The sequence below is a fragment of the Orcinus orca genome, chromosome 9 (genome assembly GCF_937001465.1).
Source record: "Orcinus orca chromosome 9, mOrcOrc1.1, whole genome shotgun sequence".
Classification (NCBI taxonomy): domain Eukaryota; kingdom Metazoa; phylum Chordata; class Mammalia; order Artiodactyla; family Delphinidae; genus Orcinus; species Orcinus orca.
In genome coordinates this window covers 93,610,600-93,754,778 of record NC_064567.1, presented here as the reverse complement: position 1 = coordinate 93,754,778, position 144,179 = coordinate 93,610,600, and the positions used below count along the sequence as shown (strand labels likewise).

The 144,179-nt window shown below is 39.3% G+C and overlaps 1 long non-coding RNA gene across 2 annotated transcripts; it reads right to left on the bottom strand.

Annotated features, from left to right (window-relative positions):
• Positions 1–48,434: 48,434 nt before the first annotated feature.
• On the bottom strand, positions 48,435–136,076 carry LOC125965335 (uncharacterized). 2 transcript variants are annotated; one of them, XR_007479095.1, is made up of 3 exons: positions 135,946–136,076; positions 67,894–68,022; positions 48,435–48,522 (listed from the first exon to the last, which is right to left on the bottom strand). It is a non-coding gene; the product is annotated as an uncharacterized LOC125965335 (long non-coding RNA). The 2 variants fall into 2 exon arrangements; XR_007479094.1 differs by lacking the exon at positions 48,435–48,522 and adding an exon at positions 54,752–54,850.
• Between the last annotated feature and the right edge of the window lie 8,103 nt (positions 136,077–144,179).

The following is a 144,179-nucleotide window of genomic DNA, read 5'->3' as shown; positions in this document are numbered from 1 at the left end:
ATATCACATGGGTAATGAAAGATACAGTAATTAGGCATAAATGTAATTTCTACAAGGTAATTATAATTAAGCTGTAAATCTGCCTTGGAGCTTCCCAGAATCCAAAGCAAAACAGGAAACATAATCACTTATATAATTTAGATTGTACATATAATAATAAAAGCTAATATTTGTGTTCTAACTTTGTGCTGGACCCTTTATATGTATTTCTTTACATATAACCATTTCTACATATACTTGAAGATCTCACTTCCTTGAGAGAACTCTATTAACTAAATCAGCTGATAAAAAGATCTTCTGCAATGAGGAAGTGAAAATTTATGCTGAAAAGCATCTCCTTTTTTTTCTTTAGAGAATAATCAACCTAAATTAAACTTTTAAATTCTTGATTTAAGGCAGCCAGCCTGTTTCAACAAAGTTGCCAAATATTCTTAACCAAAAGGAAGCATTGCAAGATATGACAAACAGGAAAGCTAAACAAAAGTCAACAGTGTTGCAAATCATACATTTATGGGAGGAAACGCTCCAGCCCTGCCGCCAAGCCTGGAACTGAAACCTACAAGGCAGACCACACTAACATCCACAGGGCGGTGGGCTGTGCAAAGCTCAGAAGGAGGCCCCCCGCAGAACTCAGGCCGGGCAGTGCAAGCAGCCGATGAGCAGGGTAGCCTGCGGTGCAGGCCTTCAGGAAGCCAATGAGAAGTCTAGCCACTAGCTGTGTCGTCAGAGGCTAACAAAACTTAGAGAAGACTGGACATTCATTGGACGTGAAACTCAAATTACACACTGTTCTGTTCCAAATCTGACTCCTGGAAGTTAGCTATAAGGTAACCGCATCCTCAACATCTTTGGAACAAATCAGTGGGGATTTTCCCTAGCTTCTTTAAATAGTACATCTCCGTGTACATGTTAATGACCCTTGTTCCAGTAGTAAAACCGAGCCTATCCAGGGGGTCACCAGTTCAGATGCCTAAGAGGTCACACAAGTAACAAAAATGAAGTGCATACTGCAACTTAGGAATGTGGGCCCAGTAATATGGGAGCTTTCTATTTTTAAAAAAGAAATTGAAAATCCAGACTTTTCAATGAAATCTCCCAATCTGTAATCATTAGTAACTAATTCAAATATGTTTAATACTTTAAACAGTCGGGCCAATGCAATTCTCTGAACTAAAACCTTCAATTTAACACTTTCATAGGAAGGTAACCTCCATGAATTAAATTCTCTTAATAGAGCTTTTAATAAAGGTCGGCAGCAAATCAGTGAGAGTAAGACTGTCTGGTAAAGATTTCAGTCTCTTGTTCCCGATTCATGACAGATACATGATCACTTGCGCTGACAACAGATGTGACATCCTTTTGTGACAATTGAAGTGGCACCAGGACTTACCTAAACCACAATGGGCCATCTTCAAACGAAGCTGAGCTGAGACAGTATCTGTCAATCAGGGTAGGGTTTTCTTTCCGCTAATGCTGGGTTTCCCAACAGGTGAATAAATGGATATGTCTAGAAGAGAACAAGAACCATGCTCAGTGTCATGCAATATGGGATTTTCATAGGAAGTGGACCTTAAATAACTGTGGGAGGAATTGGGGAAAGAAGATACAGAGAGGCCATTGGGACATCGCTGGAAGCACTGGCCTGGGGAGATAATATGGATCTTACAGGGCAATCTGAGAAGCGAAGGACATTCCTTTAGAAAGAGACCACTGGCTGAAAGATCTAGGGAGCTCTGATCTCTGTGTGACTCCCACCTCTGTGGGTCAGCAGGCAAGAATCAAACAGGGCCTGGGCCTCTGTGGGCCGGGTCTGAAGTCTGGAGGAAACTCTGTCCATGGTGGGGAGGGGCACAAGGTCCGGCAGGAACCCTGGGCCCCTCTGCGTATCTCATCTAACCATGAAAAGTCCTCAGAGTATAATGGCCCCTGCTTCACTCCTGCCTCCCAAATTTCACACAAGCTTCTCTTCTGGCCACGCTAGCCCAGGACAATAAAGAGAAGGGGGTTTGGGCAAGCATAATGCCTAGCTCAACCAGATCGACAACAGCACAAACCAGCACAGTGAGGGTGGAGACCTCCATTTCCACAAAACAGGCCACGATAATTTTAGCTGGAAGACTCCCAAATCCATTTGACTCTATGTTACAGGGAAAGTCTGCTGGAAAAAAAATTGGGGGTGGCTAGGCAGTTAGAGAGCCTTGCATTTGAATCTTGATCATTTGCTTGCTTTATGGCCTTAGGAAAGATACGCAACCTCTTTTTTTTTTGCGGTACGCGGGCCTCTCACTGCTGTGGCCTCTCCCGTTGCGGAGCACAGGCTCCGGACGCGCAGGCTCAGCGGCCATGGCTCACGGGCCCAGCCGCTCCGCGCCATGTGGGATCCTCTGAGACCGGGGCACAAAACCGCGTCCCCTGCAACGGCAGGCGGACTCTCAGCCAGTGCGCCACCAGAGAAGCCCCGCAACCTCTTTTGACTCACAGTTTCTCCATCAAGAAAGTGAGGCTCATAATACCAACATTAAACTTTTGTCTTAAGGATTAGACAAAGTTTGGGACAGTACAAAGTGTGATCTGCGGGAACAAAGACTACGTTTAGATTAGTAATCATTGCAGCCTCTAGGATCAAACAAGGTGTCTGATACCAAGTAAGCAAGCAAAGCGTGTAAGTCACTGTTATTGCTTATAATAAGAAGAGGGACTCTTGAACACATAGGAAAGTTTAAGAGGATGAATGGATTGCAGTTTTCCTGATCTTTTTAGAGGTTGATGAAAATGAATTCTCTCAAAGGTTTGTTGTGTGCTAGGACACATTTAGTATGAATTAATTTTTATTCTTATAGTTAAAAAGACTGGGAAAGTGGGCAGTATAACAGATTCTATACATAAGCATTCTTTCATTCTTTGTCCGAAAAGCATACTATCATGTAATCTCCCTCAGGTCCAGCATCAGCTTCATCAGTATTTAGCATCCCATCTCTGGGCAGAATCCAGCCTACATCCAGCAAGGAGAAGACAAATACACTGACCACACACACTGCATCTTTCTCCTTGAACACATGCACACGCTGGCCTTTGGTGAGAGGCAGGGCATGAATAGGAAAAAACAGAGATGCATTCCAACAAGACATTAGCTAAACAAAAGTCAAGTCCACCAGGCAAAGCCCTCAGGAAATTGGTTAACATATTTTTCCGCCATTCAACAAAAGATAGCAGGCACTTGTCTCAATATCTCCTTTCATCTGTGAAAGCTTTAAAATTGATTCATGGTTTCATAACTACAACAAAGTACCTTGGATAGATTAAAATCAAGGCTTTTTTTTTTTTAATTTGGATATCAACAGCAAGAATCCCACCCAGGTCTTGCTAAAAAACAACTTTGGCTGACGTTATGAAATGCGTCCGCAAGCTCTTCTTTAGCCAAATGAGAAGTCGTCTGGAAAGGATTCATCCTTTTAGTGTACACAGAAGATCTTCTTCTTGGATCTATAAACTAAGTCTTTAAATTCCACTGTAATTACTCCAAAGACATAAATAGAGCCGATACTATTTCTGGCATCCCAGCTGGCCCTTTAGACAAGGTACACAGCATTTTCAAATAAAGCTTCCACGAAGTGTGTAGGTATTCTAGCAACAGACAGCCGCCTGGAAATTCTAAAACGTAGTGTCTAAAAGAATGGCTTCCAAAAATGCTAGTGTGTAGGACAGGTCCCTTTCTTCGTCTTAATTTTTGTACCAGTTGTTAGCATTGAGTTTCTTAGTAAGGGCCGAAACCTACTCTGTTTTCAACCACTAACTTGGCTCTCTTTGGAGGTTCTGTATACTGAAACAATTCATTAAAATACTCATACATAAAGTTTTATTAACAGGATATGTTATCGCTCCCAGACTCATGCTGTAGTTATTAACCAGTGCAATTGAAAAGCTTCATTTCAAAAGCCAGAATCTCACAAAACTATCTTAGCATTAGTGTTGATGAATGCCAACATCATATCCACTCTCAACGTGAACACCACCCGTATCTGGAGTCCTTCGTGGACTTGGACAGGAACATTTTACCCTTGCTCTTTGTGAACACCCTGGGCTTGCTGTTATGAGCAGACTTCTCAACTCCCAAGGCATACCAGGCCTTTTCTCTTCATTATTGCTGATCACATTTGCTTGCCCTTGGAAACTCACCAAAATCTGAATTTGCATTACCGACTCTACTGCTACCAAACAACAACAACAACAACAACTGGATTAATTTCCAGAACATACCGTTGCTTTACATTTTTGATTGAATAAAAAAAGACTTGAGAATCAGCACTTTGTTTCTATTTTATTATTTACCTGTCCCTTTGTTTCTTTATCTATAAAATAACAGGTCAGGGAAGCTGTTGTGTCAATCTCTAACTTGGAAGGCAGAGACTCTGGATGGAAACACTGTTAGTCATTTGTGCCTCTAGGCCCAATATAGCTTTGTACCTTCTGGCCCACTTGTGGGAGGGAGGGGTCAAGTGACTAGTTTTGACTAATGAGTCATGAGCATAAATGACATGTGTCCCTTCTCTCCTACAGTTTATTGCCATTAGAGACCTTCTGGAGCATTCTTTCCCTCTGCTATGGTGGCAAGTAGTGTTCCAGACAGCTGCTCCACCAGTTTGGAGCAGCCTGGAGTGAGAATGACAAGGATGAAGAGAGGGCCCTCAAGGAACACAGAGTGTGAACAAGAATTAAGACCTTGGCTGTAAGCTACGGAGCATTTGGAGTTTGATACCATAGTTCTGCCTGGTCTTACCCCGACCAATATCATTCATTATCCACCCAGATCTTCCCAAGTGAACCTTCCTTGAGGAGAGGTTCAGTCATCAGCTACTATCTTCAATTAACAAGGACGACGCTCTTCATCCTTTACATGCACGGGATGAAAATTCATTTTGAGCGATGACTACAAACGTTCACTGCCTTTCCACATCCTCTCCTTAGGTCCTTTGTGAGTAAGGATGCTTTTGTGTACAACACTCGAGCACAAGGCAAACCTGTAGTTTCAGAACGCTGTGATGTGAGCTTGTCCACTGAGGGGTTCAGTCCATCCTCAGTTAGGGTCACATCCTGCCATACTGATTAAAAGAAGAGGCTTCGAAGTTACCCAGACCTGCTTCAAATCAGAGCTCTCAGTATCTTCCGTAATTTATTAATACTTAACTTTTATGCATCCCAACAACCTCTTTTATAAAAAGGAAATACCATATTTCAGTGTCTGGCACACAGGGTGGATTGTGATTTTCGACTCTTCCACAGTCACTGGCTATACTTGCTCATAAAGGAAGTCCTTGTTTACCAGGAAAACCAAACACAGCCCACACAGAAAAGGAGGCACGCTGTGGCAGACAGACCCTAAGGCGCCCCCCCATTGTCCCCACCTCCTAGTGTTTAACTTTGTTTAATTCCTTCCTCTTGAGTGGAGGTGGGACCTGCAACTGCCTTCTATCCAATAAAATATAGCCAAGGTGATGGGATAACACTGCCATGGTTAAGTTCTGTTCCATAAGAATCTGTCTGAACAGACTGGAGCCAGAGACTGCCCTGTGGGCTTGATGAAGGGAGAGGCTGGGCTGGAGAAACCCAGGTACAACGGAGTGCAAGAGGCCGCTAGGAACTGCAGTGGCTACTGGGAGTTTGGGGCAGCCTTTAGCCAACAACCCTCAAAAAGCCCGGGCCCTCAATCCTCCAACCACGAGGAAATTAGAGATTGAGTGGGAATTCTGCCCCAGTTGAGCTTCCAGAAGAGAATGCAATGTAGTCCATGTCTTGGTTGCATGCTCGTGAGGCCTAAGCGATGGACCCAGCTGAGCCTCGGCCACAATGCTGACCCATGTACGTTCCGAGATAATAAACACACATTGTTTTGAATTCTTAAGTATGTTGTAATTTGTTATTGCTGCGTAACAAATGCCCATGCCAAACTGGAAAATTTGGCTATTTTATCATGTAAAGAAGGCCATTTGAATCCTTATTTAAAAGATCAGATATTAAATTCTCTTCCTTCCCAAATCAAATATTTGAGATTTCAGAATTCTCATCTACAATCATATGGTCATACAAGGAGATGGCCCTTTAAACTTACTTTGGATATTACTTATCAGGTTTTTGTTTACCAGTTTATTGATACTTGATCAAGTAATAAAACTAATTCTTCTGAAAATACTTCTGCAATGAAATTTTATAATAAAAATCCTTTGTTATGAAAAGAACTTGAGAACATTTTCTGCTAAGAAGGGAAGTAAACAGTCATTTATTCATTGGCCCAGTCCTGTTTATCATTAAAGTAAGTCAGAAAGAGAAAGACAAATACCGTATGCTAACAAATATATATGGAATTTAAGAAAAAAAAAATGTCATGAAGAACCTAGACAGGAATAAAGACACAGACCTACTAGAGAATGGACTTCAGGCTATGGGGAGGGGGAAGGGTAAGCTGGGACGACGTGAGAGAGTGGCACGGACATATATACACTACCAAACGTAAAATAGATAGCTAGTGGGAAGCAGCCGCATAGCACAGGGAGATCAGCTCGGTGCTTTGTGACCGCCTGGAGGGGTGGGATAGGGAGGGTGGGAGGGAGGGAGATGCAAGAGGGAAGAGATATGGGAACATATGTATAACTGATTCACTTTGTTATAAAGCAGAAACTAACACACCATTGTAAAGCAATTATACCCCAATAAAAAAAAAAAAAGCTTAATGTCATTTACTCTTGAAAGCACTTTCCATGTTTCTCCCAGAATGAATTGATTCTTTCCTTTGGATTCCCAGAACAGCTTAATTATAAAACATCTTACCCTGTGTTACAATTGCCTATTCCTAAAAGCTATCTCTATCACTGGTCCAGGAGTTGGCAAACTATAGCTCATGGGCCAAATCCTCCCTGCTGCCTGTTTCTGTAAATAAAGTTTTATTGGAACAAGCCATGCCTGTTTGCTTGTATGTTATGCTATGCTTGTTTTCTTGGTACAACACAGTACTGAGTGATGGCAACAGAGAGCTTATGGATCACAAGTCTAAACTATTTACTATCTGGTCTGTTACAGAAAAAGTTTGCTGACCTCCACGTTAGACCGTGAACTTCATGAGGTGACAGACTGATGGACTGTATCTTGTCGATCTCTGTAGCCTCAGAACCTAGCCCATTGCAGACCCGAAATTTGTAACTGAGTGTATACAAAGATGCATCAAACACTGAAATTCAAGCCAAAATTAGCATTTATCTTCTCTCTAAGTTAGACCTTTCCTAGAGAGGTCCTAGGTTGTTAAGACTGTCATGAAGAAACAGTCTATCCTCATACTTTGTACTCCCCTGAAAGCTGAAAAACAGAATGAACAGAGCTGGCTATTAAGAGGACATTCCTACCCTTCATTAAAAGGCTGCATTTAGACCAAATTGCCATTTATTGAACAATTTTCACATAAGTTACCAAAGCCCATGTGCCTTTCAGGGGGCAGTTACTCTGTTTTCAGATTCACTTAGGACCAATTTCCAAAATACTGCTAGCGTATTTGCGGTCCAAGAAACCTTTTAATTTTCATTTGTAAACCTTTTTTGATGTTGCTCTCTTGTCAAAAACAGGAAGCCGTTATTTTCCAGCAGTAAACAAGTTCAAAATCAAGTTAGCCACTCAACTCCCCAAATCAAGACTGTGTTTTGTGTATATGAAAAAATCAACTTTCTAATCTTCATTGACTGTATCAAAATTCTCAAGGGAAAGCCAAGAGCCTTACATTTTTGTGGGAATCAAAGAATGTGAAGATCTGTCGCCCCCGCCCTGCCCCCCAGATATGGTTCTTCTCCAAACCTAGGGAAACCTTTCAAATCTCTTGTGATTCACTCCTTCACTATTCCTGCCCCATGAGGTTAGTCTGAATGCTTTTTCCTTTATTCACCCACCCACAATCTCTCTAACTCCCATATGGGATGTATACAGTAACGCTAACCACCAAGAACAAAGCAGAACAAGATGTTTGCCATGGATATCAAGTCTCAAAAGAGACAATTAAATTGATGCAAATCATCATTGCTTCCTGAATCAGCGTAGACTGCTGTATTTCAGAATGCCAAGGAAATTACTATAAAGCGTTACCTAAAGGTTTTGTAAATAAATGTATTAAACTCATAAGAGAAGCTTAAAATGAGTAGGAAAGTGTTTCCCGGTTTCATCATGATGTTTAGAAAACTCTTCCAACTCACCTGATGAATGCCTCAAGGATAAAGGGACTTGGATCTTCCACTGGGGTCAGCAAGCAAGGATTCTGACCCTTTCCTGGCCCTTGACTCTGTGCCCTGGGACCTGCCTCACATGCTCAGCACCACTGTCACCTTCTAGTCACCTATTCATCCCCAGCTGGAAAGATTTTCCCCTATACTGCAGCCAACTGAGAAAAAACATAGAATCACTACATAAGGAGCTTTGTCTGTATTTACCTACATACTTACGTATGTCCTTTTATTTTAAAATAAGTTTTCCTACTTAATTTTGGGGGGATGTTAAAATATCTTTTATTTCATAAGATATGAATGTCAGAGATTATAATTTTTTAATGTCCTTACTTGACAAAAGATAAAGTTGTCATTCTTGTATCAGTTCCCCCAATTTTTAAAACTGACCCATGATATGAATCCGCGCTTCCCCTTCATGGGGCGTGGGTTCGATTCCTGGTCAGGGAACTAAGATCCTGCACGCATGCGTGCAGCACGGCCAAAAAAAAGACAAAAACCAAAACAAAAACCAAAAAAAACCCCACTGATCCATGACACCACAAAAGGTCTGAGGACTTACAACACTGAAGAGTCACTGAAGTTGAGGGGAGGAAGGGGATGGTAGAGAGTATTCCTGGCTCACAGAGGTCAATGACTTATTCAAGTTCACTCAGCTGGTTAGAGGTAGTGAATTATAATCCAGATCCCTCGCTCCTGGGCCAGGGAGCCTCTTATTAATGTTCCAGGCTGCTCCCTACCGAGCTACTGTGGCAGCCCCCTTAAAGAGTACAGTCAGACCTCAGCTGTCAAACTTTTTGCATCAGCCCTATCCCTTGTTCATTATCTATTTTATATCCTTAACCAATACGCATATGTAGGCATCTCTGCAACTCTTTCAAAATCGTTTTGAAATGAATCGTATCTTGCTCTACAATTGTGTCGGCCCATGAACTACCTCTGGGAGCAATCATCGTGTACATGCAGCCATGGGAGCTGCGGAAAGAGAAGGTACTGGATGCTCAGAGAAGCCCACACATCAGTCTGGCAGGGGACAGGGTGGGGGCAGGTTGTTGAGGAGAAAGAGGATGGCCTGAAAGACTAGAAGGTGAAGAATGGGCATCGTTATCAAAAGCAGAGGGAGGCTAGAGAAACAGGACCTCTTGAGAGGCCTGAACGTGTTCTGGCGTGGCAGAATACTGGGTAAAGGCTTAAGGTGAGGAAAAAAAAAGTGGCTTTTCAGCAAGAGCTTAGGAAGCTTCATGAGGTCCAGTATTACCCAAAGGGAAGACCCCTGAATACAAAGGACCAGAATCCCATGAAACATCCTGGAAAAACAGAGGGGGACTGGAGAACAAGAAGGTTCGAAACACAGTTTATACTTACCATAAACACTACAGATATCCACAAGGAAAGCGGCTCAGGCCTTTGTATTTGTATTCTTAGCCCATGGCAGTTCTAATGTTAATATTCATTTTAGGTTCTTGAGAATATATAAAGATAGCTTTCGGAGGGCTAAGTAACTAACATAACAACTAGATATTTGTAAATACCATTTGTATTTTTAAACAGCAAATACCTGTGTATATATATATGTTTTTCTCATAAATGACCAAAGTACTGAAGTACTGTGGAGAGGCAGAAGGTACCTGGGCTGGCCCTACTTGTGAGATTCGAATTAGAATCTCTGGGGTTGTGTCACAAGTTTTGGAATTTTTCAAATAAGCTCCCCAGACAGACGCTTCCTGAATCTGGATCCACAGGTTTGAGGCCAGTGATCTATCTGACAGTGGCCAGAGATGGCACGCACTGAAAACGGGCCAGAGCCCTTTGCAGCCATGATGCACTCACCCCACTGGGCTTGACTGCATCTCCCTGGAAATCAGAACCTCAGCATACGAGTGACCCTCCCACCGTGAGATGCCCGAGTCTGTCAGACCTGAACTAGATGAAAAAGGAAGAACCACTAATTAGATAAGAAATAGACATTTTAGACATTTTTTTTAGATCCTGCATGTTAGTGATATCATATGATATTTGTCTTTCTCTGTATGACTTACTTCACTTCGTATGATCATCTCTAAAAAATGGTACAAATGAACTTATTTACAAAACAGAAACACTCACAGACTTAGAGAACGAACTTATGGTTACCAGGGTGAAAGGCTGGGGTTGGGGGAGGGATAGATTGGGAGGTTGGGATGGACATGTACACACTGCTATATGTAAAATAGATAACCAACAAGGACCTACTGTACAGCACAGGGAACTCAGCTCAATATTCTGTAATAAACTAAATGGGAAAAGAATTTGAAAAAGAATAGATACTTGAATGAGTACAACTGAATCACTTTGCTGTACACCTGTAACTAACACATCATTGTTAATCAACTAACTCCAATATAAAATAAAAATTTAAAAAATAGACATTTTAATACAGATGCACCATAATAAATATAACTTCTTAATATCAGAATGATGGCTGAAAATAACAAGGGGGGATCTGTTTGTGGTATCATCAAGGGACCAGGATGGGAGATTACGAGAGAGTGTATTTGTCTGAAGGCAGAGATGGGAGAGAAATACAGCTGTTTCCTGATGGCATTCTACCAGGTGCAGCCTATATGGTAACCTAATTCGAGACCCAGTGGTCTATAAGTATGCACCAAGGCCAACAGCACACCTTTTATTTATTGCTCTGACACTACAGTATATGTTAATATCCGGTGGGAGGTAACACAGACCTTGTTCTTTCACATAAAATTTTAAAATGAGCTTGTCAAACCCTCTCTCTCTATCCCCAATATCCTGCTAGAATTGTGCTTGGAATGTCGTTGAATTTATGGATTAATTTGGTGGTTTTCAATTGAATCTTTCCAATGTTAAGGTCTCCTATTCATAAATACTTACCTGGGTTTTCTTTTAGGTCTGCTAATAGACTTATGGAAACTTCTCCATAAGGACTTGAGTAAATCTTGGTACGTTAATTCCTAGACGTTCTGTAGATATTGCTCTCATTTTAAATGATACATGATCTTTTGCGATCTATTCGACTCAGCTGTGCTTATGTCTCTACCTCTCCTTTCCCTAGGCTGGGTGAGGTTATGCATCTGTGCCCATATTGCATGCTTTACAACCTCCAATATGGCCGTGATCTTTGTTAAGATATCTACTCACCCCACTGCACTGTGAACACTTTGAGGGCAGCAATGGTCTCTTTCTCACTTTTGTGTCCTCAGCAACACACACAGATATACTTGCTTTTTAGCGCTTTTTGACGTACATGAAAATACATGAAATCACCTCGCTGTACACCTGAAACTAACACAACATTGTAAAGCAACTAAACCTTAATAAAAAAAAGAAAAGAAAATGAAGACACGTAAGTCAAATATTTTTGTTTTATTTTTGCCTTCTTTTAGAAAGTCTCATGATTAGTTTCTCATTCTTTTATATAATGAATGCCACTAAGGAATGTACTGAAAGTGCACCCACTACTGGTTTGGAATTCTGTGAAAATTTGAGACACCGGGAATAAAGAGTATATCAATATGCAAAAAAAATACATGAAACCATTATGTTATAGTGATATTGACTAAAAATAGCTGGAAATATGGCAAAGGCGGCACCCACTGTGACTGAAGGCTCCTATCAGCTACCGGCTTTATCTGCTAGGTAGGCAGTTCCGAGGGAGGCGTTAAAATCCAGCCCTACTTGTTTCTTTCTCCCTTTTTTCTGTTTTAAGGGTTCTATTAGCACAGTTACCTCTATTGTTGCCTGGGTCTCTGTCCTACTAGAATTGGGGAAAATGAATCAGTCATTCTCTCTTTCTCGCGCTCCATCCCCACACCGCTGATAAATGACAAGGTGTTCTGGTTGCAGGGATAGGGCCCCAAGCTTCTTTATGACGGACAAATAAAAGGCATCTTGTGACAGAAATGGTCCAAGGTCTCTTCTAGTTCTAAGTATCCTTATATTTTCTAAGTATCTATATCTTTTGCTTCTGTGATTTCCCTCCCTAGCTTAGTCTCTTAACTGTCTAAATACAAGTAGAACTATTTCCCCACCAACAAATTCAAATAGAGAAATCAGGGTTATAGGAAGCCCTTGGTTAAAAAACCCATTTTGCAGATTTTAACTGATGTTGCTAATGGCACAGTCATCTGGTCATCTGTTTCTCATCACATCCTAGCCTTTGCACATCCTAACTTCAAATTTGATGATGGTTCAGGATTCTGCATGTAATTAACTGGGAACTTTTGGAGTGAGGTGTCAGGAAGCAAATGAGCAAAGGGAGACACAAAGGGCACAAAGCTGAAGAGGCCAAGCCTCTGATTTCATAAGCCCTGGCTTCAAGTGTCAGGTCTCCTAGGAATACTCCCAGCTGTCATAATTCTTAGGTCACCACCACCCTTTAGGGTGAACCAAACTGAGACCTTAAGTAAAAAAATAAAAGAAAATTAAAAAAAGAGAGAGAGAGAGACAAACAACAACAAAACAGGTCCTTGGGGACAACCAGCAGCGGCAAGAATAGAAGGGGATTGTCCCTGTCTACTGGCCACTCTCCACCAAAAGGAGCCTCCCATCAGAAGCCACTGCTTTTGATCCTTCCACCCCTGGTAGGGAAACATGCAAATAGAAAAGAATTCAGAAATCTGGAAATGTTTTAGTTATCACAGGTTTTAGTAACTTTTCAAAGAGAAACATAAAGTTGAATGAAAAGTCAAACAAAGATTTTGGTTCACTAGAGGGGTAAGAAACTTCCTTCCATGACCCTGTTCATCTCTCATTTGACAGGATTACCCAGGAAATGTTTTGCTATTTTGATTTTAAATTGCTCTCAAATATGTGATTGCATAAATGCAATCCAGAGTGAATCTCGGCAGAAAAAATGTTGGGAAGGATGACAATTTATTGCATTTATTCCATTCTCTTTTTGTTCCTTGTATATGCCATGAAAATCCATCAATCTGTATTATCATTTGGGGAAAACATCCCTGAAAATGCTATTTGAAGTATCCAGCAAGTCTTGAGTAATCTGGTTGTCAGATGTTGGCTCAATGAAGAGTCATAAAAACAAACCAAGTTCTAATGTCATTCACTAGTCTAATTTTTGCTGAAATTACTAAAATAGGTAAGGGAGTGTTTATACTGTGCTCTTTTTTGTTTTTGTAACTTAATATGTAACTTGGTACAATTTTGGGGATTTTAAGTTTATCCTTGTTACCCCCAAAATGCTACCGCATTGCCTTGCACACAGAAGCTTCTATGCAGGCAGGTTTCTGGGTCCGGCTCTACCCCTAACTAGCTGGCTGACACTGAGCCTCAGTTTCCTTTTCTACAAAAATAGAGGTAATAAAGGAAACCATGATAACATTATTCCTAGGTTTACTGTGAACGGTAAATGAGACAAAACATAAAAAGTAATTAACCTAGGGCCTAGCATCTGTCATGGTAATAGTTGTTAGAACTGAAAGAGATTTTCAAGAGCATCTAGTCCAAAGACTACAGTACAGTAAGTCCCCTACATATGAACGAGTTCTGTTCTGAGAGCACGTTCGTAAGTCTAATTTGTTCATAAGTCCAACAAAGTTAGGCTAGGTACCCAACTAACACAATCGGTTATATAGTACTGTACTGTAATACTTTTCGCACAAATAATACATAAAAAACAAATACAAAAAATAAAGCAAACATTTTTAATCTGACAGTAGAGTACCTTGAAAAGTACAGTATTACAGTACAACGGCTGGCATATAGGGGCTGACATTGAGTGAGCAGGCAAGAAGCGTTACTGACTGGACGAGGGAGAGGAGGTGGGAGATGGTAGAGCTGAAGGATCGCCAGCAATAGGAGACGGACGGCGAGCTGCAATTTCACTCATGGCTGACGCTGATGGCACAGGTTCTGGTTCCTTGCTGGAACCAGATGCACGTTTGCATCTTTGAAAGTTTGCAACTTGAAGGTTCATATGTAGGGGACTTACTCTACGTATTTTTAGGGAGAGGGCCCATAAATGTTTCTCAGAAGAGTTTGTGACTCCAAAATCTTAACCATCCATTAATCTTCTTATGGACTTATCTACAAACTCAGTTTATCTGCTAAGTTGGAAACCTGGGCCTGGAGGGGGAAAGTGACCACCCAAGATCTTTAGTGGTAGAATAAAACTAGACGCTAAGGCTCCCAGCACTATGTTCAGTACTCTAGTCTATTATTCTAATTGTTAAAAAAAAAATACCTATATACATATGTCAATGAAAGAGAATGAAGTGAGTGAAGAGCATTTAGTGAGTGCCCACGGGGAGCCGATCTCAAGGATCATTTTAACTAATTTCAATAACAGAAATAGAGGAGAACATTAAAAAATATATATACCAAATATAGTAAAAGTCAACATCCCATACTGATATATCTGCAATCAATCCTAATGAATCCATCGTTGGCCCCCAAAAAGTGGTGAAGCAAAGTCCCTGCTCCCAGGAAGCTCCTGTCCAGGTAGCATGAATACAAGTCAGACAGCAAGAGAACTGCTCTCACAGAGGCACAGAGGGCGAAGGGGAAGTAGGAGAGGACACACTCCTTCCTACTGAAGAAGTGGGCTTTTCTCATGGGGTTGACTGGGAGGGAGACAGAAACAACGTTCAAGGTATCATCTTGGTCCCCAGATTATTTATAATGACTGCTCCCCAGTGCCATGAAAGTGTTCACTTTAGGGTAAGGAAAGAAAAGCATAGAGTATAAAGCCCTCATCATTTTGTCAATGACCCCAGGGCTCTTCCCCATTAGCACAGAAAACCATATGTACTGATGTACACTTACATGTGGTCTAAGCGTCTCCCTCAATTTCTGTTGGCCTTGAATTTACTCTTCAAGGAAACCTGCACAGCATTGACTATTATGTCCCTTTTTCAGGTCCTAAATTTTTTTTCAGGTAATGGGCCATTGAGAAATGTTCCAGCGCAAGTCACGTTATAAGATTACATAGTAAGATTGCTATTATGACCAATAAATTTGACCATGAAAACGTATAACAACAAGTGGCCTCTAAGATTACATTTATGTCAGGGAAAATATAAGAAAATGCTAAAGAAAGAAACACCATAAGCCAGTGACACACACAGTGGTCATGAGCTTCTAGTAACTTCACTAAGTGTGGGCCAACAGGACCTGTATTCCTTCTCCCAGCAGGACAGACCTGGCTGCATCTTCAAACATCAGGGGTGTAAATAAATTCCAGGGGAAGGAGGGAGCTCTAAACAGAGATAGCTGTTAATTACTTTCCATCAAACTTAAAACTGCAATGTATGATGATAATCTGAGTGCTTTGATAACTTTTCTGATAAGAAAAGTGATTAATCATTTCCTGGCAGAGACTTTATGGATAGTTTTTCCATCTCAGGACAATAAATTGAAGATCTGGAGTTCTCTGCAAAGATTTCTTAACAGATCTCTTGGCTGTTTCCTTGCTACTGAGAAGCAGTGTCTCATTGAACTCTAAGAACCCATGTAAATCTTCCTGGTGGGCTGGACAGAGAGCTGGACAAAAGCTGGAAGTCTGGGGTCCTGGTGCCATGCTGCCACGACATGACACCCAGTGCGGTTCCTCTTCTAGATCCAGCTCCTTGCCTCTACAAGCAGGGGTGGACTGCAAAGTTTCTCCCAACACTAAAATACTCTGATTTATTACATGATGCTCTAATAATTAAGGTAGCACCTCTCTCTCTCTCTTTCTAAGTTCCATTGAGTTGTCTCCAGAGAGTTTTCTTGATATGTGAAAGCCAGGTGTGGTTGGCAGAACACTGCTTTCCCCCCTTCCCCAAGATGCTCACATCTTAATCCCTGCAACCTGACAATATGTTACCTTATCTGGCAAAAGAGATTTTGCAGCTGTGATTAAGTTAAGGCTCTTCGATGAGATTTTCCTGGATTACCTAGGTGGGCCCAACGTAGTCACAGGGGTTCTTGTAAGGGAAAGAGGGAGGCAGGAGAGTCTTTCACAGAAGGAAATGTGATGACAGAAGCAGAGGTCAGTGATGTGATTGCTGGCTGAGGGCCATAAGCCAAGGTATGCAGCAGCTTCTAGAAGCTGGAAAACCAGGGAGTTCACTTACATATTTTTCTATATGTTTTTTTTAATTTGATATTTAAAATCTTCTGTTAATACTTTTTGATAAAATCAGCATCCTCGGGAGGAAAATATCCTTAAGATGCACTACCCAAAATCTTGTGTGTGTGCACATATACATCTGTGCGTGTGGTGTGTGTGTGATGATAAACTTGGGAAATCGGTTTTACCTGTGAAATGAGAATACTACTTCAGGTTTAGCTCAGGAAATGGCAAATTAATTGCTCAAACTATAGACATGGTGAGAAATGATAAGGATGTGGGTGAAGATGATGATGTAGGAGGTGAGGAAATTGGTCACAAAATCGCAGGAAACTGAGCAACCCCTCACTCTCCACACTCATCTTTGTACCCTGAGGAAAAAGCAAGAACCTTCTCCCAAAGAGAATCCAAGTGTGACTGCGGGCAAGGCTCTGGCATCCGCCAAGGCTTGACAATTCAGAGAAGGACAGAGAAGGACAAGGCTGTGTTCTAGTGTTTTTCCTTGGCTCACACTTAATGATATCCTCAAGGTGATGCCAGGTCTTTCTTCATCTTTACTTCTGTGAAGAAAGACCTAGATCTGGAATGCTCTTAAAGAAAGAAAGAAAAAAAAGAACCTCAGGCTTTTGAGTAATGATATTATGTGGGCCCCCTCCTCGGCACCCCATCATGCTAGGCAAGACCAGAGTCATTGTTAAAACATTTTATAATGAAAACAAGTCCCTTGTTAAAACGACTGAAAGTCATCTGTCATTTCGTCTGCCCTAACACTTGGTACAAAGTGAACAAGTTTGCTGACACTGAAGATGGTATTGTGGTTTCTCTCTCCATTTCAAAAGGGTGTTAAGGACCTATCAACTGGGACTAGCAGTGCCAGCCATCAGTGGGTTTGCAAAGAATAGAACTATGCCTGACAACTGTCTTCAAGTACGGCTGACACTCACGTGATTATCCCCGTGCCTCTATCCAGCAAGGCAGAAATGGTTTTCATGCTGGTTTGTTTTTCTTTACAACTGTTTGTTGCAAAAAGCATGCTGTAAACTGAGACCAGTTATAAAATAAGGATAAGTAATAAAAACAACTGTAAAACACACTGCAAACACGAAGTGCCCTGCAAATACTTTAAGTAGTAAGTACCTGCCCCCAACCCCCAGCTAGTCTACGGCACAGTTTATAAATCCATTGGTAAGACACAGCTGCCAGGCAAGATTACAGAATGCAAGGAAGAGACAGACCTGGGTTCAAATCCTGGCTGTTCCTGACTCTGATGAGCCATTGAACTTTGAATATGTTGTTTAACCTCTTTGAGCTTCAGTTTTCTTGTGTGTAAAATGGAGTTAAAAAATATCTGTCTAATGGGGTTACTGTGAATCTCAAATTAACTAGTTCTCTTCTAGGTACTCGGCATAGAGGCTGGTGAATTGAAGGTGGCCCTAAAACTTACATTTCAGGGCAAAAGGTTTCTCTCCTGCAAGGCTAGATGACAAAGTTACTCTCCAAGAACTCTTAAGAGTGAAATTTGAGGACAAAAAAGTCAAAGACACAGTAGAAAGAATGGGGGAAATAAATAAGAAATTGATATAAAGATCATGATTTTTATACTTGTACACTAAAGGCTGAGATGGTTAAGACATTGACTTCACCCTAAGGCACATTTAAGCTGGAAAATCTGCTAGATATGACTTTCTTTTCTTATGAATATGTTCTAAGATGTACTCTCTGGCCACTACCCCAAATGTATTTTCTTTCCTTTTGCTTTAAAATTTTTATTAAAAACTAATAAAATCCTTTGAAATACTTCCATCCCCACCCAACCCATTTTCCTTCCTACCTCAGAGAAAGCTACCATCCTGAAATTGGTATGTACCCATCTTTTTTATGGTCTTACAATTTTATTCCACAATCATAATATATGCATAATATATAACACTATGTGATTTTTAAAAAAACTTTATACAAACGGTATACTGTGAGTCACCTATCACAACTTTTTGTTCATGTAACCTGTTTTCAAGATTGATTCAAGTTGATACATGTAGATTTAATTTTTCATTTTAAATGTTATATAGATCAGCTTTTTAAATACATGATTTATTTTTCTCATGCCTCCATGGGTGAATATTTATTAGTTTTGATTTTTTCTGTTATATATGTTGTGTAAGATTGTCCTTGGATGTGCCCTTTTTGCATGTGTGCCAGAATTCCGGAGGGGGAATTGCTGAATGGTATGATTTACTCATCTGTAACTTTACCAGATAATGCCAAGTGGCCATCTGAAGAGGTGAAAGCAACTCAGACTTCCACTAGCAACGTCTGTGAGTTTCTTTGCCTTTATCCACACTTGGTGACACCAGACTTTTAGATGTTTGCCAATCAGATGGGTGAAAATTGATATATCACTACTGTTTAACATTGCAGGTATGTGGTATTAGTGATGTTAAGCATCATTTCATATGTTTGGAGACATTTGGGTTTCCTCTTCTATAAAATGCTTGCTCATCTCCTTTGTCAGTTTTCTTTTTCTTTAAATAATCTGGACAACCATAAATGACTTCTTCTGTTTGTGTCATGTATTTTAACTTTGTTCATGGTGCCTTTTCTAATATAGTTGTTTTCTAAATTTTTAGTTAAATTTATCAATATTTCTGCTAGCGTTTGTGTTTTGTTTCTTGTGTAAGAAATATTTACCAACCAGAAATAATAAATAAATTATTCTGCATTGTTTTCCCTAAAAATTTAAAGCACTGCCATTCTTAACTGAGTCTATCAACCACTGGAATTCATTCTTGTATATGATCTGAGGTAGTGATCTAATTTACTTTTTTCCATATGGATTGCTAATTTTCCCAGTATCATTTGCAGAATCTTTTATTGTTCCCACAGTGATTTGTAATGGTGGTGCTCTCAAAAAACAAATTTCTGTGTATAAGGAGGTTTACTTCCTGGCTTTCTCTTCTTTCTATTGGTCTGTTTATCTATTCCTACATTATTAGCTTTCTAAAAACCTTGATTTCTGCATGGTGAGTTCTCTATATTTATTATTATATTAATTATTATTATTGTTTTTAAAATTACCTTGGCTATTTGGATGCTTCTGTTAAAAAGGCGAATGTTTTTGGTGGAGCATATGTTCTTTCATCAACCAAATGTCCCACTATTCCTTATCATCTATCTGCCTAATACATGCATTTAAATTTCCTGCCTGGCCCCATGAGGATCTGAGTGAGAAGATCCTTTGACTTTGACTGATTCCTGAAATTAGATAAGAAAATGTCCTTACAAGATGATTCCACATATTCTCTTATTTTCAATCATGGAATATTCATCAGATGAAAAGCAAGAGAAAGGGCTCAGTGAAGAACTTGTCTCATGAACTGTGGCAGGACTTACAGGGCCATCCCTCAAGACTACGGCCCAGAATCCATAGAGCGCTCTGGAAACACCACAAAGAACAAGGTTGAACTGTGTGGCTCGGTGGTTCTATGGGCCTGGAGGTTGAGAGCTTACGAAAGGGCTTCAGTGATCCGGTTCGTCCTACAGAGAAGTGATCAGAGGCTGTTTGAAAGCGTTCTTTCCCTGGAGGAGGTGTGGTGGAGGCTGAGGAGAGATGCTAATCCTCCGGGGGTTCCTCCAGTAACTCACGGTGCGGGGCGGGGGGGGGGGGCGCGGAGCATTGTTTGATCTGGCAACAGGGCGTCATGTCATCATGACACGTTGGCCTCACCAAGCCCGTTATAGGCTCCGCATTAAAATACTGCCTATATCTAAGGTCTGACTGCCTGGGCTTGTGCTGTCCTGCATCCTGGCCTTTTTTCATGAAAAATTATTTGCAAGTTCACCTAGTTGCACATCATCACAAGCTAGAAAGACGTGCTGGGGATTAACCGCGGAAGTCATTCGAGGTCACCCCAGTATATACAATCCAGGTTTTTTTGCCTAGCCACTCTCTTTGACCTTTTGATTCTCTCATATACTATAATCCATGGCAGTTGATTTATCTAAATCGGAATGCAGCAAGGTCAATGCAAAGAGCAGGGACCAGGGCGCCCGGGGTAGGGGTGACACCCATGCTTCATGCAATGCCAAGTACTCTGTGATCTGGCTCTGCCTGCCCTCACACCCCTTCCTTTCACCACTCTCTGCTTTACATTTTAGATGCCAGCGCATCACGATGTGGGAGGTCCCCACATGAGCCATGCTTCTCCTTGACCCCTGACCCTTGCTCGTCCCCTTGAGACACTCAGCCTGTCTCCTCTTTAACTCCTACTAATTCCACAGAACCAGCCACAGTTTCCACCTCTTCCAGGAAGGCTTCCAGATCTCCCCCACCCACATCTGAGTTACATACTCCTTATCTCTGCCCCTGAGTATCCTGTGCCAATTTCTATCACTTCTATTTACCATATTACATTACAGTTACCAGTTTATGTCTATCTTGCCCAAAATTAGGACCTCATTTAGGACAGGCATTGTATCTTTTTCATCTTTGTACCCCAGTGCCTTGCACAGGGTACGTAGTGTTGGATCAGTGATTACGGAAAGAAGAGTGAACTGGGGATCTGAGAACCAACACGGGACTCCTCATCTGCTGCAGGCAAGATACTGTGTCAGATGTGTATTTAATCTTCACCAAAATATGCAAAGTGGGCATAATTATTCAATCTCATCAAATGAGGAAAGCGAAGCTCGTACAGCAAAATACCTTTCTTTAGGTCCCATAATTAGTAAGTAAGAGCAGCATCTTCAGAATCAAAGCCCCCGAGGCTGGAACGTCTGTGCTCTCTTCGTGACAGCATCACTCTCTCCCTGACAGCTGAGATCTGAAGGGCCCAGGCTGGGGGTGTCCTGGCTGGACAGGAGGGGCCGGGGTGCAGGGTGACCCAGCACGTAACAAGCCTCTTTCTGGCTATATGGGGTCTTCGGCTTTTGGCGGCCCACATTTGGCCACTGCACAGCTATGCTGGTGAGAATTAGTGCCTCTCCACTAGCCAACCTCCCTGGAAGAACTGCCCAGGAATCAGGTTTCCCTCTTCACCCTTGTATGACCTCAGGGTTATTGCCTCAAAATTTTTTATAACTTCACTTCCTACAGATAGCATTTAGCTTTTAGAAAACCCACCCAATTCGTTATCTGCTCACATTTCTCCAGATGTTTTACCTCCCACTCCTGTCTTTCTTAATGACTCTAGGGGGTTGATTACCAGCAGGGTTAAAGCTGTCAAATTATTCTTGGCTCTATTCCACTTCTTTTTTTTTTAAATTTTTAAATCTATCTCCAAAGTTCAATTCAAAATCTTCACCCATGGATCAATAATCTTGCTTTTCTAATTTTAGCCGATTTACAGTACTAGAGCTATATAATGGAGAATAGTTTCATTTTCCTATGATTCTATTCAACCTGAAGATTTTGCTATTGGCTCTACTTCTGGGCTTACTTCTCTCCTCCCTCCGGCTCACACCGAACAGAGAGCTGGAAAGACAAGAGGAGCCTGATCTCTTCAGAAAGCATCTTCATATGACAGTCTAGGCTTCTTTGGTCTTAGCTTCTTTCTCGGGGAAGGGAAGAGGATATCCCCGGGATCCCAGAGAAATCAGCAAATTTATACCTGTTGATCTTTAGAGAGTGGAGAGTGAAGACAAATACCTTTATTCATGCAATAGATTTAATGGGGCTGGCAGACTCTCTTCATTCTAGATGCCACCTTCTATCCACAGAGCTACCCAGAAATATGAGGCGTGGAACAAAATTTGAGGCGTGGAACAAAGTTTGAGGCTCACAGAGTCATCACAAGAACCCCACCGAATCCTACTCCAGAGGTTGGCTGAGCAGCCAACCCCCAGCTGGGGGCGACCTGCAACTCTTCCTGCAGCTGGGACAGGACTGGACTAGACAGTTCTGAGATGAGTCCTGATTTGAATTTCAAGACCCACTTCTACTAACACAAAATTGACAGTGGGAAGCAGAAGATGCCGCTTTCCCTGAACTTGGATTTTTTTTTTTAAATTGAAGTGTGGTTAATGTACAATATTATATGTTACAGGTGTACAATATAGGGATTCACAATTTTTAAAGGTTATCCTCCATTTATAGTTATTATAAAATATTGGCTATATTCCCTGTGTTGTACACTATATCCTTGTAGCTTATTTTATACCGAAGAATTTGTACCTCTTAATCCCCTACCCCTGTATTGCCCCTCCCCCCTTCCCTCTCTCCACTGGTAACCACGAGTCTGTTCTCTGGATCTGTGAGTCTGCTTCTTTTTTTCTCCAAGGTTCTGGATCTTTTTTAGAGGGGGTGGTTTCTTGATTTGGAGGAGCAGTAAAAGGACACCAAAGCAAATCTCAATTCTGAGGCCTCAGGGAAGCACTCCAATTGTTCTCTTGTTAAAATACTAATGGGAACTTGCAACTCCCTCCTCCTTGTGGGACCTAGAGCCTTGGAATAGCCTCTAGGATATCCAAAGCACAGCATTATTTAAAATATTCAAAATACCAATAATTAAATATTTATACTGCACTTAACAATTTACAAAGCACGTTTTCATTTAATATTTCTTTTGTGCAATTGAGAAAGCTCTGCATTGACTCAGAGCTAGGGTTACAACATACGATGAAGCTGTATATTATGTTTCCTTTGAAATATCTTTATACATTATCATAGACATAAAGTCAGAGACCATCATATGAGCTGGGTAATCACAGAACAAGTAGTTTTTGGAAATGTAAGTACACTTTTTTTAAGACCTTGCAACTTCATCTCAAGTGATTTTTGCCATCCGCATACTCCACTCTAAGGCTGAAATTATCCAAATGACGTTTTATTTTTAACCTACAGTAAAAAGATTTGTAATGCTTTCATACATGGTCGCTACTTACACCACCCTGCCCCTCATCACACACACACTGCAATTGTATGCTTCTTGTCATTAGTTTTCTAAGGACAAAATTTTCCTATCTTTTTGACAAAGGAGTCGGAGTGAATACACACACACACACATTAGATAAGTTAAAATAAAATTTTGTTTTCCAGCAAAGGATTGTAATGAAAACTTTCTCAGGACTAATTCACTGTATATAAGACAGCTTTAGGCTCATGTTTTAAAATATACTACAGTGCTTTGGCAGGCCAGACATGTTTGTCAAAAAGGTATTTTTTATGTCAACAGTGCTTCATAGGCTGATAGGTTTTTTATACATTAATTTTTTTAATCCAAATATTCAAATCCAAATATTGAATATACTTAATTGGATTTGACTGTATCTGTTTATTTGGCCAGAATGTTATCAGAGTAGATGAAACCAGATAAAACTGTTAATCTAGGACCACAACTTGTCATCTCTGATCATTCCTTTTAGTCTGTATATAATAAGCTGGAACTCACAGACATTCCTCATTCGGGTAAGTCACACATTTCCTCAATACCCTTATTCATATGTTATCCTCACATTTTCAATAGAAATATGAAAAATCATGTATGTATTGGTTTGCTAGGGCTTCCATAACAAACTACCACAGCATGGGTGGTTTAAACAACAGACGTTTTATTTCCTCACAGTTCTAGGTCCTAGAAGTCCAAGATCAAGGTGTTGGCAGGGTTGGTTACTTATTTCTTCACACAGTCTTCCCTCTGTACCTGTATGTGTCCAAATTTCCTCTTCTTATAAGGATAGTCTTAGTGGATTAGGGCCTACCTTAATGACCTCATTTTAACTTAATTACCTTTAAAGATCCTATCTCCAAATACAGTCATGCTCTGGATCTGAGGTACCAGGGGTTGGGACTCTGACATCTGAATTTTAAGGGGGGCACAATTCAGCCATTAATGATACAGTTCAGGTGTCCCTTTGCACAGAGAATGGTTTTTAATCAAAGTGTCTGCATATTCTCCAAATATCCAGATTACTAGTTGCTTTGGCCCACGGACCCCAATTAGGTAGGAGGTAAAATTCTAGTAGTCACACTGGCTATTTGGCGTCATACAGACCAAATTGTGAGGCCTTGAGCTCTCAACCCCACCACTTCCCAAAGCATCCTCTCCCAGAAGGCAGTTTAGGCTCACTTAACTTTGCCTTCAACAAAGAGAGACAAGCTCTTGAGACAGTCAAGGTGAACTTGGCCCTTCTTCTTTCAAGGGTGGCCACCTGGCTACCTGCTCCCATGATGGAAATGAAATCTTAAAGATGACCCTCTCTCACCAAATCTAAGTGCTCCCAACAACTCTCTCAGGCCCTTCGGGAACATTTCATGGTGGTGAGGTAGGAGCTAAATTCTGTGCAAGAGTGGAAATGGTTAACCAAAATGCATAACACAGTCCCAGTAGGAGGAGTTTGGGGTAACTAAATCAATCTTTGAAATGTCTTTGTCAGAATGTCTCTGTTCAAGCACTAATACTAACAAAACAAGTTACCTCTCTGTCTTCCCTATTACATATTTTCTGAAGAGTAGGAATTTTTGTCCTTTTTTTTCTTCTGTTGTCAGCTCAGTGCTTGGGTTCAGTAAATGTGGGTTCAATAATTAAATTCACTCTCTTTCGTGTTGCTTTTTACATCTATGATCTGTGCCACACACTTAAGAGACTCCTTCCTTTCCGAAAACTTATCTTTTCTGTATCCTCCTTACCTAGAATATAAGTATTGAAGGTACGGGCATTATCTTATATTTATGTAAGTCCCAGTGACTGATTCATTCCCTGTACACAAGGGACGCCAGTCTTACTTGTGTATTGTTCACTGACTCAATTTAAAAAATCATATTGCAAATTTCAAGATTTAAAAATCTTTCTTTATGGTAGAATGGTGACAGTTGTTGAAGCTGTGATGGACACAAGGGACTCATTATAGCATTCTTTCAATTTTTGTGTATATTTGAAAATTTGTATAATACAAAGGTGAACAAATTAGAAGACTACAATAGAAAAGTATACCTTTGAGTGCATCGTAATTTGTTTTAATTTTTTAAATATCCAGTTTATGCTGAATATTTCTAATTTCTCCCCAGATCTCATTATTAAATTTCTGGATGAAATATAACTCAAATTGCTTACTTAGCATCAGCAGGCTTCACTCATTTTTTCATGGAAGTTTTTGATAGACTAACAATGTTAGTGAACATGGAAGGGATACCCTTCCATGGAGCTGTGCTAAAATACCTTTACGGACCAAATGATTATCCCTGATTTCAGAAGAGATGGTATGGAGAAGAGAATAGTGAGGGTGTGAAAGGGACACATATGTGGGCCCACTCAAAGATACAAGCAGTAGAAAACAAAGGCAGCCTGCAGTGAGCATGTGCTACAACTCTCTACCCTTGCTCCACACGCCAAGGACTGGCAGACAGAGGGCCAGAAGGAATAAAATATCTAGATCTGCTCTTGAAGGGATGGGAGAACGCAGCGATGTTTTGAGTGGCCTGGTAAAACATCTTGAATTGCTTCTTAAACCTTTAGGACTTGGCAAAATTCAAAACATGTTTTGCCAGGCACTTTTTTCCCTTAATTTTTAAGCCCCTGTGTATTTCAAGGGAAATTTAATCCGTATGTTTCTGATTCATTTACACTTAACTCATCAAAATGCTGTTTTTTAAGAGTTATTTGATGTCTAAGATGCTGTATGAGCATTTTGTGTAAGTCTTCCTTTTTTTTTCCAAACCATGAAGTTGCTTTTTACCAGCAGTGAGCAGAACTTCAACCACTGGAGACTTAATCTCCATTTTCAACTAACGACCCACTAAATTCAAGTGTCTTTTAATTTTCCCAAACATTTTCTCTACATGAGTGCATGACTCGTCAAAGAGGGCTATAACCAGCTACTCAAGAAACACACAAGAAATAAGCCGGCCTTCTTGAAACAGTGATGTTGCTTTCAATAAAAGGACATCTTTTCTGCAGTCTTTCACAAGTTTCTTCCAGTAAATCAGTATGACCTCTGTATTTTTAGAACTTTTGGTACCAGCTCCTGTTGTTGCACGGATCTGACACTCGAATGCAGAGATTTGTGTATGAATTTGTCTTCTTTTTTTGGACTGGGTATCTGTTAGGAGTTTTGGTGGCAAACAACAGAAGCCAACTCTTACAAAGTAAAATGAAATAGGGAATTCATTGAGGGCATATCAGGTAGCACCAGAACAGATGCAAGCACAGAAAGCTAGGGCTAGGACCTGGACAATCCTAGGCATCCAGGCACTTCCAAGGGAAAAATGAGTGACTATGTTCCATTCTTGTATCACTAGCCTCAAGATTCAGAGAAACAGGGGTGCAATAGTTTCAATTTGCTTCGTGTGCATTGTCCTTTAGTAGAGGAGGGGCAGAGCATCTAATTTTCTATCTCAGACAGAATGCTTGTGGTGGGAGAGGGTGGTTCCTCAGGAGGAATTAGGGAAGGGGAACTAGGTGCTGTGAGCATCTTCAGGACAGAGGTTGTTTTTCATCTTTACATCCCTAGAGTCCAGGAGAGGGCATGGCATATGGTCCATATTTTAAAGTCCAAATTAATCATTAAGGAACCATTCTTTTAAAAGCAAACAATGATAGAGTGGTTTAATACATGTGCATGACTGACAAATGCATTAAAATAGAATTGAGGGATTTCTGATCAAGTAAAATGAAGTAAACATACTTCACTCTGTCCACTCCCTGGAGAGAATGCATAAAGCAGCTATTTGAGGACTCTCAAAAGTAAATAGCACTAGGCAGATTGAGAAGAAGACCGAGTTCAAAATACCATCAAACCAATATTGAGTTGAAGTTACAATTTATATTTCCCCCAGTATTCCTTGGCTTAAACCCAATGTACCAGAAGGTACAGAGAGATACAGGGTGCAGAGAGAACTCCAGGAGAAAGCCTCTAGATCTTGCTCAAGGAGAGGGAGAGGGAAATTCTAATACTCTAACGTGTAGAAATCTATGCTTTTATTCTCTCTCTCTCTTTTATCTGTTCTTCCATGCCCCGGACATCAAGCGATGCTGTGTTGGCAGTAGCAGCCTGCAGCAATGTGAGTCTGTAGGATCCAAAACTCTGAGGGAAGGGCACCTTCCTCTCCATTCAGTGGAGCTGTGGTTCCAAGAGTATGGAGCCAACCCCCATTGCTTTTATTCTCTGTCTTCCTGCCACCTGGCCCTAGATATGAGCACATTGGAGAAGTGCACAGTAGAACAAGGTAACTAATGCCTCACCTTTCTGGTTGGAGAGCCAGAAAGAGGAGCCCCAGAGAGCCAAAAGTAGTAGGGATTTTGCAGAGAGAGGAAAACCAGAGAAATCAACATGATAAAGGTGTTTATGAACTCCAGGGCTTACCATCTGAGCCATACATATATGAATCTGGTCTGATTCAGCAAAGATTTTGAGAACTGAACTAACAGATAAAACCACAGGCAACAAAGCAAACTGTCTGCTGGGGGGGCACAAACATGAGACAGATCTGATACTGCAAAGGCTCTGACAACTGAACTAACATTGGATACACAGCCAACAGCACGTATATTGGAACTTGCGGCCTGACCCTACAACACTTTTCATAGGATATAAACAAGTCCCAGAGTTTCAAAATATTCAAAATGGCTAGGGCATAATACAAAATTTCTCAGCGTACAAAGAACCAGAAAAATCTCAACTTACACGGAAAAAGACAATCAACAGATGCTAATGTCACAATGGCCAAAATACTGGAATTATTTATTGAAGCCTTTAGAGAAGCTATTATACAAATGGTCCAGAAAGCAACTGCAAACTCTTTTAAAATGAATGGAAAAATTAAAATCTCGGCAAATGAAAGAAGATACAAAGAGCAAAATGACAACAAATTAGAACTGGGAAACGAAATAACTGAAACTTATTTGGTGGGCTCAACCACAGAGAGGCCATGTAAGAGGAAAAAACTGCTACACTTGAAGTTAGGTGAATAGACATTATCCAATCTGAACAACAGAGAGAAAAACATTGAAATAAAAATGTACAGAGCCTTAAGAATCTGTGGGTCAATAACTAAAGATTGAATATTTGTGTCATCCAGAAGGGAAGGAGAAAGAATGCAGTGACCAAAAATAATTGAAGAAATAATGGCTGAAACCCTTCCAAATTTGGCAAAGACATAAATTATAGAAAGGGGAAGGAAATAGGGATAAAGCAGAATAAACAGAAAACAAATACAACGATAGAACTAAATCCAAATATATCAATAATTACATTAAAAGCAAATGGCCTAAATGTATCAATTAAAAGACAGAGATTGACAGAATGGATTAAAAAAAAAAGCTATCTACAAGAAACTAATTTCAAACATGGTGATATAGGTAAGCTAAAAGTAAAAGGATGAAAAATAATATATACCATGCACTATACCAACCACCAGTTAAATAAAATTGGAGTGGCTATATTATATCAGACAGAGTAGACTTCAGAGAAAAGAAAATTGCCAAGCAAAAAGAAGAATGTAACAAAAAAGTTAAATAAAAAAGTTAAATTCACCAAGTAAAAATAACAATCATAAATCTTTATGCACTTAACAACAGAGCTTGAAAAAATGAAGCAAAAACTGACAGAATTGAAAAGAAATAGACAAATTCACAGTTACTGCTAGACACTTTAACCCTCTTCTCTCAGTAATAGAAATCTCAAGGGAAATATTTTGGGGTGTAGTTAAAACAATGTGTAAAGAAAATTTTTATAGCAGTAAGTGTTTATATATTTTTAGAAAAGTCTCAAACCAGTTATCTAATCTTATACATTAAGAAAGTAGAAAAAGAACAGCAAAACATACGTAAAGAAAGCAGAATGAAGAAAACAGTAAAGGTAAGAACAGAGATCAATAAAATAGAAAGCAAGAGTAAAAAAGAGAAAAATTAATAAAATCAAAGCTGGTTCTTGAAAAAGATTAAAAGAATTGACAAACCACCAGCAAGAACAACAAAGGGAAAAAGTGAGAAGAAACAAATTACCAGTATCAAGAATGAAAGAGAAGATATCATTACTGACCCTACAGACATTAAAAGGGTAATAAAGGGATACTCTGAGCACCCCTATGCACACAAACTCAATTTTAGACCAAATGGATCAATTCTTTGAAAAACAGATACTGCCAAAACTAGCCCAAGATAAAAGAGATAACATACATAGGCCTATAACTCTTTATTCTTATATCCATATGCATATAATGAATTTTGTTTTTCTGTAAGGTGTAAGGTGTATGTATAACTCAAAACAGATTGTAGATCTAAATGTAAAACATAAAGCTATAACACTTTTAGAAGAAAACAAGGGACAAAATATTTGAGATCTGGAGTTAGGCAAGGAGTTGTTACACATCACACCAAAAGCATGTTCCATAAAAGAAAAGAAAAGATAAACTGAATTTTATAAAAATTAGATACTTTCGCTCTCTGAGAGGAAAAACAAGTTATAAACTGGGAGAAAACATCTGCAAAGCAAATATTTGGCAAAGGACTTTTTCTAGTACAATTTTTATAAAACCTCAAAACTTAATAGTAAGAAAACAAACATCCAGTTAAAAAGTGGTACAGACATTTCACCAAGGGTGGCAGCAAATAAGCACATGAAAAAATGTTCAGCATCGTTAGCTATTAGGAGAATTCAAATTAAAACTGTGATGGGGTACCACTAACATCTATTAGAAGGTAGACAATTTTAAAAACCAGGAGTTGGACTGAAGGCAGACAAAAGTGGAGTCATCTGACAGCCTAAGTGCCCTAAAGAAAATGGAATTTTACTTTGATTGATCTCAGTGGATACTCAGCAGGGAAAAAAAAATATGAGTCATTTAGTCTTCCCTCCTTTAGACCCAGCTGAACGCAGTATTGATGCTTATTGAAGGTGAGCAGGAATTTAGGAACTAATCATAAAAAAAGTAATCCACCCAAATACTTAAAGCATAGGTTTACCACATTCCGTATTTTAGTCAAAGTACCTGGGTACCTGAAGTACCTGAATTCAGCCCGGTGCATTACAATTAGGTTATATCGGTCATCTTCATAAATAAGACCAATGTGTTTAAACTGTTTTTGTAGTTGAAAATGATGGTCTAGTTTCAAAGCAATGTACTTGGGGAAGGACAGTAGAGAAAGGCAGGCCACTGAGAGAACTGTCCCAGGGATCACTGTCAAGGCATCCATCCATAAAGAAGAACTATATACGGACCCTCCTAGATTTTAATCATACTCAAATCTGAAGGCAAATGTTAAACACAAAAAAACAATACAATAGCTTAGAGTATGACTTAGGAAACAAATCAATACATAAAAATTGATTTACACGAAAATATTTCATCTACACCAAAAAAGGCAAAATGTGGGGCAGAAACTAACAAATTAGCAGACATAAAAACCACAAACATCCAAAGTAGAATGTGGCTAAAGACAACAGACTCTAGAGAACAAATAACAGACAGGGGAGTCCACTGCAACTGATCTATATCGTGGCTCCAACACTTACCTGCCGCACAACCTGGGAAAATTACTTAAGCACTCTGAGGATCGGTTTCATCATCTATAAAGTAGCATTTTAAAAGTACCTATTTAATTTGGTCATTTGGGTTAAATGAGAGAAAGCATGAGAAACACAACCTAAAATAGCTCCTGGCACATAGCAAGGACTGAAAACATATTCACCATGGCTATTTTATCTTCATTGTCATAGAAGAAACATGTTGATAGCCTTCCAAAATCCAAGCATCAGGAAGGTTACACAGTTTGCAGGACCTCAGCCCTCTAAAAGAGCATATACAAATCACTGATTGTTCAGTCCCCTTGGGAAGGGTCTACTTTTCGGCGACACTGTGCACGGAACTCGGCCCAGATGTCAGGGGTTCTGGATACTTGGCATGGCTTTGTCACCAGTTGGCTGGGAGACTTTGAAGTAGTCACCTCCCCTTTCTGGACCTCATTCCATGCCTTGTAAATGGTCAAGTTGGCCCTGATCCTCTCTCTCTCCTCCTTTCTAGCACTCACATTTTATTAATTCCGCTGTGACGTGCCATGGGCTTTGTGTGGTCATCCCACCACCTACTAACCCATCCTTCATTTTTATAGCCCAACCACACACATCAACTCAAAGGAGTGGGCACGGAAGCTCAGACACACTCCAGCTTTGTCTTCCTTGGTAAGAAAACAGAAGAAACCTGACATCTCGTGTCCCCAGATTAATGACACCCCAGGGGGTGTCTGTGAGAGTCCTCCAGGTGCTGTGCCGGCTGGCTGGTCTTTTGTGCTGGTAATGCTTTTAGTATGACAATGTCTTTACTTTTGTTTCTGGCAAGAATTAATAAATTACTTATGATATTTAATAAGAAGCAGATGTTCCCAACGAGAATGGGGCCTGGCTGCCCATTAATTCTGGTTGGATTTTTCGTGCCATGTTGAATGGAAGCAGACAGAGTAGGTGATCCACACGATATTTTGCAAGACCAAAGTTGTCTGCAGACAGTAGATTTGAGAACAATTGCTCTGTATAATTCAAAATGGATGGAACAATGATACGGTGTTTATAATTAGAAAAAGCATTTGGTTTCTATAGTTAAAAGTTAATAAGCCCTATGGCCCTGGAACTGTTACAGCTAGCAAGAAGAAATGTTCATTTAACTTTATTCTAATTTTGAGATTTTATGATTCTTTAATATAATTATTACAAAATAAGTTGTATAGTTAATAAAGGCCAAACAAGTTTAGAAAGTGGAGGATTATGATGACCTGAGGAATCAGGGAAGGCCATTTCACAGTAAGTGGGAAGTCTCACCTGGCAGGTGGGTTAAAAACGTAACGATAAGATAATGGAGAAAAGTGTGAACATAGAACTGGTGTCCTCATACATATTTAATGGCAAAGGAATCCTTGGACATGGTGGGAAGTGTCTATGGAAAGACAGAAAATCATGTAGGAATTGACAGTGAAATGTAAAAGCTATATGATCAATGGAATGTATATAACATACCTAAAACTTTTCAGAGCATAGATAAGAACACAAGTAAATATTCTAGGGAGAAACACTGTGGGTGTTCTAAGGGTATATAATGTGGTTAATGAGAGGTAGGCGCTCACAAAACACTTCTTAGAACTACTGTTTTCAAATATGCATCCTTTCATGAGGCGAGGAGGGTCATAGAGTTGGGCTAGATTGGTAAATAGGTGGACAAATATATACTAACTTTTGGAACTTAATCCCCATCATTAATCAGAGAAGACGTTTACAATTAGGTGGCACAATTAGTATTACAACCCTTCCCTGAGAACCTACAAATAATTTTATATCGATTCCTTCATCTTGCCCTCATAAAAATGGTCACATATATGGTTACCTTTATTTTAGAGGTGTGAACCCCAAACCTGAAAGAGAGTATGACTTACTCAAGATTTCTCTGCTAACTAATAAGAGGTGAGGTTATCTAGTAAGTGGTTTCCCAGAAGCAGCTCCTGAGAATCTATTGTGTGCATCTCTTCCCAACTCTGCATTCAGCCATGTGACATTGGTGGCTTGAGACTGGCCACCATGGGAGTATTTACACATGGAAGGCAAATGAACTCTACAAATCAGGGATTCCCCCCCACCTTGAGAGGAGGTATTAAACATTTTACCACCATATCATTAAGCAGAACACAGGTTGTGCAGACAGGGGTTCCATCCTGTCGACCCAAGAGCATCAATTGGCCAAATCTTGTCCTGGTAATGCTTCTACCCTTCTGACCCTCCCTCATGGGTGCATTTACAGGAGCCCACAAATGCACAAGCAGATACTTCAAGGCACATCCCTAACTCTTTACAGAAATTCAGTGTTAACATTGTTCTGCTAACGATGTGAAGACAGCCTATGGGAGGAGGGAATAAAACATTTAGACTTCAGTAATTTCATAAAAATCAAATACCTTGTGTAACTATAACTTAAAATCTTTGGTTGGCCCACATAGTATAATGAACCTTAACACATTTGGAACCTGGAGTTGACTACCAAATATTCCAGCCAGGTAAATAGATAAGCATATCATGCTTGGATACTGAGTAACTATAATTTTATTCACTTATCCTTGTAAGGAGGTCATTGTATTTAAAATATTAATGTCAATTTACTCTAAACCAATGTTTCTCAAATACTTTTAGGCATTTTACTTTTTTGTTTGTATTATTGTAAAAGCTATGGAATAAATATGAGTTTTCAAAGTATTTATCACAAATGCCACATGGCTTCGTTAATAGAATAATGAGGAACTAGTAAATTCAGGTTATTATATTCCTCAGATCCTCCATCATTCAGTCTTTGATTGACCATGTCTCTTTCTTCTACAAAGACTTTACGTAGCCGAGGAGAGTCAACAAAAACACCAGCAGTACCAAAAAAAAAAAAAAAAAAGAAAGGAAGCCAGTAAGAAAAGCAGATTGCAGTAGGAATGGAAAGATCTGGAAGTCACAATAATTACATTTTTACTTTAACTTAGTGGGTGCTAAAGAAAACAGCATTGCCTGGCCTGGCTGCAAAGCTCACTATATTTTACACAGAAGTTGGAAGATAGAGGATTTCTTTTTTAAGCCTGTATCCAAGGATTATGACAAGGCCTAATTTGCTCTCAAAGAGGTTATGAGATGGGACTCATCAATTATGTCTCTAAAGATAAGCTGATTCTATACAAAAAGGAAATGGGTAATACATATGCAGGTCTCAGTGAATGCTCTCTCAAGGCCTCAAACGAAGCAGTCTTTCTCTCACTGTGTCACCCTCACCTCTTTCTTGCCCATGGATGTGACCTCTAGAGGACTCATGTCACCTGTGAGCATGGTCCCCATTCTAGAAGGCCATACTTTAAACCATAAAACCTGCATCAGGCAAATGAGCCTAAGCCTAGGAGCTATTCTGCCGTGTAGAGGGTTAGAAACAGCCTCAAGCCTTGTAAGACGGGCCGAGGGAGTTTTTTATAAGCCTCCCAGGTGAGATGGAATTGAAGCTAGTTTTGAGTAGCAGTGGTTTAGATGACTACATCTTGGTGGTGACTGCATGAGAGGTAGGAGTCAAGGATTTTGATGTTTTCATCTCTAAAATTCCTTCGTTCTATGAGTAGGTTGCAATTTGGATCATCAGGAACCCCAAGGGGAAAAGGATAAAGGAGAAAGAAGTGAGGGAGACAGAAAAGGGGGTGGGAGGGGAAGGGATAAGGGAAAGAGAGAAATTATATTATGCTTTTTCATAAAAAAAATCCTACCCTAACAAGAGAGAATTCAGCTCAAATGAGGGGGTTTTCCTTGTAAGACCCAGCATGGGTACCTTAACCTTAACTGTACTTGTAGGGCCAATTTTGGCATCACCAGCAAGTAACTTTTACTTATAAGAATCACTGCATTGCTGAGGGGATATAAGAGGGAGTGACGGGTGAGCCCCAGTAGAACCATTATTTAAATTCTGTGCAGCAGGTGACATCAATAAATGAGGTATAATCTGGTTATGGCACAAAGTGAAAATTAGAGCCTAGTCTTCGTGCTGAAGCCAGACTCCTCAGTCAACTGAGAAGAAATAGACAAAGTCAGTTTCAAACGTTGACCCTAGCTTAGAATTACAAAGTGGGGAGGGAAATAAAAGAAGAAATTTAGTTGAGCCCCAATAAAAAATTTATCCCAGGGACCATGGACAAAAACAAGAGAAAGCGGAGATAAAAAACCCTTCTCTTCTGATGTAATAGTTTAAGTTAATTTTACTGTGCTAAGTAATCGGTTTTCCTATAAATTAGCTGCTCTTTTAGCTGAGGCTCACTTAAAAAAAAAAAAAAAGATAATAAAATGTACGACATTTATTGTGCATGCAGCACATCCAGGATTCATGACTTGGAACTCCAAATCAGAACGAGGAATTTGGAACACAAAACATAGAATGTGCAGCATGGCATTGCATGGAGCCCAGCCGTGGCCATGCACAGAAACCAAGTACAGTTGGCACTTTATAATTGCAAGTGGCACAACACTGTGGCAGAGATCTAGTGTTTTTTAATGCATGTGACTCAATATGGAATGTTTTTGTTCATGATGTATTACTACTGACATTGACAACTGGCCAGGTGCTGTATGTGTACTGAATTAACATAGGCTGAGGACAGATTTTCTTAAGCAATATACAGCCGTACCTTGCATGGCCAAGAAAGGCAAGGTATGGTGGTGCGGATTTGTATTTGTATACAAGAACACACAAACACGTGTATACTCAATTTCATAAAGACATTTATCTATATATCTATATATGTCTGTCTTCATGAAATCATTTCCTTATGAAAAACATCTCTGCCTTTCTGAAATATATATTACATATATACATATTTATAATACATTTTATATATATATATATATATATATATATATATATGGCTTAATTGAAAATGTCTTTTGAGAGTTATTAGGAATAAGGTAGTTGAATAAGGAAACAGCAATCTTTATCTTCTGCCTTCATTTCTCCATTTCCCCTCAATTTAGTCCCAGGTTCTTGTGAAAACAGGTAACTGAATGAGCTTTAGGGTTTTGTGGGCAAAACATGAAAATGTTTCTCCCTCCCGGTTCTTTCAAAGTTAATTTACCCAGTAGAGTGGAGCACCAGATTACTCTATCCTTGTATTTCTGTGAATGTGAGCCTTCATAGGTGTTAATCGTGAGCACAGGAAGTATCAGTCTAGGAAAAGACATTTGGACTATCTTGTTTAGTAATCAAGTAAAAATAGTGGAACTGTGCTTGGGTTTGAGTTAAACCCATAAAATAATTTTGAAACAATACTTTCAGAATATTTAAATTTTTATCAATGAACACTGTATATCTCTCTCAGAAAGATTTTACAACTTTGTGTATCTAGGTACTTCACATTTCTTGTAAAAATTATGTTAAGAATTTTATGGTAAAATATTGAAATTTTAGGCATATTATTTAAAATGTTGTCTTTTCTTTTTCTATTTTGTTATATGCCTCAATGGCAAGAATTCAGAAGTGTTAAATATCAATGGGGATAGTCGACATCCTTAACCCATCCTCTTTATTTTAAAAGGAGTGTTGAGAGTATTTTACTAAAAATTAGCTGTTTAATATAGATGTTCTCTATCACATTAGGTAAGTATCTTTCTAATCCTAGTTGTTAAAGTTATTTTTTTTTTCCGAGTTGTGATGGGTATTTAATTTTATTAAATACCATTCAAGTATCTTCTGAGATTATATATGTGGCTTTTCTAGTTGGACCTTGGCTGTGCCGTATGATATGAAGAAATGTCCTAATATTTAGCTTCCACCCATTCCTGCATTAACACTCTTGGAGGAGGCTGATTTTCTCTTTTACTAGATAGAGTTTCATTCATTTGCTAATATTTGATTGTCTGTAATTTTCTTATGCAATTTCTGTCAGGGTTTTATTATAGTTTATAAAATGATCTGTATAGCTTTTCAAACTCTTTCCATGTTCTGGAACAATTTATTAAGTCTGCTCTTTGAAAACTTGATCAACAAGCCCCGGAGTCTTTTGTGGAAATAATTCTTTTGTAAGTTTTTTTTTTTTCCTTCAGTTTTTCTTTAGGTATTCCATATATTCTGGTTTTTAAATTATTTATGAGTCAGTTTTCCCCACTTATGTTTTTTTTAATAAATCATCCTTTGTACTAAAATTCTCATATTTGCAAGCACACTTAAATAATAACATATTAGTCTCTGTATTTTAAAAAGTATTATCTGTCATTGCTTATAGGACCTATATCAGTTACAGTTTTTTCCATCATATTTTATTTCTATTTTGTAAAAATTAAAGTTACTAAAAGCTTGTCCTTTTTTCCTTCCCTTTATCCCACAGATGTATTGATTTTTTGCTTTTATTATTATTTTCCTCCTGATATGTTTAATTTTTTGTCATTTCTCCAACTTCTGGCATTGACTGCTTAGTTCATTTATTTTCATTCTGTCATGCCTAAGTAAGCATAATTAAGGCCATAAATTTGAGCCCACTGTGCTACCAGCCAGAGTTTTTTATTTTCATTATGCTTCTAAATAGTCATCATTCATTCATTGAATGATTATTCACTTGGCACCTACCATGTGCCAAGCACTGTCTTCTTTCAGAAATAAACTAATATTATCATTTTAATTTTTTCATAGAACAATGGATTTTAAGAAAATTTCCCTCCTCTTAAAGTGGTTAGATTTGTGTTGGTTTTGTTTAAACTTGTGTTAATAGGCGTTAGTCATATTACATTACACTCAGAGGAATCTACAAGTATTCTAGTGTTGGAAACTTTCTCAGTTTTTCCTTTGTAGCTAAATATATGATGAACTTTTATAAATATTTCACAGGTGACCAAAGACAGGAAAACTTTTCTACAACGTTCATTCAAATTTATCAGTTATAATGGTCAGGCTGTCTTAACTGATTTTTCAAAGGCTGAGAAGTCTGTGTTAGAACATAATTAACAATTATGAATCTGACCAATGTGTTCTTTTAAATATTTGTTGCTACATTTTAATGCACACATTTTCATGACCATTACATTGTAGTTCTAAACTACACTCAGCAATATAGAACAACAGTCTTCATTCCATATTTTTTCTGGCTAAAACAATTTTTCCTAAAATTAATATTGTCACATATTTTTTGTTTCTATTGTCTAAAAAGTCCATGACCATCAGGCTATTTTTCACATGGGAATAAATAATAGCAGATAAATGAGACCTTTAGAGACAGATACAGAACGCCACCTCTGTAAGGGGCTCCCGGGGTTGTCCTCATTTCTGGCTCTTAATGAGCCTGGGTCTCTAAGTTAGTGGGTAATGGATAAAACTTTCTGCTCACATCATTCTGGAAGGTAGCACTGCTCTGTTTCATTACACAAAACATAGGCAATCCACTCATTTTTTTCCTCAGGCCAATTTCTTTGACCTTACTGATGGGGAAGTATGCCCAGATTCTGGCATTAAATTGTTGGCCACTCGTAGTTTTCAGGCTGGTGATATTTCAGTATCTTCGATGCTATCAGCAGGAGCTGTATCAGAGACTGCTAATCAGATGCTATTTTATAGCTCAGTTAGGATCAGGCTCAGGTCCTGACATGAAAACTGCATAAGCGCTATGCAAAACAAATGTAACATCATCTGGTTATATTTTGATAATGTTATTTCTCATAATCTTGGAACAATCTGAGTTGCAATTTAAAGGGTGACGAAGTCCTTAGGCAGTGTTACCTGCGAAATCCCTCTACAGTATGTTCTTTTCAATTCTAGGCAACTTATTAAAGACAATGAACATAAGGGTTTTCACATGTTCCTAGGAGGAATCATTAGTACATCACTTCAAGAGTGTAAATTTATAGAAGGTAAGTAGGAAGAGATTTCAAGAATAACAGCTTATATCCTGTCCGATGGAACCAGAAGTCTGACACACTGCTCAGAGTGACACTGAGGGCTAACTGCTACTTGTAGTAAAATAAGTCAGACTCTCTGATCCTAAAACAGGTAAAAGGGAATGTACAATACATTGTAATACCTTGCAATGATTTTTCACCTATGCTTTAAATAGTCCTACATGGATTCTTTAATTCTTTAGAAAGACTTTTAGAAATGTTAGAGTGGCCCTTAGGAGCTGCAAGGAACATGAGCTCTGCTTTCCCCAAATAGTTACAGTGGACTTTCTGAACGCTATAGATTAGTAACCTAGACAAGGAGCATGGTCAGATCCCCTGTGCACTCGTGCAGAATTGTTTAGGTCTCTCTATTCTTCAAGAGGCTTGAATTAGTTCAGAAATTTGGTGTATTCTATGTCAGCAAAATCACAAACCAGTAAAGTCTTGGCTGGGCTTTTGATATGTATATGTGTGGCAGGGGGGCAGGAGGTGTGTACAGAGACTAAGCCTCTTCCTCTTCCTGCCATGTGGTGGTCACAAGGAGAGAGGAAGAGGCAGAAAGAAGAGTGGTAGAGAGAAGCCAGGGGCAGGAAGTCGGGGGGTTGGTGAAATTGGGTGAAGCGCAGGCAGGTGATACATGGGCAGGTGTGCTCATGTGTCGGGGGCGTACTGTTGAACAGACAAGTTATACGGTCTGTGTGGAAGGTTCGCCCACTCCAGAGCAGTCAATAGCCGAAACCCAGAAGTAGTGAAATGGCCAGTTTGATCCATAGGTGGCCAATCCCAATTCAAAACGAGGAATGACATTTCCAAGAGCATCACTATAGGAAGGGGCCTCTAGCTAGAATCTGGAAGAAATGATACCAGTTGGAAATGACTGGTCAAAATGTGGGCTGGTCATCCATCATCCAGCCACAGAATCATAGTACCGGGAGCAGCTTTCCTAGGGCACAACTTCTCCACATGCAGAATGTGAAAAAGACAAACTTGGGGGTCCTCCAGACCAAACTCACAACCAGTGTTCTCTCTGGAGATAAGAAGAATGGCCTCATAGGAATTTTTGTGAAATTGATTAAGAAACTTCCAAAAATCCTCTCTTAATAGTAATGTAGACATATTACTATAAGTAATTGTTTGCTTCCAAGTTCTCAAACTCAGAATCATAAATAACTGTATGTTGACTTTAAAGCAATTTTTTCACTGTTTTACTGCTTACAAGATAAAATATGGCAGTTTTTAGAACATTTAAAAATACAGGAAGGAAAAAAAAAACAGTCCCAAGACTCAAACCACTAAGAGTCGGCTACTGTCAAAGATTTGATGGACACCCTTCCAAGGCTTGCTCTATAATATATGGATATATATGTATGACCATATATGTATATAATTTGCACATAAATGGGATCAACATATACATGCTGTTTTACAAGCTGTTTTTTTCCAACAATATGTCAAAGAGATTTTTTTTAAGATAGGGTACAGACAGATATACACACACACACACACACACACACACACGCAATCTTGTTTAAGAGCCATGTAGTAATCTTTGTGTGAGATTATTTTCATGGTATATGCACCCAGTTTCCTATTGATAAGCAACTAGATTTTGTCCACCTTTCATTATTATAATGATGTGATGACATCTCCTTATAGGTACATATTACATACTTGTCTGAGTATCTCCCTTGGAAAGATTTCTCAAAATGGGATTGCTAAATCAAAGGGCAGCACATGCAAAATTTTCGTATTCCAGGGGAGTTTTCTCTCAACCCAATTCCTTTGACCTTATTGATGGGGAAGTGTGCCAGATTCTGGCATTAAATTATTGGCCACTCTTAGTTTTCACTCTGGTGATTTTTCAATGTCTTCAGTGCACTGAATTAATTTTCATTTATTCATTCAGTATTTCTTGAATATCCACTGATGACCAGATGTTATTTTCGGCAGTAAGGATTCAGTAATGAAAAAAGAAATAGCCTCTTGACAAATAGTTGACACACAAGTAAAGAGATCATTAACGTGCAATGTGATGATGGCCATAACAGGAGTGTGAACTGACATTTAAACTTGAATTTAATGGGCCAAAAGACAAAGACATTTTCCAGGTGGAGAAGGAGGATGGAAGTGGAATAGCAAGAGACACCAAGTGGTAAACATTAAAGCCCTTTGGAGAAGAATAACATTTCAGTGGGGTGGGGCAGAATTTGCCTATATGTCCGCATTTTTAAAATGCATACAATGGTACAGAACGCCTGAGAGAGAGGCTCTTGGGAGGAAATCTTCCACAGACAAATGTGTTTGGGAAATTCAGCATATTACTGGTTCACAATCCCTTTACACACAACTGCAAAATCCAAACATGTTTTGTAATCCATCAAGCTGCAAAACCTCACCTGAACTCATGTGAGGCTATTTTATAGTCTTGATTTATCTCATTAAATGTGATATCTATATATTTTGATACAGAAACGGCAATATGAGTGCTGGGAGGTGTTATATAATATTTGCTGTATAAACATCTGACAGATTCTGGATTGCAAATATATCCAGCCCCAAGGATCTCTGAATCAGAGACTGTGGACCTGTATAATTTCCTTTTACAGAGTCACATGAACATTACCAGTTTCTAAGAAGTTCTTCAGCTAAGAAGTTAAATTTCTTTCATCTAGCACTTCCCACATAGATTTGACTTTTCAACACTTAACCCCTGCCCCCTTTTGCTTACAAAACATCTACTAACAACCCGAAGAAAAATTATAATTAATATTCCAAGGAGGGCATTTTGGAAAATACTATTTGGTATTCAGCTAAGCAGTCAGCTGAAGACTGTGAGCAAAGGGGAAACAATTCCAGTATTTTGCAGGACGACAAGTCTGTCTTCAGTGAGGACAAAAAACTGATGTATGCTACAGGTTAGCAGACTTCTGCTGCAGTAAAGCAAGAAATGATATAAGCCTGAACTCTTCATTCCAAATGGCATATATTAAAGTGGACAGATACAAACGTGGGAACAAATTCAAGGTTGAACTGATAGCCCTTGGGATTTGACAAGATGTTGAAAGGAAAGAGAAGGAAGGGGTAAGTGCAGTTCTAGGTTTTCTAAACTGAGAGAATGGGTGACTGGCGACCTTATCAGTTAGGCTAAGGACCATGAGAGAATCCATCAGTGTACAATGAGAGATGACTCCTGAAGGATAAAGCTCCAGGGGTCTGGTAAAGTATAGGTGCTGAAGCGTAGATACCCACTAGGCTAAAGGGAATTAGGCTGTGCTTCTCAGAGAAGTATTTGGAGATATAGAGCTGGGACCCATCGAAAACTGGGATGAGAGAGTAAAGGAGTCTAGAACCTCACCTCCAGGGAACATGCAGAGTAATGCGACCAAGATAGAATACTGGTAAAATGTCAGTATTGACAAGAGGGGAGGAATAGAAGGAAGAGTTACTTAAGGAGAGACAGGAGAGCCGGGAGTGGAGTTAGGAGAAGCAGAAGAGCATTCCGAGGGCTGGTCAAGGGTATTCCTCACGGCGTAGGTCAAGGAGGAAGAGGCTTGAAACCAGGTCCTGGCCTCGAACAATTATGGGGAGCTGCCCCATATGGAGTGGCTGACACAAAAACTAGATCCAAGTGGGCTGAGCAGTGTGTTAGTCAGCCCAAGCTGCCACAACAAACACCACAGACTTGGGGGGGGGGGGCTCGAACACTAGAAATTTATTTTCTCACGGTTCTGGAGGCTGGAAAGTCCAAGCTCGAGGTCCAGCAGGCTTCTGCTGGTGGGAGCCCCACTTCCTGACCTGCAGACAGCTGTCTTCTCACTGGGAGAGGATGGAGATTGCATTCTTTCTTCCTCTTTCTTATAACACCAATCCTATAGGATTTGGGCCCAACCCTTATGACCCCATTTAAACTTAATTACCTCCTAAAAGCCCTATCTCCATTTACAGTCACACTGGGGGTTGCGGCCTCATTATATAAAATTTGGGGCACGGGGCGGGTGGTGGGAGGACACAATTCAGTCCACAACAAGGAGTGAGGAAGAGATCCTGACTATGCTAATAAAGGTAATAAAGATGAGAAAAAGAGGTGTTACCTAGTGTGACTATTTAAAAATTATCTTTTAAGACAATGGAAACTTTATCATTCTTGTAGGCTGAGGAAAGGAGAGAATGGAAAGGGAGAGGCTGACAAACCCCACAGAGGCGACAAGGTGAGTGGAAGGACTGGCCTTGGGAAGGAGGAGACGTGACAACTTCTGAGAGAGGGAGGGAGAGGGTCAGTGTGTGTCTGTTCTCTTTAGTCTAGAAGTGAAGTGGGCAGCAACTGAGTACCTTTATCTTCAACAGCATCAGTTTCCTTGAAATTGAGGTTGTACCGGACCGGTATTGAACAAGTCAACAGATGACAATTCTGTTTTCCTTCCACGTTGTGAAGTGGCTGCCACTACTTCCAAAAATGAAGAGCCCATGTCTCCAGTATGTGGTGGCAGTTCAATTGTCCTATGCATCCACAGATGATACATATCACTTAAACATTTAAATAGACTTCTCATAAGCCTAACAAACAGATACAGAATGATGCAAGATTAAAAAGTTACCGCCACTGTCACCTCACATGGGTCAGAATGGCCATCATCAAAAAATCTACAAATAACAAATGCTGGAGAGGGTGTGGAGAAAAGGGAACCCTCCTACACCGCTGATGGAAATGTAAATTGGTGCGGTCACTATGGGGAACAGGACGGAGGTTCCTTAAAAAAGCTAACACTAGAGTTGCCATGTGATCCAGCAATCTCACTCCTGCGCATATATCTGGAAAAGATGAAAACTCTAATTTGAAAAGATACAGCACCCCAATGTTCATAGCAGCACTATTTACAATAACCAAGACATGGAGGCAACCTAAACATTCACCGACAAATGAATGGATAAAGAAGATGTGGTACGTATATACAATGGAATATTACTCAGCCATAAAAGAGAATGAAATAACACCATTTGCAGCAACATGAATGGACCTAGAGCTTATCATACAAGTGAAGTCAGACAGAAAAAGACAAAAATCACATATCACTTATACGTGGAATCTAAAAAAATGATACAAATGAACTTATTTACAAAATAGAAATAGGCTCACAGACATAGAAAACAAACTTATGGTTACCAAAGGGAAAAGTGGGGGGAGGGATAAATTAGGAGTCTGGGATTAACAGACCCACATTACTATATTTAAAACAGATAAACAACAAGGACCTACTGCATAGCACAGAGAAATATACTCAGCATCTTATAATAACCTATAATGGAAAAGAATCTGAAAAAGAATATCTATATATATACACACTATCTTGTATAATACATATATTATATACATATATATATGTATAGCTGAATCACTTTGCTGTATGCCTGACAGCAACACAACATTGTAAATCAACTATACTTCAATAAAAAAAAAGGTTACCTCCATTGCCATCACTTTTGAGGGACGAGATTATAAAAAAAAATTTCATGGCCTCAATTCCCACAATTATCCCAAAGTTATTTCATACCTCTACAGCTGGTCACATCTGAATGGACAGCGCCATCTGCCCCAATCCTCATCTTTCTTCAATGATGAGGTTGGCAGATAACCAGTCCATCAGCAAGAGCAAGTGCGAGCATAACTCTGCTGCACGGATGGGAGATCATCTGAGCAGCTGTTTACGATGTCATGAACAACGGGAACTTTAAGCAGAAGGAAAGGAAGGCAAGTAAAGGCATTTAGAGGAGTCTGTGGGACAACACTTTCTGCTGAGTGGCTTCCTGTCCAGCTGAGAAACAAAGACCCGCCAGTTCTTCATTCTCTCATTCAGCCCACCATCCATGCAATCAATATTCACTGCGTACCCAGGGTTTGCAAGCATAATACTAGGCGCTGGGAAGACAGTGGCAACAAGGTGAATGCTGACCCCGGCTCACAGCTCTCAGAGCAGGCAAGACTGCTGTAAAATAAGCAGTCACAACAAAGTGAGATGTTGTGATAAGGATGCCTGGGCATTATGAAAGCACAGAAGAGAGGGATTCAAATAGGATGTGGCATTTAGAATCCAGGGGATAAACAGTAGTTAATTAGATGAAGAGAAAGAGGAAGCCTTCCAGAAATACAGAAGAGCAAATAGAAACCCAGAAGTGTGAACAACAGAAAGACTTCACTACATCTAAGGGCGAAAAAAACAAACAAACCCCAAAACTAAAAACACCTGGGCCCAACTGAGAGAGAAAGTGAGCAAAGCTGACAGGCAAAGTTGGCAATGGCCAGGTAAGGATAACTTTGTTAAATTAAGGTATTTGAAACACTGGGAAATTAAGCACCGTGTGTGCGTGCGTGTGCGTGTGTGCGTGCGTGTGGGGGGGGGCGGGGGGGGGACCAGTCAGGGAGGTGAGAGTGTCAGATTTGCTTGACAGGATTAGAACTCTATTTTAGGAAATGGATTGGAACTCAGGAGACCAGCCCTAGGGTGATGGCGGTAGAGAGGTGGGCTGACATAGGATTGTGATGTAGAATGCTTCAGAGCAAGCAAGTTGTACCTACTTGGGCAGATCAGGGTCCAACACCAACACAGGTGAAGTTTCCTCTAGACCCCTCGTCCTTCTCCTGGGGTCTTACTGGTCCATGGACAGTGTGGGGAGGGGAGTCTGTAACCCCCTGTGAAGTCTCAATGACACGCTGCTATAGCATCTATCTCCCTCTGCCCTTTGCATTGTGTGGTCTGGAGGGGGGTATCTGTTAGTGTGGTTTTTCTTTTTCTCCTGCGAATGTTCTAATCTGTTCTGTACTACTAGGAACTTAGTTTGGCTAGTAGAGATTGACTCAAAAACAGAGCCTGGGGAGCTACCAAGCTTCACCCCCCCATTTCTGCAGAACAGAGCCATCAATAACCTGGATGGTCAATGGGAGGAAACACACGACCAGGGGCCTGGTTCTGAGCTGGAGTCTTGGTGAAACAGAGCTGACAGATGCCACTGCTTTCTGCCAAATGCCCATTCCAACCCCATCAGTGCATCATGTAGGGATGAGCGTGCAAGAATCACGCTGAAAACAAAGGCAGCTGGAGGCCCGCCTGCAGGCTGGTGCATGGCTGTGCTCGCTGCAGGGTGGGCTGTGCTGGGCAGTCCAGTCTGGTCCAATCTGGCCTCATACCCTCCTGGCCCCCTGCACCGAGTTAGGCCAATGGCAGGGGCCCTGCAGCTGGCCTGCCTCTATTGGAGGACAGCGTAAGGAAGATCAGGCACTTGGCCTTAGACACAGAGGCTCTGCAAACAAGTATACCCCGGGGAAGGGGCAAGCAGAGTGATGGAGGTTATTCACAGGAGCCCGGAAGAGGCAAGTCCATCTAAATCTGCAAGTGTTTAAACAGAGATACTGGGCACATCAGATTGCCATGAAAAAGAGGGATATTAAAAGCAACTTTATGTTTGGCCATTTGAAATTCCCTACTGACTATCAGTATGGCTGACTTGCTGCTGGCCCGGGAGGGTGGCCTTCCCAGGCAGCTTATGCCCATGCAGCCCGGGGCTGGGAGTTATTAGAGGCAGAGTGGAACGCTTTCATCTTCCACGACTGTTTATTAACACACCGTTAGCACCCTGTAGTCCACTTGCACGGCTCTCTGGTCCCAAATAGAGGGCAGATGGCATGCCACTCCCCAAGGGACTCCGGGCTTCACCTCGCTCAGCTTTATCCACTGAGCTCCGGGATCTGGAGAGGAGTCTGCTGTGCTTTTACAGCGTCCCCGGGGCTGCAGACAGGCAGTTTTGGAATCCCTACATAGCAGCCTGCTAAGGGCCGGGGGCTTGATCCACACAGGCTCTCCCTGGAAGGAATGATATTCCAGATCTACTGCCTGCCGTGGAGCCTGTCCACAGCCGTGGGGCGGGAGGTGAGGGCTGCAGTGGGCCGGAGCCGGACCTGGGCTGGGGGGAGTCGGGGTTGGGGGAGTCTGTGTGCCAGAGGCTGCCCAGCTGCCTGGCCCACTGTGGGCTGGGGCGCATCCCCCAGATCTGCTAAGCTCTCTCTCCCTTTCCTATCAGCACTGCTGTGCTGTCAGAGATAGTGGAGAGAGGGCAATCAAGACGCTGATAGCAAAGCAAGGACATTAGGGTCACCACGAATTACGCAGAGGTGTGATAGCATGACCTGGAAGGAGGCTGAAAGCAGAACAGATAACAGTCAGAGCAAACTCAGTAGATGCCAGCAGCTCCCGCCAACGTCAAGCCACGTGGTCCCAGCAGACACCCACTCTCACACGGAGCGGCCAGTGAGGATTTGGGGGTTTCCTAAACAGGGCAGGACCTTGAAAGAATGCTGATAAGGGGCCTATCACTGAGCAGCAGGGAGGGTCATTTAGTCTAGGTCTCACATTTAGATGTGTGATTTTATCTCCAAATGAACCTGTTTATCTAGTCACTGATACAGTGACCAAGTTGAAAGAAGATGTTCTTTAAAACTCATCCCATTAACAGACTCTCTCTCTCTCTCTCTCTGTACACACACACACACACACACACACACACACACACACACACACACATAAATATCTCCTCCAGTGCATGCAAAGTCAATATTTTCATAAGTCTTGGGCTAACTTATAAATAGCATAATATACTTCATTTTGTTTTTTGAAATTACTAATTTGCTAAATGTAAGCATGGAAAATGGCCCACAGTTTGTACAACACTCTGTTGGTATATCTTCCTGTTTTAATATACCCGGAGGGTCAAAAGAGTGGAAGTTGCTGATGTCTCTCTTGAACCCTGAGAGATCCTGATAATTCCTCCTTCCCACTCCCCGCAAAATAGACATTTTTCATTGTATTCAAAATTCAGGCAATACCCATCTATATTTAGAACTAACCAACTAATGCATTAGTTGTGAATCTGAAAACACCAACTTGTGACCAACTTAGCACAAAGCTGACCTATCTCTGTATGGTGTGGTGGGAAGATCATTGGAAATAGAAACAAAACAAGACACATCTGTTCTGGCCCTGGCTTTGCCAGCTACCCAGGTGTTTGTGTAGGTGACGTCATTACGCTTCCCTGGGCCCCAGTTTTCTCACCTAGGAGATGATGCTGCAAATACACCACAGGGAAGGCGTAAATTAACTATGTGAAACCCCTTGCATGGGACTTGGCACACAGATGTTAGTTTCCCCCACTTTTTCCATTTCTGGAACTCAGTTTTCTGTAAAATGGTGGCTTTCCAAATTTTAACACCCTCCTATTTTCACAGATAATTGATTTTATCTATTTTAATTAATACTAGAAATACCAAAAAGAAATCCAACTGCTGCATTGATTTCAGTGATTTTTTTTTCCCCCTCTGTGCCATAGATGATGCTATCCATCCATTGTTCCCTAAAGGCAGGGAATTTCCAAAGGAGATCCTAATCTATGAAATTATAGCCACAGCCCATACACCAAAGGCAGAAATGATCCTCCCATACAGGGGCAATCCCCAGAGGTCACTCCCATCAGAAACCAACCTCTGATCAAGTCCTCCTCCCACCGGGCCTTACCCGGCAGAATCCTGGGTAACCCTCAAGCCCTACCTCAAAAGTCTCCTTCTGTCACCGGCCTTCGTGCTCACCCTCTTCAGAAGTAAATGCCCTCCCGTTCAAACCAGTAGCACCCTACGGGGTATCACTGGTGGTGGCCAGTGATGACATGTAGGCTCCGGCTGGTGTAGGTGAGTGCTTGGAGAAGGGACCAGTACTCACCCTGGTTCCTGTGACACCTTCTCCTTGCTTCCCTCCACACTGCAGACTGCTCCTGCGGTCCACCTCCAAGGATGAGCTGTCTCCAGGCCTGCAGATCGTGAGAAATACAATGAGGGTCACAAATAAGAAACACATAAGTACTTTTTTCAGCTTTATTGTGCTATAACTGACAAATAAAATTGTAAGATATTTAAAGTGCACATGATGGTGATTTGATACATGTATACATTGTGGAAGGATTCCCACTAGTTAAGTAACTAGTTACATCCATCACCTCATATATTTATCTTCTTTTTTTTTTTTTGGTAAGAACATTTAAGTTACTGTCTTAGCAAATTTCAATCACATAACAGTGTTATCAACTACAGTCACCATGTTATATTACACAACATTGCTATCAACCACAGTCACCATGTTATAAGTTAGATCCTCAGAATTGTTCACGGTACAATTGAAAGTTTGTATCCTTTTACCAACCTCTCCCTACTTCCCCCAGCCCCAGCACCTGGCCTCCACTTTTTAATCCCTATTTCTATGAATTTGACTTTTTCTTTTCTAGATTCCACATATAAACGATACCATGCAGTATTCATCTTTCTCAGTCTGGCAACATATGTAATTTAAACATATGCAATGTCATGGCTTTATTAGGATAGAGAAAATGTGATGCAGTAAACTTTTCTACAACAATGTACAAATAACCTATTGATAGCAGGCGAAAGAGAAAGAATGTTTTCTGTTTGTAGGTTCAACACTAAAGAGGCCAAGATAGATTATAAACTATACGTGTACTTTTTTAAGAGTGCAAGGTGTTACTTAAAAGCACTATTGCAAAAACGGTTAGAATAAATGAGACATTTCAAGTAAGGAAGATAAACGAGTGAAGGAGAGGCAAGTGAGATTGCGACAGAGGGACAGATATACTTTACTGACATAAAAGATACTCACTGAATAAAGCCCAACCTTTCCACTTTTGTGTTTAGAAAGGAGAGTAGAAGCCAAAAATGGACATATGGTGTCCCCAAGGAGGAGAGGAGACAGATGCACTATAAGTCATGCTTTTGATACAACAGGTGATCAAGAAATTTATAATTTTTTGAATTAATAACCAAGACAACTCCAAGGCCAGAGAGAAAACGTTCGCAGCATTTTGAAGGCAATGACAAAAGACTATCAACCTTATGAGAAAAAGTCAAAGTTTAACACCTGGAAAAAACATCATTCCTTTAACCCTGAAGGCACAGCTGACTTTGTAGAAAAAGCCCCTTTGGGGTGCGGAGTCTCGTACCCCTTCCCCTATTTCTCTCGTCAGGAGACCAGGGCCAACTCTTACAGGACTTGAAGACCAGCCAAACTGTCATTTGACCATAGTGAGAGGGAACGAGGGAGGGCTGGGGTGGGGGCGTGGCAGGGGGAGACTGTCCCAGGGTTTAAGGAAGATTGAAAAGACAAACAGGAGAGAAAGGGCTGCAGAAAGCGGAAGAGAGAGCCTCTGGGAAGAATGGGATTGACTGGGAAAGTGCAATGCTTCGCTATGGGGCTTCCCGGGAATGCAGAGCATGAAATAAAGAGAAGTATTTACATTAAAAACAATATGTAACATGTCTATCAATTACCCGAAATGTATGCCACAACCATTTTAGGGGATGTTTGTCATCTTAAAAGTACCTACAGCTGCCTGGGAGGTCCCAGGGCCTGAGCACGGAGTGCATGACCCTCCAATCTTCAACCTCGCTCCGTGAGCAGGGAGTCTTGTTTACCCCCATTTTCCAAATGCAAAGTAAGAGAAAGCTATCAAGAATTATGAGGAGAGAATTCCTAAAATGCCCCTCTCTGGCATTTGCAGGTAACTGAACATTCATTCAAAGCCCTAGAAATCAGTGTGACCAGACCCAGTCTACCTTCAGAATCTGGGCATCTGGGGCATTGCCTCTTATAGGCCACGTCCAGCCTGGCTGCTCCAAGGCAGGGAGAGGTTATGCACACACACTTGAGTACTCTGAGGTGAAATATCACCAATTTTAAGTAGAGAGAGGGAAAGGTGATGCCTAAACTCCCCTTGCCCTGTTCCTACCTGAATTTCTGGTGGCACTGCGGGAACAAGGATGAGTAAGCACCTCCTACCTTGTAGAAAAGTAGTTCTCCACCCTGGCAATCATTAGAATCCCCGAGGAATGTAAAAACCCCAGATTCTCAGGCCCTCGTGCAGAAGCTCAGAGGCACCAAGTCAGGAAGGCTAAGGCAAGGAATGTGTATTCTGAAGAGCGAAGGGGTGATTCTGACACTGAGACACGTTTGTGAACAAAACCGCAGTCCTGGGGACAAGCTGAGAATAACGTTAACTTCAGTGAAATTAAACAACAAAAACTGTGTTTTTTTTCAACTGAGCATGACCCGCAGTATCAAAGGGGAAGGTAAGAGCTGACATCTCTCAGCTGCTGAGTTTGTTCGAGGCACTGAGGTAAGCACTTTATACAGATTACCTCATTTAACTGTGATGATAAATTTATGAGGTACTACAATTATTATCCCTCTTTTACCAATGACGAAACCAGAGCTTAAAGAAGTTCAGTAATTTGGCCAAGGTTAACCATTAATTACATTCAAAATACTCAAGGGAATAGAAATAAAACCTGAAAGGGACTAGTAAAGTATCTGTGAAATTGAGACCGACTCTTCCATTAATCTGAGTTTTTGAGGCACATTCTTGAACTCCAGTTATTGAATCTAACCTAAGGTGGGATTTCTCCATTTGTAAAGTGGGTGCAGACTGACCTCATTCTCTGCAATGAGCTTGCCTTCTTGAGATGGTTCAGAAGTGTAGAGGGTACACTTTATGGTGTTTGAAAGGCATTTATGCAAAAACCTGGTCTGAAGTCAAGTAAACTTCATCTGAGAACAACCCTGGTTTAAACTAAAGCAAAAGAAGTGAAACATTGACCTTGTTTGGAGGACTGGTTAGATAATCACACTTTGGAAATCCTGTTTTGATGACTTTAAAAAAGGTAGCAGAACCAATCCCTAGTGGACCAAGTACACGTTTATCCCGTTAGATTTAAGTGGGTTCTAAAGGCTTGAAAACAAGTATTTCCTAGCTGAGAATGGTGCTTAGGGAGGGTTGTCTTGGCAATGATAAGATTTCCTAATGTAACCCCAAATCTGTAAAGCTGTAAATAGATCACGCCTTAATACCACCAGCCCTTTGTTTGAAAAAGGGTTAAATAGGTGCTATTTACTAGAGGACAAATTTCCAAGCAATGACAAATAAAACAGCGACCCCTCCACATTCTGTGGCATCTCCTTAGGAATTCCAGTGGCCTCTAATCCATCAGATCCTAAGCTACGTTGGCTAAGAACGCCATCCTCCAAGGTAGGGTTTTGGCAACTGGAACAAAGTCAGTGAATACTTGTAATAGCCCACTTCAGAGAGCAGACAGAAGCTAAAATTTATTGGAAGCTTCCTTGGGATAGACGAATCCTTTAGAAAGGTAAAACTAGTCCAGTAAAAAATAAAATCATAAATAATACTAATTTGGTTAAGCTAAGGTAGAGCAGAAAGTTTTCTGCAGTCTAGAAGTCTGGAAATGTTGACTGACACCAGGGAGCCTGAGGATTTTTCAAGAGATAAGCCCAAGGATGAATCCCCTGCCATGGTAGTTATTCCTATTTACTGTATTTAAAAATACAATAAATACACCTTTTTTCATTCCCAAGTTACTAACAGAGATGCCAGAGACATCTGATGTTAAAGGTGGTATCATTTTTGCAGCACTGCAGTCGAGAAACATGAGCTTTGGAATCAAGCAGATGCATCTGTTGTTTTTTTTTTTTAAATTCTAGATTTTACCCCTTCAAATGTGTACATTTATGGCTATTTACTTCTCTAACACTTAATCATCTGATCTGTGAAAAGAGACAATAATACACAGTTATTGAGGGTTCTGATACAGCAATGCCTGTGACGTGGCTATACATTGTTGACAATTAGTAGATGCTCAATTAACATCAGTTGCCTTCCGTGGTTTCCTGAGTGCTTTCCTCTTCCATTTTACCAACGCTGCTGCCCGCCACCTCAGCTAGATACCACATCTGAGGGCTCCAGAAAAAAAGAACTGCATGTGCTCCTGAGGTTTCAGGGCTATGGAAATAGTAACAGAATTAAATGAGGTGACAAATTTGAACCGGGTCTGAGCAAAGATATTCTCCTGCAAAAGCTTCCGTTCCATTTTCCTCCCATCTCAAATTACTCAGAAAAGTTGCTTTTGGTTAGAGTATAACACTTGGAATTTTTAACATTTAATGTTTAGTTAACATTCAGCCATGTTTAAGTCATCTCTGGGATAAATATATGTATATATATTTTCAAGTATTTTAAAATAAGTGTGATACGTTTTACTTCTCACAACTTTTAACATATGTTATTCAACTTTGCTTTCACAATTCATCTTCTTCTGAAAAAGAGAAGAAAAAAATTACCTTAGGACTGAGACAAGACAAGCAAAACTTCCACTCTAGGAAAATAATATTAGATTTGACATAAATTAGATGCTTGCCAGTAACTCAACCACACCTGTCAAATAAGACGTTAAAGTATGAAATAGAATATTAACAAAAGTCAATTTCGCTAGTGATTTAGCATAAGATTTAACTGTGTTGTAACCAAAAGGAAGCGGAGTCTGAAGGCAGATCTGTTTTAGTTGGAGAAATATATATCCCTCTTAAAAACAGATTTACCAATGGAATTTTCACTGTACTTTTTCTCCAAGTAGCCTTTGGAAGCAAAGAAAAAATGTAGCTCATTTCCCTGCAAAAAGAGTGCTTAGTTTACAGTACTCTCATTTAGCAACACCCTTCAAAAGTTACTGAGTACAAATAAAAACAAGTAAAAATACAAACAAGAAAACAATCCCAACATAATGTGATACATACAGGCTTCTATAATTTTATCCGTGATCCTGTGGGATTAGCTCCGAGGACACCTGACCCAGGGCACAGTGAGAACTTGAATATTTCAGGTCATTTCCAAACACATTTTTGTTACTCCTGAACTGGGGCTTCATTCCCCTAGGACATACAAACAGTGTTTCTCAAGCTTCAACATGCATATGAATCACCTGGGGATCTTGTTAATATGTAGATTCTGATTCTGTATGTCTGCATGGGACCTGAGATTTTTGCATTTCTTTTATTTTTATTTTATATTGGAGTATAGTTAGTTAACAATGTTGTGTCAGTTTCAGGTGTACAGCAAAGTGATTCAGTTGTATATATACATGTATCTATTCTTTTTCAAGTTCTTTTCCCATTTAGGTTATTACAGAACATTGAGCAGAGTTCCCTGTGCTGTACAGTAGGTCCTTGTTGGTTATCTATTTTATATACAGTAGTGTGTACATGTCAATCCCAAACTCCCAATTTATCCATTTCTTATCAGCTCCCAGATGATGCTGATGCTTCTGCTTTCCTGACCACACTTGGAGTAGCAGGGGTGTAAACTGCACCGCTGACTTACGCCTGCCGTTATAGCCTCTCCTAGAATTTGTCCCCCGTGTTCTAAAATAGCATAGAAAAGTTTGTCAAATACAGGCAGGCTTGTGTTTGTAAATAAGTCTTAGTAATATTAACAATGGGGAAAAATGCTATTCATTTATTTTTCTCTTTGTATCTACAAATGTGTGACCTTCAAATACAGGAGACAAGTTGGCCAAGTGAAATACATTCTTTTTACCAGGGTTTTTTACTCCTTTGGGTTTTCACTTCAAGCCACATGTACTGTGCCCAGCACTATTTTTCTCCGCAGATTTCCTTGTTTGTGCTGGGATGACAAGCCAGATTTGCTTTAAAATATTAGGTAAAAGCTAAAGTAAGTGTTGACTTTAAGAAAACACTGGGATTTACTGATACGAAGCCTCCATACCCCTTTGGAAGGAGATATATAAATAGACACAATGCTTTTGAAGAGCAATCTGGTAATATAAGCCACACAATGTTTTTTACCTTTTGTGCTAAAGACATCCCAAAATATAGAGGAAAGCTTTCTACACAAAAAATGTTCACTGCAATGGTATTATCACTCATAGCAGGAATTTGGAAACACGCCAAAGTTCAAAAAATTATGTAATGGTGAAATGTGATTTCACACAACCACTTAAAGGAATATTATTTGGTTTCTGAAAAATGTTTTTGAAGCAGTTCTTACAACTTGTAAAATACAATATCACATTAAGTAAAATGTAGTATCGTATAGGCAGTTTTCACAGTTATGAGAAAAGACAAAATGCCCATGTGTACAGATACACGTTCTCTGTGATATGTGATGCAGCTTTATTGCACAGTCCCCGAGGGTCGATGGAGCAGCGGTTTATGTGGATGGTGCTTCCTGGGCTGGCAACTGAGGTAGCCACCCTGTTTAGAACCTACAGAGGGAAAGAGTCTGAAATGAGCACACCAGACATCAGCAGCGTTTTGTCTTTGGAAGATTATATGACGGTTTATTTTTTTTCCTTGATTTTCTGTATTTTTCTATAAAGAGCCTGCTTCCTTTCATAAGTGAAAACAATAACAACAATTATATTGAAAATTAAAGAAACAGACAGACCTGACAGTTAGTTCGCCCATCTTTTCTCTGCTGGATTTCCCTCTCAAAGAACATCAAAATGCATTCTACAGATCTTATATGGTAATGATTGTTGATGTTCATTTAAATAAATTGGAGGGGGTTTTCCCCTTTATTTTTCTTTTATCCCTAAAGACACACGGCGTTAAGACTGGACTTTTTTCTCTGGATCATGGTGAAAAATCTTGATTGAGTACTAGCTATGTGACAAGCACACAGAGAGTGTTTACAAGGCTGATCTCATGTAATCTCAGTTTTGTACTGTAGGTAATACTATCATCACCAGTTTCTAGACCAGGAAGGAAAAATATATATATACTCACTGGTTTGACCATTCTCTCCTGACTTTTTCATTTTATTTCCCTCTGGATAATGGTGGGTGGGAGGTCACATTAAAAGGGTGAGTCTGGGGGAAAAGGTTGCTGAGGAATCTCACGTGTTTTAAGAAATTAAGACACGGAATTCCCTGACAGTCCAGTGTTAGGACTCGATACTTTCTCTGCTGAGGACACAGGTTTGATCCCTGGTCGGGGAACTAAGATCCCACAAGCTTTGCGGCGTGGCCAGAACAAAATTAATTAATTAAAAATAAATAAATAAAATTTTTAAAAAACTAAAAAAAGAAAAAGAAAAGAAAGGAAGGAGGTGGAAGACTGAGCTTCTTGACAGCAGGGATGCTTTTTGTTCACCAGGGTCAGAGAGCCTGTGCCACAGCAGACATACCTAAGTACTTGTTTAGTGAATGAAGGTGGTCAAGAGGGCATTGAATGTAAGCATGACTCCTTAAGAAACTATAAAATTGTCTCTTGCAATCCAGATAGATAGAGAAACAGAAAAAAAAAAAATTGGGAGTAGTAAGGAGGAAAATCCTAACATCTTAAATGATCAGACAAGGTAACCAAGATAAGTTCCCTAAGAGCAGACAGACTACAGAACAGGAAGTCACAGATAAATCCCCTTATTCTCCTATATTGATTGACTGGACATTTATCTCTTTACTGTTTGGAAGAGGCAGAAACCTTTGGCAGAACGGAGGATAATTAAAGTCCCAAGAGAAAATTATGTTCCAGAGGCCTCCATCAAACTCGATACATCTGAACCTCCACTGATCTCATTTCATAAACCTCCTTCTATTGGTAAGAGTCTGAACACTGATAGTGGCAGGATTTCCAAGTGAAGGGCTAGAGCAGAGAGTGTGCAGAGAATACTTCTAGAAGATTTGTTTAAGCCATGGAAACTTTGGAGTGAGCCCGCTTTTCTTCATCTCAAAGACCAAGTCCATGAATGCCTCAGTCTCTTGAATGATCTTGCCTGTATCATTCTATAAGTTCTTACTAGTTGGCCAGCAAGAGAAATCTCCTTATATAAGATGCGTATTTTCAACTGACTTTCATGACTAGAGTATTGCCATAAAAATTTCCTATACCTTTTTGCTTGGAAAGTTAAACAAAATGTTCCTTAAGAAAAGGTTCCTTAAGCATTTTTTCTCTGAAAGTATCTTTCAATAATTATTTCATCATATTGACTGAAAGCATTTAAATAAATCTTCTTAAAATTTAATGTAACTTGTAAGCCTGAATTCAAATTTAAAACTCAGCACATCTCTGCTTTTTATTAACACATAGATCATCTGTGAGATTCAAAATTCAGTTTTACTTTCTTTTTATCAGCTACATTCTTAAAAAACAGAAAATTTACTCAAGTCCAGAGCTCTGCCCTTCTGATTTCTAAATTTAGCTGCCGGGTTTTAGAAGAATTTGCATACTCTTGAATAAATGCCAGTGAAGGGGGAAAGTGGTTTAGTAAAACTACTTATATGCAGGGCTCCTCCTAAAGTGCCCTGTGAATAGCTTTTATTAAGCAAGATTAAAATTGCTCATTATCCCAAAATAACTCCGGTGCATGTGATGTTATAAAAAAAGCATACACCGTAATCAATTTGACATTTTTGGAATTTCGAAAGGTAATTAGGCTCTCCTTCTTGAAAAAAAAAATCTGCTATTGTGAGCATTTCCAGTGAAGCATAATCCTCGTTTTCATAGATCCTGAAGCTTGCATTAGTTTATCTCTAAAGTCACTGATGCTAGTACATAGTCAAATACAGGGGAATTCACCTTTAAAGGGCAGATTGATGACACAAACTAGAAGGATATTTGAGGATAGACACTTGGGAAATTCACCACAGATGCCATTCACAGGTCTATCCCAGCATGCTGTGATTAAATGTTGGCTCTGGAGTTCAATATTCCTGGAATCAAATCTAACCGGCATACTCGAATATAGCCACCAGAAAGCTACTTTGCTTCTCTTGTCTCAGTTTTCTCCTCTATAAAAGAAGGATGATAACTAAAGGGGCCATATGTCCCAGTTTGCCATTGAGAATACCTATTTATGCTTGTTGTCAGGTCTAATTATTAGTAGTAAGTTCTTTCAACTCTGAAAAGTGTCCTGATCGGCATGATAAATTAGTAGCTAACTCTAATGCAAACCCTGGTGGGGTTGTTAGGAGGATCCGCTCAGCACGAGTCCTGGCACATAATCAGTATTGAACATATCCTGTGAAATAGGGACCATCGTGCTTGCCTCCCTCCTAAATCTATGGTGAGGACCAAAATGATACTCCATACAAAAGACTATGGCATACTATGTGCTCAATAAATATTTTTATTAGTACTCATTTTGTGGTATTTTACTTATCCTGAAATAACTGTGAGTATGGAGTTCACACATAGCTAGAAAATTGGAATTAGTCATAAAGACTTAGAGATGGAATTACAGATGATCTTCTAGATGATGTGTACACCCATTCCCAGGTCCAGCAGGTCCACGACAGATGGGCATCTTTAGCTGGAGAGGGTCTCTATCCAGAGTCTGAACCAAATGTTCAAAATGCCTTATATCTAAAAAAGTGAAGGAACTCGATCTGCTCCATGTCTTGTTAGCAGACCTGAACAGCGAGGTGGTCAGTCCTGATTCAGACGGAGTATGGCAGAGAAGCTCAGCTCTTTGGATCGTAACCTAGGTGTTCTTCTCACTGGTCATCATTATGTCAGATGAATTTACATATCTTTAAATAAAATGAATGTTAAAGACTGCAGCTTAAAAATAACCATGTGGACTCTTTCAGTCTCTGGTCTGGCATGTAAGGAGCTAGGAAGTCATCACTCCATCCTAACTACAGGTAAAAAAAAACTGAACAAACTGATAGATCAAAAACTCCTTTTAGGTCCATCAAACAAGTCAAGTCACAGGGCAAACCACTGTCCCCCCAATTAGAGACAGAGAGGAGGACAGACAGAATCAAAACTAATCAGAGCAGAAACCCATAAGCGGGGGCAGCCGCGGGAACCAGTCCTGGAGGAGGAGAGCCTGAGCTGTGACTGAGGAATTGCTAGAGGCTCAGGCTGGACGTTCATGAGAGTTGTGAACTCTAGTGGGAGTTCATGTGAAAATGCATGACTGTAAAACCCCTAGAAGATAACAGGAGGAAACCTAGATGACTTAGGGTATGGTGATGACTTTTCAATACAACACCAAAGGCACCACCCATGAGAGAAATAATCTGTAAGCTAGACGACATAAAATGAAAACTGCTCTGCTAAACACACTGTGATGGGAATGAGAAGACAAGCTACAGACTGGGAGAAAATATTTGCAAAACACATATCTGGAAAAGGACAGTTATCCAAAATACATAAAGAACTCTTCAACTCAACTTCTTACAATAAGAAAGTTAAAGTTTGTATTTTACCTTCACCTATACCTTCTCCGATGCTTTTCCTTTCTTCATGCAGATCCCAGTTTCTGATGTCATTTTCCTTCCCTCTGAAGAACTCCTTTTAACATTTCTTGCAACCCAGGTCTACTGACAACAAATCCCTTCAATTTTTGTTCATCCGAGAAAGTCTTTATGTGTCCTTCCCTTTTGAATGATCATTTCTCAGGGTACAGAAACCTAGTTGGTTGTTTTTTGCTTTTGTCTTTGTTTTTCTCTCAACACTTTATTAATTTCACTCCAATCTGTTCTTGCCTGCATGATTTTCAAGGAAAAGTCAGATGTAATTCTTATCATTGCTGCTCTATAGGTAAGGCATTTTATTCTCCGGCTTCTTTCAAGATTTTTTTCTTTATATTTGATTTTCTGAGGTTTGAATACGATATGCTTAGGTTTTGGTTTTTTGTGCATCCTCTGAGCTTCCTGGAACTGTGGTTTGGTGTCTGACATTAATTATCAGTCATTATTGCTTTTAATATTTCTTCTGCAACTTTCTCTTTTTTCTCCCACTTGTGCTCACATTACACATATGTTACCCCTTCTGTAGCTGTCCCACAGTTCTTGGATATCCTGTTCCATTGCCTTTTTTTAAAATTCTTTTTTCTCTTTGTGCTTCCATTTTCCAGCCCAGATGTAGCTAAGTAACTACAGAGTGAGGAAGGGTCTAGGGATTCCAAGTTTGGAATCTTCCACCTGGAGGTGTGGGATGAAGCTCCAGGAAGTCAAGAGGAAGGAGGCTTGGGGGGTTCTCCCATTGATGGAAAGTGTCATGACAGATGGTAAAAGCATACAACTCAGAACATGAAGATTGATGAGTGATACCCAGTCTCTCCTGTCCACAGTCACCCTCAAACACTCATATATTTTCCATAATTAACTTTTGTCAAAATATATATGGACATGTGTGCTTACATTAATATAGCCATCACCAACAGATCTCCTTAATTCTGCACAAATATCAAACATAAATTCACATAAATGTGAAATTATTCAGCTTCTCCCTTTTTAATGTGTGAAGACTGGACTAGAATAATCTGATTTCTTAGGACTATGAAATTGAAAGTCTATCTTTTGGAGACAAGGAAACTAAATCCTCAAGGTTAAGTTTCATGCACAAGGCCATGAAGCTGGCTAGTTACAGTTGGGACTAAATGCAAAGTTCCTGACCCTCAGTCCAGGTGCCTTTTTCCTGCACCAAAAATTGCTTTAACTCCTCACCACACATTGCCTACTGACACAACCGAAAACACCAGCACGTTGTATTATCATTCAGAAAATCAGATGCTGATGTTCTCAAGGATCTCATTCAACAGGCAATACATTTTTTTTTAAAGTAACAGCTGATGTGACTTATTGTAATTAGCTAATGAGTCTGAGCCTATAATTCCTCTGTCAGACCCTCAGGCTGAATCGCTTGTGTTTTCAAGTTTTGTCATACAGCTGGTTCTACAGGAATTGCACGTTTCATGGGAGAAATGAGTTTTTGTTTTCATGTAGGGAAAGTAGGCTGATTTTCTCTCTCAGCATCCCAGGAATGGATGCATGTTGTCAGCTGGAGGAGAGAGAGCGCAAAGGATAGAGACTGCTGGAGGAGCTGGGCCGCAGGAGGCAAAACTGAAGGACATTGAGAGATTCCATTTACTCTTCTAAGGGGGAAATCTACGTTTTACATTTTTGCATGATTTTCAATTGTGCGAATATTCTGGGTTGACTTTTTCTTTTTGGAAATCACCGATTAACTTCATTAAGCTCTTGACACCTTCAGTGCTGTTAACATGTTTTGGCAGGAAAGATGAATTCTAAGCTATGTATTTTGTTATAAAATGGGAAAGGTCAGTGATCCTTGGTCTGTTACTAATTTCCACGCTCAGCTTCGGGGTTACGATTCCTTTGCAAATGCTTAGGAGGCATCTGTGTGTCAGACACCACATGGTAGGCGAACGTTCTAGACCTCAATAAAGACTCAAATTGAACTCAACATTATTTCCTCCCAAATCTGTTCCATGTCCATGTTTGGTGTTTTAGGAAATGGCATTGCCAGTTACCCATTTCCTAAGCCAGAAACTTCCACGGGACCTTTGACTCTCATTCAACTCATCAATGATCAAGTCCCCTCGGTTCCATCACCTAAATATCCTTCAGTTCCATCCACTCCTCTCCTTCTCCACTGCCTCACCCTCCCTATGGGCCGAGATCATTTCTTCCTTGTGTTGCAAAATGACCAAAGCCAATGTCATGTTTGGCCTTCAGTGGTGACAGTGAAAGGCTGTGCTCTTGGAAAACTGGAATGGTTAAGAAAGCACCTCACTTTTATTTTTGAAAATTTGCCTACCCTTTCATCTTCCACAAAACTTCAAAGGACCACCCTGCCCTGCATAGTCCAAGATAAGTCTGGTCTCCATCCTTCCTCAAGAATCCCAAAGTAGATGATTCCCTGTTCACTTGCCTTTATAAAACCCCAGGCTTTCTTCCTTTTCTTTGAAAATTTCCTCGTGAATGAAAGTTCTCCCTATTGCAATAGCCGAAATAAAATGATCTCCCCAACTGTCCAGTGAATTATTTTTCTTTCACAGTGGTTAGAAGTGTTAGGGAACCATTGACCGAAACCGCCCGCATTGGCCAGACAAGACACAAACCACTTGCATGAACTGTCTCGCAACAAGAGGTCCCGATAAGGAACACAGTGCTGCTGCCGCCGAAAACTAACCAGGAGAATTCGGGAGGGGCCAAAAGGAGGGAGGAGACACCAGCCCATAATATGTCCTGCCAACCTCCCAGAATCCTTCTCGCTGGAATCCATCTTGGCTGAGAGATGCATGAACCATCAGGAAGGACCCTGAGTCAGACCAAATATGGGCCAAGCAAGATGACTGGCCAGAGACAACCCAGAAACTAACCCCATCACCACAAAACCTGAGACTGCGAGCCACATGGCAGAGCGGTCCTCCTGGGTTCCCTTACGCTGCTGCTCTCCTCCTGGGCGCCCTGTCCCGGTCAAGTCTCTTGCTTTGTCAGCCCGTGTGTCTCCTCAGACAATTCATTTCTGAGTGTTAGACAAGAGCCCACTCTCAGGCCCTGGAAGGGGTCCCCCTTCCTGCAAGTGAAGTAGGGGAGAGCATACACTCATGGACAGAAGTGTAACTATGAAAGTTAGTCTCATCTTGGACACTGCCCCACACACAAGCATTTATCAGCACACAGGGATAGAAACTGCCATTCTGCCTGCCTGTGGGGTTGGTGGAGCTCCGGTCTCTGCCCCCGAGGCCCCCTAAATTTGCCCTGATGAACGGCACTCCAGAGACACATATGACAGTACTGTAGTGTCAGGATCTAGCCTGGTAAGAAAATCCTCAGGGAATCATGGGAACACAGTTTCATCAGACCAGGGCCCCTCTGAAGGGTTTCAAGGCTGGGTTGGCGGGGTTCCTGCATCCTTCAAGAAGGCCGATCCATCTATTTTAACACTGCTCATTTCAAGAATGAAAATTTATTTCTATCATTCCCTATACTAATTATCCAATCCTCCAGGGCAGGTCAAATAGTTGTAAATGGAGGAATCTGTAGTGGCTGGTTAGTGTCTTTCATATGCTAACTACTTCCCCTCCAAAAGTGTTCATTCCTGGTTAAAGGCGTTCATCAGTCAGTTAGCCACACTCCGAGGTTAACAGATACTTTTGGCTCATGGGCAAGGTGAGCGCTGAAGTGTTTCCAGATAAATTACAGGCAATATAATGATCTAGGTCACTGCAGAAATGTTCTGAGATCCTTACTTCCAGGACTGTACCTCTTTAAGTCATTCACATTGTAGCTGGAGAATGTTTTTCTAAATCACACATCTGATCTGTTTTCAGTGACTGCTGAATGATCTGAGGATAAATTCCAAACTGCACAAATGCATATAAGGCCCTGCGTGATTTAGCCCCTATTTATCTTTCCAAGCTCACCTCCAACCACGCCCCTTTTCTGGGCCTCTGTCCACACTGCCATAGCGCCCCAGCTCCCAATGACCCCAATCCCCCTATCCACCCACCCACGCTGTTTGCCCTCAGATGCATCTCTTGCCCTTCCCCTGCTCTGCTCTACAGTGCAGTAGATCCCCCCATCCCTTGGTCCCTCACAGGCTGTGGTTCTGGGGGGTTTCCCGCTCGGTTCAGCCTTTGGGATCACTGCTGGGAGACAGAAAGCCTAGGGGATATCCCCCCTCTGTCTCTGCCGAGGAGGGCAGAGGGCAAGTCTGGAGGAAGATGCCTCTCTTTCTTAGCTTAAGCTTCTCTAGCAGAGGCCTGGGTGATTCCAGGCTGCTCCCAGTGATCCGGGCCCTTGGGCTCCAGCAACACTGCTTCTTCCCTTTGAAATGGCGATTGTGGCTCCCTGCTGCTGCTAGCCTCTGGGATGTATCACCCTCCATGGGGTGGCTTCTCAGCCTCTCCCACCTCTTAGGGAACTAATTCCCCACGTTAAATTCCCTCTGCTGACACATGTACATAATCAAACGTTTATTATGTTCCTTATTGGCTTTGAGCAACTAACCAATGATGTAACTTGGCTCTTTGACCAGCGTAGCAGATTTTCATCCATAAAGGACCTAGATGTAAATCAGAGAAAGTCTGTGGAATTCCAACGGTGGTTATTGCCAACTACCAGTCACCCCTCCCGCGGGCCCAGCCACGCTGAACTGTTTTGGTTTCTCAAACACACAAAGGTTGTGTCATCTGCTTCTCTCCATCCCCATCACTACTGCTCTGGCCCAAGCCACCATCAGTTCTCTTTGGGTTACCCCACTACCATCAAAGACCTCCCTCCATGTGCTTTTCCAACTGCCCACACTGTCATTCAAAATGGTAATTTAACCATAAGAAACTCTCCTGCTTAGATCCCTCTGGTTGACTTGACCCTGTCCTCAGAATAAAATCCCAACCCCGTCACCTGGTCAAATGCTTGGGCTCTGCTCAAGACTCTGACCTCACTTTCTACTGCGATCCTTGGTGCTCTGCAAGTTCTGTGCCTGGAAAGCCCTCCTCCCTCACATCTGCTCATGGTTGGCTCCATCTCACAACTGAAGTCTCAGCTCAATATCACCTCCTCCAAGGAGTCTTCTCTGACCACTCACATGAGAGCAGCTCCCTTCCAATCACTCCCCCTCCCCTGTTTGTCTTCATGGCAATTATCATCATCCAACATGATTTGTTTCTTTGGAGACACTAAAAGTGAGCTCCAAACATATCTTAGTTACCTAATCCATCTCCATCTCTCTGGCAGGCAGAGCAACCCTGCAGCATAGTAGGGACTCCACATATATTTGCTGAATAAAGGAGTACATGGCAGGCACTGTGAAAAATGCCAGTGAGATTAACTCACTGTCACCTTCACAGCGACCCAGTGAGGTAGGTGTCCCACTTTCCCATTTTAGAGAGTGTAAGCAGACAGCCCATGTCACAGGGCCAGTGAGGGGTGGGCCTGGGCTCTGATTCAGGAAATCTAGCTGCAGAACCAGGGTGATAACTTGTATGTTACACTGCCTCTTACCACGACGCAATCTCTTAGAAAATATTTTAAATGAAAATGAGTAACAAAACTATGAAGTAGAATCTAACATGTTGCTCTCATAATGTAATTAACCCCACCAAGGTTACAATCGGAGCTCGTCTCTACCCAGACAAATATGAACATGATCAGGCAGTGCCAACCACTTCCTCTCCCTGGGGGCCAGGCAGCTTGTTTTGACAGTCTTTGTATGGTACACCTCAATTTTAGAAAAGTAAAAGTGTGGGGGGAAAAACACATATACTTTAGGGGCATGAAATACAGGCATCAACAATGCTTTGTAAAATGTAAAGAATCCAAAATATTATTAAAAATAACAATCAAGGTAAGACAATAGATTACAATGGTTACTATATGATATTACATCATTATCAGACTATGCATTTGACGTTATTGGAAGGGTAAGACGAGGGGCAGTATCTTTACCTGGAATATGATACATTCCATATCTTTTCCTTTTCTTTTTTTTTTTTTGGCCGAGCTGCGGCTTGTGGGATCTTAGTTCCCTGACCAGCGATTAAACCTGCGCCCTCAGCAGTGAAACCTTGGAGTCCTACCCACTGGACCACCAGGGAATTTCCAGACATATTCTATACCTTAATCTCTGACCAGCTGAGGGATAATTCATAGATACATCCATTTTCTACAAGGTCACAACTCCTCAGTTATATGCCTGAAGAAGCATTAATTGATCTTACCTCATTTTCCTCTCTCTCCAATACTTTATCTCTACCAGAGCTAATTATAATATTCTAATTATATATAATTATATACAAGTTTATATATAAATATAAGTATACAAGTTTTATATTTCAATTTGAAATATACAAGAAATATACAAGTTTCTCCTCAAACTTGTTTTAAATTAGCTACATTCCCAATCATTTATAACTGACATGATTTCAAGAAGGAAGTAAAGCTAGATAGGGGAAAAATGGTATCTTCCCCTTTAAAAGCATAGTAATAGGTTTTTGGAAATGGTCCCAAAGAGATTTCACAACATATATTACTGTCAACAATCATCCATAGGAAATAGTCCTAATTATCTTCATCTTTGATCTTAAGAAAATGTTTTTTTCTCACTCTTTCTCCACACACACACCCCGAACCCAATGAAAATTGCTCACAATGCATGGGAAGCGACTCAGAATTCTCAGAAGATGCTAGATCCAGAAATGCAGTTTCTGCAAGATAACTGGCCCTCACTGTCTTAGCCCATTTGCACTGTACAACAAAATGCCACGGAGTAGGTAGCTTATTTACAGACAGCAGCAATGTATTTCTCACAGCTCTAGGGGCTGCAAAGTCCAAGATCAAGGTGCCAGCGTGGCTGTGTTTTGGTGAGGGTCCCCCTTTTCCTTGTTAGCAGGCATTTCTCACCTTGTCCTCACCTGGTGGAATGTGCAAGGGGGGTCTGTGGGGTCTCTTTTATAAGAACACTAATCCCATTCATGAGGGCCTCACTCTCAAGACCTAAGCACCTCTCCAGAGCTTCATCTCCAAATACCATTACCACAGGCATCAGGATTCAACATTTGAATTTGGGGGGGACGCAAACATTCAGACCAGAGCACTCCTCGAGACAAAGAGGAAAGGTGCCACTTCAACACTCAGTTTGCTTAGGAATCATCACAGTGGTGAATAGGTTTGTTATCCACCATTGCTTTTCTCTGTTCTGAACATTGTACATTAATGGTAATGTTGGCACATGGAGACGTGCTTTAGTACTTAAAACCCTTAACACAAATGGTAAACCCTTAACTCAAATGGTAAACACAGAAATTAAGTATAGTTTATCTGCAGTACTCCAGGTGGCTGGTTCAAGTCCGTTCCTGGACTTGTGTAAATGGAAAAGACCAAAAGCCGGTTCGGATTCAAAGAACTGTCCATTGGCCATGCTGACCTTATTCCTTGGCATCTGCCCTTCCCAAGACGCCTGTCTTATCTTCTCACATAGGTGTAATCCTTTCTAGTACCCTTGACTTTTCTAGAAAGCAAGTCACCAACTTCTTCCATTAGAATACAAGATTTTTTAAAATTAATTTTTACTGGAGTACAGTTGATTTACAATGTTGCATCAGTTTCTGCTTACAGCAGTGAATCAGTTACACATATATATCTATCCATTCTTTTTTAGATTCTTTCCAGTACCCTTGACTTTTCCAGAAAGCAAGTCACCAACTCTTTCCATCAGAATACAAGATTTTTAAAAAAATTATTTTAGCATTTCCTGTAAGACAGATTCACCAATCATCCCTCCCAATAATTGCCTGTGACCTCAAAAACCCACCATTAGGCTTTCTTTTTTGGCTAGCATGAACAGAAATGGAGTGAAAGGTACAGCAGGAAAAAGTTCAGGAAGCTTATAGTCTCCACTGCATGCACATTTGAAAGCAAAGGGTTTAACAGTTTCTTGAGCAAACAATTTCCCTTCCCATCATTGTTCTGGGATTACCAGGATTTACCTGCTTTATCCGTATCTTCTGTGCCTCAGCAGGCTAATGTGAGTCATATTTACAAGGATAAAGTAATGGAGATGCATAGATATTAGGGGTGTGTGTGTGTGTGTGTGTGTGTGTGTGTGTGTGTGTGCTGGGATGTATACAAAGTTTTCATTGTCTAGGAGTATGTTTTAGAAAATGTGATCTTGGGCAAATGGCAGACTTTGGTAAAATCCCTGTGGCTTTGCAGTTACATAACGTGTGTCTTTACTTATATTCTGCCAAGATTACCTGCTGAGATGACTTGTCATGCACTTTTATATTTTTGTACTCTACCTTATTCCACAAAGGAGTTGAGGAAGATAATTGAACATTTTAAGGAAGGAATCCATGTAAAATATTTCCTTTTTTACCTCTTCAGTGCTTTCTGGAAGCAACTCTTCAGCAGAGTGGGGGATTATTGTAGAAACGTAGGATTCAGGGTGTATAGTGACTCAATTTTGCTCTCCTCTTTCACTACTTCCAAAGAGAATTTCAGATAAATAGCAATGACTGAAAGATGACAAAAGGGCAGAGCTGGCCAAGCTAATCTCTTAATTCTATATAATGACCCAAATGGTAGAAGCATCGCTAATCTGACTTCCACGGACTCTTACTAGAGCACATCTACTCTTAAGGTCCCACCAGCCTCTGCAGCCTTTCTCATCCACTCTCTGGACATCACTTTAGAAAATGCAAGTAGAGCAGAGGTTATGTGACTCAGCTGGCATGAAGCTGTCTTCGTATCTGTAGGAAGCCCTTCATTTAGTAAAGAACAAGGGAAAGATAATGGCTTGAATTCCACTGGCCGCCGGATTGCTAACTTTACTCCACGTTCCTGAGGGGTGTGTGTGTGTGTGTGTGTGTGTGTGTGTGTGTGTGTGTGTGTGTGTGTGTGTGTGTGTGTGTGTGTGTGTGTGTGTGTGTGTGTGTGTGTGTGTGTGTGTGTGTGTGTGTGTGTGTGTGTTTCAGGGCAATGTAAACTCCCATGTTCCATTCACTATGCTTTTATTTTACTAAAAAGAAAAAATAGTATCTACTTACTTTTTAAATCAGTCCGTCACTTAACTATTAACACCAGAAAGTGGGAATTATTTCATGTTTATCTCTGCATCTTCAGACCTAACGGGATACCGGCATTCCACAAATATTTGTTGGAGGGAAAAGAAGGAGCTAGGAAGAAGGTAAAAAAGAGAAATTGTTAGGAAATACACATTAATGACAGAAGGTGACAAAGTCTATAGCAACGAACCGTTCTAAGATGATAATATAGGAGTTTCAAAAGTTACTTGTTGATATAATTAATTGTTGGTATACTTAATTCATCGCCCTTTCATGCAGAAGTAGTACTGGGTCCCAGATAGTTTATTGATTTATTTAAGTGTCTACTATGTTCCAGGCACTGTTACAGGCAGTGGAGATAGGGTGGTAAGCAAAACATTCCAGGTCCCTGCTCCGAATGAGGCAATTCAGTGAAATGACATGAATAATCAATAAGGAAATATATAAACAAAAATGGTGATAAGTGTCCCAAAGGCAATACAAATGGTAATAGGATGAAGGGTGGGTGGTGGTGTTGGTGGATTGTTGAGAGATGAAGGGGCAGGAGCTACTTCAGATAAGGTAACTAGGTAGACCTCAGGAAGTAGTGTCTCCTGAGCACAAATTCAGAGGCAGAGAACAGGCAACCAGGGTGCTATCTGCGGGGAGAGCTTCCTGGGCAAAATGTAAAGGCTCTGAGGGGCAGAGTTGCAGGATCTGAAATAGGGCAAGAGCATGTGAAGCAATATGGGTGAAGGGGGAGTGTTCTAGGTGACAGGGTCAGACCCTAGAGAGCCACGGAGCCCATGGTGAGAAGTTTAGAGATTCACATTCATGTTGATATTCTTCATTGTTTAATTATTATCTATCTGATCTTCCACACCCATGGCTTATACCATTCCCAAGTTTCCCTTCCTCTCTCTAGTCTTGGGGGCATCTCTGGAACAGTCTTTCTGTTGGCATTCTTTCTTTTTTTTCCATTTTTATTGAAATACAGTTGATTTACAATGTTGTGTTAGTTTCAGGTGTACAGCAAAGTGAATCAGTTGTATGTATACATATATCCACTCTTTTTCTTAGATTATTTTCCCATATAGGCCATTACAGAGTATTGAGTAGAGTTCCCTGTGCTATACAGTAGGTTCTTATTAGCTATCTATTTTACATATTCTTTCAGACACACCAAAGTGTTATTCCCCACTCTCCCAGCTGGGCTATCCCATCTTCAAATGCTACCCCATCACTAAACAATTTAACATGCCTGGAGCTGCTCCTATAGGATAAATTAATATGCAGCCACACACTTCCCTAGATAGTGTTTCACAGTAATCTCTGTTGAAATACATAAATATTAGATGCATGAGAGGGATAATGGAAATTACTTTAAGGCAAGTACCTAGCTTCCATATTAGCAATAGGAAAAAGTTACGCATGTAAGTTGAGACACTCCAATTTATTTGGAGAAATTTTTTTCTATGGGTTGTTGGAAATAATAACCTTCAACAGCAATAGAACCACTTAGAGAAACTGCAAAGAGAATGACATATTTTCAGAATAAACTTGATTTGATACAATGCATTTCGAAAGGTCCATTTTAAGTATCTGGTGGAAAACTCTCGAGACAGCAAACTATGCAGGAATGCTTTTAGCTACTGCCTGCTCAGCCTGGCTCCTTTAAGCTGCTTTCTCCAGGAGAATCTCTCTTTTGGTGGCTGTTACCTGCTCATCACATGGACCCCATCTGGAAGCTTGGCTGGGACAGTCATCAGAAATAAAGAGGGCAGGGTGCACAACAGCCATTTGGAAAAGTCAGGAAGGTGGTGTACAGGTCAGGAGCGGAAAATGGGAAGGTAAAATGGTCAGACTTTTTCCAACAATCAGACCATGGCAGTCAGCATCACAGGTATGTGAAGTACGTGTAAAAAAAAACCAAACAAACAAACAAAAAAACAAAACGAGAGTGGAGGAGGCTCTCATGAGAGCTATCTCTTTTTAAACAATATGTGTTGATTATTTTCCTTATAACATAGCTAATACACAAGCATGCATTATAGAATATAGTTTTTTTATTGTTGTTATTCTACAGAATTGGAATCACACTATACACACAACTCTGTAGTAACTACTTTATCACTTGAGGATTTAATATGAGCATCTCCCCCATATAATTCAATATTTATCTATATTATTTTAATGATTTTATGAAATTCTACTTGTCGACATTTATTTAACCTATTCCTTATGGCTAAATATTTAGATTTTTTTTTCAAATTTTCCAGTTACACATTACACTGTGTTAAGAATCTTGGCACATGTTTGATCATTTCCTTGAAACCAACTTTCAGGTGTTGAATTTCTGGTCAAGATTCAGTAGAGACCCACTGTGAGAGAGTTTTATTCCTAGGTACAGACTGTTCAGTGAATCTCAGTTGATTATACCAATAACGTTTCAGGCTGTAGAACAAACAGATAAACTCAGAAAAGCAGTATTGAAAGAGCAGGTGAGAAATAAGAAAATAGCCCAGGTCCTGCTCTGGTGGGGCTCCTCACAGATAATCAGAAAGACACCCACCAACGACAAGATAAAATCAGACGGCTACACCTGTCCAAAGGCAAGAGAAAAGGTAACACTGCCCAACAAACCTCCAGGTCCGTTATACCAACATACATTTACACCAGAGGTGTACAGAGACGCTCATTTCCTCACATTTCTGCCCAAACTTCGCTATCAATTTAAAAATCTTCACTTAGTGTTTTAATTTACATTTAGTTGATCACTAATGAGGTCATTAGTGAGGTCATTTCAGTATATATATTGAAATATATATATTTTTCTATTATGCGCATTTTTCTATTATGTTGGTCTTTTCTTACTGATTAGAAGAGCTCTGTTATTATGTCGCAAATATATTATTTTCCTTTTAATTTTTATGAGGTTTTTTTGTTTTGCATAAACATTATTTATGTGGCTATCTTTTTTCATTATAGTCTCCTAATTTCATTTTTTGCTGAGATAAGCCCTTATTGCTCCCAGAAAACATACTTAGATTTATAGCTAGTCATTTTTATGGTTCTATTTTTTTATATTTAACTCTTTAATTCATTTTGATTGTACTGCTCTCATTTTACTATTTCACAAATAGCTAGCCAATAGTTCTAGCATCATTTACTGTGAAAATTTTTCCCTGCTGCTTTGAAGCCCTCCCACCATGATATTTTAAGCGAGCATATGTACTCAGGCCTGGCTGGATTTTCCATGCTGCCTTACAGACTTGTCTACTCTGCAGCCAGAACCACACCTTGGTCTGGCTCTTGGTTTAGTCTACTTTCCGCCTGGATAAATAGTGTGCTAGAAATGGGTCTTTCAAACTGACTCCCTTATCTGCCACCTTTTTCTGCCTTCTAATCTGAAGAATGGACCATGCAATGCTTACTGACTTGTTCACGGAGGGAGAGGTGGGGGAAAGTGTGAGAAGAAAACGAAAGGAAGTAACATTTTTTGAGTATTTACTTCATGCTTTGCACAATGCTGCATATAATAAATCTTTTTAATCTTGATAACAGTAACAATATCATCCTCCCCATTTTGCCAATTAGGAAATTGCCCCTTAGAGAGGTTAATTTACCCAAGATCACACAATGAATACGTGGAAGAATTAGGATTCAAACTAAAATCTATCTGATTTCAACTTTCATGCAACCCTACAGAGACCTAGCGAAAAGAGTGGGAGAAGGGGGCCGATGTCCCTGGATGCTGGTCCATGAAGGAGTGTGAGGATAGAGTCATTGCCAGCTCTAGTGCCATTGCAGGGAGAGGGCTCAGAGCCATGACATTGTTTCCAGATGCCATTTGCCCTTGCTATGCCAGCGTCTTGCCACTGTATTACACAAAGACAGGGTGTTGTACCCACATGGTAAAATGAGAGTTCATTTCCAGCAGCCTCTTCCCCCATGCGCTGTCCCCTTCCCAAATATATTTTCCTTTTTTTAAAAACTGATAAATGGAAAAAAGAAAAAAGAGAAAAAGAAAAAAAATAAAACTGATAAATGCATATATTTTTATTAACATATTTTCCCAAATTCAAATCAAAATAACTATTGTGTAGTAACTAGATTAGTGTGTATTTTATTTACAACACTGTATGCACTTAAAATTTTTGCTCTATCCTAAAATAGGTCTGCATGATATAGCAAATTAGTTTATCATTACACTTATGTAACAAGAAAAAGGCAACACCAAAATAGTGAAAAGGAAACAAATGTTTTCCTTTTAATCTGTCATAGTCTTAGAAACTTCCTATCACTATACCCAGACTTTCTTTTATGTTTAGGCTCCATCTCTGTTTTACTTGATGACAACGTGGGGCTGGAGGGAAACCCTAGCCTTAGCTATGTGGCTTTGGGTAGTGTTTTTTTGTTGTTTTTTTTTAATATCATTGAGCCTCAAGTTTTTTACCTGTAAAGTAAGAATAAGAGTAATATTTCCTACCTTGTGAGGATAAGAGAAATCATGAAATAAAGTGCTTGGAGCATGTCTCACTAGTAAAGGGTTCAATTCACATTAATTATTGTTACCACCATTATTATTATGTATCGTTCCCATGAAAAAGGAGAACAAAGCTATGAAGGAATGGGGCATTGGATAGATAAAGGCATTAGAGGAAAGCGTTAAGGGAGTTTGGCAGCTTAAGGACAATGTGGAGTTGTAAGATCTTAAAAAACAGATGTAAATTATGGGTGTAAGGCTCAGGAAGAGAGACCAGGAGAGAAAGCAGAGGGAATGGGCCGCCTGAAGCTAGAAGTCCTCTCTCTCCAAATTTTCCTAAGCCTGATGTCTAACAAAAGAGGAAAGTTTTGACTACCTCCAAAAAGACCCAGCCCTTTCTCTTCCGGGATTTGAAATCACTACTGTCTGTCCTCAGGAAGCTGATCTGGACTCTGGGAAGCAGTGGGGAGGGAGGCAGAAAAGCACGAGAGGCACCTCTACACATCCATTCATGCTTCACGCCTTCATTCAGCAAACGTTCATTAGGGACAGTGTGAAAAGGAGGTGATATGCTGATGTAAATGTCACAGGAGACCCTGACTATAGGACAACCTAGTGGGAAAGAATGAGAAAATAACTAGGCAATTAGATACAGTGCAAAAACTTGTATGATATGTGCAGTCAGGGATGGAAGGGGACTCATACAGAGGGCATTCACCCAGCATTGAAGAGTCAGACAAGGTATCAGAGGCTGAGTCTCAAGGAAGCACAGTGGAAACCAGGGGTAAGCGGCCAGGCGTGGCATTCCAGGCAGTGGAGCAATCGTGTGCAAAGGCTTGGATGCAGGAGTGATCAAGGCCACTGGAGGAATTAGGAATGAAATGCAAGTCATTATTATGGCTGGAAACTAGCGCGGGAGGCACAAGAATGGTGAAAGGTAAGACTTGATCACAAGTGTACGGGGAACAGCTCATAAAGGCTCCTGTGGACCAAGCTGATGGGCTGGGCCTGAACACAAGGACCATGGATCATGTCTACTTATTTCTGCTGAAAGGATGGTGGCAGCAGCCTTGGTGCATTATTATAGAGTACAAGTTTTTTGACTAGTACAGTGGTTTACTTTTTGACACCCCATTAGTCATTCTGAAGTTCTAAAATAACCTATTAATGTGTCCTGAGGAATAAGCCAGAAGGATTGAACTGTAGCTAGAGCCAGAGGTGAACTTGAACACCAACCTAGTGCCACTAAAAAAAACATTTTCATTGGTATCTTGAGAAAGAAAGAAAGAAAGCTCTGTGTTGCTTTGGTAAAGAGCTTCAAAACCCTTTCCCTGAAATGAGGAAATGCCAGAGATAAAAGCCAGCTCAAGTCTGGCCAATCAACACATATTAATCCTATGGCTTGTGAGCAGTGATCTCACTGTAAAATATAACAATAATTCATCTCAGGGAATTATCTTTCAGCAGAAAGTCAAAACTGCACATGTTTTCAGTATGTACTTTTTGAAAGAGGAAGAGGGAAAGAAAATATAAAAGTTAAAAGGAAGGAAAGAAAGAGACAAAAGAAAGAGAAAACAGAAGGAAGGGAAAAAGGAAAGAAGGAAGGAAGGAAGGAAAAGTAGATCTGTATGTATTAAATCTTGGTGAGGTTGGCACTTAAAATTCAAGGAGTGTTTTCAGTAATGAGCATAACATTTGAACATATTCTATAGTCCCCACAAAATATGGAGTTCGGCAGTTCCTCCCAGACCCCAAGGTTTAAATGAAACCCACAGGTGCCGTAAGGAATCAAAGGGTCTCATCCCAAAATACTTAAGGTGTTCTTCCTATTGAAGTGGAGCCTGTAATATTCAGTGGGCTCCTCTGTTAGGTTGGTGGGAAGGACTCGTTGTAATTGTTGGGTTATCAGCCTATTTAGGGACCGGCTGTCCTCCACCAAATTCCTCTGAGTCAAAAAGGAAGTGACACAGTAACAGGAAAATGTCTTCTTGTAAATTTCTTTAAGCATAGACATGCTTTTCAAAGGCTAATTACAAACATCTCAACATGTGGGTTATTGACTATTTCAAAATAAATTTAATAGAAAAATGTTTATCATTGTCCTAAAATCATCTTCTAAAAGAGATGATCACAGAAATGACTCTTGTTTTGAGATTTTTTTTTTTTTTTTGTGGTACGCGGGCCTCTCACTGTTGTGGCCTCTCCTGTTACGGAGCACAGGCTCCGGATGCGCAGGCTCAGCGGCCATGGCTCACGGGCCCAGCCGCTCCGCAGCATGTGGGATCTTGCCGGACCGGGGCACGAACCCGTGTCCCCTGCATCGGCAGGCGGACTCTCAACCACTGCGCCACCAGGGAAGCCCTGAGCCACCAGCGAAGCCCGGAGATTTTGATTACAAGAAAGAGACTCAGTAAAGTTGCCCCAGAAAGAGGGTTTTCTCGTATAGTTATGCTAGGCTATCAGGAATCTCATTCATGTGGAACCAGGCCTTGGGAAAGCCAAGCATCTAGGATTTATGAAAAAAAAAAAAAAAATTGCAAGGGACCTAGACCAGATGGCTTGAGGACCAGGTCAGCGCCTTCTGTTCTCAGTGGCAGGACTGCTGATAATTTTTCTAGCACTCTATTATGAACTACCCTGAAATTCCCCTTTGTATTTCCTTAACCCTGTGTTTATTTGCTTCTCCTTTTGCTACCAGTTCAGTGATTTATTTCATCATTTCTTAGAGAGAAAATCTGATTTGCTATTTCTGTTACGTAAGAAAAATATTGTTTACAAAGTCTCTGTCTACAAGAAAACTCTATAGCTAAACACACACACACCCATTAGCAAAACATCTCTTGCATATTTTAATGCATAAAATAATTAAAATTGAAACTTCACATTGGTGAGCCTCTTAAAAAATTGCACACAGCTTCCCCCATAAAATTCTGTAATGCGTAAGTGACTGTGCTAGGTGTGGTACAATACACTGTAAATGTAACTGAACAGTTCTTAGGCAAGTTGAGTCTTTTTGTTACTTTTGAGGTCTCAGAGACGTGCAGAGAATTCCCTTAATGCATTTATTTTCTTGTCCTGATAAAGCGTATACAAATTGCAGGAATATTTATAATTGTGTTATTTGTTTGGTGTTGCTAAAAATATTTTACTGTGTTATAGTTTTGCTTATATGGTATATTCTATGTATGCTGTAAGGTACTGTATTAGGTTGGATCGTATTTTAATTTTTTCTTGGTGAGGGAGGGAGCAATATGAAGTATTTATTATTGATACGAAGGATATAAGGGCTGCTGGGAATTGGGGGTCAGAGAAACCCCTGGACTTTCGGGTTTGAGAAAGGACATGATTCCTAACCCTGCCCTGCTGATTCTAAGTACAGGTTTCCCCCGAGATCAGCAAGCAGGGTGTTCTTATAAAACCTTTCGTAAGCCGAAGTGGCAGAAAGCAAAGAAGCAGTTACCTTAGGACACATCTTGCTAACAGATGCATAGAGTAAACCGAGACAAAGCACAGATGCTCCCTCACAGACACAGTTCAAAGCTATGGCGGCTTGATGCTGAGTGTACTTCCTGAAGAAGGAGCTTGGTGGTGCCACTCTCGCTGCTCAGGGTGTGTGCTGCCTCTGTTAATGCTTGCTGCAAAACAGATGCCGACGCTATTTTCAATTTTCACCTTTTTTTTGTAAAAGTGAAAAGTCTCTTTGGATTTCTATTCGTGAAACAGGTAATAATGCAGGTCCTTCATAAAAGTGAAGTGGCATAAAGCCGGGGACGCGTGCAATTGGAAACTGTCAGGAAGAAAACATAAAGATCCTACAGTGAAATCGCAAAAGGGATAGAGGTCTTAGACGCAACTTGGCCTCTGCCTTAGTCTTGTGGCCAAGAGGCAGAGTAATTCCAAGTTTTCAGAGAGTGGATTTGGAAACTGATCGTGACGCTGTGCTCCTGGGGGCTGGCTTGGCCCCGAGGCAGGGGCTGCGGGAGAGAACCTGGAGGGCTGCCACGAGGGGACCCAGGCCAACTTGCTGTGGAGCACCAAGGAGGGGCGCTCCTCCACCCTCATACCCACAAGAACCACTGTGGCCTTGACGGGGAGCAACTCTGACTGCGGCAGCAACAGGCACCAAAATCTCAGCTCCAAACATGTGGGCTCAGAGATGTCCACTGACAATGGCTGTAACAAATAAGGACTGAGCAGTTCTGCTTCACGTGGAAGCAAGGGTGAATGACTCCCAGATTCAGCTGAGTGGCAAGAAGAAGCTGACTAGTTTCTTGGTATTCTTAAACATTAAGGGCTTTATTTCCTAAAAATTGGTGTGGAAAGGAAAGAAGAAGAGAGGATGAGTCCAAGTGAGCCTGAATTGCTGCCGATCTGGTCCATGGGAGCTCACTGATGTTTACGTGGGTCACTACAGGGAGGCCCTATTTTGCACCCCACAGCATAACATGAGGTAATCCTGCTAACAGGTAGCAAAGAATCATTGATGCTGTGTACTATAAGCTCATCTCACTGTGTCTCAGGATTCCTGGGAACCTAGAAAGATAAACTCACCAGAAGTCTAAATAAACGGAGATGTGGTGATGTCAATGGAGTTAAGCATTTTAGACTATGTGATGGGGAAACAAAAAGTACGAGCCAAGATCTGCTGAAGGTATTTGAAAGTTTCACCGCATTATTAGGACACCGAGATTATTTATCAAACTGCCCTAATTATTACAAATCTGCCTCGCATATTACATGCTAGAATTTTCCCAGGAGTCGTATCCTATGATTTTTACTCATTTATAGTGAACTGAACCATTAACTTATTTTTTTATTATTATTATTTTTTTTGTGGTACACGGGCCTCTCGCTGTTGTGGCCTCTCCCGTTGCGGAGCACGGGCTCCGGACGCACAGGCTCCGGACGCACAGGCTCAGCGGCCATGGCTCACGGGCCCAGCCGCTCCGCGGCATGTGGGATCTTCCCGGACCGGGGCACGAACCCGTGTCCCCTGCATCGGCAGGCGGACTCTCAACCACTGCGCCACCAGGTAAGCCCCTGAACTGTTAACTTTTAAAGGACTTTCTGTAAAAATGTATATAACTAATTAAAAGATATCTAAGGGCTAATTATTCATTTTGTGGATAGCTCATTCGTTCTCTTCCTTATTACATACTCATTACTTACGAGCTGATCAAAAGATGAGCAATAAAATGTAGAGACCATAGAACAATGGTTCTTGAATTGCAGTTCTCTAAGTCACCTAAGATCTTTTCATTAATGCATAGTCACCCATTTTTTGCTTCCTTCCCAGCCCCCAATACCTGTAGAGACCTGACACTGTGGTCCTGGGAAAAGGGTAAGGATTCTGTAGTTTAAATAAACACCCCAGGTGGATTCTGACCCAGGTGCTCCCAGGACGGTGTTTGGAAAAAACATACCAGAGAACTTTGATTAAATAGCTTTAACAGCTCTGCTATAAAGTTTAGTGAGAAAATAGGGTAAGGAATTCCTTAGCCTTGTGTTTTTGTATAAGGTTATACATGCCCTTATTATCTCCAAAACCAGGTAGGAAAACTGAGGTATGAAAAAATTAGTGATTATTTAAATGATACAGAGATACCCTTGTGGGCAGAAGAGAACTGCAGCCTGCGCTTGCTGGGGTCCCCCCAACCTTACACAATATAAACTTCAAACACAACAGGATGACAACCAAGTGTAGATCATCTTATTTTGGTTGGCTACAGTGAAGCCCATTCAGTCCTGCTCAAATGTCATGTGGTAATACATCCTCAATAAAAATAACAGCTGCATATCTCCTATCTTGATGTCTGTAACCCCTTGTTACAGAGCATTATAAAGTGAGACTGGAGCCTTCTGTACTACAAATGAGAGGGTTTGCTTAAGAAAGAATTACAAGCTCTTTAATTAATCATACTCTAGTTCCACTTTCTACCTGGAGCACTAGATCTCATTGTTTTCAAAATATTGGTCCATAGTTCTGAGAACAGAAGCAGAATTTTAGAATTTCTGCTCACATATCAAGTGTATCAGGACGTTGGTGCCCTCCAGAAGTAATCCAGCATTTGATTATACTCCCCTCAGATATTTAGACACTTGCTTTGCCCATGCTGCTTAAACAACCCTGGTTGCAACAATAACTGGATCTACTGAGGCCAATTAATAAGCATATAACTCTCCAGGCTGCAAGAGAACTAGGCGAGGCCTCATGTACTTCAGCAAGGATTGCATTGGAAAATATTTTTATTGCATTAAATCTGGAATCATTTTTGGGGGGACATGGGCTGTGGCATGAGTGGTGGTCTTCATCTTTCATAATCACTAAATTTAGTTTATATATTAATTCACAAAGCAGGAAATAGGATTTTTTTTTTTAACTAGCTCAAACTTCTGGATATTTCCTTTCCTCTTTATTCATCCAACAATCCAGATTTCTGGTTCTTCAAATCGAATTATACCATCTTTTTAAGTTTAGAGAGTGGATAGGAAGACATTTTTCAACAGTTGCCTAATTTAAAGATGTTCTGACACAGTATTTTGCTTACTTATTTAGATTTTGGTTGCATACTTAAAAATTAATTCAGTTATCACAGTCTGAGGCCAAAAAATATTTCGCATTGCCTATTACTTCAGTGGAATCCAATAATGTTTGGTTACTGAAAAAAAGAACTATGAGAATGAACCAAATTTGTAATAGTAAAGTAATTGGTGTGTGGTATACGCTTCCATGGAAATTATGTCATTTTCCAGTGCATAAAATACAGTCTTTTCTTAGGGTCCTCTATGTGAAAAAAGAAAATGATGTTAGAATGCAGAAACAACAAGCTTGCATGCTTATTTTTATATCCAGAATCATGGTTTACATGCAAAAGGAAAAGAAGACCGTGAACCCTGGGCATCAGCACAGATTCCCAAAGCACACCTTGGTAATTCTGAGACCCCTCCCCTAAAAATATTCTGCATAAATTACTGCACACAGAATTTTGAATGTATTTCTGTGTTCCCTGGAAAATAAAGTAAATCTCCTATAGCCAAAACCACAAATGGAATGGTCGGTAATATGCAAACAAGGAAGGGGAAGATTGTTCTGAAGGCACATTCCTTTATCAGAGCTGTGATTCCAAGATTAAACCTTCTGTTGGCCTCAAGATGGAACAGCTACCTTTGAACATTTCCTATTAGGCAGAGACCTTTTAGAAGGTCCAGGATTAGGATTTAGATTGTTCCAGGATGATAGCATTGTCTGCTTTCTGGCAGAAGCAAATACAAATCATATCTGTAATTAGGCCTCAAGAGTCCCAGAGATTAAATTATATTCAGTGCACACAATGAAAAAGACACTGTGACTGGGGTCAGGAGAAATCACAATGGATCTAAATCTCCAAAAATTTTCTAAAGCAAAATATGAGATTATGATAATTGCTAAAATTATAAAATAAAATTTTACAAAATTATTCTGAAGAAATGATTAATGATGATTTGAATTTAATGAATGAACAAGGAGCAAGTAACTATTTAAAAAAAAAGTCCAAATAGGTTTGGAAAAAGAACCATAAAGAAGTGTTATATCTGAAACAAACTGAATTAAAAACTCAACTGGTGAATTATACAGCAAATTAGACATAGCTGAAAAGAGAATTAGAGAACTGTAAGATCAGTTTTAATAGATTATCCAGAATGCAGCAAAAACAGGTAAGGAGATGAATTCCATGAAGGATATTAACAGGCATTAGAGAGAGAATGATAAAGTCTAAGCAAAGTATTGAAATAGTGGCCTGGTTCCTCCTGATGCTTATAATAAAATGAGAGAAGGGAGAAATGATTTACAGATGAAATTGTTCAGAATAAAAAGAAGCAAAGCTTAAAGGTTTGAAAAACTATCAGCCTAACCATACTGTAAAAAATGCAAAACTGGAGCTGAACGAGAACCCTAAAGGTGTGGCCAATGACTATTTCATAAGGTGATTAGTACAGATCAGCCATGTCCACAGACGCCAGGAGTTATTCTCCAAGATGACAGAAGAATGACCTGGGAAGGTAGTTCAGCGATCTGAGGTACTGCCATTTCCATCACTGGCTCAGAGTGTATGAGCCCAGGGAGCAGAATGGCTTCAAAAAGGGGGCCCATGCTCTCTCTTTCAACACGCCAGAAGTCCTCCACCCGAAGTTGGTGGGGCAGGGCTGCCCAGAGCCATGAGGTCCCACCCAGAAGAGGAAGGTGGCTGTAAGAAGCTTCAGTGACTTGAGGAGAAACAGGAGAGGAGAAGAGGAGTTGATGATTTATATAGGAAGGGATGAGCATAGGGATATTATTAAACTTAGAAATTAGGTTTGGGGTTGACACAGAAGATGGTTGGAAGATTTTAATGAAAGAATTATCATAAAACAGCTGGATAAAAATGGTTCACAACCAGTATTTTCAAATGACTAAAAAGAGGCACAGATAACTGAGCTACACTGAAAGACAGGAATACAGAATGGAAATAAAAGTTCTGCAGTTAGATATTCCACATTATGAGGGACAGTAACTCAAAGTACTGTGGAACCCCTAGGTGGCGGAGATTGGTGTCATGCCAAGGAAAGGGGCCACCGGTCTATCTGTTACCAAATCTATCTGTAGTTCTAACATTTCCATCCACTCCTCCAAAACCGTGCCTTGGGACTCAGGCCCCTTCTCAGGAACCAAAGTTAGAATCAAACTCTTTTTCGATCCACTCCCAACTCTTTGACCAAAATAATTTTCATGTAGTCTGGAGTAGGAAAAAGTAGGTCTTGGTTGATTTTTGTGTTCCTTCAAATTTACTGATCAGTGCCTGAATCTCAGATTCAAGACTGAATTCCACACAATTGAATACTTACAGCAATGAGAATTAACTATCTACAATTACACAGAGCAAGGTAGATAAATCTCACAAATAATGTTGAGTAAAATAAACTACTACTATATGCAGTAATTTATGCAGAATATTTTGAGGGGAGGGGGTCTCAGAATTACCAAGGTGTGCTCTGGGAATCTGTGCTGGTTCCCAGTGTTCACTGTCTTCTTTTCCTTTTGCATGTAAACCATGATTCTGGATATAAAAATAAGCATGCAAGCTTGTTGTTTCTGCATTCTAACATACATGCACATACATGTATGATTTCATTTATATGAAGTACAAAAACAGGCAAAATTAGTCTTGGCTATTTGAAGTAATTTAGCCTCGGGAGAGTATAAGAACTTCTGGCATAGTGGTATGTTTTCTAAGGCTTAGCCAGTGTTAACTGAATTCCTGAATGCAGCCATTCAGCACGCTCCATCTGTAAGGAGTGGGTGGATAGGTGAGCTAAGGCAGTTCTCTAGGCTTTCAAGGCGTGGAAAGGTTGCAAAGAATCCAGCGGTTTTGTGTGTTTGGTTGAGAGGACATTTCTGTTGCTGGAAGTGCCAGTGGGTATACAGAGACTGGAATCTGGGTGAAGATGAAGCCATGGGTATGGTCCTCCACAGTAGAGGCAAATGGCCAGGACCAGGGCCCTAACAGTGCATGCCAGGATATTTTTGCTCAAAGTCAGGGGCCATCAGTTCTTCCTAAGAGGTCACTAACCTGATTATTAATCAAACAATTCCCTCTGACAGCAGGAATGTGCAAATACCCAGAGGACCCCATGGGCATCCAATGTAGATCCAGAGATTATTTGATTCCTATCATTATGGGTCACTGAAAGCCACACTGTGAGCCCAGATGCTAGATATAAGCCCAGGTGTAAGGAGAGGAAATCTGAAAGACTGTGCATTTTACCTAAAGAGCTGTGCATTTATCTATGTTTAAGGGATTGCAATGGATTAATTTTATTGCTTTGGATAGCTTTGGGCTGAAATCTAGATGTTTTTTGCTTTTTTTTTTCTTAACTGATGACTGGGGCAGGGGAGGGGAAGGCACCTAAGAGAGATCACAAGAGTTAAAGGCTGAAAAAAAAGACCCATTTTCTTTGCATATCGGAGTAAAGTGAGAGAAAATGTGTCTTCATTTCACCCGAAAAGTCCTTTCCTAAAGGCTCGGCCAGCTCAGCAAGACAGTCAACATGAGAGGAGCAGAGATTAGCATTCTAACTAACTTAGACGTGACCCAGGGAAAGCAGGTCCCTCTCTGTGGGTCACAGTCCTGAGAGCCTTCTGTCACATGGCTGTTGACTACTGTCTCCCTGTCTCGGGAGGGGAGGGGGTCTAATCGCCAAAGTACAGGGAAGTGCTGATTCTCTAGTCCTACCTAGTTCAGCCTCCATTCAGTGAGATCCGTGGGTTCTAGATTCTTGACTAGGTAACCAATGAAGCTGGTATTTTTTCAAACAAGTGTGAAATTTTCTTCAAGATAGGACATCCTAAATAGATATAGTGTCTCCTACTAGCGTGGCCCTTGTTTGAGCATTTTGAAGCAATTACTCTGCCTCTTCTGGCTTCATCTGAACCTTGGAAAAACAAATGCACACAACACTGTAGCATATATTTCCACCTTGAATTATCCACTTGTTAACTTTAGTCACTAAAAGATTATGGGTTTGTTCATGAATCCTCTTCTATAAGCTCACCCTCACCACTTTGCCCTGTATCTTCCCTAATCCATCTTCTTATTGCTCTCTATCCCTTCCCACTGTTTTCAAAACCACAGTTTCCTTGTAGAGGGTTCTCTTTAACCTTTACTAACCTCTGTTCCATCTACTTCCCTGATTTAAATGAGTTGACTCTCCCTTGGTGACACCATGTCCCTCAAAGCAGCTTAATCTCCCACAACCACATATCTCCCAATTAAGGGATGAGATTGACCAGCTCCATCTTCCTCTTTGATGCTGTACCCCATCACCCCGCATCGTGCTCAGTCCCTGTTCTCTTGGGATCCTGTTTTCCAGGAGAAGCCTCTCTCACCCTTCCATGGACACACTTCCTAGAGCTTGCCCTCATCTACTGCAGACTTGGAGGTTCACAGCCTCCCTCTTCCCCATTCCCACCATCACTCAGGTAAGGTCTACAAGACCAACACACTCAGTTCCTTCATATCCTTAACTTCAAACATTTTCTCCTTTCATTTTTGGCAGAACTAGAGCTCCCGTCCTCACACAAAACCCCTTTCTCTGACTATAATCATCCGTTTTTACAGTTATCTTCCTCCTTTATTTTCACTACATCTAACCAAGTCACTCGGGTGACCCCAAGAGTGAGCACTACCTCACGTTTTGTGCCATAGGCACCTCACTTACCTCACCCTAGTCCCAGCTACGATCCTATTTCATCCGGATTGTCAGGGTACTATCCTTCCGTTTCACTTCTAGGCAAAACTCTCACTCAAAATCAACCCAGATGCCTGCCTTCTCTGCTTCTTTATCTCCTGCTGGAGATAGGCTACTCAACTGCACATATTGAGTTCACTAAAAATTCAAGATTTCCAACCTGAACTGAGTACTCAGTGTTGTCACACTTCTGAGGATGGGTGTGAGTTCACACGGCCATTCCCCACAGTGGCTATCCCGCCGTTTAGCTGTCCTTTCCCAGCAACTCCACTGGCAGTGCTTTCCTGGGTTCCACGACTGAACAGGGTCTTTTCCCACTCAACACACTTTGGCAAGGTAATTTAACTCCCTATAATTCCAAACACCATTTTCATGCCGATGGTTTCCAAATGTACATTGCTGTCCTGAACCTCTCGATTTCACGTTCCTGTGCCGCAATGTGCTCCATCAGTACTAACTTACTGTAACAGGCCGCCTAAGGTCTGCACATGCTGCTTCCTCCCCCTAGAATCTCCTCTTCCTACTACACTCCCTTTATCTACATAACTCCTGTTTCTAAGACACTTTATTCAACTGCACACCTCTGGATCACCTGCCTCTTCTAGTGCTGTTCTTGGAAACTGTGCATCGCCCTGTGAGAGCACCCATCACTGTGTGTTCATGACCTGATCCCTCACCAGGAGTTAAGCTTGTTGAGGACAGGCATATGTTCAGTACCTAGAATAAGGTCTCATTCATACTAGACATCCCATATACATTTTGAAGTGAATTAATAAATTAATGAACGAGGGAACTTACTAACCATGAGCCTTTCACCCAGGCCTTTGAACTCAGACCAGTGTTCACTTAAGTGTAAAACAGAAAAAATAGTACTTTCTGATACTTAGTAAAAAGATTATTGTGTCGGGCTTCCCTGGTGGTGCAGTGGTTGACAGTCCGCCGGCCGATGCAGGGGACACGGATTCGTGCCCCGGTCCGGGAAGATCCCACATGCTGCGGAGCGGCTGGGCCCACGAGCCATGGCCGCTGAGCCTGTGCTCCGCAACGGGAGAGGCCACAACAGTGAGAGGCCCGCGTACCACATAAAAAAAAAAAAAAAAAATTATTGTGTCATTAAATGGGGTAAACCACGTGAAAGTACTTTGTGAGTAGCACAATTGCTTCACAGATGTGGAGCAAAATATGGCATTGCTATGTTTACCTTCATAGGCGATTTTTTTTTCACATCATCATGGTTTGTAATGATGACATCATTTTCAAGTGTCTCAATTTTGAGGCCATGTAGCCAAGGAGTTGCAAAATTAGATCACAGAATTATTCAATAATGAACTTGCCAACTTATGTTTTCGTAGGATATTAATTGAGCATTAACCTGGAAAGCTGAGCCCTACAAGTCATAGTAGAAATAACCCCACATGTGAATCATTAATGTTTACTGTTTTTAATAAAGGATTATAAAAGAGATTTTAGGCTTTGTTAGGAAAAGATCAATTTTCTTCAAGTTTAACAAAATCTAAATCTATTAGAATTAAAACTCTGGAAAGAAAACATTTTATGTTTAGCAAATCATAACTATTTTATGACATGATTATCTGGAGAGTCATTGAGATACTTTTATAATTCTTTGCAGTTTAAATTTAATGGGCCGTGGATCTTACTTCAGAAATTTTACAGCTTATTCTTTTGACCTTTCTATGAATCAGTTGCTTATATATATTGTTACAATCTTTGCTTGTGATGCTTTCAATTTTTTCACTAAAATAACCTAAGAAAAGGAGAATTTTTAAAACTAAAATTATGTATAAAAGAAATTGATTAAGTGCCTTATTCCTTATTTTAAGAATAATAAAATGTAAATGTATCAGTAATCCTTTTCAGTTTGATTCTTTTTATTGAGCACTTATAATTATTGAGTAAGATATAGCTCCTTCCCTGCTAGCATTTACTAAGGAAAATTAACTTTGGCGCTTTCATGGAGTTCGTAATATATCAAGAGAAACAAATCTATTTTTAACTAACTATAAGTCAAATGTACTATAGAAAAGGTATAACAAATAAAGTTCTTTGGAAGGAAGAAAAAGTAATAGTTCTGCCTAGAGAAACTGAAAAGTCTCCGGAAGTGATTACTTTTAAAATGATTTCTGAAGGAAGAATAGGCATTTTGGAACCAGAAGAAGAGCTTTCAAGATATAAGAAATTTCTAGAGCTAAAGTATGAGGGTATAAAAGGATGTGGTATGTTTGTAAAAATGACAAACTGCTATGCTTAGAGCAGTAGTTTTCAAACTTCAGCACACAGGCTTGTTGAACCCCACACAGCTGATTCAGTAGCTGTGGGGTAGGGTTTGAGAATCTGCATTTCTAACAAGTTCCCAGGTGATGCAGATGTGGCTGTTTTGGTAGGACAGTGACTATACTTGATAAAAGTTGATACTGTCCAAGAATTTTAGAAGACCAGGTTTAAAAAAAAAAAACGGTTGTAGCCAAATTATAAAGATACTCGATATACGAGCTCAGGCATTTTTAGTTTGTTTTAGCTAATTGGAAACGCAGGATTGAAACTGTATTTTACAATAGATTGGAGTTGGAAAAGCCCGTAGGCCATTGAAATAAATGGCCTAGTTGTTAATAGGGGATTAGATGGGAAAGCCATCAAGGATACATGGCTGACAGGGCCTTGCAATTTCTTGACTTTGGAAAAATGGGAGGAAGAGTCTTAGCGTTTTTGTGAGTCTTGGCATTGGTTACCTGGGGATTTGGCCATTCACCAGGTTAGGACCCCAGGAGCAGGCACACCTCCGGACTAGGGGTGGGTGCAAGGCAAGGGGAGGGGACTGAGAATGTGATAGGACTGATTTTAAGGTGCTAAAGCACACCCAAGGGCAGGGGCCAAAGAATTACTTGGAAATTTGTGTCTCGAATTCAGAAGAGTTGGAAGGAGGTTTGATGGATATGCACGTCAGAAATAAGGAAAGTCAAGAGAGTGGGTGAGATTTCCCAGGGAAATATTGTGATCAGTAAGAGGGGAGGATTAAAAAAATAAATCCAAGGACTACCCAAAAAGCACAGGGAAGAAGCCAATGTGGGTTGCAGAGCCTGGAACTTTCCAAATGTTGATAAAATATGAACTTAATATTTTGAAACAAAAGAAATTTTTTTTTGTGCTTGCTATCCATAAAATTTGGGGAATTTTCCTGAAATCTGGCATCAGTATACTTACTGCCCATTACCCTGTTGAATGTAAGCATGCTTTTCTGAGTGTTTGTGGACTTGCTATAATGAATTCTGTTCAAAAACACAGAAGAATTTTTAATTGAGGTTAGAGGGATTAGGAGGCTTGTTAAGCTATGCCAAGATATAAAGCCCTAAAAGTTTTTAAGCGGAGGATGACATCTTGAAACATTTGTTTAACAAGATCTTTTTGGCCCTTGGAGAGGAGAATGGATCTTGGAATGTGGACTGGATACAGGGAGACATCTGGTTTAGAATATGTTGGTGGAAGTAGAGAAGTGGTGAATGAAATGAAGGGGTACTAGAGATGTATAATTGACCACCTCGCATTTGGATGCACTTGAGATGTGGAGAAAGTGAGACGTTAAGAATAGCTTCTTAGTTTCACCAAACGTAAAACAGATAGCTAGTGGGAAGCAGCCGCATGGCACAGGGAGATCAGCTCGGTGCTTTGTGACCACGTAGAGGGGTGCGATAGGGAGGGTGGGAGGGAGATGCAAGAGGGAGGAGATATGGGAACATATGTATATGTATAGCTGATTCACTTTGTTATAAAGCAGAAACTAACACACCATTGTAAAGCAATTATACTCCAATAAAGATGTTTAAAAAAAAAAGATTGTTAAAAAAAGAATAGCTTCTTAGTTTCTTATTTGAGGACTCAGATGGAGAGTACCACCACTGGGTGAAATGTAGGGAAGAAAAAGGTCTAGTTCATTGAGGTGAGTATAGAGACAGAACTGAGGATTAATGTAAAATGTTCAATCTGTTTTCTGAATCTCAATTGAAAGAACTATTCCAACACTACAAGGTTATCCATGAACTCACTGTTATAAAATAACATGGAAAAAAAAAACCAGGCAAATTCAGGTATGAACTTAAATATATATTTTGACTTTAAATATTTCAATGGAAAATAAAACTTTAAAAAATTACTTGACCTCTTTTACCTATTTCACTTTTCAAGAATTGTGGGGAACATGAGAATTTTGATTAATTTGAGAACTTTTAGGCCTAGTCTACATATGTACAGTATAAGAAACTTTTAAAAATGCTAAGACTAAAGCTAAAATCAAACTCCGGGATTTGTTAAGTTTTTCTTGATGATTTGAAAATGTCTAAATGAATGAGCATCTGATCCCTTCAGGAAGCCTGATGATAACACAGGAGAATTATTCACTCAGAACGAAAGCTCCAGAATGCGTTAGGAGCAGTTGGAAGCAGATACAATTACATCAGGTGAAGTTCTTTCATGACTGCTGGAGTTGCTCCGAGGTGAAAGAGAAATGCAGAAACTTGGGACTCCAGATGGCAGGAGATCTATTTTTAGGCCAACAGAAACTTATATTTGGTTGGGGCACTTAATAGAATGAGTAGCAGAAATGTGTTGAAAACGTAATTTATACCTGCATTTGAGAGTTCAGCATGGAGCAGATGGGAGCAGGTGCCATGGAAACAGTGTAGGTCAGCCAGCAAGTAGAAAAAAAAGGGAAAAGAGCAAATATTTTAGTGACAAGTTACTCTGAAATTTTGGTTTTTCCTAATCCTTGCTGAGATATTTACAAGTAAAAAAAAGTGGAAGTAACCAGTATATAGGAAATTTCATTCTATGCTGGAAAAAAAAAATTCGAAGGTAAGCCAATTATTTAGAACTTAAGACTCACCTTCCCAAGGGAAAAAAAAATTTTTAAGTTATAATGGTGGTTAGATTTTCAGGCTAGTCAACAAAAAGCTCCTTTAATAACTGCTGATCTATTTTACTGTGAGTCTGAAGTTAGGTTACTGGAAGCAAGAGATCCTGGAGAAGATGAGGAAGAGGAAGAAAAAGAGAAAAAAGGGAAGTCCTTTTGCTTTTCCAAGTGCATTTTTTTTTAATGGAAAAACTGAGAAACATCTTTCTCCAGGGCCACTCTCTATAGCCCATAGTAATAGCTCAAACATCCGCAAGACTGTGTGGCTCCCACTCAAGTCTGCTTTTCTCACCTGCTCCACCGGGTTTAGGCATCTCCTCTCTCTGTGCCTGTCAAGTCCCTTTCTCCCCAACAAGAGACAGAGCTGAGGCCCATCCAGGCATCATGACAGCTGAGAGCACATGGGATGTGAAATGAGAAAATCTGGGTTTAGCTATTGGCTATAAGTCATATGAAATTTAGAACTGGGGTGCCATCTCAAACTCTCTGCTTCTGCTTACACATTAAAAACAAAGCTGTGACTAATCTAACGCCACAGATTAGGGTGAGAACTTACTGGAAAACAAAAACAATGTAAAAGTGAATTGCAAGGTGGAAACTGTAGGGCGCAAAAATTGTTAGTGTTGTTATCAAATTTTATATTAAGAAAAACAGTTGATTGAACTAAATTATCTAAATGTGTGAATTTCTAAAGAGCCGACTCTAAAGGCTACAAGGTGTGGATTGGTTTGATTTGTTAAAAAAAATTTTTAACCAGAATAAATATCTAGTTAATGAAATTTTAGGAAAAAAATTAACTGAAGTGAAAAAAGAAGTTAGAGGAGAAGGTATTTTTAGCTACCGAGATCCTGCCAGGAAGTATACCACTGTGGTTACTAAATTTCCCTCTGCATAAAATTGGACTGATTGTACCTGCTTCTTGCCTACCTGCCAACATTTTGAGGCAAAGTTTGTACGTGTGTGTGAAAATACTTGGCACCCTTAATAGTAACTGTGCTGTGTATGTTATTGTTACTATTCAAGTTCATTTACCATCAAAGTTAAAATCAGATGTCCGAAAAAATCAGATTAGATACAATATATTTTACTACTCTGTAATATTAAAATTTACATTTTCAAGGTGATAGTACGCATCATTGCAAAGTGTTTCTGATGGTTTACCGCTTACTTGTATGACTTAGCACTTTAACCAGGGGATAGGGTTGTCATCAAGCTGGGTAAGTAAGAGTTATGCTTCTGCTAAGTAGGGCACTTCAATTCCTGTCCCACAGAACCATGGGCACTTTATTTCCATTCTTCCTGTACTCCTTTCCTCATCTTAAGAAAGAAAGAGATAGAAAAATGATGCTATACTTAGGAAAACCTGGTCTCTTGTAGGAAAACAGAAAATCCAAACTAGCTTGCAAGGTAACAGAACCAAAAACTGAAGGGAAAAGAGAGAGTGATTTTCCAAGATCACTAGAAGTCTGTTTTAAAGCTAAGCTGCAACAGGAAGGAAGCTGCGATTTCAAATAGGGCTTTAAAGTTAAGGATCCAATCCAAACTGTATTACTGCGAAGATCCTATTGTGATGGTAATGACATGGTACGTGGGAAGTGGTGGTTTTACTTGGAATGGAGAAAGAAAGAAACTTGCCATGATTGATGTACCATATGAGGGTCAAACCACAAAATCACTAACTTGCTGACTGTCCAACTAAGTGAAATTGGGTTGCTTATTTTCCTAAGAATTCCAAGTTTTGTACATATGTCTGTGCTTGTGGGACTACTTCATAAATTGAATGCAGTTTCTTTGCAGGGGAGGGGTGTTATAATTAACATTAGAGTCACTTTCTATGGGTTTATGAGGCGTCCCTAATCCAAATCAGAATTGTCCACTCACCAGTGCAACGGAAGACCACCCAAGTGGTCTTCCGTGGTCTGTGCTAAGTTTCCTACGTTTTAGCAACAGGCTATTGAAGGTAGCTAATGGGAGATTATGTGTCAGCAATCCAAGTGTTTCACAATTTGGCTTGGGATCCAAAAGAAAGAAATTCGAGGTTCCGTTATTTTCAGAGCATTTATAAGACATTACTAGAACCATTAAGGGGATTAAGTTTCTTTTTGATATTTCATATTCATTTTAACCTTTCCAAGCAGATTAAAGTGTATGGACACATTTGAAGGTGAGCCATAGCAGTAGCAAGTGCTTCTGAAGGATGCTCCTGGACATCCTTTCTGAGTGAAACAGGGGAGACTGGTGGCTGAATAAAGAAGGGGTCAGCATTTTTCTAAAGAACCATCACCACCAGGCTTGTAGCGCTCACTAAAGAGAGAAATGTAAACTCGGGCTTCTCAATCCAAGATGACTGAATTTTACCAGATAGGTTAACGTTCTGGTAAAATGAAAGAGCCTTCAAAGAAAAAAATAAATAAATCAAGATTGCATTTTACTTTCTGGGGAAAACGGCTAGGCTTCGACTGAAAAAAAAATTACTAAATATAAAATAACTCATCTTTCCAAAAGAGGGACTTAAAATCAGATCTGAGACTCTTTTAACTTTTTCCAGAATTCTTAGGAATCCACTTTTCATCAGCTCCAAAAGAACAGTTCTTTGAGAATACACTCCTGTAGACTTTTCTGAAACACAATAACCATTTCTTTCAAAATAATTTAAAACAGTTAGGCACCAATATAATGAATTATAATGGAATAAAAAGTAAGAAGTCTTTGAAAATCTAATATGTCTTTAATTGATTTTAATTTCTTTAGAGGCATGAAATAACAGTTAATAGAGAACTTGCTATTTAGTATTTAATGAAACAAAGCGATCATCTTGAACTTTTCAATTTCCTGTTAATACGTTTTGAATTTTGAAAAGCTTGAAAAACGCTTAATAGCTTAGATCATCTTTTCTCTACGAGGGTTCCTCTTCTGAATCACAGAATACAGAAACTGAATGTAGTGACAATTTCCTCGATTCTGTCAAGGATGGTACATACTAATATTGTTTTTCATCTTCGGAGAAAAGTTAATTCATTACATACAATGCATAATTTATAGTTCTTAATGCTTAATCTTCTCCTGGGGTTATATTTTAACTGGCTTCTTATTGGGGTCTTCCGTGGCACTATTTCATTTTTTAAATTAATGAATTAATTTATTATTTTTTTATTGAGGCATAAGTCACATACAACATTAGGTTAGTTTCAGGTGTACACCATAATAATTCAATATTTGTATATATTGTGAAAAGATCACCACAATAAATCTAGCTAACGTCCATCACCATACATAGTTAAAGAATTTTTTTTTTCTTGTGATGAGAATTTTTAAGCTCTACTCTCTTGGCAACTTTCAAATATACAGTACAGTACTATTAACTCTAGTTGCCAAGCTGTACACCCATGGCACTATTTTAAGTGCAACATGCCATCATGATACATTGAGGGTCCATTTTTATTTAATATGTTCTTCTCCTCTCTGCCTTTTTGTAGTAAAACACTTAAGGTCCACTTGTAAAACCCATGTCAGGGGAAAGAAGTAATGTGTTGGGAGAACTTTAGTCATTGTACCCTCCCACCTCTCCCACCTCCAGTGATCTCTTTAGCTCTCTTCCGCCTTCCTGAAAATTTTAAAAATATTAAAAGAGTCGTCATATGAACAATTTGGGGGGTCAACCTCATGTAAGGTTTCTGTGGTCCACAGGTCAACGCCATGAACAGATACTTTAAACCAAAGCAATGGGCTTTGCCAAGTTGCCAGAAACTTAGGTCCTGTCCTTCCTGTAATCGGTAAACTATAAGAACAAATGGCTCATTAGTCACTGGTTTCCTGACACTGTAGAACTGTCAGCTCGGTAACAAATACTTCATTGTTGTCTATAATTCTAAAATATTAATGGTCAGTTAATGACAAGAGAAAAATTCTATACTACTGACAGGTTACATTCCAATGAAACCTGGTTTGGCCCATGAATATTTGAGTGTTAGAGTTCTTTTTTTGAGAAGAAAGCTAAGGAAAATGTAACCTGCAATATGTATAACAAGAAGTCTGTTGACACTTGAACCTGCGATTCGATAAAATATATTTGCTCAAGAACCAAACTGTGAAGAGGGAAAAACTGAAGAGGGATAAATGAAGGATAAAGGAGATAGTGTTTAAATTACGGGAATATTTTCAATTAAAATCCTATTATGAATAGGTTTGTCCACAGATGAACAAAACTGTTTTCTATATAGTTGGCTTGAGGGCTATACATTACAAAAGAAAGTATTTTAAAAAATTCTAACTTGGCATCAATTTCTTACAACCCTGGGCTGTAGCCAAGATGGAGCAAAGCTAGAGAGAGAGAAGACAGACAGAGAGACAGACAGAGGTAGAAAACAATTCCCTGTGTTAAATCTGAAATAAGAGAAAGGCTATGAATCACACTTTTAAAATATCTAAGGAAATTGTTTCGAGAAAGTGTGGGTCCTCCTTGGAAAATTAACCTCCAGGGTCAAGTTGAAAAGAATCAGCCAAGAAATCAACAGGTTAGACCAAAATCCCATCCCCACTTCCATGCTGACTGTAATGGAATAGGCTTGTGGATTTTCCAATACAATGGATTTCATACCCTTTCTTGTAATCATTAAAGAAGAAATCTCAGAAGGCTTGGAGGGTTGGTTCACCTGAGTTTATTGAAAGATTGAGTCCTTCACAAAATTACAAAGCCTTCTCTTCCAGTCAGATTAAATAATAAGGAACCGAAAATACGCATTCTCGCAAGTAAAATTCTCTCTATCACAAACGCAGAAATGTTACTACACCATGAAAAGAGTTAAAGGAAAGACTCCCTAACTCCAGATGACCTATGAATATTTGTATACCAAGAGCTTCAGTTATGAAGATGTGGTACTGTCCTATGAATGTAGTTCTATATCTGTGAGGGAATAAGATACCTGCTAAGTTCCACTCAGGGATCCAAGAAATGTTTGTGTAATTGGACTTTCTACTCTGCCAAAATGATAGAAACATGAGGAGAAAAGTGTGGGGGTCTCTAGACAAACAACTTGACTTGCTATGACCCAATGTAAATAACTCACTCTTTCTGATGGAGAACCAGCCAGGCTCAGAAAAAGCTGTGAATGACTTCATGTCATCGGGAAGTCAAAAAAGAAAAGGTGTAAAGAAGGCAGTGAAAGGAGAGAGATTTTTCAAGATGCAAGCAAATGATAGGATGATCATCATGTACACACTACTTCAAATGCACTCTCATTTTACACAGAAATATATAATTGAAAACTTAAGTAGAGGTGAATTTAAAAATCAGCCCCATAAGCTTGTTTTACATCTCATTTCATTTAAAAGAAAGGCAAAACCAAAACAAAGGAAAACAAACAAACAAAAACATCTAATTGGCTAAGACTCTACATCAGATGTTACCTCAAGGTCATTGTTATCTGCAATTCACAGGAATTTGGCAAATGCATTTAGAACTTCAGAAAACATATAGAAATAATATTTTTAATTATGAATTGGTGCTATGAAAAACAGATGACTGACTCTACCTAAAGTATGACTCTCAGACAAGACAAAACTAACAGAGTTTATCAATACTAAACTGACACTAAGTAAAATGTTAAAGGGTCTTCTCTAAGTGGAAAAGAAAAGGCTATAACAAGTAAGTATCTATAGGAAAGGAAAAATCCCACTAGTAAACGCAAATATATAATAAAGGCTGATGATCAACCACTTAAAAAAGCTAGTATGAAGATTTAAAAACTTGTAACTCAAGTATAAATACAATAATCGGTAAAAGGATACAAATGAAGATGTAAAATATGACATCAAAAACACGAAGTGTGGGGGAAGGGAGTAAAAAATGTAGATCTTTTGGAATGTGTTTGAATTAAAGAACTACCTGTTTAAAACAAACAGATATGTTATAGGCTGACATATATGAACCCCATGGTAACCACAATCAGAAACCTGCAATAAATATACAAAAACAAGAAAGAAAGGAACACAGGCATACTACTAAAGAAAATCATCAAACTGCAAGGGAAGAAACTAAAAGAAGAAGAAAGTAACATGGAAAACCTACAAAAACAACAGGAAAAGAAGTAATAAAATGGCAATAAGTACATACCTATCAATAATTACTTTAAATGCTCCAATCAAAAGAAATAAGGTGGCTGATTGAATATTAAAACAAGAACCATCTATATGCTGCCTACAAGAGAATCACTTCAGAACTAAAGACACACACAGATTGAAAGCGAGGGCATGGACAAAGATATTTCATGCAAATGGAAATGACAAGAAAGCTAGGGTAGCAATACTCGTATCAGACAAAATAGACTTTTAAAAAAGTCTATAACAAAAGACAAAGAAGATCATTATATAATGATAAAGGAATCAATATAAGAAGAGGATATTATACTCATTAACATGTATGCACCCAATACAGGAGCACCTAAATATATAAAGCAAATATTAACACACATAAAGGGAGAAATTGACAAAAATAGCATAATTGTAGGGGACTTTAACACCCCCCTTACATCAATGGACAGAAAATCCAGACAGAAAATCAATAAGGCAACAATGGTCTTAAAAAACACAATAGACCAGCTGGACTTAACAAATATCTATAGGACATTCCATCCAAAAATAGCAGAATACAAATTTTTTTCAAGTGAACTTGGAACAATCTCCAGGATAGATCACATGCTAGGCCATAAAACAAGTCTCAACAAATTTAAGAAGATAGAAATTATATCTAGAATTTTTTCTGACCACAGTGGTAGGAAACTAGAAATCAATCATAGGAAGAAGAATGGGAAATGCATGAATACTTGGAGACTAAACAACATGCTATGAAAAAATAAGAAATCAAAGAGGAAATCAGAAAATACCTTCAGACAAATGAAAATGGAAACACAACCTTCCAAAATCTATGGGACATAGCAAATGCAGTTCTAAAATGGAAATTTATAGCAATACAGGACTACATCAAGAAACAAGAACAATCTCAAATAAACAACCTAACCTACCAACCAAAGGAATTAGAAAAAGAAGAATAAACAAAGCCTAAAGTCAGCAGAATTAAGGAAATAATAAAGACTGGCAAGGAAATAAATAAAATAGAAACAAAAAAATAGAAAAGGATCAAGGAAACTAAGGGCTAGTTCTTTGAAAATATAAACAAAACTGATAAAACTTTAGCCAGGCTCATCAAGAAGAAAAGAGAGAGAACCCCAATAAACAAAATGAGAAATGAAAGAGGAGAAATAACAACTGATACCACAGAGATACAAAAAAATCATGAAAGAATACACAAAAAGTTATATACCAACAAGTTGGACAATCTAGAAGATACGGATAAATTTCTGGAAACAACCTTTCAAGACTGATTCAGGAGGAAACAGATAATCTGAACAGACCTATCACTAGTAGTAACATTTAATTTGTAATTAAAAATAACTCCTAGCAAACAAAGTCCAGGACCAGACGGCTTAACAGGGAAATTCTACCAAACATATAAAGAAGAGCTAATACCTGTCCTTCTCAAACTATTCAAATAAATTGAAGAGGATGGAACACTCTCAAATTCATTCTATGAGTCTACCATTACCCTGATACCAAAACCAAAAACTCTACAAAAAAAGAAAATTACAGGTCAATATCTTTGATGAATATAGATGCAAAAGTCCTCAACAAAATATTAGCAAATCAAATTCAAGAATATATAAAAAGGATCACACACCATGATTAAGTGAGATTCATTTCAGAGATACAAGGATGGTTCAATACTCACAATCAATCAATGTGATACACCGCATTAATGAAAGGAAAGATAAAAATCACATGATCATCTCAAGAGACAAAGAAAAAGCATTTGACAAAATTCAACATCCACTGTAATAAAAACTCTCATCAAAGTTGGTATAGAGGGGACTTAACATAATAAAGGTCATTTATGACAAATCCACAGCTAACATCGTCAGTGGTGAAAAGCTGAAAGCTCTTCCTCTAAAATCAGAAACAAGAGGATTCCCACTATCTTTGACAACTTTAAATGGAGTATAAATAACCGATAAAAATATTGAATGTTATACACCTGAAACTAATATTGTAAATCAACTATACCTCATTTTAAAATAAATGAATAAATAAATAAGAAAATATTGCTTGAAAAAATAAAAATAAAGAGGATGACTAATTTCTACAGTTTATCATGTATATTCATACTCCAGCTTTAATTAAAGTGGATTTATATAAGAAACAGTTTTAGAATTAGAGGCACAGAACTGAAAGGGACTTTGAAGATTATGAAATAACTAAACTTATCTCTTATGATTTCTTTTCTCACAAAGGCCACTTTGAAGGGATTAATATTTTACGTAGCACATGTGCTCAATTTATGAAAATTATCTGTGCAAAGTGTTAATTTATAGATTTCCTTATCCATCACTGCAAAAACCAAGTTATTCAAAAATAGGTTAACTGTGCCCAACAGAAGGCAGACATTTGTTCTTTAACCTTCAATTTACTGAGAATCTTGAGATTGATCAAATGGGTACAACCAAGAACTGATGATTTTTATTTCTTTTTCATTGGGAGAACCTAGAATAAGGCTGGAAGCCTGAAATTGTAACAGAAACAATGGGGAATGTTCAAAAAAAAATTCCTAAAAATTAGCAATTTTGATGATGGAGTCCAGATTGTGGGTATATTAATAGACAAAATGTACATATATAATAATAATGTAAACATTTTCTTTGCACATTCTTATAGTCATTCAAAGAATCCTTAATACTGCTGTTTTTTAAGGAAAAATTAAAATATAATTAGTTGTTATGTGGTGCAAGAGTCTAATACTTTATAACAATTTGTTTAAAATGATGAAATGTTTCACCGCAAATCATTAACAGTAACCCCCAAAATGTGAATGAATAAGCAAGATTTTTTCTTGCCTAACTTTATTCAAAAGCTTTACAACTTAAAGCTCAAGAATTAAACATCTGGAGTCTGATATATTTTTTAAATGAAGAGTTTAGTATTCCATTCCTGTCTATGGCAGAGTAGTTTGCATCAGACACCAGTCCTCCTGCTGAGGACAACTAGAATAACTGGATGAAATATTTAAAAATACATGAAGCATCATAGAGCTTTCAAGGCAAGACAACTTGAGGGAGCAAGGGACACATGGGGAAGTGAGCCCAATAGTCAAGTTTGCTTTCCCCTGGAGGCATTTGCTGATTCTCCAGTGACAGGCTAAGAGATAGAAAAGTACAGTGGGAGCATTCAGAGCCTCATTAGTATGGGAAGTCAGAATTGGAGTTCAGGGCGCAACAAAGAGTAGGCATTCTGGTGATTTTCCCAGGCCTTTTGTTTCAGACACAATAGTAGTAAGGAGTAACTTAAAGAAAAGGGCACATGGTGAATTCACCAAAATAGACCACATGCCGGACCATAAAACAAGGCTCAATGAATTTCAAAGAATCAATATCACATGGAGTGTGTTCTCTGTCCACAATCAGAAATCAGTAACAATAAAATAACTAAAGAAAACTAAAATATTGGAAATTAAACAGTTCTAAATAATCCATGAGAAAAATAATATGATAAATTATAAAATATTTTGAACTGAAGGATAATGAAAATATAGCATATCAACATTTGCTTTTTTATTGCTTTACATGTTTATATTAGAAAAGAAGTCTAAAATCGATGACCTAAGGTTTCACTTTAAAAAACTAGAAAAGAAGATCAAAGTAAAGCCAAAAGAAATAGAAGGGGATAGCAATAAAGATAAGAAATAGAAAACAGAACTAGAATATCCAGAGCAATCTTAAAAAGAACAAAGTTGGAGGAATTTATACTATTTGGTTTCAAGATTTATTATAAAACTATATTAATCAAGATGCAGTCACACTGATATAATGGTTGACAAATTCAACAAGCAGCAGACTAGACAGCTGGGAAAAATAACCACTTAAATGGTCACTTGATTTTTGACAATGACAGCAAGGCAATTTGATGGGGGAAAGGAAAGTCTTCAACAAATGGTATGAGAATAAGTGGATATGCATTCCTACCTCATATCACACACATAAATAATTTAAGATGGATCACAGACCTAAACACAAAATCTAAAACCATATGCTTTTTAAGGGAAAATTTAAGCAAATATTTGGTCACTTAGAGATAGGGAGATATTTCTTTTCTTTCTTTTTTATTGAAGTATAGTTGATTTACAATGTTGTGTTGGTTTCAGATGTACAGCACAGTGATTCAGTTATATATATATATATACACATATATACATATATATGTGTATATATATATATATACGCATATATATATACTTCAGATTCTATCCCTTATAGGTTATTACCAAATATTGAGTATAGTTCCCTGTGCTATACAGTAGGTCTTTGTCGGTTACCTATTTCACATATAGTAGTATGTATATGTTAATCCCAAACTCCTAATTTATCCCTCCCTCCCTTTCCCCTTTGGTAACCGTAAGTTTGTTTTCTATGTCTATAGGTCTATTTTTGTTTTGTAAGTAAATTCATTTGTATCTTTTTTTAGATTCCACATATAAGCAATGTCATATGATATTTGTGTTTCTCTTCTGGCTTACTTCACTTAGTATGATAATCTCTAGGTCCAACCATGTTGCTGCAAATGGCATTACTTCATACTTTTTTATGGCTGAGTAATAGTCCATTATGTATATAGATATATATACCACATCTTCTTTATCCATTCATCTGTCAGTGGAGATTTAGGTTGCTTCCATGTCTTGGCTTTTGTAGATAGAGCTGCAATGAACACTGGGGTGCCTGTATCTTTTCGAATTATACTTTTCTCTGGATTTAAGGCAGACATTTCTTAGATGGGTCACAGAAAACAAAATCCACAAAAAAAATGATAAAATAGGTTTCATCAAAATTAAAATAGTCTGTTATCAAAAGATACCATAAAAAATGAATAAGCAAGCCATGGAGTGGAGAAAATACCTGCAGGTTATATACAAGACAATGGACTGGCATCCAGGATTATATAAAGAATTCTGATAGGGCTTCCCTGGTGGCGCAGTGGTTGAGAGTCCGCCTGCCGATGCAGGGGACACGGGGTTCATGCCCCGGTCCAGGAAGATCCCACATGCTGTGGAGCGGCTCGGCCCATGAGCCATGGCCACTGAGCCTGCGCATCTGGAGCCTGTGCTCTGCAATGGGAGAGGCCACAACAGTGACAGGCCCACGTACCACAAAAAAAAAAAAAAAAAAAAAAAAGAATTCTGATTACCCAATAATAAAAAGACAAATACCCCTTTCAAAAATATGGGCAATGATTTAAACATACATTTAACAAAAGAACATAAATAGCCAATAAGCAAAAGTGTTCAACGATATTTGTTATCAAGGAAAAGCAAATTAAAACAATAAGATACTACAACATATCTACAAGAATGGCTAAAAAGAAGTAATAATAAAAAATGATGACAACACTAAACATTGGTGAGTCTGTAGAGTGGCTGGAACTCTCAAACATTGTTGGTGGGGATGTACAATGGTCAACAATTTTTGAAAAATAGTGACATATTTTTATTAAAGTAAACATACATAATTCCACTCCTAGGTATTTTGCTCAAGAACAATGAAAATATATGTTTATAAAAAAGACTCGTATGAGAATTTTCACAGCAGCTATATTTATCATAACCAAAAACTAGAAACAACTCAGGTGTCCATCGATAGGAGAATGGATAAACAGACTGTGATACAGTCATACAATGAAATGTTACTGAGAAATAAAAAAGAAAGAAGTACACAAAAAACATGGATGAGTCTCAAAAACAGTATGCTGAGTGAAAGGAGCCTTAGACGAAAAGGTATAAAATACTAGAACAGACGAAACAAATCTATGGTGGAAAAATCAGAACAGTGGTTGACTCTGAGAGGGTAGGGATAGGGGTTGACTGAGAAGCATGAGGGAACATTCTTTGGAAAACACCGGTGTATGTATTTGTCAAAACTCAGTGAATTTACACTTAATATTTAGCATTTTATTGTATAAATATTATATCAAAAGAAAAAATAAATAAAAACCAAAGAACTTTATTTAATTAAAAAAATCTAAATATTTATTTATTTTTGTTTGTTTGTGGTACACGGGCCTCTCACCGCTGCGGCCCCTCCCACCGCGGAGCACAGGCTCCGGAGGCGCAGGCCCAGCGGCCACGGCCCACGGACCCAGCCGCTCCGCGGCATGTGGGATCTTCCCGGACTGGAGCACAAACCCGTGTCCCCTGCATCGGCAGGCGGACTCTCAACCACTGCGCCACCAGGGAAGCCCAAAAATCTAAATATTTAGAGAAAAGTATATTAATGTGTGTGATTTACTTTTAAACGCACCAAAGAAATCCCATGGATTAGTGAAACGATGAGGATGCAGATCGATGGATATGTGATATTAATAAAGCAAGTGTAGTAAAATACTCATATTAGAATCTACATGGTATGTATACAAGTTTGCACTACAAAATTCTTTCAGCTTTGCTGGATATGTGAAAAAATATAACAAAACATTGGAAAAAATGAAGGCAAAATAAAGTCATTTTCACACACACACACACACACACACACACACACACACACACACAAAAGACAATTTACCACCAATAGATTTCACTAAATAAATTAGTAGGGGAAATTCTGAGACAGAAAGAAAATGATCCAGGTTGGAAGCATGGAAATTTAGGAAGGAAAGAGTGTAACAGAACAGGTCAATATTTGCATAAACCTAGACTATCACTGACTGAGAAAACGATATACGTGAAATCAATACATGAAACAACAGTGTTCAAGGCAGAACTGGAGTGAGTGGATTTAAAATGTTCTAAGATTCTTTCATATATTTGGTAACAGCACCAATTTATATTGGACTAAGTCAAAGTTACATTTCATAACATCTAGGGTAAACACTGTATTAGTTTTAGGACTGCCATAACAAATTACCACAAACTGGGTGTCTTAAAGCAGCAGAAATTTATTCTCTCACGATTCTGGAAGTTAGGAGACCAAAATAAGGTAGTGGCTGAGCCATGGTCCCTTTGAAATCTCCAGGGAAGAATCCTTCCCCATCTCTTCCAGCTTCTGGTGGCTCCTGACAATCCTTGATGTCTCTCAGCTTGTGGCGGCACTACTCTAATCTCTGCCTGCACTGTCACATGGAGTTCTTCCCTTGTGTCTCTTTGTGTGTCTTCTCTTCTTATAAGGACAGCAACCACTGGATTTAGGGCCCACCATGATCCAGTATGACCTCATGTTAACTAATTACCTCTGCAAAGACACTGTTTTCAAATAAGGCCAAATTCTGAGGTTCTGCATGGACATGAATTTTGGGGAAACAGTTACCAACCCACTTCAAGCACTAAACGAAAAGGAAAATATGTAACGAGCTAATAAAGAGGGAAATGTAAAATATAAAACACTTGTTAACCCAATAGAAGTAAAGAGAAGAGATTAAAAGAACTATCAGCAAATGGATAAATAGGAAATAGGAAGATAGGGGATTTAAATGTCAAATATCAGTAATTATAGCAAATGGAAATTGACTAAACATTCCCATTTGAAACAAAGATTTTCAGACTAGGGGAAAATCTCAATTACATGTAGAGTTAAATTATCTGAAACAACTGCATTAAGGGCAGAACTGTTGTCAGTGGAGTTACATAAAATGTAAGAATACAGAATGTAAAATAAATAAATAAAAAATAAAATTTTTAAAATTAAAAAAAAGAATACAGAATGTTTGAGAGTAAAAGGATAAACAAAATACTATGTAAACACTAATCAGAAGAAAGCTAATATTGCTACACTAATATCAGACAAAGTAGCCTTTAAGACAAGAAGCATTATTAGAGATAGAGATATATTTCATAATAATGAAAGGATCAAGTCACCAAGAGGATAAAAAACATTCTAAACGTACAGGCATATAATAACATAACCTCAAACATGTAAAGTAAAATTTAAAGAACTTTTAGGACTGATACAGAAATTAACAATCTATACATCTCAGTAACTGATGAAAAAAAGACAAAAAAATCAGTAAAGATATAGAAGATTTGAAGAACACAATTAACTAACTTGAACAAATTGACACTTATAGAACAGTGCAACCAATGGTTGCAGTATACTTATTCTTTTCAGGACCACTTGGAACATTCACCAAAATTGCAGGGTCATAGCAGTGACCAAAAGATTTCAAAGTACTGAACTCATCTATGAAATGTACTCTGAATACAGTGAAATTAAATGAGAAGCCAATATAAAACGATAACTAGAAAATCTCTAATATTTAGAAATTGAACAACAGAGTTATAAATAATTTGTGACTCAAAAAGGCAATCTAAGAAGAAGGTAAGTAATATTTCAAAATGAAGTGAATGATAATGCAGCCATGACATAAAATTTGTGGAATACAGGTAAAGTGTACTTAGAAGGAAATGTAAACTTTATTTATTGGCATGTATTAGTCATTTAGAAAAAGTGAAATCAATAAAGAAGTAAGAAGAAAGAGAGGAAGAAAGAACAGAAGAAAGAAGCAGAAAGTAATAAACTGGAAAACAAAACATTCAATAGAGAAGAGTACCAAAAGGCTAGTAAATTAATAACATTTATAAAGCTTCGGCAAGATCGAGAATAAAAGAGAAAATACAAATTACCCATGTCAGAGATAATATAAAGAGAAACATTACTAGATCCTACTGACATTACAAAAATAAAAAGAGGATATTACTTTTTTGCCAATAAATTTGAAAAGTTAAAAAATGGACAAATTCCTAGAAAAACACAACTGTGAAATTGTCACAAAAAGAAATAGAAAATCTGTATAATTCTATATCTATTAAAGAAATTGAATCTGTAATTTAAAACTTTCCTACAAAGAAACTGAAGGTCCAGATGGCATCACAAGTGAATTTATCCAAATTTTACAAAAACAGGAAATAGAAAAAGAGAACACTTCCAATTCATTTTATAAGGCCAGCATAACCTTGATACAAAAACCTGAAAGGATATTTATGAGAGAGGAAATTGCAGGCCAATGTCTATCAGGAATACAGTTGCAAAATCTCACTAAAAATATTAGTAAAGTGAAGCTTGCTATACATAAAAAGGGAACTAGGTCATGACTCAGAAGTTTTATTCCAGCAATATGATGTTCATTGAACACATAGTCAATTGATGTACTTATCACATTCAGAATATAAAGAAAAAAAATCATATCATCTCAGTAAGTGGATCAGATTTAATAACGATTCATGATTTAGCTGAAAAAAATTTCTTAGCAAACTAGAAACAGAAGAGAACTACTGTAATTGATTTTTAAAAAATCTACAAAAGGGCTTCCCTGGTGGCGCAGTGGTTGAGAGTACGCCTGCCAATACAAGGGACATGGGTTCGTGCCCCGGTCCGGGAAGATCCCACATGCCGCGGAGCAGCTAGGCCCATGAGCCATGGCCGCTGAGCCTGCGCGTCCGGAGCCTGTGCTCCGCAACGGGAGAGGCCACAACAGTGAGAAGCCCACGTACCGCAAAAAAAAAAAAAAAAAAAAAAAAAAACTACAAAAACCCTACAGCAAATATTAAACTTAATGGTAAACTATTCAAATCCCCGCCCCTCACCATCCCAGAGATCAAGAGTGGAACAAGGATAGTCCCATCACTCCTGTTCAACATTTTTCTAAATATCCTAGTTAATGCAAGAAAGAAAGACAAAGAAATAAAAGGTATAAAAATTGGAAAGAAATAAAACTATTATTTGTAGACAACTTGAATATAGAAAATCTAGATAAACTATTTTATTTAGTAAGCAAATACTACAACCTTGCTGGACACAAGATTCAAAAATTAATAATATTTTAAAATAAACCGTTCCTAAATAAACAATTAGAAAATGCAATTTGAAGACAAAATTAACACTCACCTGGCATCTCTACACATCAAATATTAGGAATAAATTTAACAAAAGATATGAAGAACCTCCATATAGTAAAGTGTAAAACATAATTGAGAGATAGAAAAATAATACCTAAATAAGTGGAATAAATGTACTCTGCATGACTCAGAAGAGCTATTATTTCACAGATGCAGACTGCTCCCAAATTAATCTATAGATTCAATGCAATCCTAATCAAAATCTCAGAAGACTTTTCTTTCAATGAAAATTGATAAATTAATTATAATATTTATGTGGAAATGTGGTAAAGTGGCAAATATTGGACCAAGATTAGACCAGATATTCTAGAAGAAGAATAAAGTCAAAGGATTTACACTAACACATATTCAAAATTAATATAAAGGAATAATAATTAAAAGTGTGGTACTGGTGCAAAATTAGACAAATAGACCGATGGAACAGAATAGAGAATCTAGGACCCCCACCCATATGTGAATACCTGATTTATGGTAAAGATGGCATTTCAGAGTGAAAGAACAGTCTTTTCAATAAATGATACTTGGTCAATTGGACTTCCAAATAGAAAAACAAATGATTCTTGATCACTACCTCCTACCATAAACAAAGAAATCAATTACAATTAGAGTGCTCATCCAAATGTGAAAGGTGAAACAATGCAGCTTCTAGAAAATAACATAGATTATTTTATAATCTCAGGAAAGCAAAGATTTTAAAAATAGAACGTAAAAAGAAGTACATAAAAGAAAAGATTAATAAGTTGGACTGTAAAAACTACTATTAATAAGAACTACTATTTATCAAAATACACTTAGAATGAAGAGGCAAATGGCTAGAGAATATCTGTAATGTGTATATAAAATAACAGACATATCTAGTATATACTGAAGAACTATAAATCAATAAGAATGTATGGATAACCCAATTTTACAACTGCATTGAGTAATGACCAACACTGATTTATTTTTTTTTAAAGCACTAAGGAGGAATAGGAATAGTCTCTTCACAGAAAAGGATATCTAGTTTGCCAATAAATATAGGAAAAAGTGTTCAACCTCAAACATAAGAGAAATGAAAACAAAACTATGATAAGATGCTAGTACGTCCCCAACAGAATGACTAAAATTTAAAAACTTAACAATCCAAAATGTTGAGGAGGATGAAGCAACTAGAATTCCCATAAACTGCTATGTGGAGTATAAACTGTTGCAACCACTTGGGAAATTGAAAGTACCTACTAATGTTAAATATGTACATAACCCAGCAATTCCATCTATAGATATGTACCCAACAGAAATGCCTTAAACATGCACCAAAAAATCATGCAGAAGAATGTTCTTGACAGAACTATTCATAACAGCTGAAAGCTAGAAAAAAAATGAACTGTCCATGAAAAAAATAGAATGGGTAAATAAATTGTGGGATTATATAATCAAATACTTGATAATAATGAAAACCAATAACTTACCACTACACCTAACAACATGCATGAATTTCCCAAACATAATGTTGAATAGAAATGTCAGATACAAAAGGCTACATGATGAATGATTCCATTTATATAAATGTCTAAAAGAGGAAGCACTAATCTATGGTGTTAGAAGTAAAGATAATGGTTATTTGAGGGAGAAGAGGTTACAGTGACTGAAAGGGTTTTTAAGGATGATGATGTTCTAGTTTTTGCTCTGGGTGGTGCTTACTCAGCTATGATCACTGTGAAAATACACAAGCTGCACACAAATGAGTTGCACATGACTCAAGCTGCACACAGATGAGTTGTATATATTTCTGAATCTATTTCGTACTGCAATAAGAAGTTTACTTAAAAAATAAAAATTAAATCCATAAATAATGCATTTTTGAAATACTTTTCTGTCACTTTCCCAAGTCATTAAACTGCTTGGATATAAGTAGACTTGTTTCTTTTTTTTTTCTTTTATTTATTTTAAAATTACCTTCAGTCTTAAAGCAAATATATTCCTTGAAATTTGAAAATGAAAGTTGTAAATTGATACAGCCACTATGGAGAACAGTACAGAGGTTCCTTAAAAAACTAAAAATAGAATTACCATATGACCCAGCAATCCCACTCCTGGGCATAGTTCAAAAGGACACATGCACCCCAATGTTCATCGCAGCACTATTTACAATAGCCAGGACATGGAAGCAACCTAAACGCCCATCGACAGACGATTAGATAAAGAAGATGTGGTACATATATACAATGGAATATTACTCAGCCATAGAAAGGAATGAAGTTGGGTCATTTGTAGAGATGTAGATGGACCTAGAGACAGTCATAGAGTGAAGTAAGTCAGAAAGAGAAAAACAAATATCGTATATTAATGCATATATGTGGAATCTAGAAAAATGGTACAGACGAACTGGTATGCAAGGCAGAAACAGAGACACAGATGTAGAGAACAAACGTATGGACACCAAGGGGGGAAAGCGGGGATGGTGGTGGTGGTGGGATGAATTGGGAGATTGGGATTGACATATATACACTAATATGTATAAAACAGATTAACTAATAAGAATGTGCTGTATAAAATAAAATAAAATTTTAAAAAAGAGTTAACTAAATTCTTAGTATAGAATGAATTCCACTACTAGTTGCTTATATATGGATCCCAAATATTCTAAGTAATATTTTATCATGGATTTTTTTCTCATTGATGTTGTTATTTTCTATGTTCTGTCACATTACAGAATAAAAGGTATTTAAAATGGAAAAAAAAAAGAAAGTTAACATCATCTGCACAGTTCTTGAGGAATCCAATTAATCCAATTAAAAATGAAATGAAAGCTTCTCATTTGGTTTCACTTTCCCATCTTGCATGAATACAACTGTCATGGTTTATTCCTTGTTAGCTATTCACTATTCTCCCTATTCTGTTTCTGTAGCCCAGTTAGACTTTTTTTTCTTCCTTCAGTTGAAGTTTAGACTTTGCCCCATCCAAACCCTATCGAATTTGCCTGAAATCCTTGAAAAAGGATGCTGGAAGGTGATGACTTTTGCTCTGGGTTTATCTGTATTTCTTTCTTAGGTGCATGGCAGACAGTCTGGTGGCGAGAAGGTTGGTTGATTTTTTAAGAAGTTTCAGATCTAGACTAGTCCACTACCAAAGACTAAATATTCCTAATTAATGTCTACAATGCATTGCATAGTAGTAAAAGAATATGTCCTGTACAATTATTCTCTAGAACTGAAATTCTCACACTTTTTGGTCTCAGAACCTCTTCACACTCTTAAAAATTATAAAGGACCCCTAGGAAGCTTTGGTTGATGTGGTTTATATCTATCAATATTTACCATGTTAGAAACTGAGAAATTTTAAATATATACACATAAATTATTTTAAAAATAGCAATACTATACTCATTATATCTCAACACATGCAACACATGTTGATGAAAAATGATTCTGTTTTTCAAAACAAAAGTGAAAAAAGTTAACATTGTTTTACATTTTCACAAATCTCTTTAATGTCTGGCTCAGTAGAAGACAGTTGGACTCTCATGTCTGCTTCTGCATTCAATCTGTTGAGATGTAATATATCATGAAGTTTTTAGAAAACTCCACTGTATCCACATGAGTGATTTAGAGTGAAAAAGGCAAATAACATCATATACTGTAATGAAAATAGGTTTGTCCTCGAGGATACCCTGAAAAGGTCTTCGGGACCCCCAGGGATCCTCAGACACTAGGACTTGATCTAGAAAATTTGTCATATTTCTTTTTTGACTACCGTATTTCGTCAATTTTTATAAATGTTCCATGTGGTGTTGAAAAAAAAAAGGTATCGTAGGAAATTACACCTGTAATGTAATTAATATAAATGTAGTATCAATTATTTAAATATAATATGAAATAAGTTTGTTGACCTTTGATTTATAAATCAAAGGTCAGCAAACTATGACCTGTTTTTGTATGGCCTTTGAGCTGATTATGGCTTTACATTTTTTCAAGGATTGTTAACACACACACACACACACACACACACAAACACAGATGCATATGTAGCAGAGACCATACATGGCCTGCAAAGCCTGAAATATTTGCTATCTGACTCTTTACAGAAAGTTTGCAGACCCCTAAATAAACTACCAATTGTATTACTCAGATCAGATATAAGCATATATATTTTTTCTTCTGCTTGGCAAAATTAAAAAAAAAATCAGTTTGTTAAAAGCCTCCCAGTATGAATATGAGTTTTATGGCATCTAAAAAGTTTTACGTTTCGTATGTTTTGACAAGCAGAGTTTTTTCCACTTCTATCCTTGAATTTTATTTGTTCTGATTTTAATATTGTCACTTAAGTTTTTAATATTCCTCATTTTAATGTGTCTCTTGTAAAATATGCTGTTGGATTGTATATTTTAATATAATCTGAGAGTATCTGACTTTAAGTGCATTCATTTGGTTCATTCATATTTGCTGTACAAGTAATATTTGCTTTTTTCAGTCATCTCAGTATCTCACACTCTTGTTTTTAAATTTACTTTCTAACTTTAACCATCTGCAATGCATGTTCTTTGATTTTCTTAATTCTCTACTAATTTGTAAGGCATATGACCCATTGTAATACAATTAGTAGTTACTAATATCCATGCAAATACTTAAAGCACCAATGTGAAGAGTAAAACTATCTATTCAAGAAATCCAAGTAAATGAGAAATAAAAATTGCAATAGCTCCCATTAATTGTGTCAGGGTCTGTGCAAAGCATTTGCATAAATCAGCTCATTTAATCCTTAGAGACGTCCTTTGAGTAGGTTCTCCTTACAGATGAGGGTTCATGGGGCTTAAGTAAACTGTCCCCAGTCACCCTTCCAGTAAATGGCTGATGTGGAAGTCAAAGACTGTCTGGCTGCCTCTCTAGACCCCCATTAGCTATATACTTTGGGCTCTTGCCAAGCTGGCCAGTCTGTCCCAGAGAGCCCAACAGGCAGGCTCTTCCCTTGCTGCAATATTTTCTCCCATTCTACCCAGTCTAGAAGAAGTTATGGTGGATTGTGTCTGTGAGATCCACTGCTCCCACAGAAACACTTGTGGACTCCTTAGAAGTGCTGAACAGGTTCACAAAACACCCCAGAGAACTTGGGAGGGAGCTCTAGGGTTTTAGGTCTGATGTGGGCCAGAAAGGATGGTTATTCTGAGCTCTCAACACACCATTGTCCTTTAAACTCCAAATTCAAGCTACACATCCGTGTGGCCCCTGCCACCTTATTGGCCCATTTTAAGAGGCCTGATTGGCCCTCTTAGAACAAAGGTGCAGTATCTACCTAAGTCCAAGGTCTCTGTTTCTTAGTATTTTATTTTATAACGTGTGGTTTTCCCTTCTTTCTCTTTTAGACCATAACCTACTTAGCATTCAAACGTGCCTTAAAAAAAAAAAAATCCCACAGCATTCTAAATTCACATGGAGCCAAACAGTTTATAAATGTTCTTGTCTGACTACTCCTTATAATTTTTAAGATAATAAATAAATGATGTTAACATATAGTTTGAATTTTGTCATAAAGTCAACCCAAAGATGAAAGGACAGATTATGTCATTTACATTCTCTGTCATCCACTTGAATCATCCATAACTTTCTCAAACAGCCTACACTTGGCATTGATCCATGCAGATCCTTCAGTGGGATGGAGGAAATGGCACCTGAGAGGTGCTGACTCACATGCTGCTCTGAGCAGCAGGCTGGCATAAGCCAGCAGGGTGGAAATGGAAGGCCTTGGCCACCCAGCAGGAGGAGCACCTAAGTGCCTGCTTAGTCTTCTGCATCCAGCCCGACGCCCAGGCAGCCTCACCTCTTGTGTAAACAGAGCAATGGAAGCCTACTGGCTAATCCTTCAAGGCTCTGGCTCTTTTCGCCCTGATCGATGAGAGTAAAATTCTGTACAACACAGTATGGAACTTTAGATAATGTATTATGGCTACAAATCACCCCTATTTTAAAAGAAACAGCAAAGGCTAGTAGGAAAGAGCTTCAGGGTTGTGGTTGGCTTGAATCTCGGTTGTGACATTTATTAACTATGAGATTCCCCTGTGCCTCGGTTTTTCCATCTCTAAACTGCGGTAATAATAGCACCTCCCTCACAGGGTGGTTGTGAGGATTGAATAAGTTGATATATGCAAATTACTTCATGTCAGCAACATGGTGAACATTTAGCAGAAGACACAGCCATATCATTATCTTCATTCCTATTACACTTTTATTGCTTCTTCACCTCTACCCTCTTCTCCTCCTCCTGCCTGTCCCTCTCACCTGATTTTCTCAGTGGCTTAATTTTTTATGTGATCTTTGTAAGCGGCCTCATACCCTCGAGAGCAAGATGGCTTTACAAATACATTCTTACAATAAAGAGAAGGAAAGAAGGGGAAGGAGAGAGAAGGGAAGAGAGGAAGAGACAGAGGGAAGAAGAAAAGGGGAGGATTGTATATGGAATTAGGGCAGAACTTTCACTTACCATTTATTTAAGGTCACCCACTCCCTAACTTTCTTATCTAAACCCTCTGGTCTCCTGGAAAGAAGGGAGTGTGATCCCTTGAAACATAGGACCCTGCCTCCTGGGACATCTCTTCTATCTCTGGCCACAGCGCCCTGTCTTTGCCTTTCCTCAGAGGCCACACTTGATGTGTATCTAGTCACTCCTCCCTCTCTAATTGACCAAGAATTCTGTCCCACTCTCAGGATCATTCTCCAGCAAGCACTAGGCAGTCATCACCCATCAGAGCTGGCCTGTGACATAGAGCAAAGTCACCGACGCCACCTTTCCATCTTGGTCAAGGCATTGCCATCCCAGGAAGCCCACTGGCCTCCCTTACGGTTTTAACCTTATTAAACACTTTGGAGAGGGAGCTCGTGATTCTCTCTGCACATTTGACTTAAAGCAGAGTGTGGCTGGAGTGGGGTCGAAGTGCAAAGCATCACTGGAAGGAGCTCCGCAGATACAATTAATATTTACACCCTGCTTCTTTCCATAAAGGATTTGTGGACTCTGATTAATTATTACTAATAAAGTTTTGGAAACTAGCACCACACTTCCCCAAAATGAGCGTACATATAATTATTTTGCCTTTGAAAAAGGGAGTCATGGAATAAAGAGATTGAAATTCACTAGTAAAGATAACATGATTGATGACCGTGACATATTTCATATTGAATACTCTGTGTAGTTTTGGGGCCACGAATCGCAAGAGCCTGGGAGTGACAGCTACTCAATTTTAGGACTCAGTCAGCAAGCATCATACTAGGCAGAATCTGATGTGGGTACCTGACATTTAATGCTATGTAAACGAGCCAGAGGGCTCATGGAATCGCTTCTGTAGCTGTGTGACTTTTAACGAGTCATTTGATCTTTCTACTTCAAAATTTTCTTTTCTGTAAAAGGAGGGAGATATTCGAAGAAATCACTAAGAAACCTTCTTTTCTGGGATTTGACCCTTATAAGTCCCACATTACAATTTAATCATATATCTGTTAAGTTGATTGACATTCTTTAAAGAGATACTTGAAACTTTTTCTGAGCACCTCTTCCCTCCTTCCCTTAATTTCCAACTCTGTAACAGCTTTAACTCTAAGAATAGAACACGGCATTGAAATGAGCTGTATACTTCTGCATTTACATGGAAAAATTCTTATAGTGGCTTTATTTGCCTTGTGTGGCTAGATATTTAGCCCCTTAATTTCAAGGCAATAATTCATCCATTTTATTCAACGATGAGACAAGTGTGTATCTGATTCTTTAATTACAGTCACAAGGGACACCATTCCAACTGAGCTCTGCTTCCTACTGAGAGGCCATGTTTTTCCCTGCAAGATTATACGTGAACAATGGTTACTGAATTAAGTGAAATCACAGAGTCCCTAAAAATAGATACAGGTATATTTCTTTCTACTTGCACCTCATCTACATGGTAGCGGTTCTTCTTACAGGCATTAACTTGCTGTGGTTGATCCTTTAAAGAGGTTCTTGATTTGGTTCTTCCTTAAAATTATCCTCAGGAGAAAAATACCAGAGAAACCTGAAGGTTGCGAATTAACTCAAGCATAGTAGCTTTCTCCTGCTGTAACTGCCACTTGCTAACTTCCCAATTAATTCTTCGCACCCGCCCTCCACCCACCTACACCCTTGCATATGATCTTAGTTATTTGACACAATCTACTAGAATCAGTATAGTAGCACCTTGATTAGTATTCACAGTAATTGCTATTCCACAGATCTTTAGTAGAATGTACTTATTTTCTTCCAGCAAATTTTCAGGTTGCTTAAGGTCAAGCCCATTTCAATGCAGGAGGAGGTATTTAACAAACACCTTATCCTTAGACACTTTGTCGAGGTTTAGTTCCTCAAATTGCATCCTATGTGGAAGGACCACATAGAAGGGATCATTGTTTAAAGGGTACAAGGTGAGTTGGTGAAAAAAAAGAGAAAAAGACTGGGAGACTGGGATGATCTCTAACCCAGCAGCAAAGAAGTTCTGAACTGTGGAACTGCTTCTCCACTGGAAAAGCCTAATTCTCCATTAGTGGATGACAAAAGAGATTTGGAAGGAATTATTTTTTCTAGGGGGTGTCCAGTTCCTCTGCTTCAACATAATCACAAAAATGCCCAAATAAATGTGTGAATACATACACATGGGCACAGAGGGCAGTAACTCAGAACTCCAGCCAATATGTCCACAGAATAATTCTACTTTTGATGCATTAGGAAGCAAGCATTTTAAAGACTTTTGTCTTATTTGACTTTCTATCCCCATTCTCTATCATGGTTTCTGTAAATGGCGGTCAAAATACATGTCACTGACCAAGTAAAGATTAATAACAATAATAAGCATTTTAATCACTCGCCTTTATTTTATTTAATATAATACTAATAAAATGCTAAAAGGTATATTTTTTAGTATCCTTATTTTATAGAGAAGGAAACTGAGATTTAAAATAATAGTTTACTTGTCTGAGGTCTGTCCCCACCAGAGACCATGATCACTTAAATCACTAAGACTACCTTTTTTCAAGGTGCTTCCAGGAAAACTCTGAAAAACAAATTACTTACATTTTCCAAAAGATTTTCTTATAGTCATTGGAAATTGAAGGCTTCTGCTATTCTCATTTTAAAGGCTTGTAAAAGAGTAACTAAATAAATTCCATATACACCCAGCAAAAATTAGATAGAAAAGAACATCATTTTATGTTTTGTCTCAATGCTCATTCCACAGGATTTGAACTGAAACAGTCCTTCCCCCCATTGTACTGAATATTTTATTAATAACTGCTGTAGGCTCAGTTGAATCATTGGCCTTTGTCAGATTTTCCCGGATCTCATCTTGTCTTTGCTGGCTCTCATTTTGAGCCTGGATTTCTGCTTAATATGATTTCAATTGATTAGGCGGTACTGTGTTGTCTTTTAGGAAGATCATACGAAAGGCAATAACAAGTACAGTATTTCACAGAGTGGAGTCTACTGCTGCCTTCTCATCTGCTATATTAGCCATTTGTTGTATTTCCTGCGTTGACAGTTGAAACCCTAAAGGGTCAGCCTTTACAAACTTATATTTACTGTTCATTCATCTCAGCAGTTTATAAAAAGGGTTATTCCTGAATAATTCAATGTAAAAACCTGAGCTAAACTTGGGAGAAAAGACTACTACTGGGGTGGTAAGCTGCCCGATTTAGTTACACACAGCACAGGAAAAAATAAACCAAATATACTTTGTAATTTCACTCTAAAAGTCGTTTCTTTCCTTTACAGAAATAAAAATTTGCCTATAATATATTCCTGCTGGGCACTCTGTTGTCTTGTGTCATTCAAAAACAATACTCAGTTTATCTCACCTGCAGAGATTTATAGATTAATCTTTAAATCTCTGATTAGAAATTCATATATGTGAATGAAATGCATGTTGGTCTTTGGCTTTTCATTAAATATTTTTTCTGATTATAAACAATAATATTCTCATTCTGGAAAATATGGAAAGTGCCAAAAAGAATAAAGTAGGAAAAGAAACAAGTTACAATTCTTGCAATTTGTGGGACTATTTAGAATTAAATCTCAGATTGCTTCAGTGGGAAAAGAGGAATTCTAGAAGTAAAGACATAGATATTTTTTTGTCTGAGGTAGAGGAACCAAATTAGTAAGTGGAACTCAAAGAAGTATTTATTTCACATGGAATCAAGAGTCAGAAGGGTGAGCGGAATAAACGTCATTACATACAATAGAGTTATTTGGGGTTTTGCGGAATCCAGGCCCTGCTCTTGGCCACCAGCATCACCAGCAATGAGAGAGTTGGTCAAAACCAACAGTGGGTTGGAAATACCTATATCCTGGTATAGCACTTTGAAATCCACAAATCACAAATAACTGACATTATTTCATCCTCTAACAATGCCATGAAATAGAATTTATTATCCTTTTAGAGAAAAGAACACTGAGTCTCAGAGAGGTTAAATGGCTTTACCAAAGCCACAGACTGATAAATGATCAAATCAGGACTACAAACAAGGTCTTCTGACCCTTAGACTAGTGATTGTTCTGTTAGATTTGGCTGCGTCTATAGGATGATGATGATGATAATCACAGTTGTGATAAAGCCAACATTTCTTGAGCTCTTATTATGTGCTTGGCTCTGTTCTAAATGCTTTACGTGCACTAATTCATTCAATAACATGATGGAATAATCCCCCCCAAAGTTCACAGTACAAAATTCTTTCTGCGTTTACAAATATGTAATTCCCCTTGGCATTGTGCAAAGTTATCACCTTCACGGTTCTGGAATCCAGAGAATTTATGCTAGATTGTGTGAAATGCTAGACAGAAGCATGGAAGAAGCAGATGGCCACCCTCAGGCCTAGAAAGGAGAAAATGGACCCTGACTAGGGAGGGAAATCAGTATTATTTCATACAATAAAAAGGCTGACTCACATTCCAAACAAAGTAAACCTAGCATTTTTGTCATCTTTCTCTGATCTGGAGCTATCGGAGAGTACAGTTGTCTTTAAATTTGATTATAGATAATGTCAGTTTGCAGAGGATTAGTGATATTTCATTACTTTGAAATTCTTGTTCAGTTGTTTCTATGCAAAGCATTTACTGAGGAATAATATGTGAGTTTTATTTTAGCAAAAACAGCAAAATTTAGTTTTAGTCATGGGTAATAGATATATATATAAAACCAAAACTACTCTATAAAACATATGTTAAATTTTCTTCAATTCTTTTTCCTTCTTTTGTTCCCGGCCCAGAGAATTCTTACAGAGCTTTTAAAAGTGGGTTTACCCTGTATGAGACACCTGTTGTGTCCAGTTTCACATCCATTCAGCCCACCTTTTCTCCAAACCTTGCTATGGAAACCAGCTGCTAACAGGTGTACCTGGTCCGACAGCGCCACAAACCTCTCACTTTTTGATCACAGCACAGATGTTGTGGAAACCTGCCTGGCATCTGCCTCGCAGCAACCTGGTTATGCAAAGGAGTCAGCACTCTTGACCAATGGGGAGCAGGTGTGGGTAAATGCTGTCTTCTATTGTGCAGGTGGGCAATTCTGAAGCAAATTCTGCAAGGCTTCTCCGAGGGTCCTGATGGAAGGGAGTCCCAGTTGCCCTCAGGGTGACCGACAGGAGAAGCACTTATTTTTCTTTGCACTGGCCTGAACCCTTCCCATGGTTCACTCTCCCCGGCCTCCACTCTTGTTCCTTGGAATCACTTCCTAAAATAAACTACCTGTACACAATCCTTGGCTCCAGCTCTGCTTTCTGGGGGACCCCACACTAAGACAGTCAGTTTCGCAAGTGGCCCTAGAAAACAGACCCTCAGGATGAGGTTTGGATTAGGATCTCTTCCTGGTCAGATGGTGGTGAGAGCTGCATTGCTGATACAGCCTCCTGGGAATACTCTGGGCCTGCAGTAGCTGCACAATTCCTAAGACTCTCAGGGTGGCCAAAGGGAAGAAGGTACAGTTAATGGTTGAAGCCATAGCCTATGGCGCTTGAATAGTACTGTAGCAGAGATCATCAAAGGACTGTGGAGTTGGCTGGCCTCCATCAGTTGCTTTTAAAACCTTAAACAATATAAATAAAATGACTCAAGATAGCCAACAATCAACTCTAAACATGCTGTCAAATCAGAAGGTCTCCATGGTAGCATTTTAAGAGATCTTCATTTTTGCAGCTACAAGGCAGACTCTGATGAAAATCAGACTGAGGATTTAATTATAATGGTAGTCAAACAATAAAGGAGATTGAATATACCTCCTCAATAGGCCACATAGGCAAAATCAGCCCGAGGAGGAAAAGAGTGGAATCCTAAGACCTAGGATGGGGAAAATTGGGTGGATGAGCCTGAACAAACTGAACTTCCAGATTCCCCTGTACCCTCTGGGAGCTCAAGGGCACAGGGCATATGTCATCCACTACAATTACAATGTATAATCTCCTGCCCAGTTTCCAGACCTAAGGCAGTTCACAGACACAAACCCCTTGGCTTAAGGGAGAGTTAGTCCCCTTGAGAAAGGACCTGCCATGACATCAAAAGTATGTACAATAAATATAGCCCCAATCCTTCCCAAAGGACATGTGTCCCTAGAATAAATAATTTGGGACTCAAGGGGTAGGAGTAGGATTGGTCCGTCTCACTATGACTCCTGTGACCTCTCTACCTGTGTCCCACCTGCGGAATGTACACTCCCATCTCCTACTTTAGGGTCTCTGGGGTCAGAGAGAAATACTTCCACCTGGGGACACTCACCTAAGGCTGTGACTGCTGCCTGGTCATTTGTGGCCCGACGTGCCAACAGAGCAGCAAACCAAGAAAGGAGTTGCCATATTGGAGCGGATAATTGATTCCTATTACCACGAAGAGCAAGAGTTGCTGTGACACAGTGAAGGCATGAAGCCTCTAGCTGCTTCCAGGCCTACCAACAACTGTAAACGGCCAACTGTAGCAACCTCGGTCAGACATGTGCCTGGCAAGAGATTCAACATATAGGGATGAAGGCCTATGTCTCTCTACCTGGGAAGCAGCAGAGATCAGCTAAACTGCTGGGCAAGAATGAAGGAAACCTAGAATAAGCAGTGCTGTCGGGAGAGAGAGAGCGATGAGCGCTTTCAGGGTTGGGGGGAGCGATTAGATGGAGCTTGCTGCATCAACCTCCCTGTGACAAGGCTTTTCATGCAAAGGCGCTGGCTGCCGTCTGGAAGACTTGATAATGGTTTGCACTTCATGGAGAGCACAGGTGGCTTTGGGCGGTGCAAAGTATGGCCAGTACTAGCCTCTCTTGTGTGCCAGGGCCTCCTGTCTTCAAGGCCCATCTCTCACCATCACCATCACAATGGCACTAAATTTGCACAGACACAACCTGACTTCGGCCCACCTCAGATGCACCTCTTAGCTCTAGTTTTCTGCCTGGAGCTACTCTGATGCTGTGAGATGGACTTCTTGGGGAGCTCTTTGGAATTCACCCACACGCAGCCCAGAATTGTGAGAGAGTTAATGTCATGTGGGGCAACCCTTAATAAGTGGGGAAGGGCAAGCTGTGGATAAATGCTCCACCTTCCCTCCCCTTGAACTATGGCTCAGGTCTGGGCCATAGTTCAGCAGTCACCTCAGAAAGTCCTGGCAGGGCCAGACCCTTGTTGACCTCAGTGGTAACCAAGCTAAGAACAGACCCTTGTTGGTTTTACTTTCTTCCTTATTTTACTCTTCCCTGTGCCTCACTCCTGATCTCTGGGATCACCTCCCCCAGAACCAACTACCTTCATGCAAACCTTTGTCTACTCTCAGCCAAGGGGGACCCAGGTTAAGACACCACTTAATTTACTGCTATGTCCTGTATTAAGTGATACCAACCCAGAAGTAATAGAAATACATTTATGCCAAATTCAATCTTCCTGATAGTGGGCACCCAACCACACACACTGCCCTTAAATCACACTCTTAAGGTATCTTTGCATCTTTTTCATTTTAAACTGTAAGTGGGAATTTTTTTAGACGGGTTTTTATGGCTGCAAGAACCAAAGGTTAAGGAAGTGCCAAGTGATCACAGGTGGAGCCTTATCCTTTGGATCACTGAATCATGGGTCTCAGATAATCAGGTGTCTGAGGCTGCCTTTCATCTGCTATAGATCGGCCCTAGTTCCCCTTTGTAAAATAGACAACTAGGGTTTGCTGACTCAAACTGACATGGCTTGGAATCTGCTGGGCAAGGATCACATAATTTCACAGTTGAGTTTGAAATCACTGTGCAAGACAATAACAGAGAAAGGAATAGCTTTTCTTAAATATTCTGCCCTGCACAAGATTATTTAAAATTTTTTCAATGCAACAAAATATGGTAGATAAGAACAGGTTTGCTGAGATGGGGAAGAAGCAAAAAATGCTGGAGCAAATTTTTTTTCTTTTTATTATTATTATTTTTTTTTTTTTGCGGTACGCAGGCCTCTCACCGTTGTGGCCTCTCCCGCCGCGGAGCACAGGCTCCGGACGCACAGGCCCAGTGGCCACGGCCCACGGGCCCAGCCGCTCCGCGGCACATGGGACCCTCCCGGACCGGGGCACGAACCCGCGTCCCCCGCATCGGCAGGCGGGCTCCCAACCACTGCGCCACCAGGGAAGCCCCGTTTTTCTTTTTATTATTATTGCATTCAGGGCTCAGAGTAAACTTGTGCTTTTAACAGCATAATGAGATAGCTCATGAAGGCCCACGTTTTGTTTCTTGAAAATTTTCTCCTAAGTGTTGCTAAAAAATAGAAAAAAATATTTTCCTTCTCAGATTTTGCCTTCTTAGAACCTACTTTCTGCCATAACTTATCAGACAAGCAAAACAGATATTTTTCTTAAAAGCTTCCCTCCCCATCCAGAACTGTCATGCCGGTCACATTATGCCACCTCCTAGAATGTCTTGGAGGTGCTGATGTGGGTCACAGTGGCATCATATAATAGAATCAATGGGCAGTTATTTGTACCTAGGTTACTTGAGACAGGATGGTAACTAACGATTCAGTAGAGATCAGGTAAGAGAATTACCCATGAAATTGAACTTGTCCACTATAAGAAAGCATATATTACAATCAAGATATATGAACTGGAAAATTAGTCGGCTATTTTATTACTTTCCTAGGGCTACCGTACCAAACCGAGTGGCTTAAAACAACAGAAATTTGCTCTCTCACGGTTCTGGGGTCCAGAAGCCCAAAATCAAGGTGCCAGCAGGGCCAGGCTCTCTGATGCTTCTAGGGGAGGATGCCTCCTTGCCTCCTCCAGTTTCTGGTAGCCCCAGGCATTCCTCGGCTGTGATAGCATCACTCCAATCTCTGCCTCTGTCATCACTCAGCGGTCTTCTCTCTTCATGTCTCTGCATCACCTTCCCTCGGTGCATGTCTGTGTCCAAATTTCCCCTTCTTTTAAGAACACCAGTCATATTGAATGAGCACCCACCCTAATGACCTCATCTTAACTAATTACATCTGCAATGACCCTGTTTCTAAAAAAGGTCACATTTAGAGGTACTGAGGGTTAGGATTTCAGCATATCTTTTGGGGGGACACAGTTCAACCCATAACAGGTGTAATCTTTGCAAGCATCTTAGAAACAATCCTGCAGTTTCAAGTTCTCACAGTGAGCTGCTCTCAACTTGGGAGGACTCCATTGTTCACGTGAGAGGCTCTATGTGAGGACATAGTGAAGGGCCATGGGAACGCCAGGAATTAGGTACTAGGACTGCCCTTGCTCATGAGCTCATGTACTACCTGGCAGCTCTACCCAATGTAACAGAGACCATTCTATTGATACAATAACTTGTATTTTCTTACGAGAGAACAAATATTACTACAAGTTCACTTCTAATTCCTCATTTCTTGTCTTTTGTGTGGCTTTTGCATCAGCTACACTTTACTGCCCGTGGATCTAATGATAAACAGAAATCACGAATAATGTGATGGCATTCTGAAGAGAAAGAAAAATTTCAGTAAATTTGTTTTATGATTGAATAAATATATGTAAGTATTTACAAACATGTATTGAGTGCCCACTATATTCAGAGACTTACTGATCACTTTTCCAGATACTATGCTGGGGCCTGGGGATGCAATAGAGAACAAGATTTATGATTCTTATCCACATGGAGCTTTGTGCCTATTAATTATCTTGCTCCTTTTAACGCTGCATCAAGACAGCAGAGTTTCAAGGTGGACTGGCTAGACATTAGTACCCATGGACAAAGACAGTGTTACCAGAATGTATGTGAACTCAGATTTTTAAAGATGAATTTCAGTGAAAAAGAAACTTAAAGCATCTTGTTGATACAAACTGTAATAATGTTTGTATTTATGATACTGTCACTTCAATTTCTTTTTTTCCACTGGATCTCATTCACAATGAGTTCCTTATGGCATAAATATTAGTGAATACTCACTTGGAGACAATGGGATTTCTGACAGAGATCATAGAGGTCTTTAGTAGAATGTATTAGGTACACAGTCATAACAGAGAGAAGGAAATATGCACTAAATCCAAACTCAACATTAACACTAAAGAAGTGACAGGAATCACCATTTGACAACTTGCTGAAAGATTTCTGAATGACCCAAACCAGTCTGAGATGCAGTGGAACTCAGAAATAACAACATGATAAACTGTAAAAAGGATACTTCGAAAATATGTATATGTATGAATTTATGTGTATATATTTATAAATAAATATATACACATATTATGTACATATGCACATTATACACACACACACACACACACACACACACACACATCTATGGGGTTGTAAGGGGCCAATTCTCAGAAAACATGCAAATAAGGTCATGGCCTATTCTTTTCTTTCCCAGTGTTGTCAAAAATTGTTTTCTTGCTCTAGAGTTGAATAGAGCTTGTTTTTTTTTTTTTTCCAGAAAATTCCTGGGCTCAGGCAAGCAGTGTTAGGTGTCCAGATCCCCTTTAGAAGAATTATTTACTAAAGAATAATTGAGATCACTGCAATGCACCCAGAAACAGTAAATATGAACTGTTCTGATATACTGTCATATACACACCCTTACCCTCTCTGACTCAGCTTACTGGGGAAGCAGTGTGAATAGGGTGACTAGGCTTTCCAGGGAACTTTGCTTGGGGCAGTCCTGGTTTATGCTTGTTGCCCTGGCATAATTGTCAGTAGCACCCTGTTTTACTTCTAAAACTGTCCTAGTCTGAACAATAAATTATTGGTTACCCAATAGACACAGAATCTGAAGACAAACTGTTAGATTTATCTAACAGATTTGTCTAAAATTTCACCTCATCCACATATCAAATAGGTCAATTAAACTCTAAACCTCAGTTTCCTCATTGGTAAACTATGAATACTCTTAATAACAATCTTTACATCCTAGTGTTGTTATAAGGATTACATACATTGATTAATAAATACCTGGCACTGTGCGTAGTTCACAGTTACTGCCCAATAAATACTAGCTGTTATTTTTATCATCACTGCATGATGCTGTCCTGATTTAAAACAGGGAGCACAGGAGCCCATCTCCCATTCCAAAGCCACATCTTGGAGTTGTACCTCTACCCTCCAAGTGCAGCCACCATTCTGGGTCTCTCTTTTAGGGTGTCCCCAAAGGATTTACAACCTGGATCTCTTTCCTTTGTCAGAAGTGAAGCCACTTGGCTTCTCTTCCAGATCTAGTTCTAAGCATGTCACTTTCAAATTAAACCCCATCATTGCCCACTAGTTTTAAACTGAATTTTTGAAAATAGCTTATCGTTAGATTTCACAGGAAGTCGCATCCGTCACTCTGGGATTGCCAAGAAGGAGGGTGCTGGAACTATTCCTAATCTGTCTTCTGTTCTTTTCTGAGTGGGCATTCATGCTTGTACAGCCTGCGTCTTGGCCAGGAAGGCTTACCTCTGCTGGGAAGGTTAGGTGGGAAAGCAGTGAAATTGTAGCTGGGAGCGGATGCCAGTGCGGCAGTGGCACGACGATCCAGCAATATCAGAGTTCCCGCCGAGAGAGAGATGGCGGTGGAAATGACGCTTTAATTGTCCTCGACACTGCAGCTCAGTTCATGGAGAACAGAAAACTGTTCTTTAAACAGATGGCAAACCTGTCCATCCATAACCAGGCATTTAATGAGATAAAACAGAGCAGCCAGGGCTGTAGGTGTGTGAGTCCAGACCATTTTGGAAGACATCAATTTAATTGCTCTTCTATTTTTGTGAAAGCTGTTCCCAGATGCCTTCCTTACCCTCTATTCTACCTTCCTTCTTTATTTTTATCTTTCCTGCCTTTCTGGTGTTTGGATCACAATCAGATGGACGGTTTCCTTTCCAGACTCCCAGTGCCATAGGTTTTAAATCACGAGCATAATGGGGGCAGCCTGGTGAAGCTGAAGCCATGTGGACTCTGATGCCAGAGAGACCTGGGTGTGAATCTCTGCTCATTTAGTGGAAGTTTCCTTTTCTATAACATAATGATAGCACTTTCGTGAAGTTTGAAAAATGCAACACATGAAAAAAATACCAAGTATAGTTCCTAACCCTTAGTGGGTGTTCCATAAAAAAAACAAAAACAAAACAAACAACAAACACAACAGTGGCTGCTATTATTACTATGCCCAACTTTTCTTACATGATGTTGAAGTTAGGCTCTCCTAAGCTGCTCTTCTCCATTTATTTTAGGCCTTCAGCATAATACCCAGGGTCATGCCCAAGGAAATACAATTATATGGTACTCACGACCACTTTATTATGTTTACTCACTGTCCCATCCAAATTTCTCCTGCCCCTGTGTAAAAGCATTGCCCTTTGTACTGCCTCATGGAATAGAAGACCAACTAGTTGATCCCAAGCAGTTATATAAGTCCTATATATTCAATTGAAAACAATTAGGTCCATTTCTATGAATGTCCACATGTGTAAAAACTGAATGCTACAGAGGCAGGGAGCTGGGCATATGTCATGGCCCCTGCCTTTCAGGTGCTACCTGTGAAATAGTTACACCTGAATAAATGTATGAAATGATCCTCTCGAGAAAAAACCAAGATTCTCTCTTGGATAAATAGTTCTGTTTCTATTCTGTCCTTGGACGTTTTATAATCCCCGTGGTACCCTGTGATGTTTGTGAAGTACTAGCATCATTTCCGAAACAGTCTAGTATCAGTTTCTGGAGAAGAAGCTCTTCCATCGTGGAGCTTTAGTACAGCTAGGAACAGAATAACTTAGCTATACCCTATTTTCCAAAGCTTAAAAATGAAATTATAAAGTAAACCAGAAGTTGAAAAGGAAAGAAAAAGTGATAACATGTGACAGCTGGGTGCCCATCTGGGAAGAACTAGGCTGAAAATGGAGCACAGGTCAAGGTCAGGAGTCAGCTGGGTAAAAGCCTGAACCACAAGAGCAGAAGTGGGAGAGGGAGGGAACCTAGGGTTCAAGGATGTTTGACCATGAGTGGCTCAGTGCCTGCAGGTCCTATAGTGTTGTTATCCCACAAGAAGGCCAACTGGCAGCAGGGATGCCCCCTGGGCAAGTGAGACAGCAAGGGGAAGGGAGTGTGCAACACAGGTGGCACGTCAGCTCTGCATGGTTTGGACAGTGGGCTGCTGCCAGACTCCTTTTTGAACATCTGCCCACTGACCTGGCAGATGTGCCACTGCTGGTCTTCATTAGGTGCTACGCACAGGCGGCGTCCAACCCAGAACAAGCCCCACCGTCCACTGCTGGTGAAGGTGGCCTCTCCCTCCCCCTGGTTTGCACCATCTCTTTAACTAGCAAAGCAGCACCCTATCATAAGGTTCTGATTTAAGAGATGACTTCATTTTAGCAATAGTGAGTGCTGTAGATAAAATATTTAAAAGCCTCATGGTTTTATTAACATTTTAAGAGTTCAAAGAATTATAGCTTTTAACATCCAGATTTTTCTTCTTTTTTATGTTTTAGTATAGGGAAGGGATTTGGGTATATGTCCTCTCTTTCAAATCCTGATCTAAACCAAACAAGAGAACCTTCCTCACGCTAATTAGCTATAGCTTTATCTTAACAGTTTTAGGTTAATGATGAATTCTCTGTGAAATGGGATGGCTTTTTGCCCTAAGGCTAAGAGGAACCAGACCCAAACGCAAATGCTTTTAGGGACCAGACACCAATACAAACGGCAGAGTTTAAGGGCAATAGGCAATGGTAGAGGTGGTGGCGAAACAAAGGAATGCAGGCCCCACCTAAGGAGATTCAAATGCAACTTTTTTTTTTTATGTGAAAAATAAAACTCTTCTGCAGGCTACATTTGATCAAAGGCTTTCATTTGCAAACCTTGCTTAAATGATTCGATATATTGCTTACAATCTAAATGTTTACTGCTAGGCATTTTGAAGCTTTGTTTATAAAACACAACATGTTGGTTCCCTTTCAAAATTCCCTTATTTCAGTAGATCCAACTTAACTTTCATAAACTTAGAACTATTTTTGCAAATCTCTATATGACCTCCTTTGTTTCCACTGACTACTTTTTCAGACTGAAATGTGGGGTATGGCCGGTTGAGTAGAAGTGCAGTAGGCTTAGAGACATCTTGCTTGATTATATATATTCCAGTATTTGAAATTTACTTGAGAACATAAGGTACACACATCTCAACACTGAGCAAATTCATTCATTAAACTGTTAGTTTTCTGTTAACTCTCAATTCACCAAACACTTAAAGAACATCTTCTATGTGACGTACATAGTTTTCAGGTGACTTTTATTCTACAATGAATATACAATGTGGTAAGAAATACAATGTGGTAAGTTCTATAAAGGAGGACTGGATAATTTGATATGATTAAATAAGAGGTATTTTTTTTTGCCAGTTTGCCAGCCTGGCAAGTGGGAGAAAAATCGCCCATTCTACAGAAAATTCTGTAAAGCAACATCTTAGCATAAAAAATTTGGTTCAACTCTTTGTCTTCATGCATAACCCTTGTTTGTAATGGAAATTGGTGCTGTGGTTTCCAAGACTGAGTGCATAGGATAGTTTCAGAGGTTAGGCACTGCTTTGGAAAGATCATGAGATATTCTACCCCAGTACCTAGAACAGTACCTAGCACACTGATTATAGATATCCATCAGTATTTGTTGAATAACTAGGTGAACGGATCATTCAAGGTTCAGTTAAGAGGACTAGAGAGCTTTGTCTTGCTTTTGACACATGAAGCCCCTGAGGAATATGTGGGCAGTACTCACAGTGTCTGATATACATCACTGAGCTCACCAGGCTGTTTCCATGTGTGAAGAGAGATCTCTGCAATCACCTGACTCCAATTATAGGCAGATGGTCAGTGACAAACATGAGTTTCCGGGGGAGTTCATTCTTCCCCTTTGGATAACTTAAGTGTTTCATCCTATGAAATAAAACTCACTGATTAGGCATTAGATTCTTCAGTGCCTCCCAGAATAGCCATTTTAAGCACCGTGTGCATCGGAGTTTTAGAGTGGCAGGGCTAATTCAGTTACTTTGTGTTTGAAATTGGATTGACAAGGTCTCTGCTTTCTGAATTTCCTTGTTTAAGAGAATATTTGGCTTATCACAATACTAACATGTAGTACCCGGTAGTCAGTAATATATGATATTGACCATGCTGTATGTTATAGCTACAAAGCACATAGCTATGGATCCCAGCCTGTCAGGAGAGAGTCTAGATCCCAAACATTCTGTCCTGGCCTCCTCATAATATTAACATTAACTGTCATTGGCTGAGCACTATTCTTTGTGAGGCCCGTGTCAGGGGCTTCATTTGCATTGTCTCTCATGTTAAAGGTGGCTCTTGCTATATACAGGTTAAGATGAAATAGCTGATGTACAAAGAGAAAAGTGCCTTGTCCCAAATCACGTACAAAGTGTCGAAGTCCTTGGGCACATTTGCATTTCATTGATTTTGTCTTTGGTTTCAAGTCCAGAAAGTATGGTTACTCTGTATTTCATTTACTAAGACTTACTTTATCACACATAGTTACAGCAATATAAAATAAGAAAACAGAACTTAAGGGAAAAAAAGCACAATAGGAGCCCACCACAGTCCTACCCTGGTGTTTACACTTACAGGCACAGAGACCTTCTGTCAGTTTCCTCCACACGAAACGCTTTTCACTTTCACACGTGTTGTTCCTTCTGTCTGGAGCGCTGTTCCCTAAATAATCACCATCTTCCTATGACACCCCTATCTAAATCAGGTCACCCATTCATTTTTCCTCGGTACCCTGTAATTTTTCTTTAGAGCACTTTCTACAGTTTTAGTTGGTGTTTAATTTTGTGTTTATTTCGTTAATGCTCATTTCTCCCACAAAGGTAGGAACCACATTTGTTCATGTCTTAGTCAGCTGTTATAACAAAATATCATAGACGGGGTGGTTTAAACAAGAGACATTTACTTTTCACAGCTCTGGAGGCTGGAAAATCTGAGATCAGGGTATTAGCATGGTTGGGTTCTGGTGAGAGCCCTCTTGCTGCGTCCTCACATGATGAAGAGAGAGGGAGAGAGAGAAAGCTCTTTGATCTCTTCTTATAAGGGCACTAATCCTATCACAAGGATCCCACCCTCATGATCTCATCCAAACCTAATTACCTCCCAAAGGCCTCACCTCCAAATATCATCGTGTAGGGGATTAGGGTTTCAACATAGGAACTTGAGAGGGCATACTTCAGTCCATAGCAGTTCACATAGGACAGTGTTTACCATAACACAGGTTCTCAATATTTACTTAATGAATAAATGAATTAATTAATTAAAAATGTCCAGAGATCTCTATGTCCCTTTGAAAGTTGCTAAATTACAACTGGAATCCAGAACAGGGGGAGTGCTCCAGCAATAATGTAAGTAAGTAAGTCTTTAAGCCAAGAGGTAAGTTCAGGAGCTGCTGAGAAACCAAGGCTACAAGTGAAAGAGCTACGACAGCAATGCTTAGAGAACTCTGAAGTGAACACCAGTGTAACAGTGGGTTACAGCCCACCGCTGGGGCTACCACGGTGAAGATCTGACTTTTTCTTTGTCTTCTCTCTCAAGCAGGGCTAGCTACATGATTTGTGCAGCTCAGTGCAAAATAAGAATGCAGGACTCCTTGTTCAAAAAACAGGGGAAGGTGCCATTAAAAGTACTAAAATATAAAGCCCTTTCCTTTTGTCGATGGTCTCTCTCAACTTGTTTTATTTTCATTTGCTATTTAACGTTTTTTTGTTTGTTTGGGTTTTTTTTTTTTTTTTTGGCTGCACTGTGAGGCATGTGGGATCCTAGTTCCCCAACCGGGGATCAAACCCATGTCTACTGCAGTGGAAGCGTGGATTCTTAACCACTGGACCACCAGGAAAGTCCCTTAATGTGGTTTTAAGGTAAAACAAAATTAAACATTTTAATTATTGGCATGAATTTTACCACTGTGCAGTCAAGAGTTTTAGATGTAAATATCAGAGCATTTAACTCCTACTTGAAATCACCAAAATTAGACAATTCATATTCTGCACCTTGTAGGTGCATATGTATTTCATTCTTACCAGCACTTCAGAAACACTGCACAAAACCAACTCAACTACTTTTATTTTATTTTGTGATAAGTGCACACTTTACCAACACTCTCTACCTTTGGCTTATTGATGAGTAAGGAAGGACAGAAAGGAAAGAGATCAATAGGTTGCCCTATTTTTCCCTCTCCTTCAATGTCATCATTTTCAGTGTATGTGGTTGGCTACTACAGGGAAGTACCAGGGCTAAGAAAGGATACGCTAGGATTCCTTGGTTGGTTGTGCCTTAGAACGCAATTGCCTTCTTTCTGGTTTGAACAGAAAACATGGGCTCTCAGGGATGTCAGCGTCTCCCCTTAGTTGTAAACATAACATACCTTGTCCATACAATGAGCCTCACCAAACTCCTACACATTGGGATTCTGCGCTCATGAATGAGCACAGAATGAATGAGGTGGTAAGGAACTCACCATCATGCTCCACTGTTCCCCTGGACTGACTTACAAAATAGAAGTTCACAGTCAACAGTGACAGGAAGGGAAGAGTATGAGAAGATGGTGGAGGGAGGTGGGTGGGGAAGGGAGGACCAAGACTTAGCCTGTTGTCTGAAATCCCACGTGTTCTTCCTTCTGTGTCTCCATTTTTTTCCCGATCATTTTTCATTTTTCAGTGGAGATAGCACTCTGTTTCTACTTCCTCCCTGAATCACACTGTTCAAAGGCAGCCTGCGATGGCCAGAAGAAGCCACTACCTTTGGCCCACTTTTCTAGCTAAGATCAATAAGGCAGTGGCGGTCACGGGGACAGGGCTCCCTGTGGTCTTATACACAAGACTTTTGCCCTTTGTGGAGCCACCCATCTTCACTCAATGGCTTAAACTGTTTCTTTTTTTTTTAAAGGTCACGTGAATTTAGGCATTAAACAAACTACCAGATTAGCCAACATCGAAACCTTTTTTTCCTAACAACAACAACAAAGGCTCTTGTAGCTAACACCCCTAAATAAAGAAGTACTTTAAATTAAACATATATGGTTTAAAAATTTTGCCTATAAATAATAATCATTGATAATTATCCCTCACCAGAAACTAAAGAATCGGTGTGTTTCCCATGTATAAACACTGACAACTACTCTATTTGCACAAAGAGCATTACACAAGCAGAAATAGTTTCATTATTTAAATATTATCAAGAAAATCCTTTAAAAATAAAGGATTGTACTATACTTTATATCACATGAAAATGTAAGGTAGCATGTGCAAACTGTTTTAAAGTGCTTGTTAAAGATTCTTATAATAAGAAAGGCTGGGAAAAGTAGAGTCACATCTTATCAAAACAATCTAAGAAATCTTAAGAATGCTGCTTTTCTAGTAATACATAAATATACACGAACATGAGCAAGAATCCAAGTAAAGAAACAGTTCTTATTCATAGGATTGACAGTTTTATTATTACACCAGCCTGAAATAACATATAATGGTGTGTGAGTGTGCACTGGAGTTTCTAAAAGCAGCTTTTAAGATAGGCTTAATGTGAGAAGGGTTCAACTTTCTTCTTTAAATTCTGGAGGATGGGGTCTCTTGGGGATAAAGGGGAAAAGTGGAGATAAACTTTTAATGCAATCTCTATTCTTGCCACAATTTGTTGTATTTATTTGTTCAGCTCTATTTATTGTGTAGCCGCCATATGCCAGGTCCTGCGGATACAGTGAGGGCCTTGACAAATACACACTCAGCCTTCAGGAAGCTCAGAGCACAGGCCAGAAATAGTCTAGCACAGAGAACGTCACAGGGAAGTAAAAGGTATTTAGGAACACTTGGTGGGGGAACCTAGCAAGACCAAGGGTGGGGGGGTCAGAGAAATCTTCCAGGAGGAAGAAACATCAAAATTAAGGGCCCTGGGATAAGTGAGACGTGACCAAGTCTGCAATGGGGCAGTGGAGAATGCTGAATCAGCAGAAATCCTGAGAAATTCTTTTAGGACCTGGTTTCCCCAATTTTTATTAATCAGGAGCTGAGGCTCCTTTTAGATGATTTGAAGAAATTTCTAGGACTGAAAAAACTAAATGCCTGTTATGATTGGTCTTGTGTCAGTTTGAATTTTGAATGTGTGTAAATAATTGATGAGGTTGAATCAGAGAGGTAAACCAGCTGGGCACCTTTAGTGGGGGCCAGTAAGAACCACAGCCACACCCAAAGAGTTGCACAAAAAGGAAGTGTGGTGTCTCTTCTTTGGGCCATGCTTTTGGGCACTAGGGAATGCCATCCTTTCTGGGTGAGGGAGCTGGCAATAAAAGTAGGTTATGAGTTGGACCTGGATGTGCGTATGGGAGGGTTTTTTTTTTTTGATGTTATATACATCTAAAGGAACCTAAGACACACCTGTATTGAGGTGTGTGGCTGTATTAGTCAGGGATCTCTGGAGAAATAGAACCAATAGGATGTACACGAGGAGATTCATTATAGGTAATGGCTCACACAATTATGGAGACTGAGAAGATCTGCAAGATGGAGAACCAGGAAAACTGGGGGTATAATTCAGCCTGAGACTGAAGGCCTGAGAAGCAGGAGTGCTTATGTCTGAAGGAAGGAGAAGATGGCTGAACAAGCACAAAGAGCAACTTCACCCTTCCTCAGGCTTTTGCTCTATTCAGGCCTTCAACTGACTGACTGATGCCCACCACACTGGGGAAGGTGGTTTTCTTTACTCAGTCTACCTATTTGACGCTAATCTCCTTCAGAAACATCCTCACAGATACATCCAGAAACGTTTTACCAGTTATTTGGGCATCCCTTAGTCCAATCAAGATGACATAAAATTAATCATCACAATGATCCAACTGCCAACCACCGGCCATCAGGTACTGTATTCCAGGCAGAGGGAATAACATATTAAAAGACCCAGAGGCTAAGAGGCACCAACATCTCCAGGTGACAGGAAGTACTTAAATAAGGGTGGGCCAAGTATAAGGCAGCAAATGGTGAAGGGTGAGTCATAGAGTAACCAGTAAGATTTCAAGTGTGTTGAGATTTTAGAATGCTGGAAATGGAAAGCCATTTAATACTTTAAGTAATGAAATGATATCATCAGATTTGCCTTTTCAGAAGAATACTCTGGCTGCCAAGTGGAGGCTGGATGTAAGTGAAGGCAAGACTGGAAGGAAGAAAAGTAATTTATCAAGGAGATGTGAGTGGCCCAGAGTTGGGAGTGGCAGTGGGCATGGGGAGATCTCGGACTGATGCACCTTGGTGATTTACCAGATGTGTGTCTCTGGGTGCGTGTGTGTGTGTGTGTGTGTGTGTGTGTGTAGTGAAAAAAGAGAGAGGTAAGGTTGACTCCCATGTTTACTGTTATGAGAACTGGGTGAATGGCTGGTGCAATCACCAAAAAAAAAAAAATGGAATATAGAAAGAGAAGTTAATGTGTATAGGGTTATTCCAGAGGTTATTACTACATCTTACATGTCTCCTTGTATGAGAAATGGAACTGAGTGTTGCCGGAATAATGACCATAGCCATTTGAGGGGAGTGTTTTGGAAAATAAAAACATTTGTAAGGGAGAATGCACTTAGATATTTGTTGCTGAAAGTAACTCTGACCTTGACTTCAACCCTTCCCACGTCAACATCCATTCCCAATCCCACCCACCTAAATCTTGTCCTTCCTTTTGGAGCTCTAGGTATGAATCTAACTACTATGAAACATGGCAGCGCTTTTGAAAGGAGCCAGCTGGCTACTTCTTTCTCCAACGTAAAGCATAATGGACCTCCAAGGACAACAAAGTTCAAACAGATCTAAGCGAAAGATTAAGACTCAACCAAAGCCTTTGTTACTCATTTTATTAATATTCCTTTTTTTTTAATACCAAAACTTAGGCCTAATGTCCTGAGAAGGGAAGATTCATGCATATACCCTTAATATTAAAAAGCATTTTCTGGATCAACTGGCAAGAAAGTACTGTCATAACAACATCACTAATAATGATAATAATTTTATCTGCCTTTATTTATTGTCTACTATGTGCTAGTTGCTTCTTGAACATTATTTCTATACTCATATAAACCCTACATGTTTATTATCTCCATTTGCCAGATAAGCAATTGAGAGCAACGCTAAGTAGACCACAAAGGGAGTGCAGACCTTCAATGTGGTCTCCTTTCTATGGTCTAACCAATTACCTATACCTATAAGATAGTAAGAGCATATTTTGGAAATAAATCATTTGAAGTAAATAGATGTGGGCAGTGCTTTTGGCACTGTCTTAATCTTTCCCTCAAGCCTAGGAGTTTTGACATAAAAGGTTCATGATTGCTTAGCTATGAATAGACCACAATTTATTTTTTTTTCACCTGTTGATGGACATTTGGAATGATCTATTGATATTTAACATATTTTAACATGATATTGATTTTTATAATATTTAACAACATACTAAATATTCATATGTTGTTAAATATTCATTCCATTTTATTGCTGAATTGTATGCCACTGTATGAATATTCCACAATTTCCTGGTCAATGGGCAGCTTTCTTGCATGCAGGGATTTTAGGCCCAGGTCTTTTCATTCTGTGGTGTCACAAAATAAATAGGTTTGATGCCTATGCATTGAGTTGGCAAACAGATGTAGAGAATGTAGAGGTCTATAGGCACCACGGCCCAGAAATAACCCCTTCTCACACACATACTCCACTGGTGAGAAACAGTCATGTGCCCTCTCCTCAATGCAAGTGTGTTGGAAAATGTAGCTGACTGGACAGCTGCTTCCCACCATACTCTATACTATGTGAAGAGGAGGCTGAGATTGGTGGACAGTTTTATGTCACTGTCATGGATGTTTAACCCATCAATTTTTTTTCCTTTAAAGTTTTTAACTTGGGAGTCATGTTTAAAAAAATAGTTCTTCACTCAGGAATTAGAGAAACATTTGCCAGTATTCTTCTAACAGTTACATCTTTTTAAACCAGGTAGCCTAACCTTAACACCATCCACTCTCCCCATTAATATGAAAGCACACTTTAATCAAATACTGAAAGAATTCTAGGGCTTCCCGGGTGGCCCAGTGGTTAAGAATCCACTTAACCCTGCCAACGCAGGGCACATGGGTTCGAGCCCTGGTCCGGGAAGATCACACATGCCACGCAGCAACTAAGCTCGTGGACCACAACTACTGAGCCTGAGCTCTAGAGCCCACGAGCCACAACTACTGAAGCCTGCATGCCTAGAGCCCGTGCTCTGCAACGAGAAGCCACCACAATGAGAAGCCCACGCACCGCAACGAAGAGTAGCCCCCGCTCGCCACAACTAGAGAAAGCCCGCCCGCAGCTACGAAGAGCCAACGCAGCCAAAAAAATATATATAAATGAATAAAATAAATAAATTTTAAAAACTGAAAAATAAATAAAATAAAATAATTCTAACACACACACTTGGCACCCTTTATGAACTTGACTGTGTTCTATTTCACTTTTATCTTGGGCTCATACCAGCCCTTGAATATTTTAATTATAAAAGTTCTGTAATTAAAAAAAAATTCTCTGTGCCTCTCCCTCCAAAATTAGTCTTATTCTTTCAAAAAAAAAACCTTTCCCATCATACGCTCATTTATACATCAACATAAGTATCTCTCCAAATCTCTCCCTCAATCCTAAAATAATCACAGAAGAGTTTAATTAGTAGATACATACATACATACAAACATATATGACAGATAAACAGATCATAGACACATTTGGAGGATGACTGATATATTTTCAATGTTGATTTTTCTCATTTAGGAGCTTGGTATTCATATTCAAGTTTTCTTATGTGTCCCTCATTATGCTTTCAACATTACAAACCTGGTAAATATTAAATAAATACTTGCTGAATGGATCGTATTACCATACTGTGCACACCTCTCATTAGATTATTCCTAGGTATTTTATACTATACTTTTGTTGCTTAATAAAAAGATCTTTTTCTATTATAGATTTAAACTGGTTATTGCTAGTATATGAGAAAGCTAATCACTTAGAAGAAATATATTATGTTGTAAAACTTTCAGGACTGAGAACGTGTTTCTGTTCCTTTCATAAATGATTGATAGTTTCAATGGATATAGAATTCTAGGTCAAGAATATTTTCTTTTCACTGAAAACTACAGACATGACTCATACTATCTAATAATATTTGTTACTGAGATGTCTGAGGTCAACTGGATTTTTCTCTCCTTTTGTTTAGCAACTTATTTTTCTTTCCCTGTTGTATGCTTATAGAATTTTTACATTATCAGAAATTAAAATATGTTTATGTCCAATTCCTTCATTAATTTTTTTCCTCTGTCATAACCTAAAAATCAAATTTTTAACTCAGGGAATTTTTTTCAATGATTTAATAATTTTTGCTCCTTTTTCACATGCCTTGTGAATAATATGAATTTCTATTATAAATATATTGATCTCCTAGGCATTTCCTCCTTGTCTCTATCTTTTCTCCATCATAATTATCTCATACTTTTCCTCTAAGCTACAGAAAAATTTTCAGTATTTGACTTTTATTCCACTATTTTGTTGAAGTAGTGAATCTATGCTTCACTGCCTTTATTATATTTTAATTTGGGGAATTTAAAAAATCTGAAGTCAAGCTTTACTTTATGTAATTGATGTAGTTTAGCATCAGTTAAGAAAACAATTCAATATATTTTAAAAAACATTTTACTATTAATCTTCTAGTAAGTTTATTTCCTGGGGTGGGAGTGGTGATGGAATATTTCCTCTAAATTCCTTATACTAGTGCCTGTGTTTGGAACTAATAAATGTTTCCATAAATGTTATTTTTATAACTTAAAGTTTGTTCCCTTTTACCAACATCTCTCTATCTTCCCCACCCTCAGCCCCTGGCAAAGTTCAACTTTTTTTTTTTTTTAGATTCTACATTTAAGCGGTACCATGAGGTATCTGTCTTCCTCTGAGGATCTAATATATAACACGATAACTATAGTTGATAACACTGTATTGCATAATTAAAATGTGCTAAGATTAAAATTTAAATGTTCTCACCAAAAAAAAAAATAGATCTGAGGTGATGGAGGCATTAACTCAGTGGGGGGAATCCTTTCACAATGAATAATGTATCAAATTGTTATGTTGTACACTTTAAATATCTTACAAACTTATTTGTCTATTATACCTCAAAAAAGCTGGGGAGGGGGGAGAATGATTTTTTTTCCTTGCAGTTTACTCATCCTTTAAATGGTAATCCCTGCTTGTTTAGTGCTGTTACTTAACACGAGTTGAACCAGAAATTGTCCCAGGACACAATTTACAGTTCCAAACAAAACCAGAGGGGCTTTACTTTTAACAGCTTAATTGTATTCAAAGTCCATTTTCTATCTGTGATCAGTAGAGACAGAACCATAACCAGAAGACCCACGCTGTGACTTATATATGGTGGGAACCCGGAGTTAGCTGGGTACCACCCACTTCTCTTACTGGTGTGACTGCCTTAGTGATGTGTACAAGCTCCCACTTCACTCAACAGGCCTTCCTCACCAAATTAAGTGAGAGCTGCCACTTCCTAAAGTTCTGGCTAAAGGAAGGTTACACTAATCTTGTGTTATAATCATATTTCTTTCAGTAGCCCAAAGATAGCTGGGACATTTCTCCCTTTCTCTAATTGTAGACAACTGCTCTTAAATGGAGCTCACTGTCTCAATGTTAAATTTTAGTTAGGGCACCATCCAGGCAAAGTGTAGGCAGGCTGAGGGCCAGGGCCTGCAGTTCTGAGGATGGTAACTGTAAAGCCTCAAGTTCCCTTCTGGCCTTCCCGGGCTTACTGTCATCTCCATCTCCCTTCTCTCTTAATCTTAAGGGTACCTGTGCATTTCTGTCCTTTTAAGTCCCACATAGGTTCTTCCTTTGCATGAGACAAAAGTCAAGCTGGTTGATTTTCACCTAGGTTAGGGCTCACCTGGATTCTATATTCCTGAATTCCCTCCAACTTTCTCTTTGGTGAATAGTGGGTATCCTTTCTTTTCTTCTTTTCTTTATTTTCTTTCTTTTCTCTTCTTCTTTTGAGTGCCCAATCTGACGTTTCTCTATTTTTTCTAATGGAGAGATCAGAAAAGAAGGTGCTAAATATGTGTCATCAAATTATTATGTTGAACCGAAAGTCTACATTTCTGTATTAGTTTTCATATTCTAGTCCCATTAGCTTTAAATAGAAGAAGAATTTTATACCATGAATCTGAAGAAAAGAAGGAAAAAGAAAGAAGGGAGGGAGGGAGGGAGGAAGGGAGGAAGGAAAGAAGGAAGGAAAGGAAGGAAGGAAGGAAGGAAGGAAGGAAGGAAGGAAAGGAAGGAAGGATGGACCCAGACAGCAAAGCTATCGGAACACCACACTGACCGGTGAATTTACAAGGATTAACTTTTTCTAACTGACAATAGTTAGACAGCCAATTAAAGCAGTGGAGGACACCTGGTAATATTAAAACATTTTGAAGGAAAAGTAACAGTAAAAAGAAATGTACTAACGTATGTCTAATTTCACTATCCAAGATAAACCCTTCAATCCACCAGATTCATCCTCTGGGTTTACAGCAGACCAAAGTCAACGCTGACCTTTGAGAAACCTCATGTTGATGCCTTTGGTCTTTGTGGAAAACACTGGAGTAGCTTTAATTTAAAAGTTTCTCTGTCAAACAGCACAACAACTTGTTAAGGTGTTGCAGACCAAGTCAATCCCTCCAGCTTTACAATACCATCTTTTAGATTGTAAAACTGCCCTTGAAAATGGCTGGAGCAATTCTGGGCACTCTTATCAGCTCTCGTGGCCTGTTGGCATGAGAACTCTTGGAAGACAGATTGGTGTCCTGCAGCAGTTCACTGTGCTGGATGGACTCAATCCCTCCCCGGCACTCTCTCCAGCTGTCCTCCCTTCACACATGGCTACCTGGCCCTGCCCCCGGAGCTCTTCCTGCATTCCCAGTTACCTGGTATACCCTTCATTCGCTTGCCGTTTAAAGAATTCCCGTATTAAAGAGTCAAATGAAATAAATCCTCTCAAAGTTTACTTGCAAACAAACAACACTCCTAAAAAGTTAAGTTCCAAATAGTTTACTATAGTATACTATGATGCAGATAGCAAAAATGCTAATGAAGAGATTTTTAATGTAAAATTATAATGATATGGGGAAATTCTGCAGCATAAAGCAAAAATAAAAGGTTTACAGGGAAGTATATATCAACTGTGGAAAAGGAAAATGTATTCAAAAAAGAACGACAGAGAGTATACTAAAATGCTAATAGTTGTTGCCTCAGTATGGTAGCATTATGCATGATAGTTTTATTCCTTTATAAATAGCTCCATATTTCTATAAAATGCATCTTCTTGGACAATTTTTATTTTTTAATGATTTAATCACTTCAGTTTTTAATAACTTGAAATGTCAAGTAGATCACAGCACTTTATAAAATTGTCTACATAGTATGATTTCAACTAAAAATAACGTATAGATGACTTGATGAAAATATGGGAAAATGTTAATAGGCAATCTCTTCTCTAGGTGAGATAATGAGTGGTAGCTATTTCATTTCATTTCAAAGTTCACCTATATTTTCAGACTGGGCACACTGGTGGTGTATTAATTTTATATTAGAAAATAATGCCTAAGGCAAAGGAGAAACAAGAAAACTGCTATGCTCCTAATACTCCTAGTAAACCAGTGTGCTACAAATACTTTGGATAAAAGTTGTTTTCAGAAATTAAAGATATTAGCTTCACATATTTCAAGATAACATATTTCACATTCCCCAGTTCACAAGCAGCAAATAGTTTCTCAAAAATATTTTTACCTCAAAGTGAAGTCAACTGAAATGAGGGGAAATCCTGTGAGAAAATTAAAAACAAATAAAAATAGAAAAGGTCTAGCCAAGGGTTCATCATAAAACAAGGATTCTGGCAGGACTCTGAAATGGAATGAGAAGGTTCGCGAACATACACCTAAAGTCCAGGGCCCCCACTGCCACCTTCTTCCACTGTTTTTTGTTTGTTTGTTTGTTTACAGCCTTTGGGAAGACATTTTGATCCACAGAGGCAAGTGAAGAATCAGATCTTCTAATTCTTTCTGCAGTGGAGATGGGTATGCTCGCTGCTTTCTCAGTCCAGGGAATTCATTGTTAAGGAACTGTGTATGTACATATCACCTGGAGAGGTATGGTGGTATGTTTCTTGGTGGGTGAATTAGGAAATTTTGTTGCTATTACAAAGAGAAGAAGTGTGAATATCGTCCAGTAGAGTCATCAAGCCATCCAAATTAGACTTTAATCCAGACATTTGCAAAAATCTGTGGTGACTTGATGGTTCGTGTGGAACTATACACAGCCTCTATCTAAAACAAAAGGAATAGCTGATTTATCCATTCAGGAAGAATAAGACATGATACTCAGAGGATGAAAATAAAATTCAAACAAATACCTATATTAGAGGACACCAGGCTTGGACCATAACTTCACTATGTCTATGCAAAGCAGGAAAGGAGAAAATAAATATTGAATCTACTTCTGTATTTTGTCATACCCTCAACCCTCCATGTAAAGAAATTAAAATCTTTATTCCACTCTCAGTGATTTCTTTTGGAAAAGAGATGCTTTAAGAAAATACTGGCAGTAAAGCTAAAACTTCTTTTTCATCTCCAATGAGAATTTGTTTCATGATTCATTTTGAACCACTGGACTCTAAATTGTTCTTTTATTTTTGTGTGTTCTTTTTAAAAAAGGAATTAATACATTTAGACATAGGAAAATACAACAAATCCCATTTTACTATTCTCTGCATTCATACACAGAACGCTAGTTTTTTCAATTTCAAGGACAATTCACCATCAAAACATATAAATATTTAAACACATATAGACCCAAATAATGAAACTAACAATGCAAACATCAATTAATGTGCATATCCTACACACTTAAGGTTCCACACCACTTGAAGTGTATTGTCATTTATCTTGTATATAATTATAAATTAGAAAACTTAGTATGCCTTAATTTTTTTTTCAAATTGGAGAAGTTTATGGAGGGAATATTATGAAACATTAAGTGTACAACAGAGTGTTTGATTTTTATTGCCAGAATAATCTGTTCACTTGCTTCAAAATTGCCAATTTTCAGCTAAAGATCTTAAGGGAGCTCAAGGTGGCTTTTTCTGTTATACTTTTAACGAAAGTCAGAAAAAAAAAAACCCAAAACAAAACCATGAAACCTTCAATACTTTCAAGCTCAAATTTCAGCCCACTGTTTATTTTTCTTTGTGCTCCCACTGCCGCTAATTAAACAAAGAGCTTGACATTCAAAGCTGGTTTGGGAAAAAAAAGAGGGGACACAGCCAGTTGGGATTTGGCCCAACTACCAATAAATATGGAAGATAACAGTCATCTTAAGGGCTTTCATTATGACTTTATATTCATTCACTAAACTTTTCAAGGTAGTAAAATGAATTAATGGGGAAAGGGAAAAAAGAAAATCTCACAATTATCCTATTTAGTGTTTAGGTTAGAGAAATTATACCTATTTGAAAGCAAAAACTTTAAATTATTATATTTCAAAATCCATTAGTTTCCGAAGAAGAATCTTCATTATACTATTTTCAAATTGAATCCAACTGCTCTACATTTTTCCTTAATACACTTTTCTATTTTATACCCCACCCCAAAAATGTCAGAAATATACTCAAATAAATAATTTAGGAAGCTTTTTAATCTCTCTTAAGAGTTTGCGTTAAATTTAGATAAACATGATAATATTTGTGACACATTTCATCTAGAGAAGCTACACATTTTTATGACTCCCTTTTAGTTCTATAATTTTTGTTTTAATATTTTAAAATAAAATACTGAATGTAAAATTAATATATTATTATTTAAACAGTCAAATTATATAGATTTTTTTTTTTTTTTTGTGGTACGCGGGCCTCTCACTGTTATGGCCTCTCCTATTGCGGAGTACAGGCTCCGGACGCGCAGGCTCAGCAGCCATGGCTCACGGGCCCAGCCGCTCCGCGGCATGTGGGATCTTCCTGGACCGGGGCACGAACCCGTGTCCCCTGCATCGGCAGGCGGACTCTCAACCACTGCGCCACCAGGAAAGCCCTAGAAGTTTTTTTAAAAAGTTCCTATCCCTCATTTCTTCTCCCCTCAAATCTACGAGTTGGGTGTCTGTCTTGTCACATCTCCTTTTATAATACAGAAACATACAGAAGCGCACACACACACACACACACACACACAGATGGGGTATGGATCTCTATAGACAGTGCTTTACATATGATCTGTAACGTAATTTCTTCTTCTTTTATCCTTTCATCATGGACATTCTTCTGTAACAGAATAAATAGAGCAACCCTATTCTTCTCAATAGAGGTCATGTATTCCATTTTAGGACTGTACCAGGATTTATTTAACCAAACCCTTATTGATGAGTAAGTCAGTTTTACTCTTAAACAAGTACACATGCATATCTATAAGTCACACCACATGAAATAGTCTAAAAAAAAAAGTAAGCCCTCCTGCTTCTCCTCCAAAAGATCATCAATTTTAAAGTTTCTGGGGTTTTTTTTAGACTTTTGATGGTTAACATTATAACTTTTAAACAATAAATTTAAATGTGTTACTTTATGGTACTTGACACAGTGTTAATTTTCTTTAATTAAAATGAATAATTTAGCACACTTACAACTATCCCTTGCTTTGCTTCCCCTTCCCCTTTGTCTTCATTTTATTATTTTTATATTGTTAAACTTTGTAACTTTTATATTGTTTTGATAAACACAGTGAAGTCTTCCCTGCCAGTGTTTAAAGTGAGTCTAAGATCCAAAGGCAGTGAGACAGCATCTGTGGTACTTTGACCGAGTGTGGCTTATTTGCTGCAGAGCCATATGGTGTGATGTGCCCATGAGATGAGAACTTGGTCCTTGGTGCATACACACAATTTTTCCAAACGTTAAGGTCCAAACGGCTCTTCTCTAAGTTTGTTTTAGCTCTCTGGGCTGAATTCAGGTTTAATGGTAAGATGAAAAAGCTCAGAAGCTGTGTGACCCACAGGTAAGCCCTTCTGTTTTCTGGACCTTGTTCTAATTTATAGACTGAGAGAGAAACTAGTCTGCCTCTGCTGGCTTCAGCATTTTAATATTCTAAATTATTGAATATCACCTAGAAATGTGTTGCAGGTACAATGACACTGCAGCCCTAAAAGCAGAGTTCTAACAGCAGAATTTAATTCCACTTTTCTAAGTGACCCTAAGTGATTGCCAAAGACATGTTCTCCTTAATGCCTCCATCATTTTAGTCCTTGGAGATATTTTGAAAATATGAGGCCATCACCTTTAATGGCCTCATTGGGTGTTTTGGTCTGTTTGTCTGTTTTGCTGCAAAGAAGAACACTCCTATTAAATCCTAGTGTGTGCACTTTAAAATGTGAAATTATCATTCACCCTTTCCACGATAATCAGAGCTAACAATATAGATAAAGCTGGGATAATAGTAATACATTGTACTAAACAGAGCAAACAATGTTTCTTCCACACTTTTACACCCACAGCCTAGAATCATTTTCATTTCTCTCTCTCTCTAATCGTTGTGGGATTAGCACTGGAGATGAAAGATGGTGATTCAAAAGTCTGGATTGGGGCATACCAAGCAGTTACACATGTAACCCAACCAGGGCCTGTATGCAGAGTCTTCCAGCCATTCTATCAGGTCAGGAATCTTTCCTGGTAGATCTATCACTGCTGGTGTGATTTTGACACTTCCCTCTCTCTTTCCTCTCCGGAGGGGTGGGGGGGTGGGGGGTGGTGGCAACCCAACACTTTGGCCTTATCAGCCCCCGCAAATGCTGCTCAGTGACTCTTCCGGCCAGTTCTGGCTCAGTGCGGTGTCTCCTGGACCCACTGACTGTTGGTTGCCATAACGATATTCAGTAGCTGAGGGAGGCCTGGCCGAGCAGCGACTGGGCCAGGTGGAGAGCGGGAGGTAGAACAGAGCTGAGCCACACCGGAGTCCCAGCAAGGATGATCAGGAGGCAGGTGGCCATAGGAAAGGAGGAAGCCTCTGCGGGGGCAGGGGTGGCGAGGAAGAGACTGAACCCATTATTGCAAATTAGCAGGGTCTGGCCTCAGATGCTGCTGAAGTTAGAGAGAGAGGAAGAAGCTGGTGGGGAAAAGCAGAAGGAGAAAATAAAAAGGCCAAAAAATATCACAGGGAAGCGTAAGAAAAATGGAAACCAGAAAAAGAGACATTGCTGCAACTGAAGAAATGTCAACCTCAGATATTGTGAATATAGTAAAAGCATGCTTCTCCGTGGCCCATTTATGCTTACACTAACATTGTTTTAACATGAAATTAGAGGTAAAGGGAGAGACCAGCTCCAGGAGGGAAATATGTACCAGTCTTGGTTATGACAGACTACTGGTTCAGGCCTTATTTAAATTTGTAAACTGTGGTTGAAAATACCTAATTTGCCTTCTTCCCTGAATTGTTAATGATTTCAATGAGTTGCTGAATATTCAGATACTTGGTAAACTCTAAAACATTCTACTGCTTGATGTAATGGCTCATCACCGCTTGATTTTATCATTATCAATATTTAATGGGCTTCTCTTTCACTCTTCCAATCTCATTTGAACCACTTCTGGAAGATTCTTTTCTTTCATTAATTATAGGATATTTGGACTCATATTTTTCTCACAGGAAGAACTGAGATTTATAATCCAACAAGGCCAGATAACTTTCATCTGCTCTAGTTACTATCAGTAGAAATGATATAAAGTTGTAACCTAATTCAATTCAAACATCCCTATCTATATTCAATCAAAATTTCTTGATGCTATGTATCTTTGATGGATTCCTTTTTCTCTGACCAAACTGCCCAGAACAAAGGAAAGCAAAATAAGATAAAATATATATTGTATAAATGTATATTAGAGCGCAGGGCCAGAGCTGAACGTGACTTTGGGGAACAACTAGTACAATGCTCCTTAAACTTTAATTTGAGATGGGTCATCTAATGATCTTGTTAAAATCAGATTCTGATTTGGAAAGCCCAGGGTGGGGCAAGACCGCAGTTTTAACAAATACCCAGGTGTGCTGATACTGTAGGTCTTTGAGAGGCAAGAATCTATTACAGTGGTAATCAAAGATTTTGAGTTGCAGAACACTTACTTTTAATAAAATCTGATAAAACAAATAAAATTACACCTGTGCACACTAAAGCAATGGTGGGAGGCCCAGAGACCTGGCTGTCCTCCCACAGTCCCCAGGGGCTTTTGAGTCATTTTCTAAGCACTTTCATGGAAGATCTTAAAATCTGTGGAACATAATATGAAATGCACAGGCTGATCTAAAAAATTCGTCTAATCATAAGAAAACAGTGTCTCAGGAGAGTTTAAATATCAATAAATGAAATCATAAGATTCTCTATCCATACACATATATCCAATACACATACACAAAACAATCACATGAAGGCATGTGTACAGGCACTCCAGAGAACGATTGCTGCTTTTCAGCATCCAAACTCTATTTGGAGGAAGCAAACCAGAAGATTAAAGCTGACAGTGTCTCTCTCTGTCCCTTGGCAGGTAAGCTGAGAGCAAGTGACCGAGATTCAGCCAATCACAAAAGCTCATTCCAGGGACTTCAGACCTAGATAGAATGAAGCTAAAATTCAGAAACAGCTATTTATCATTCATGGTGGTGACACTGGAAGCCAAAGTTCAAGAATGGTGGTTTGAGGAGTTACTATTCCAGGTTAATCATGGGAAATGATTGTAAGAAAAACAGAGTGACCAACATGATGAAAGTAAAGAAATGTAACAAGTGGAACAAACAGAATATAAAAAAGTGAGAAAGCAGAAGAGCTTAAGATGATTGGAAGAAGGGTTTCATATTGGTAAGTACACAGGAATGAGGCTCACATTTGGGTTGTACAGGCTAGCCCAGCTGCTACAGGGGCTTCAGTGGCACAACACTTTGGACAGTCTCTAAACTCCATGAGGGCTGGATTTTACCCACAAACCTTTGCAAAAGGTAAGTCTTTAATATTTGCCAAATGAATGACTGATACACATCCAAACAAACATATATTCAGTATTTCTTATATGGTGCCATTTACAAACATGCAGGATAATAAGTAGAAGTTCACAAGGTGAGA